At 43.7% G+C, this 144,179-nt stretch overlaps 1 protein-coding gene across 2 annotated transcripts; it reads right to left on the bottom strand.

Moving 5' to 3' along the window:
- Positions 1 to 70,991: 70,991 nt before the first annotated feature.
- On the bottom strand, positions 70,992 to 142,886 carry PAPSS1 (3'-phosphoadenosine 5'-phosphosulfate synthase 1). 2 transcript variants are annotated; one of them, XM_084757620.1, is made up of 12 exons: positions 142,721 to 142,886; positions 128,561 to 128,675; positions 125,641 to 125,876; positions 125,067 to 125,205; positions 122,906 to 123,024; positions 109,252 to 109,365; positions 106,998 to 107,109; positions 105,800 to 106,005; positions 104,098 to 104,233; positions 89,883 to 90,151; positions 86,279 to 86,508; positions 70,992 to 71,691 (listed from the first exon to the last, which is right to left on the bottom strand). In XM_084757620.1, the coding sequence occupies exons 1-12, from the start codon at positions 142,778 to 142,780 to the stop codon at positions 71,553 to 71,555; spliced, it is 1,875 nt and encodes a 624-aa protein (XP_084613746.1). In that variant the 5' UTR covers positions 142,781 to 142,886; the 3' UTR covers positions 70,992 to 71,552. The 2 variants fall into 2 exon arrangements, with proteins under 2 accessions (XP_084613746.1, XP_084613747.1); XM_084757621.1 differs by lacking the exon at positions 142,721 to 142,886 and adding an exon at positions 142,677 to 142,698.
- Positions 142,887 to 144,179: the final 1,293 nt, after the last annotated feature.

Raw genomic sequence — 144,179 nt, 5'->3', positions numbered from 1 at the left:
AGTGATCATCACAGTCTTAGAAACAGAAATGAAAGTGACTATGCACTTACAAGAAGTCCATGTTCCCTGTTAAGCCATAGGAAGGAAAAGAACTGAAATATTTTCCTCTAGAAGCCTGACAATAGTCCCTTGGCACTGGCATCCATGGTACCTAGAGACAAACTGACATATACATGCCAATTTATGGTCATTCTGACCCCCCTCCCCATCCCTTCCTCTTCTGATTTCTTCTGTGTGTCTTGCCCATAGCCCAGAGAAGTAGTTATTCTGTGTGGGCCGCATGGCAGAACGTACACAGACTCCAGCCAGTCTGGAGTATAAAGACTGGCTCATAGTGAGCGCCTACTGAGGCCCAGCGCGTGTGCCGTTACAGGGCTGCACCTTAAAGTGTGGCTGCATAGTCTCAGAGTCCCTTAAGGTCATTTTGTTTGTATGTTAGTGTTTCTGTTTTGAGACAAAGTTGCCCCATAGCCCAGGCTGCCCTCCAACTCTACATAGTCAACGCAAGCCTTGAATGCCTGATCCTCCTGCCTCTACTTCCACACTACTAGGATTTCAAATATGTTCTTCCATGCCAGAAAGCATTGTATAGCACTAATGGGGCTTTGTTTGTGGTTGAGGATTGCATCTAGGGACTTGTACATGTTATGGAAACACTTTACCACTGAGCCACAACCTCTGCCTTGCAACAGTGTTTTCAGTGTAACTTCTCCTTTGAGAACTTACCTCAGACTTCTGAATAAAGAGGATATTCTGAGGGCCTGGGAACCTTCAGGGCTATGGTCCATTTCACTCAATGGACTGTGAAACATAAAGGCCAGGAGTTGGGAGTTTCTTCCATTCATCAAGTGCTTACTACCACACAAGAATGAAGACCTGGGTTCAAACTCCTATAAGCCATGTAAGGGGCAGTAGCACAGGTCTATTATTCCCAATGCTCCTATGGGAAGATGGGAGGCAGAGACAGGACAATCTCCAGAGATAAACAGGCCAGCTATCCTGGGGGAAACAGAGGGAACAAGATAGAAGGCAATGACCAACATCTGAGGTTGTCCTCATGAACATACACAGAGGTACACACACACTAGAAACTGTCCTAGAAACCTTCCCGAGAAGTGGCTAGGCAGTGTATTTCTACTCACAAGTATAGACGAGAGGTGGTCATACAGAATGAGGCACAGAAGAGACACCATGGCTTCAGGACATGAAGACAAGGCCGTAAGAAAACGACCTTGAAGAATAAAAAGAGTCTCCAAGACCGTGAGTTCCACACTCACTCCCAGCATTCAAAATCTGTTTATTCAGTGTGTACTGCACACAAAGCATTGAACTCCTCCCTCAGAATAGAGAAAAGCAAATCTCAAAACTCTAGCAGCTTATAAGGGAAACAGTGGAAATAAACAAACACATTATTCAACATCTCAGTACTCTGAAGAAAACTGTCCTCCAGTGTGGCGCCAGGGCCACAGCAGTACCAAGTCAAGGGCAAGGGACTGTGGATTTAACTCACACACACATACATACACACTAAAACAGCGGGTCCTTCATGCTAAGAGAGCAGCAGCGGCAGCGGCAGCCTTTATTCAGTGTTCAAAGAGCCTTCTTATAGGCAGCAAAACAGGAATGCCACTCGCAGGTGAAATCCCTCAAGAGGTGATTGCGCATAGGAGGAAAAGTCCCGAGGAGGGGAGGGGTGCATTCTCAGAGCAGTAAACATGACTAGCTAACCAACATAAACATAGACACGGAAGCTGCTAGAAACAGGACATAAAACAGCAAGAGAGGCAGGCAGCCCAGTTGGACCTGATTCCTACACTCCAGGGTAAAGAATGGTGGGAAGGCTGCTATGTCAGATGAAGTGTGCATATCTGATAAGGTAACAGCATGAAGGAGCTAACCCTACACATAGTTCAATAAAAAGCACTTGAGCTGATGGAATGGCAAGGAGCTTGAGGGAAAGGAGAAGGTTTGATGAATGCAACGAAGAGAAAGAGCTAATGTGGCTGGAGTAATGGGAGTGAGCATGTTACAGTGGGTTTGGTTCCATTCATCCCACAAGCTTTGCTCCCTCTACATCCATGTATAGGTCAAATTTAATTTCCTGTGTTGTGACCCATAACAGACTCAGTTTGTAAAGTTCTGCTTTAATTTCTCAGCATGGGGGTGACTTAAGAAAGGTCCAAGTTGTTTTTTTTTAAGTAAACTAATCATCTAGCTATCTACACAGCCATGCGGCCATGCTTCTGTAACTCTTCGATGACATCTCTACCTGTAGAGTCATCCCATTAAGATGCAGAGAAAAGCCCAACCTATCTAAAAGGCTCGGATCTCTAAAACTCTGAAGTATCGTGAACATATTAGTCTAGATTTGCTTATTCATTTAGCCAACTGTCAAGACCCTGGATGTCTGCTGCGGTGCATGGCATTTGGGGGTGGGAGTCAGGGTGAGGAGAATGAGCTGTAGTAACAACAGGCCGAAAGGAGAAGGGAGCTGGAGAAATGTCTTCCTGTGGTCGCGACTTATGGCCAGAAGTTGAAATCTCTAGCAACTCATAGCCCATGTCAGGGATGCCTGAGGTCCCAAGGGTGCAAGGCCATGAAATTGTGGAACTTTTTAAGTTAACGTCAAGGATAAAAATAAAGAAGGAAAACCATAGATAAACCTTTTTCTTTTTTCACATTTTCAAGACTGATGATCTTTTCCCCACATGCCAAGCCAATCTCATTTCCAGTTTAGCTGCTTCTACACCCTTCCCTACTCATTGTCCAGATGTCTCTTCTGCCTCCAAGTCCTTGTTGGGAAATTTATGTATCCCTTTATTTACTAGCCACACAGAATCCACCACTGTGACATTTTTAAAAGCCAGTATTCATAATTACTTTCTTTTACATTTGGATCTTCCATTCTTAGTTGGAGGAAATAAAAGTAATCCCCTGTGATGGCTGCAGTAAATCGCTACTCTGAGAAGATATACTGTGGCTCATAATGGATTTCACTCTATTGTAGGTGAAAGAAGAGAGAGAAATAGGGTCTCACCATGGCATCCATAAAACAGAAGGAATGCCACACGGGAGGTGCTCATCTTCACCTGTCATTTCATCTAAACCTCAGTCACCTACATTCCAAGTTTGTCTTTCCCTAGTAGCTAATCCTGTTGGAATGCCCTGCCAGACACAGCCACGGGAATGTTTAACTAACATCCTAGGTGCATCTCAGTTAATCAGGTTAAGAGTAACTATTAGACTCCCAATGAAGAATTCGGATCAAGTAGACCTGGTTTGAAAGCAAACAAGCAGAACAGAAATGACATTCTCGTGAACAGTTAGTTCTTCTTGAGTAGAGACTGAGAGTGAACAGAGTCAAGGAGGGCAGCAGCCAAAGGCCAGCTACAAAGCATGGTCCAGTTGACATGGGAGAGAAGCTATTCAGATATTGAAGATGGATCAGCAAGACAGATTCTGAGCTGTGAAGATGAGAGTCACACTCAGCCTCATTGGTTCAGAATTCAGCTTTACTAGTAGGTCTAATTTTAGAACCAATAACAATCATAAATTTAGCTGTACTATTTCGGCTTTGGTTGGGTGGTTTGGGTTGGTTTTGCTTTTTAAAAGTTTTATCTCAAAATTGGGTCATTATGGTTTGTTTTCACTTATTTCTAAAGAGCTGTTTAGCTGTTCCTCAAGCCCAAATGTGAAGAGCCAGTGTTGATACACTCACTGAAATATGAAGCTAAAAGTGTAGTGTTAGTGTAATGTTGAACACAACACAAAAGCTGGTAAGGAGGTGTGAGCCTATATTCCCAATAGTTGGGGATCATGAATCCAAGTCAGCCAGGGATATGTAGCAAGAAGGGGGAGGGGGAGCAAGAAATGGAGAAGAATAGGAGTAGGAAGGAAACCAATTCGCTTCAAAATTCAGGAATCTGCCTCTGCTTATCTCATACTACATTTATTTCTCTAGACTGTCTTGTGCATTTCTGTGGCTGAAACAACTATCTAAATCTTGATTGGCTGAAGACCCATTTCCAACCCAGATTCATTTGTGGCACCTACTGACCACCTGCAGATATTCTATAGGGAAAAGAAACAGGTAATAAGAATGAACTAACACTCATGGAACATGTACAAAGCAGAAGACACCTCGGATCTGGGTCATCACCATGTGTTACCACAAGAACTTTATCTTATGGATACTTACTTCTTTTCTTGAGCAGCCCATCTTCCACACAACCATAGCAATAGACAGAAACCAAAGAACAACCTGATCTCCTCACTCATCGTAGGCCACGTTCAACCAGCTACCCTGTAGATTCTGTCTCAAAACAATTTTAATGTGGTCCTTTGTCTATGTCATTTCTGCCAATGTTTCAGTTCTTACTACTCACCTAGTCTTCAGCAAGTAGAATTACTAAAAAATGTAAATATAATCCTGTTTTTCTCTTGAAATCTAATGATTATCAACTTTCCTTACAAAAGATGCCAGCTCACCCCTCTTTAGGCCCCTTGCCCAGCACCAGCACTGACCTGTACACATTCTCCAGTGTGTAACTCTCAGAAGACAGGATGCTTTCCTTGTGGCCTCTTCCTCTTCAACTTTCCAATATCCCCTTCTCCATGGCGGTTTATCTCCACAGACACCTACCGTGCCACATGGTTTTCTTCAGAGTTCTTTTCTGTCTCTTTGACTCAAAGACAATCACTCACCCATTTATCCTGAGCATCCAGCATAGGCTCTGCATCCTGTAGCAATGGGTCCAAATGAATTGCCAGCAGGGAAACAATCACAAAAAGACAAGAATGAGACTCAGTTCAGCCTGATTTGGGTACCTGTCCTGGTCCAGGGCTTCTAGAGTCTGACTTCGGCTTGTGTATTTTTGCCATATTTTAAACAAAGCCCCATTTTGGGAAAAGTTTTCAGGTAACAATTAACTCAGCACCACGACCACAACAGAGCTCAAGACATGTTTACACTGATGCTCCTCACAAAGTAAGCATGGCTTCATCCATAAGATGTGTTTTGTTGTTGTGTTGTTGTTGTTGTTGTTGTTGTTGACTTAGAAACAATGCTTAAGATAAAGGTCTCAGAAGAGTGATTGAGGTAAACATAGTGCCTGGCCCTAAGGTAACATAGAAGTCACCTACGCTGTTGTAAAGTACAAATGACCTCTCTCACAAGGTTCTAGGAGGAACAGGTCTGGGATAAATAAACATAAGATTCTGGGCAGTATGGCAGAGCCTGGCTCGTCAGACAGGAAAGGATCAACAGGTTGTAAACTGCATCTATTTCCAGCTTTCCAGGAGGAGGACAGGTCAAACATATCTTTTCTTTGAAGAACGCCTACTAATTTAACTTTCATGGCTTCTCTGGTGCTTATCTGTGTTCACAAGCATTTGTTGTCCTCTACAATTGTGTATGAAGGAATTTACCCTAAGTCTCTTTACCCATCTCTACCAAACCTTCAGTGCAGGAGCAACATCTGACAGAGAGGCAGTGAGGGGCACAGGAAGACAACCAACTACAGCATAAGTACTGCATGCTCCTAACTGGAAGCTTACTGGTTGCTCATTAGCACATGAATGAGAAATGAATGTGCCCTCATCTTTCACACAAGCCTATTTCTAATTAAGAGACCAAAGTTGGCTAACTAAAATAAGTAAGTTATGAATACCTAAAAAGGGACCCTTTGTGACAAGCATGTATAGATAGAGCTTTTTAAAAAAATCACAAAACTGAGGTAATCCTACAAAAGACCTTGGCAAATCCAGGAAGATCTTAAATTTCGGTTCATTCTCTAGCCCACACTGCCTCCCTGTGGGAAGTTTTCTAGGCAAGGATGTGCTAAAGGCAAGTCCACACTATAAAATGATTGTAGCTAGGTTTTGTGTCATTTGACTGTCTAAGACACTGGGTTATGGAAACTACCCATGAGGGACTGGGGTTTTGGTGTTTGTTTGTTGTTTGTTTGTTTGTTTTTTGAAAACTGATACACATTGTAATATTGGAATAAAAATTTTTCACTTAAAATAAGTAGCGCCGAGAAGTGATCCTTGCAAGTGATAAGATTAAGAAATGAAACAGCCACACTGTGATGATTTTGTTTTTAATACTTTGAATGATTATACCCTAAAGACCTTCATTGTTTGTGTTTTTGTTTGTTTGTTTGTTTGTTTGTTGGACTATTTTCAGCTAAGTTCCCTAAAGATTCCAAAGTGAAAAGCATCATTTCCACCTACTATGTGCTTCTTAGAATGATACTTAATTACGATAAGTGAGAATAGAGTACGGTGCTACTGATTGTTTCCTGCCTGGATATTCTCCTAAAGTGGGACTTTTAAAACCTGGATGATGCCAGGTGTGCTTCTGAGAGTTAAAAAATGTGTACCTAGTTTAAGAACTACCTGGAGTTGGGTAGGGGACGACTAGAGAGATAGCTTAGTGGTTGAGAGCCCTTGCTGCTGTTTAAGAAGACCAGGATTTGATTCCCAGCACCACATGGTGGCTCACAACCACCTTTAACTCCAGTCCCAGGGGATCTAATGCCCCCTTCTGAAGGCACCAGGCACAGACGTACATGCCAACAAAACACCCATGCACATGAAATAAAATAATAACAATGACAGTAGAATAAGTCTCGCAAGAGGTAGGGAAACTGCTCCATGGTAGAGCCTTTGTGAGGTATGCATAGGGTGTGGGTTCAATTCCTCACTCTCATCAAAAGAGAAAGGAAATAACTCAAGTATTTTCATTTACCTGGTAGAGAAGGGAAGTCATGTCATGTAATACTCCTTTCCAAGAAAAACATATTCTGTTTCAGGCACAATATACACTTCTTGTGGCTTTAGGACTTACTCCTTTTAGTTTACCCCTAGTCCTGAATAGTACAAATGCATCAAAAAACATAAGAAAATGGTTTTAGTCTTTGGTTTCCATAAAAGACCCTAAGCAATTTCCAGAAGGGAAGTAATGCAGCTACCGGAAGAGCCTGCCTTTGAGTTCCCAGAATCTCAGAAGGATTCCAATTCATTACTTATGTGCTTCCTGGCCAGCTTCCCTTTGAAATGGGCTAGATATAATTCTCTTTTTGTTCAGTTCCCCATCATAACGTTTTCACCTTGTATGGATTCCCCTGCCCTAGTGAAGAGAGAGTACCAAGCACCCCATTTCTGGTAGGATTTGAAGTGCCTGGCTCTCAGTAAATAGTTACTATTTCCTTGGCGCCTGTCAAATTGCTCTCTTTCTCATGACCTTGAACTGCAGTGCCCTGGCCAAGATTCCATAGTAAGCATTTGCTTGCCGACTCTGCACATCCTGCACATATACACAATCCTCCTTACTCCTTGGCTGCTTTGCCTCCATAAGAAAGAAATCACTGCTACATTATTGACGCTTAGCTGAAACTTCATTTCCATTTTCCAAGGGTTCAGTTGTTTTATTTATTGGACACATATGCAAACAAAAACCTTAAACAACTTTTTACTTTTTAATGACGGACAGCGGAAGTCCACATGTCATCCACATGACAAGCACATGATTTCTGCTGTTTTGTGCTAGTGTTATTGAAATAAATACCACAGAGATTAATTTTTTTAAAAAAAGAATAGAATGCATGGTGCTTTATTATGAGCAATCAGAGACACAGGTCTGGGACTTAGGGAGAGAAAGGTAGCCTGAGGAGAAGATTAGGAGAAAGGGAGAGGAGACTTGAAGGAATCTGCCTGGCTGCATGTCAAAATGAAAGGCAGAAACGTCCAGATCATAAGCACAGGCTATGGGGAAAAGGGAAGTTTCTGCCATGAGAAATGTCAAGGTGTAAAGTGAGGATCCTTCACTGGGGTCTAAGCAGATATGAACTCACAGAAGCAGTCCACATGCCCAGATCTCATCTCCAGAAGTAAGAGGAGAATGCTTCCATTTTCCCTTCCTGACCCATTTGGGTTTTAAAAGTACAGAAGCAGCCAGCCAGTACAGCCAGCCCTAGTGATGTGGCCTGTAACGTTAGCTACTCAAGAGGTTGAGGTTAGTGGATTACAAGTTCAAGGCCAGCTTGTGTAATAAAGGGAGACCCTGCTCAAAATAAAAGGTAGAAAGAGGTCTGGGGTATAGCTCAGTGATAATGCAATTACCTAACATATGGAAGTCCTTGGGTTCAATATCACTAATTGCCTACAAAGTCTTGGTCAAGTTTACTCTAGCCTAGGATAGAGTTTCCTTATACTTCAAGAGGAGGTAGTGCATTAGGTAATTCCAAGGGAGGTTGTGGTTCTGAAAAGTTCTAAAATCATTAACACATGGCCAGAAGGCCAGAAAGCCTTTCAAAGATAACCACATGGGTTCTTTGTAGTCCCCCAAACCGAATACTGTGATGGTGTGAATGTTGTCCCCTCTGAAACTCTTTGAAATTTGATTACCGCTCTAACAGTACCAAGAGGTGAGATTTTAAGAAATGACTGCATCATAAGGGTCCTGCTTTTGTGGATAGGATTAATGGCATTATAAAATGGAGGATCTGAGGGCTCTCCCTGACTTGACCTTGAAACACAAGCTGACTACTAGCTTCCCTTGCCTGCTGGCCATGTGAGAACAGGTGTTCTGCCACTCCAGAGGGCACAGCAAGTGGGCCAGGTGCTAGCAGAGTGGTCATGGGTTCCCCATCCCCTAGGAATATGAGCACTAAAAGTCTGTCCCCTACATATGCCAGGCTGTTCTATTCCATTCACTGCAGCATGAGTGGACCAAGACCAAACAGGTGCATGATCTTCTCTTCTGATAGAACCTCGCTCGTGTGCTGGAACAGGGAATTCTGCATCCCTTCAGTAGAAAGGGGGTGTGGAGGGGTGGCTGGAAGGAAGAGCTGGATGCAAGCAGAAAAACTAAGCCAGGAAAGAACTTTCATAAGAGATGAAGGAAGGGAGAGAGATCCTCGGATAGACAACAAAGGAAGGTGGTATGGAGGTTTAGAAAGATATATCAGCCTGTTTCAAGGTTCAGGCATATAGATGGGGTCTTCACTGCATGTGCAGAGATCAAAGGGCACTGAGAAATCTGATGTATCAGAAGTCAGAGGGGAATGCATTCTGGAACATTCACTTTATCCAAAAGGGGATTTAAAAAAAATAGGGTTTATCATAGAGCTTTAAAAGGTGCATCAGAGAAGATAAAGTTGAATTCAAGATCAACTCTTCATGCTTGCCTTTGTCGCTGGAATGATGTAAGATATGGACCACTCCTTGTTTCACTTCCCTTATCTGTTGAGTGGGACTAATACTAATAATCATCTCACATAGGCATTTTGAAGTTCGTGTGAGTTAATGTCCACAAAGCACTCAGCGAGTGCCTAGCACAAAGAAAGCCTCTGTACATGTTAGCTGTGGCCAGCACAATCAGACTTCTAATGTAAACAGAAAATTCTGTATTTTTTTTAATAATTATTCACTTTACATCCTGGTCATAGGTCCCTTCCTTCTCTCCCCCAGGTCCCCCTCCCCTTCCCTTACTCCCCAGAGAAGGGGAACTCAACCCATCCACCCGCCCCAGCATATCAAGTCACATCAAAGCTGAGGATGTTCGCTTCCCCTGTGGCCCACCCAGCAAGGTAGCCCTACCAGGGGAAAGCAAAAAAAAAAAAAAAATCAGGCAGCCAAGTTCATGTCTGAATCAGGCCCCACTCTCCTCCCTAGGGTGCCCAAATGATGACTGAGATGCCCATCGGCTACATCTGTGCAAGAAGCTCAGGCCCAATTTATGCATAGTCCTTGGTGGGAGCCCCAATCTCCACAGCTCTGCCAGTGCTATAAGCACAATTCGTGTGGACTGAAATGTAAGTAAGAGGCAAGTGTTGAACTAAGTCTGAGGCTTTTCTATGAATACTTTTCTCCTCCTGAATGAATAAAGCAAAGTCACAATGACCTGTTGAAAGCTAAGATTGGCTGTTTGGAGTTGAAATATACAGTGGGTTAGAGAGCATTTATACTGGTCAGTGAGACCCAGCCAGAGATATGTTTTCTATCATCCATCACTACAGCTAACTGCCTAAACAGCTTAATCAGATTATAAGAAAATTACTAATTCCCATTAATTCCCCTGTGTGCGTTCCAGGATAAACAAGCCAATGAAATGAAGACTTTCTTCTGATGCCCAGATTCAGAACAGAAGGCCCAGTGCAAAAGTAGCCTGGGGCTACTAAGCTGAGCAGCCATGAGGAGCAGTAAGCAAAGGAGTCTCTTGTAAAGGGTAGTATGGCCAACCCATTGGCGTGACATCCCACCGTGTAACCTCATGCCTCTTGATTTCCCTGACCAAGAAATATGGGAACCTACACAGTGAAAGCCATGGACTACAAAGACTAAGTCTGTCGCTGCTAAGAAAAATTCTGTAGGGAGAAACACATGTGTGCTGAGGCTTGGCCTGGGATCCCAGCTGGCAGAACGGGAGCATTAAAGGGAAATGGTGATTAATATAAATGTGATGTTTTCATGTTTATTTGCTTAATCCAGAAAACACATCTTTTTCATCCTTAAACTCGTAGGGTAAGATAACTGAGGCTCAGTCAAATCATGAAGGAAGGCTAAAGACAGGGAAACTCAGCCTGCTCTCCATCACTTGAGAACTGGGAGCAACCCCAGCAGCACTGTGGATCACAGTTCTGCCGAAAGCCATATTAGTGTAAGATCAGCTTTGTTTCTGTTTTTTAAAATCACAGTTGGCAAAGAAAGAGTAAAGATTTAAGCGGTAGAAATGGAAAGGGGACACTTAAGAAGAGTCAAGTAGAAGATAAGAGGGACAGGAGATTGACAAGGAATACTTAGTGTCAGATGAAGAAATTCCTGATGTCAATTGCGTCACGGAACATTTATATAAGCTGGGAAATTCCTCAGTTTCCTCATCAGTAAAATGGGTCTGGTGGAAAACAGAACAGAGCTAGGGTGATGTAAGAGGTACATGGCCTTTCATCATCCGTAGCGTGGATGCTTCCTCCAATTCTGCCTACAGCTTGCTTCTCCTGGTCACTCACCCCCGGCCTAAGCCCTAAGGAAGGGGATCTTCATTACAGTAAAGTAATAAGGATATGAGAAGGTCTTAAGAATATTGTAGACATAATAATTGCTAAATGATTGGCCGACACTATTAAATGCATTTGAAAGGTTAAGCAGTTGAAATAGAATATCCATCCTTGTTTCTCGTTGGAGCTGCCGAATTAGATATTATGCCTCCAAAAATAGAATGTAAAAGAAAGAAAGAACAAGAATAAGGACATGAAATTGAAAGAATTGAGGTCCCTAGGAATTGAGGTCCCTGTACCCTTGGGTACAGATAGCCACTATTATTATGCACCTGTCCTAAGATAGTTCTCTGGTGCTTAGAAGTAAGGATCACACAGAGCAAAAGATGTATTCCTTAGTGAAGAAAGCAACTACCTTATAAGAATCCACAGAACTAGAGGTCAAGAACGGTCTTAATTGTGGTGCATGTTGGGAAGTGTGTCCCTCTACCCCTGCCACCATGTCCTATTTACCACCAGAGTACTTAAGCTTAGCAGATAATAATCTCTTTTCTGCAAAGCCAACCAGCATCAATAGATCGAAGCCTAGAAGTCTTAGTAAGTGGAATTAGCTAAGCACATTAATTTGCCTCTTGCACATAAGAGGGGATTCTTCTAGAAACACTGGCCAGAGAATAGGACCAAAGGCAACCCACAAACTTTGCTTTATGGATGTTTGCCTTATCGTTAGACAGAAAGACCTATAAGGAAAACCCTGTAATCTGTGGGGGAAATGCTCTTTAATGATGACTCAGAGAAACCAAAAACCAAATATTTTAAGTGGTTTTCTATCCTTCATAGAATATAAGGAGATATCTGTCTTAGTGGGTTTTACTATTGCTATGATGAAACATTGTGACCAAAGCACCTTGAGGAGGAAAGGGTTATTTGGCTTCCACAACATTATCTATCATTGTAGGACGTCGGGACAGAAGCTCAAACAGGTCAGGATCCTGGAGACAGGAGCTGATGCAGAGGCCATGGAGGAATGCTGCTTGCTGGCTTGCTCCTCATGGGTTGCTTACCCTGCTTTCTTATAGCATCTAGGACCACCAAACCCAGAGATGTCATCACCCACCATGAGCTGTGGCCTCCCACAGCAATCACAGTTTTTTTAAATGCCCTATAGGCTTGTCTGCAGCACAATTTTATGAAGGCCATTTTCTCAATTAAGACTCCCTCCTCTCAGATGACTTCAGCTTGTGTCAAGTTGACATAAAACTACCCAGCACAATATTGTTTCTGCCTAACACCAAGAAAAAGAAAGGAGTTCAGACTAAAGGACAATAAAATAAAAAAGTACATGTTAAATAAAGACTAAAACATTAAAATTCAATAATATAATTATAGTCCTATAAAAGGCAACAATATATCACTTAAGCTATTAAAAAAATCAAATAACTATTGTAAGGGATAAATGTGGACTGCTCTAGCAGGGTTTGAGTTTTTAAAAAGTAAAAAGATTACAGTGATATACCCAATGAAAACACTAAGGATTTAGATTAAAAGTCTCCTTAGACCTTTTAAATAAATATTAAATGTCAAAAGGGAGGGGTAAACTGTGAAAAACAAACTCAGGCAATTTGTAAACCAAACAAAATATACTCTAGTCTACAGGAGCTTGGGAACACACTGCTGAAAACTCTTTAATGCTCAGCCAGTGTAAGCCAATAAAATATCTCAAGGACACAGCGCCTAGGAAAATAATTTCTGAAAATTATTTCTTGAAAAATCTTACTCAGAGAGTTTTTCCAAAAATCATAATTTGCTCAGACCAAAAAAAAATCTCATGACTGTGTTCTTGCTCAACAGAACAGTTGGAGGCACAGTGCCACGGTCAATCTTTAATATCAACTTAACAGATAGCAAAACACCTAGAACCTTCCTGACGAACACTTTTGGGTCTGTCTAGGAGGGTGTTACCTAAGAAGATTAACTAAAAAGTGTAAGCCCTACCCTGAATGTCTGCAGCATTATTCTGGGTTCCTGGGCTGAATAAAAAAATGGGGAAAGGGAAAAGAAACATGAACCCTGGCATCCCCTTTCTCTCCTCTGATCTATCCTGGTGTTAATAAGCTTCCTCATATACCTGAAACCACCACTGTCATTATAACAGATGATAGTCCCAAATCATGGGCCAAAATAAACTTATTACTTCAGATTAAATTGCTCTTTGTAAGGTATTTTGTCACTGTGAGGAGATACATATCTAACAGAGAAAACTGGTACCAGGAGTGAGGTTGTTGCTGTCACTACTTAACCAGGGGTTTCTAGGCATTGAGAACAGGTTTGTGTGAAGAATGTGGAAATGTTTGGAGCTGTGGAATAGAAAAGTCCCAGAGTGTCATAGGCAGAGCCTTTGGGGTCATTCTCATGGGAGCTCAGAAGACCAGGATGACAATAGGAATATGGTTTAGAGGAAAAATACAGAGAGATGGATGGAAGACAAGATACCATGAATAGCCAGTTATCTATCCCAAGGAGTAAGAGCAACAGTGGAGGTGGTGCACAGCCTGACCTCAGGCTTTACTACAGCCTTGCGCTGCCACAGAAATACACAGGAAGACAGCTGAAGAGGATGGGGAACCTAGAAATAAAATGACAAAGCTATGCCCATTTAATTATTTATAAAGTAGGCAAAAATATACTTTGGGGGGAAAAAAGCCTGTTTGGACACCGATGCTGGCACAACTGGATTTCCACCTGCAGAAGAATGAAGTTAGATTCTTTCACCTTGCACTAAAATCATGTCAAGGAAAATCAAAGACCTTTAATTTAAAACCAAAACACTGAAAATTTTTAGACAAAACCACAGGTGATACCCTTCAAGAAACCAGGGAAGGCAAGAAGTTTTTAAATAGGACGCCAAACTCATAGGATCCAACCCCAAGTATCAACAGATGGGAGTACATAGAAATCAAGAGGTTTCTGTACAGCAGAGCAAACAACCAACAGTTAACAGAGTGTGCAAAAACAAAACAAACAAACAAAAAAAACCCTTAACAACCGACACAGTCAACAGATGATAGGCCACAGAGTGTGCAAAAAACTTAATAACTGACAAAGTTAACAGATAGCCCACAGAGTGTGCAAAAATCCTTAACAACAGACACAGTCAACAGATGACAGCCCACAGAGTGTGCAAAAAAAACTTAACAACTGACACAGTCAACAGATGACAGCCCACAGAGTGTGCAAAAAACATTTACCAGCTACACTTCAAACCAGGAGCCAGCATACAGAACTTACAAACAACTGCAGAAATTAAATACCACATGGATAAAGCTGCCAATGGACAAAAGAACAAATAAACTACAAAAAAAAAAGATGGTTTAAATAAATAAATAAGCTAATCACTGTTCCTTTTACGTGTTCAATATTCTTAGCCATCAAAGAAATGCAAATTAAATCTGCTTTGGCATAGTACCTCACCAGGGTCAGAGTGGCTGTCATTGACAAATCTGACTCAAATGCTGGAGATCATGTGGAGAGAAAGGAACCCTTAAACATTCCGGGAGGGACAGAAAATTAATACGACTGCTGTAGATATCAGTTTGGAGATTTCGAGATCATCCATAACAACATTTGTTATGGCTTAAGGGTAGGCGCTCCCCAAAAGGGCTGAGTTGGAGGCCTGGCACCCAGCATGATAGGATTGAGATTTGAGATTGTTAAGGGGAGACCTGGTGGCAATCAGAGGAAGGACAGCAGGTTACCAAGAAGAGACTTGATACCCTATGATCATATAGAGGGGGAGGTAATCCTCCTCAGGAACAGTCATAGGGGAGGGGAATAAGGGGAAATTGGGAGGGAGGGAAGAATGGGAGGATACAAGGGATGGGATAACCATTGAGATGTAACAAGAATAAATTAATAAAGGAGGGGAAAAAAAAAGAATAGGCCTGATGTAAGGTCTTATCTCAATGCAAAGTTTGCCCTCACAATAAAGAGGCCATGAATGTAAGAAAGATTAAAGAGGGTACATGAGACAGATTGGAAGCAATAAAGAAAAGGGGAAGAAATGGAGATGATTATGTTGTAATCTCAGAAAATAGGGGCTGGAGAGTGGTTCGGCAGTTTAAGAGCATCAGCAGCTTTCCCAGAGGAACCAGTTTCAGTTCCCAGCACCCACATGCCACTCACAACCATCTGCAACTCCAGTCCCAGAGGATCTAACACCCTCTTCTGGCCTCTATAAGTATTGCATTACACGATACACAGACGTAAGAATAGGGGAAACACTTGTAGACATCAAATAAAAATAAACAATTTTCTTTCTGAAAATAAAAGATAAAAATACATGTAAAAGGGGGGACATAAAGGTAATTTCTGGACAGACCCTAGCTAGTTCTTGAGTGAGATTTTTAGAGAAGCTTTAGCCAGGTCCCACCAACCCACTCTGCTTTCCTGCATCAAAACGCAATTACTTGCTCCCACACATGATCCCATCACTGCAATCCACATTAATGTGATGCAGTTGAGAATGTCCTGTCACAACTAAACCAGTGTCAAAGCCATTCCGTTGACCTTCCAAAACTTTGAACTAATAAACCACTTTTATTCATAAGTATCTTTCCTTGGTTATTTCATTATAGTGATAAAAAGATTCCTTAAATATTATGAAGCAATATAAATATTGTATGATATATGATTTTTTTCTATAATTTTCAGGAAAAATATTATTCATCTAAGCAGAAAGAATGGAGTTTTTAATGTGCACTCATCAGAGCATAAGTTAAGCACTTAAGGAGTTAAGAGTGACTTCACCAAAAGTCATCAGTGTAGATCATAACTAGAAATGACATCAACACTGTCAATGGGGAAGTAGTATTCAAACTACCAAACACTAGATAGGGGGAAAAAATCCAGGAATCAGGGACTTCCCGTGGATCCAGGCTGATGAGAGCTGTTTCAGTAGACTGATGGTACAAGCCAAGTGTAATAGGAGGGTGTGAGAAAGAGAAAAAAAAGTGGCCCATGGAAAATATCAAAGGGCTTGCTTGTCCCAGGCATCTGTTGGATAGAAAAAGGGAAAGTTCTCACTGGGTGTGCTAATGAGAGCTTATAATCTCAACATCTGGGAGGCGGTAGGCTAGAAGGCGGAGGGTTCAAGTCCACCCTCGGTTCACAGCGAGGCCCTATCTCAAGAAATGTAAAAACCAAACAAAAGCCCAGAAAGTTCCTGTCCCAAACATGCAATTACTCTTGGGTTCCCTCTGCAGCTATCATCACTCACCTTTACTTGCTCCCTTCTTTAAAACAATACTGATTGCCAATGCGTGTACTCTCCAGGGCTGACCAAGCCAGACACAGAGGCACAGATGCCATGTGACCTCACTCACATCTGGAAGCATTGACCTCACAGAAGAAGTGGAATAGTGCTCACTGGATGTGGTGGGGGACAGGACCACACATCCTAAGTAACAACTAGGGAAAATAGCCTGTGGCATAGTGTACAGACACAGCAGAGGGACGAGAGATAATCATGTACCTTGTATCTCCAAAAGCTAGACGAAAGGCTTCTGCCTGTTTTTGTAGGCTTAGGTTTTTCAACACTTGCTTTATTCAGGGTTCTTAAACACTTCATCATCCCTTCTAGCCCACTGACCATAGGTAAGGAGAGAAAGAAGGTTAATAGGAAAGAGGGGTTGTGGACATGTTTAGAATTAGTTCCTTGGGGGCGAGTCTGCTCTCTGTTGTCAGAATCACAGCAGCCCAGTCCAACAGCAAACCCCAAACAGCAACACAAATCAGTAGCCAGTAGCAGCAGCATGGTCCAGCAGAAACAGCAAGGCTCCACCAAATGAGCACAAGTCAGTGGAAGCAGCCAGAAGCAGCAGGAATACCAGAAGTTCTCTGGGGCGGTTCTCTCTACAAAGTGAAGAACAGTTATGCATTGCACAGCATAGCGATGCAGAAGTGTTGTTTCATTGTCTTTGGGGGTTCTATTTTGTGTTCTTTCCGAGCATCATGCACCTTCTCATGTGTCTGTGTTCAGCTAAACATCATGTGCCCTCTCACAAGACAGCTCAGAGAAAAACATCACAGGACACAACTGAGCTTTTTAAGAAACCAGAAACTTCCACTTTAATGTTCTTACCACAAACGCATCCTGGAAGTGATGGATATTTTAATTGCTCCTAATTAACCATTATATAATACATACATGTATAAAAACAGCATACCCTATAAGGATGTAAAAATCACATGCCAACAAGAAAAATAAAACTTAAGGAATTTTTTTAAAGTATAAATAACACCCAGTGTCTTTTAGCTAGCCAAATTGTTCCTTCAAATCTGACTCATTTTTCTACAGGACTGACACCTGGGTTTCTATACTAAACCAGTCAAAGTTGTCCTTGCCATGACACTGTGAGTACTTCATAGGTAGATGTAGGTTCTATATTGGGCCAAACATAGCAAGAGTCCAGAAGATATTTCTATGAATCCTGGGACACATACATCAGTGCTTGTCACTCCTGGGAGAGGCACAATTCATGTCACCTTTCCTGTGAACTGTGCCTGTGGTGTCATGGCACACAGCAGCCATGGCCAGTGTTCTCCCCTAAACACTGGAAAACTGTACCAAGGGAGATGCAACATCTAGAAACTGAAGCCATGGTGTGATCACAAAGACAGGAAGTGTGGGGACACAGCCAAAAGTTAGTAAAGCTGTAGCATAGGGGGTAAACCTGCATCCCAGAAAAAAAGCCCCAAACAAACTGCACCTGAGCCTGTTCCCCTCCTGCCCTTCAGAAACGCAAACACATCGAGCCTTTTGCTTACTAACCCTGTCAAAGCTGAGTTTTCTATCATGAGACAGAAACCATGCTTGGTGTACAGCATCCTGCTGGAGACATTCTGTACAAAAGCTTGAGCTCCCTTTGATCTTCTTTATTTCTTTTCTCCAGACAAGCCACCAAAGCTGCTTACATTCTCCAGGAGGTGAAAGGTGAAATTTAATAGGACAATTTGAGAACTTGCTGTCGCCTGAGCCAAGGAAGACGATGAGGCAAAGTAGAGGTCTTGCTGCTGTGACATCAGATGGGAGCTAGCGAGGATGCTGTCATCTTCTTGTTCCTTCATGCACAGAGGGCCCTGGGACATTTTCAGATGTGAAGGCACTGCAAGCCTTGCACTCCACACTTCCACCAGAGCAGGCATATGTTCACTTGCCATTTTAAGTATTTTTTAGCTGACTATTAAATAGATTTTCCCTTTTTTATCCTGGACATGCACTATTTCTGAGTATTAACTGCACATTCTAAATAATAGAAAATAGTGTAGGTTAATCTGAAAACAAGCTTCAAGCCCCGGCTCCTTTCCCTTACAGGACCATACACAGATGAATCTCTTTGCCAGTGGACAGAATTTACAGGGTATGTCTCAGTTTGCAGAATTCAAAATGAAAGGAAAATACATGTTAAACCAAAAAGAATTTAACAAAAAAGGCAAGTCTCAGACAACAAGTAAGACTCCCTGTGCCACGTTCTGGAGGGCATTAGCTTAAATCCTCTCTGCCTAGCTCATGCCTTTAATCATACTTAGTCTAATGTGAGGTTCTCTCCTCATGTGAAAGTTGTTAAGTGCATACTAGGTAAAACTAGCTCATGTTGTTTTGATCCTAATATGTCCCAATAGACCAATTTGCAGGGACACAAGACCATATCTGACATAAACTATAGCAATTCCTTCCTTCAAGAAGAAAAATTATATATACACACATATATATGTGTGTGTGTATATATATACACATACATACATACATACATTAGATAATATATACATATATATGAAGTATGTTTCTCAGAGAGAAGAGAAAGCATTACTTTTATTCCTAGGTTACGTGTGTGTGTGTGTGTGTGTGTGTGTGTGTGTGTGTGTGTGTGTGTGTTATCATATTACCCTCCTACTCAATACATATATACATCCATCCATACAAATCAAATACAGAAAATATTTTATTCTGGACCCGGGAAAATAATAAAGACATAAAGGATAAGAAAAGCAGGAAACGTGAAACGTCAGTCAAAAAGTTCCAACTACTCAAGCTGTTCTGTCATACAAGCTGGACAGGTTGTTTTCCATCGTTCAGAAATTCAGTCACCAGCTAGACTGCTAGGAGTCTGCTGCCTATTAGGTAGATCTTGGAAGAAATACCCGGATATGAGAGCACATACATGAAAGAATGTATTATTGTTGAAAAATGCAAAAACGAGTAACTTGTGTATTATCCTTCTGTGTTGGCTTTAATAAGAATGGTCTCTATAGACTCATAGATTTGAATGCTTGGCCACCAGGGAGTGGCACTATTAGGAGGTTCTTGACTTATTGTAGTAGCTGTGGCCTCAATGGAGGAAGTGTGTCACTGTAGAGTGGGCTTTGAAGTTTCAGATGCTTAAACCAAGCTTAATGTGTCTGTCTCTTCCCACTGCCTGTGGATCCAGATGTAGAATGCTCAGCTCCTTCTCCAGCACCATGCCTGTCTGCGTGCCACCATGATGACAGTGGACTCAACCTCTGAACTGGAAGCAAGCCCCAATTACGTATTTTTTTAATTTTTTATTAATTTATTCTCGTTACATCTCAATGGTTATCCCATCCCTTGTATCCTCCCATTTTCCCCTCATTCCCCTCCCCTATGACTGTTCCTGAGGGGGATTTCCTCCCCCTGTATATGCTCATAGGGTATCAAGTCTCTTCTTGGTAACCTGCTGACCTTCCTCCGAGTGCCACCAGGTCTCCCCCTCCAATTACGTATTTTCCTTTATAAGAATCGCCAAGGTCATGGTGTCTCTTCACAGCAATAGAAACTCTTAGTAAGACACATCCCTTCAATATCACTTTCTAAGTTACAAATAACTTTTGGAGAGTTAGAATGCTTTGTTTTATGCTATACACACTATTTAGCTACTTATTGATGTCTGTTTTGCAAAGAACATTCTTCTACAGAACCTAGGCTACTATATGAGGAGGATTTACTTTTGTTCTAGGCACACTTCCAAATTTATGAATAGATTACTGTAAATTCTATCAAATAAACTGGTTAATTGTCACAATATTACATAATGAACTGCACTTGCATCCATCTAATTTACAAATGTCTGGGTTAAGACCAACTATTTAAGAGATTGGTTTAAAATTTTATTGATTCCGTATTTGTGATAACCCAGGGACTCGTTAACATCTTTTAAAGCCAAGGAGAATTGCAAGTAACTTTTACTTTGGAAAAAAAATGAACCAGTGAATATTTACTGAATCATCCAAAGAAGATTCTTCATTATCCATTACAAGATTTAATTAACAATAGGATCTGGGAGGTGGCTCAGTGTGGGGAGGGAAACACTGAAGAAGCATGAGAACCTGGTTTGGCACACCCAGACCAACCCCACCCAAAGCAAGAAATCATAGTGCTTGCCTATAGCGCCTGTGCTCACGCAAGTGAGCCAAGAGATGGAAACAGCATCACCAGAGGCTCATGCACCAGCTACGCGTGGAAAACAACCAAGAGACCTTGGTTCTTGTAAGGTAGAAGGTAGGAGCAGACACCCAAAGCTGTCCTCTGAACTCTACATGCCCCATGGCATGCACCTTTGTGATCACACATGCAGACCCAGAGAGTTCTGTCTGTCTGTAGTCTGTCTGTCTGTCTGTTTGTTTTTCGAAATAGGGTTTCCTCTGTGTAGCCTTGGCTGTCCTGGATTCACTTTGCAGACCAGGCTGGCTTTGTTCTCACAGAAATCAGCCTGCCTCTGCCTCCCCACATAATGGAAGGATTAAAGTCATGTGCCACCATGCTTAGCTATACAAAGAGTTTTTTGAAGACTGAACATTAGATGCTGATAATGACACCTTTTAACTTTTAAGAACTTCATAAGAACATTATTATGACACTGAAACATGAAATTCTGCCGCCTTGTACTAAAGATGTTTTCTAGCCCTGGACTTTGAGGCAAACATACTTGGAAGTCTCTTTTAATAGCCAATGGTCTTTAAAATATGAAACAACTTTTATGTGGGAAGAAACCAAATTAATTGCACCCATATGATGTTGAGACACTACATAATGTATGTAAGGACAATCCAGTCACCTCGACTTAGCCTTAATACACCATCAGAGAATAGTTGTGTCATTCCATTGGCATCTTAAGAAGCCAAGATTTTCCATAGTATTCTTTTTTTGTGTTCTTACTAATTAATACTTCTAAAAACTATTTAAACTAAAAGTGACAAGTCTGCGCTTTGCAGCATGGTACCTGGATGCCACATTTTCTGGAGGGGCGGTCCCTGATTCTTCACATGGTAGAAGATAAAAAGCAAGATACACAGTGCTGTAGGAAGCCTGTTTCCCTCCCTGTCGAACAGTCATCATGACCTGGTCTCCTCTCGAGGCCCTCTTGATGCCACTGGATTGGCACCAGCTGAATTGTGTAAAAAGCACAGGAAACCCACAGCAGACTCTCTGGAAGGTCAAGTGACGCAGTCAAGGTCACTGATTTTGTACACATTTAATCATTTTTGTGTGCATTTTAATAATTTAAGAACGCCTTTAAATATAAACTTTTTTTAAAACTATGATAAGTATACAAGTCATAGCCAAAACCACTTCTCAAAATCTGTTACAAAATAGCTTGAGTCCACAGGCCTTCTTTCATTCACTTCAACTTAGCATTCGTTGGCCCCAAAAGGAAGATTTAAAACATGAAGCACACACTCATTTCTATCATGTGATGTAAAACGTGAAAGGAACTGAGGAGCCTGGATGCTGCATATGACAGGAGGAGGATGGTCTCTGACTCCTGAGCCAAATAAAACCTGACCTTTTCGTTCTGTTGCCTACAGTTGCTTTCCAGATCTCTGAAGCTCATTGATGGGGCTTAAGGTAAAGTTAATGCTTTTCAGGTTTGCATATTACATTCTTCAATCTTGAAGTTTGTAAAGTCAAGAAACTCAAGACTATGACCTCAGGTACCCTTCATGGATAGAGTCCCCCCAAAGTGAAAACATGATTTAACTTGAGCAGCAGCCTATCGACTGGGCATCACACTTCAAGCCTTCCACTTGAAAAAATGCATTTACCAGGCATATGCTATAAACTATGCATAGCTATGTGCCTGTGGAGGCAACAGATCTATGAGAAAGTGTGCTTTGCACAAGATAGCTTAGAGGAAAATATGTGCATTCATGACAGTTTTGACAAAGCTGTTTTGACACAGCTGTGCAAGGAAGCAGCTGTGTCATACAGGGGGGAGCTTTAAACAGAGTCCCCAAAACAAACTGTCAGAGTTTCAGCTGTTTCTGGTAACAAGTAATGTGCGAAACAGACATCATTTTCCCATTTTCAAGCCTCTGCACAGCCTTGGACCTCACCATTTGGAGCTCTCCATCCCCTGGGATAGCAAAGCTGGGACTAAGTAGGGGTCCAGAATGAGGATGAGTTGAGAATGAGGGATGGGGTGAGAGGAGGCATCATCTGGCAGACACGCTCTGCATGACTAGAAGTTATATGTTTTCCACACTTACTCATCTCCAAGAGGGCCATCCAGCATCCTTCACAAAGTGCCTGCTCGTTCTCTTGAGAGTTCGCTTGCATCCTAAGCATTCTGTGCGGTGAGCAGCGGACACACTCCTTTGCATTCATGAGTAAACAGGGTCAAGTAAGGATGCCACTTTGTCTGTTTTGCATTTGAAACCTAGAGAACTAGCCAGTGGACACCTCTGATCTTGGAGGGTTACCTAATTATGAAAACTTAATTTAGCTGGATGTCTGTCTTATATCAGAATGGAGAAGGATAATTGAATGGTGTGATTCCCCACATGGAAATGTTAGCGCTATTTGCTAACAGTTTTCTCAAATCTCAGCATTTCTTTTATTTACAACAGAAATGCATACTTAGAGAATTGCCAGGTTTTGGTCAAATAAAAATGGAGAAGCAACATTTGGGACGTCTGTGGTAGTCATTGTAATGCTACAAGGAATGTGGTGCGTACAAGGGCCCATTTACAGCATACTATGCTAGAAACCCTACAGGAGCTCATCTGCCTGGGGGAATACTTGCTGCTCATCCTTTAGAGTTCCTTTAGCAAAAGGAAGACATGGCTTTCCTTCTTACAGGCCAGTTCCTTATCTATGTTGGATTCAATTGCTTTATTGATGTCTACCAGGAGGGGAATCAATAAATTATGGCCTTCTCCTACAGAACCTTCTGGTAATTGACATTAGTACTAAATTAATGCATACACTTGATTTTGTTAATGACCTAATAAAAGCACTGAAGTGAGCCAGGGATGCCTACCTAGCTTTCGTATCTACAAAATGTATCTTTGAGCTACTGTGTAAGTCAACATGTGTGTCCATGGCTCTGTGTGGAAGATGGTTATTCTAAATGACAGACGCCATTAGTTTTTGAGGAGCTCTTGTGGGACATCTGGATTCAATGTTTTTATGATCTCTGGATGCCAGTGAATGTGTGCAAATGTGCTTGTGTTTTCATAAAATGCATAACTACCCCCCCAAACACATCACTGTGGGTTCGTACACGTGTGTGTGCACGCACACATGAGTGTGCATGTGTGTTCCCATTATGCTGAAGATAAATTCTGACATTAAAGGACATACATAGGATGAAATTGAAACATTAAGAGACAATGTACAATCTTATGAAATTAGAATTTGTCTTTCAAATTCTGAGTTGTAAGCTATGGAAATCAACGGTGTGATTACTCTGTTAGATTATTGCAAAGCATTGTCATACTGCATGGGCCTGTCCAGATCATAAATATTTACCACTTAAGTAAATATCTGTGAGCCCTTCCTAAAGTCCAGATACCTTCCAATAATAAAGATAGAACAGTGCAGAAGATGGCTTAGTCCACAGCCTTGAGAAGATTGTGGTTTATCAAAGGTAGACAAAGTAGGTAAACAAACAATTACATAATTTTAGATAACTATCATTTCTGAAGAAAATACAATAGAGTAAGAAAATTCAGGATGTCATTGGGTAGGAATAAAGTAATGTTTCTCAGCCTTCCTAATGCTGCAAGACTTTAATACAGTTCCTCATGTTGTGGTGACACTCCCCCAGCCATATAATTATTCCATCGCTACTGCATAACTATAATTTTGCTACCATTATCAACCATAATATAAACATCTGATATGCAGGATGTCTGTTATGCAATCCCTGTGAGAGTCATGACCCAGGGGTTGGTAACCACTGGAATAAAGTGAGGATATTTGAACAGGCTGAAATGTAGCAAAGAAGTTAGACATGCACATGTACAAGAAAGAGGAAAGAAAATACAAAGGTTTTATGTGAGACGTGCATGTGTCATTAAGAATCAGCAGGAAAGATATGATACAGGAAAGGAGGAGAAAAATATGGGTGCTGGTCTCTCAAGACAGGAAGAAGAGAATAACCAAGGAGGAGGGGCCAGCTAGCACCACGGAAGTCCAGAGGAAGAGGTTGCCAGATGGAAGAAGAATCCACTGCATCAAGCAAGGCTGAGGAACATAGTAGAACAGGATCTGAGACTTAACCACTGGGTCTGACCCCTGAGTTCTCTAACCAGATGGAACTCCTCCCAAAAGTTTTCACTTTGGTTTTCGTCATTATAGTTTTCCAACCTTCCCTCCCATAGTCTTTCTCTGCACAGACATGGAATGGTATTCGGTGAGATACTCAGTCCCTGGAAACATATTTATTCCACTCACTGGGACTGATAACCCAGGAGAAAAGCTGTTGTCTCTTAGGTGGTGACTAATCATTTCTTCAACAAGGAGGTAGAACCAGGCATGGAACTCACGTGGCACCGTGTTGGCCCAGCATACAGGAAGCCTGTGGCTCAACTCCCCAGCATCATGTAAACCAGATATGTCTCTATTACCAGAGCATGCCTGTAATCCCAGTGCGTTGAAGGTGGAGACAGGATTGTACGAAAGTCAAGGTCATCCTCAGCTACACAAGATCAAGCCCAGCCTGTAAGAGGTGAAGCGTACCCTCCAAAACCAACCAATGGACAGATGGACAGAAAAGGAGGGAGAAAAGGAGGCACACAATAAACTTCCTGTCTAAACAAAAGTCTGGAAATGGTTGAATAGGAAATGTATCTTTTTAAAAAGGGCCTGAATGGATATGAAGCAAACAAACAAAAAATTTTAAAGTAAGTAAAATAAAATGTCCCAACATCATTGCTATGTGCCAAAGGCCGTGCTGGGTGTGAAGGCTGGAGAGAAGGTCATGGTAGTGAATGGGGGCTGTTGTCCTTTACCTGGTTCTATAACAGAAGGCACATGTGTGGCATCTGAAGAGAGGGCCCTAAGCTAACCATCCGGATTCATTGCACTAAATATGAGTTAGAGTATGAAGCGTCCTTCCTCATCACTTTTGATTAATTTTGGTTTACTTACCAGGAAAGTGGGTCAGAGGGGAGGACATCCTATTGGGACTTTAGGTGAGAGAAGCATGGGAGGATGGGGAAATAGAAGGATCCAGAGAGTCCGGGAAACCTGCAAGAAGAACTTTATGATGGGCAGATCTGGGTCCTGGGGTCCTTCCTGCTCAAACTATGGTACCAGCCAAGGAAAATATAGGCAAGAAACTTTGAACCCCTACCCAGACCTAGCCAATGGACAGGACATTCTCTACCATTGAGTAGTGAGTGAGGACTGACTTTCATACAAACTCTGGGGCCCCATTTCTGACCACGTCCCCTTGATAGGGAGGCCTGGTGGCACTCAGAGGAAGAATAACAGGTCACCAAGAAGAGACTCAATACCCTATGAGCATATACAGGAGGAGGAGGTCCCCCTCAGTCACAGACATAGGGGAGGGGAGTAAGAGGGAAGCAGGAGAGAGGGAGGAATGGGAGGATACGAGGTATGGGATAACCATTGAGATGTAATATGAATAAATTAATAAAATAAATAAATATGAGATAGAGGCCCTGTGAGTCTGTCATCATTCAAGTCCTTGTCGTTGTAATTCCACAAGTCAACAAGCATGACTCCAGTCACCGCCAAAGCCAAATTGAAAATTAAATGACAAAGTTGGAAGTCCAAGTTGGAAGTGTGGCTTCAAGTTTGGTGGCATCAAGGAGAGGGTTGATAGTTACTTCGCATTGTTTATTTGTGGAATACCACAACAGGGAGGACACAGTGGAAGCCTGCCTAGCTCCCTGCGTTGCACACTGTCCCATATGATGATGGGATTTTTTTTTCTCTTATTCACATGCACCCAGTGTCGTCGTGAGTTGGAAAATTAATTCTAGATTTCCTCTTTTCAAACATTCATAACTCGTCTGACCCAAGAGGGGAAATTCTCACACACTCTGTCAGGGCGAGGGCCATGTGATTCTCATCATCCTTAATAAGAATCACACTTCTGAAACCCTGAATAAAGCTCCAGAAATTTAGGTAGTCATGTTTCCGTAGCCAACTCCGTTGTTTTCAATTTCCTTCCGGAGTTTGTGTCCACCATTAAAATCTTGTATTTATGGTGTGTGCCAGTGAACGAGATGATATGTGCAGCTTCCTGTTCCTTTTCCTTTGGTGTACGGATGGAGTACATATCTTCAGCATCCTGATAACACACATTTGGCAGATGAAGTGTGTACCATGTACCAGCAGGTTTATTTGGACTAACCTGGTTCGGGTTTATGAACCCACATGACTCACTTGTGTCTAATTCTTTTCACATAATGTCAGAATTCATTGTGCATTTTTACATTAAGATGACTGAATTTTTAAAATCTGAGCATTGAAAAATGTGCATAATTGTGCATAATTGCTGGCAAATCTCTATTAACAAACTTACATGCCCTGAACTACAAGAATAGCTTTCTGTGTGTCAGTCACAAGACATCTGAAATACTACATATTTTGTGTGAGAAATACCAAGGCAAGGCTTAACGCACCATGAATTTGTGGAATCATGACACTAACTGTGGCCTCTCCAGTAAACCCTAACTGTGGCAAACTATAATAGAACAACAGCAACCACAACCAAAATACAATCTCCAGAATGAGAAAAATAAGTTAAACTGCACATCAAGGCAGTTGGAAAGGCAGCTCAGTGACTAAGCCTGGGGTTCAGTTCCCAGCACCCATTTTAGAGGCTCACAGCCACCAAATTATTTGATGTCTTCTTCTGGGCTCCATTTAGGTGCTTACACTCACATGTGCAATTACTCACACAGAGACACACTCATATGCACATTAATAAAACTAAAACAAATCTTTACATCGCAGTTGGCTTCTTAGTACCTGCATGAACGTAAGCAACCTAAGTAGTTTCTGGTGTCCCTAGCTAATCATTCTAATTTTAGGACAAAGGTTTTATATAGTAGCATAGCATAATGTTTGATACACTCTGTAACACTGTAGGTGCTTGCTGGGCTACACACTGTAGACTGTTTCTATACATCTGTACTTACAGAATAAACTTATAAGCACAATCCCATAAAGTACATTGGGTAGTAAAGAGAACAAATTCCATTAAAGTGACTCAGGTAAATCCAAGAACTTTGGGCTCTTGTATTTACTTTCATTTCCCCAATATTTCTCTCCTCCTATGAAAAATGAGACAAGTCCTGGTTGTGTACTTTTCTCCTTCAGCTACATACAAAGTAAATCCTATGAGGTAGAGTTAAAGCTTCTGGCTAGGCATCAGCTCAACTTCTCCATGTTCCCACAAGATACAATGGTGCAACCGTAACAAAAATGTTATGGGAGTAACTGAGCACTCTTTTTTACTGGATTTAAGGCTTACTCCATGAGCCAGAACACAACCTGACACTGCTAAAAAAATAGCCAAGAACATGAGAGTAAATAGGTCATGGACCTAGAGGGGGAAGCTAGTACTATTATTCTGCTAAAGTAATATAGAAATCAAATAATTCCTAGTGACGTATTGCTGAGTCCATAGAGCAGAGTGAGTCATGTTCAACCTTCACCAGCAAAGCTTCTTCCTGCAGTAGATAGGAATTAACACCGAGACCCACAACTGGACAATATACAGAGAGTAAGAGACTTTGGAGGACTCAGTCCTAAATGGGATCCCTTCATCAAACTCCTCCCCTCAAGGCTCAGGGCTCTATGTAAAAGAAGAGGCAGAAAGATTGTAAGAATCAGGCTGATGGATGGTTACAAGGAAACAGTGTCTTCCAGACACTGTGAAAACATAGGTAAGACCTGCATCAAATTCAAACCAGACCAAAGTCCATCATGGAAAACAGGAAGTGGACATCAAGTCCCACCCCTAGCCAAGAAGCTATGTGCAGACATTCCTGTTGGGAAAGGGGAAATCATTTTCCTCAATGGAGTGTGACTGCATATATCAATCACACTCCAGGGAAGGCCCCATGCTCGGGAGTAGGTGGTCAACACCAAACCAACTCTGTGCTTTGTTTTCTTTTGTTTTGTGGGATTTTTGTTTCGTTTTGTTTCGTTTTGATATTTGTTTGTCTGTTGAGTTTTTTGTTTATTTTGATTTTAATTTTTAAATGTTTGTTTGTTAAAAGAAAGAATGTGAATTTGGGTGGTGGGTAGAATCTGGGAGGAGCCGGGGAAGGGGAACCGTGATCAAAAAATTTTAAATAAAAATGAGACAAAAGTAATAATAACTGTATTTATCAAATTTTCAATACAATTCCTGGCACACAGTGACACTATAAATATTATAATTATTATTTTATTTTACAGATGAAGTAATTGGGTTCAATGAATTAATTTGTTAAAGATTGAACAATTGCTAAAAAGTCTGAGCTATAGTTGTAATTCAGGCTTACCGCTGAAATACACGTTTTATAGGTATTAGTTTCTTTCTCCCTCCACTTCTCTTTACTCCAGGCTAGTTGAGCTCCTGGGTGATGGAAGATACAAGCAGCATCTCAGAGGTGGGCTTTTATCACTGGTCCAATCAGAAGCCAGCTTCCACCAGCATCACTACACACCACATTCCACCTACACCTTAAACTGAACTCTCTGGAACTATTCCAGGGGACAATGCAGAGAGCTGAAAGAGGTGAAGTGACATCTTTGCCAAGCCCTTCATTTCCTGTATTTACAGCAACCATCAGTTAGTGGAAAGAAGCAGCAGGCACCATGCCCAGGAGCACTAGAGCACACATTCAATAGATGTCATGATACACAGTGTAGACCTACACACTATAACCTCTCTTTTTCCTCCTTCTCAGCCATTTTTACTGCGTTTTCCTAAAGGCTGGGCTACCATTTGATTCTGTCATCTCACTAGTTGGCATGTCGAAGACATTACTGTACTCCATGTTCAATGTAGCACTATTCACAATACCCAAAATATAGAAACGACTCCAGTGTCCACTCACGGGTGAATAGACGAAGACATGCCATGCATATACACAACGAAATATCATACGGCCACTACTAGGGATCAGCTCCTATCACTCAAATCAATTGGAGGATAATATGTAAATGAATAAAGAGAAACATAAAGATAAATAAATCTCATTAACATGAGGAACTTTAAAAAGGATTCTCACAGAAGTTGAGATGAGAATAGTACTCACCAAAGGCTAGGGAGGGTGCAGGAAAGGGTATGGTAAAAGGTTAACCAGTAGGTATGAAGCTACAATTAGGAGAAAGTTGTCAGGCATAAACCATAGATAATGTTGATTTACCATATATTTCAAAAGGGCTGGAGAAAAAAGGGGCTGGGAAAGGACTGAAGAGATGGCTCAGTGGTTAAGCTCAGTGGCTGCTCTTCCAGAGAACATGGGTTCAAATCCCACATCCATGTAGTAGTATCTCACAACCATCCACAGCTTCAGTCTCAGGGAATCCAATGTCCTTTTTTTTTTTTTTTTTTTTTTTTTTTTGCTTGCCTCTGAGGGCATAGCACACACATGATGTACATACATATATACAAGAAAAAGACCAATACACATTAAAAAGTAATGATAAGAATTTTTAATGTTTCTGCCACAAAAAATATGATAAATACTCGAATACATATCTACACTGGCTCTGATTTGAATATTACACTATATGAACACTTATCAAAACATCATGCAAATATGACTAATACAACTTTACAACTTTTTCAAAGTATTATTTAAGGTAGAACTAATCTATCACTTTTTCTCATTCCCCTTTGTATCCTTTTTATTCACACAAAGATTACCTCCCCCATAATATTATAAAATGGAGAAAATGGTGGTATTTCATTGGCCAGACTTATTTGAATCTTAATAGTCCTTCCAGTAAAAATCTCAAGGTAAATATTCTCTATTGCTAATTCAACATAAAGTTAAAATTGAGGGCATCCTACTGGGACTCTAGGTAAGAGAAATATGGGATATGGGGAAATAGAAGGACCCAGATGGTCCTAGAACCCTACAAGAAGAACATCGTGACGAATGGACTGGGGCTGAGGCGGGGGGAGGTTCTGCTTAAATTATTGCACTAACCAAGGACAATACAAGTAGTAAACATTGAACCCCTACTCCGTTCTACCCAATGGACAGAATATTCTCCACAGTTATGTGGAAAGTGGGGACTGACTCTGACCTGAACTCTGGTGCCCCATATTTGACCACCTCCTCTTGGTGGGGAGGCCTGGTGGCACTCAGAGAAAGAATAAGCAGGCTACCAAGATGAGACTTGATAGCCTATAACCATATAGTGGGGGAGGAGGTCCCCCTCAGTCATAGACCTAGGGGAGGGGAATAGGGTGAAAGTGGGCGAGAGGGAGGAATGGGAGGATAGACGTGATGGGATAACAACTGAGTTGTAATCTGAATAAATTAATTAAATAATAAAAAAACTTTAAAAATAAAAATAAATAAATAAAATAAAATTGACGTCACAGTTCTCATATTCTTTCTTGAGGCCTCCTACCACCACATCCATTATTAATAGTGATTACTAACATTAGCTATTAATTATTATTAGCTATTAATCCTGATGCTATACTTCAGTTCGGTTCTTTAACATATTTGCTTATTTATTTACTTAAAGACAGAGAGGGAGGGCACACGCATGAGTGGGACCAGCCTGGCATGCGTGTGAAAGTCAGAGGACAGCTTGCAAAAATGGCTCCTCTGGACCAAAGGCATGAAACACAGGTCAACAAGCTTTCCAGCAAGCATGTCTCCCTGCTGAGCCGTCTCTCTCACTGGCCCCTCCCTATGCTACTATGTTAGCACACTACAGTAATGCTAACTAGTCTTGAGACATCTCTCTCCTCCAATGTAACGATGTATGATTTTCATTGGTACTATATGGGACTTTCTATTTAAACTTGAACTCAGAAATATCTTAAGAAAAAAAAAGTCCCAGCTACAATCCTTAGCACGTCTAGCAGACCGGGGGACTAATGGAGTCCTAGAAGCAATAAACTTTTCTAAATTTCTGTAATAAAAAAAAAAGCGGAATTATATCGGATGACCCTCCCCCCTACACAAAAGGCCTTTACAATCTACTACCTTTATACATCAAAAGTACCTTAATTTTCTTGAGAAATTTCTTCTCAAAATTAAAATTTGAAAGTTGGCTCTAAGTTTGTACAATTCTCAGAAGCCCTCATTTTCTGAGCAGGGTCTTCTTGTGTATTAAAAGCCATGCTTCCTGGTCAATACCACAGGCCTCCCTGTTACACGCATTCTCAATTACGTGCAAGCCATGTGGATGGGCGGGTCCTCGGCAAAAAGCAGATGAACACCAAGTGAAAAGCCAGGACTTCATTCACACTCCGTTTGTCAACATAACCTTTTTTCTTCTTCTTTTTAAATGGAAAGTTCCATTGGAAACTCAAAGTTCTCTTTGCCAACTTGAGAGAGACAAAACAAGTTCAAAGAGAATTTCCAACTTTTACAAAGGTTATTACAAACAATGGGAGTTTTTCAAATTATTTTTAAAATATTGTCGGCACTGCCCCCTTGAAACAAGTTAAAAGGCAAACTAAGCCGAAATGTGACCCTTGTAAGCATTATGCTTAGGCCGAGATCCTAGAAGATACCGTCTCAAGCCACAATTCTGCTGCCTCCTTTCAAGTCGGATGAATTCTTTTAACTCCCATCCAGTGTGGCGCTCCACCGAGTACCTGGAAACTGAGTCACCTACAGTAGGCAGCTTCCCAGGACTTTCAAGGAGAACCCAACAGATTAGCCCAATTCCTGGTTGCTTTCTTCTTCCAACGCACACTCAAATAAGAAGCATAATTTTCAATAGGTTGTTTTAGCTCTGAACTTTCTGTTCACATATACAATGACTAAATTTAACTCCAGACTCAAAAGATGGCGGGCAATTAAGTCAACCACTACTATTGTTGGTAACGTACTACTACTATGTAAGCAGCTAACTGGAGCCAAAGGGCCAGACAAGATACATTGAGATGATTCTTTTCCTTTTTCTTTTTTCTTTCTTTTTTTAATTTTAATTTAAAAAGTAGGTACTTCATACATGAGTACTGTGTCTACATTGCTCCCACTAGGAGTAACACTAAATGGGATCAGTAGGTTGTGTATTCATGGGGCCCATAGCAACAAAAGGCACCTGCAAGGACATTCAGGGAATAAATTGTCTTTCTTGTGAGGAAGCAGGTTCTCACATGACTGGCCTTGTAATGTAGACTAAAGCTATCCATGTAGTTTGACAGTCTCGTCTCACTGACACTTCCTTCAAGGTTAGGGAGACATAGACAAGGGCAACAGTAAAGGAAACAGAAAGGAGCTGTGGTCAACAGAAAGCTGAGGAGTGGGCAAAACGGCTTCCTATAAAAGCCTTTTCTCTTTTTTACTTTTTATTGATTCTGCATGAATTTTATGTCATGCACCCCAATCCCTCTCATCTCCTTGTCCCTTCATACCCACCCTCTGCCCTAGCAACTTCCCCCACAAAAGAAGAATTTTTAAAAATTCTCATCTTGTACAGTATACTCTTTTTGCCCACACACAAACATTCGTTGCACTGAGTCATTGGTCTGGCTTCTGCTACATCATCAACGCCGGATCTTCACTGGGACTCCTCTGGGATGTCCTATTGTCACCCTGTGTCATGGAGATCCTGCAGCTTTGGATCTGCAGGACAGGCCCCTTCCCAAACTCCAGCAGTTCATAGTTGGGGTAGCTGTTGGAGTGGGCCAACTCAAAGCCCTGGGTCTGGGCCTGGGTGGTTGCTGAGTTGGTCAGCTGGGCAATCTGGCCCACACCCACACCACCAGGGTGAGCTCTCCAGCACTGCCCAGGCTAGCTCACCCAAGGCTACATCAAGCAAGGGATTGGGCCAGCTCTTCCTCTCTCACTGCTTACCCACACAGCTCTATTGTGCTACCCAGGCAAGTGGAGGGAGGGGGGCTGCTCTACCGAGTGCTGTAGCCAGTGAGGAAGACAGCCATCTCTCACATTCTCACCCCAGGCCAGCTCTTCTATCTGCCACCTTTACTTTTCAGCACAGTGTTCAGCTCTATCTTAAAGGCCCGCCCCTTCTCTCTCATACACACATTTCCTTAAATCACCAGGTACCCCACTTCACCAAATATCAAATAACTATCATTTGTTGGGCACCACGCTAAGTGTTTCTCGTATTTTATTTTCACCTCCTGTCATAGATGAGTATTCTTGTGTCATTCTGTTGCTGTGATAAAAACACTCTCATCAAAAGCAACTTATGGAGGAATGTATCTGACTTATACTTCCAAATTGCATTCCATCACTGAGGTCTCTCAGTCAGAGCAGGAGCCATGGAGGAACACTGCTTGTCAGGAGCCATAAAGGAACATTGCTTGTTGACTTACTCAGGGTCATGGTTAGCCAGCTTTCTCATACAGCCAAACACACCTACCTGCCTAGGGATGCTGCTACCCACAGTGGACTGTGACCTCCTGTGGCAAGTTAAAGAAGAAGGAGGAGGATGGGGAAAGACTGAGGAGGAGAGGAAGAAGGAAGAGGAGGAGGGGGAGGGGGAGGGGAGAAGAAGGGGAGAGGAGGAAGGAAAGTAGAATACTTCATACACATGTTCACAATCAAACCTGACAAAAACAATTACTCAATAAAGACCTTTTCCAGGTGGTTCTAAATGTCATCAAGTTGACAGTTCTAAAACAAAGAGAAACACAGAAACCAAGCTGTAGAGAAGTTAGCAACTCGCCAAGTTTGCCCGCTTGGTAGGCTGCAAAGCTGAAGTTCAGACCTGGGTCTTTCTGGTTCCAAAGTTACTTCTCCTTACAGTTAAGTCTGACATGCAGAGAGATAGATATCTAACATGACCTTGAGACACTGTACCTCATTTGACTATGTACTTAGAAAACTGTCATAGCCCATCACGAAAAAATGTGTTAATGAGAAAGAACATTTTAAAATTGTATTATCTTTATGTACGTGAGTGTGTGTGAGCGCGTGCGAGTGAGCGAGCGCACATGCATGCATGCAGTCTCATGCCACAGCTTGTGTGAGTTCTTAGAGGAAAATTCTGGGTGTTGGTTCTCTCTTTTCATCTTGTTTTTTTTTTAATTTTTTATTGAAAAATAAAATCATTCATATTACCTCTCAATTGCTATCCCATCCCGTGCATCCTCCCATTCCTCCCTCCCTCCCACTTTCACCCCATTCCCCTTCCCTATGACTGTGACTGATGGGGATCCCTTGAATATGATGCTAGAATATCAAGTTTCTTCTTGGTAGTCTGCTATCCTTCCTCCGAGTGCCATCGGGCCTCCCCATCAAGGAGACATGGCCAAATAAGGGGCACCAGAGTTCGTGTGAAAGTCCACCTTGTTTTTAAGGCAAATTCTCTCCTGTTGTTCCTGCCATGCTACATGCTCCAAGCCATCTGGCAAGAGTGTCTATACAATTCTCCTGCCTCTGCCTTTCATCCATCAGAAGGAGTTGTGAGACTAGAGACTCAGACCACAGTATCTTCTTTAAGTGGGTTCCAAGCATCAAACTCTGGTCATCGGGCTTGCTCAGAAAGCACATTTTCTCCCTGGCCCAGCAACATGCATTTTGTTTAAAGGTTCCAAATACTCAGAGTAAAGCATATTAGTATGAACAAGGAATGAGTTATGAGCTCTAATTTAACTGGCAGATGATCTTAACTCCTGGTCCAGCTATCATATAATCTCCAAGGACGTTTCTAATTGTTAAGGAAAGAGATTCCACTCCAGTGGCAGTTTCAGGCCAGTGGGCAGAAAAGAAACTTTCCAGGAGGAAAAGAAATTTCTTTCATACTGATGCCTGAGATTTCTCTGTGTAGTGAGGAAAACAGAGCTTTTTTTAAAAAAATGACAAATAATTAGCACATATTTATTCATATAAGAAAATTTATATGTAGAATATAACTTGGCTGAAAAACAATCAAGATAAAAGAATTAAATGGAGATGTAGCACCGAAGTTTGTAAACTTTTGGTGTATTAGGATCACTGGAAAAGTGTGTGAAGAACATAAGGCTTGGCATGCTTACCCTCTTGCTGACTATATGCTTTGTCAAGGGATGGAACATTAAAATTTCCACAGTTCCTAGGTGCCTCTGCTGCTACTAACCCCAGTACCATACTTTTTAAAAATGAGGAAACTGGAAGCAAACGAGGATACAAGATTTTTCTTGCCTGTGGACCTCTATTGAGTATCAGTTCACTGTGGTTTCAGTCTCTTTCTTCCTGCTGAAACTGTACCATCAGCTCACTCAGGACTCCAAATTGCTGACACCATAAGAGAGTTGCCTGGAATCTCCAGCCTCCATAATCATGGGAGCCATTTGGTTCTGTTTCTTTCTCGGGAATCCTAACCAGTATAAGTCAACATGAGGGGAAATGGACACAGCCGTGATATGTTTAAAGGAGACTTGATATTGAATTAATATGAGGATGACGCAAAGGTCATATTCAAATCTTTAAATAGCAAAGTCATATCTTCACCCACCAGTCAGTATTTTTATTTTACCCTTACTGCTTTTAAAGAGAATTTTTAAATCTCTTTGAAGTTCTGGCAACCATATCCTAGTTCTACTACGTAAACCATCCTCTCTGCATCCTGAGCTCAGCATCTCCCTAAGACTTGGAGAGTGGGTAACACATGGCATCTGTACTTTAATCACCCAAGCCCTATGAGGGCCATGCGGCATTACTGTATTGACTTCACAATGACGCCCCCCCCCCAAAAAAAAGTTCTAACGTGATATTTCATCTCCAAGTAAAACTTGTAATAACTTCTCTTTCCCTTTGTTAGTTTAAAAGCATGCCACACCTACAGGCCAGGGAAATGTGGTCATTGTTTGTGACAACTTAGTAAGCAAAGAGCCTCAGAGTATACCTTAGGCCCCCATAAGCTGAGAACTGCATCTTCATCAGGACAACAGCTGTGAGGGTAAAGGCCAGAGCTCTTGGACACAAAAGCACTTCATCTTCAAGCCATCAGGAACTCCTGGTCCTTCTCTGCAATGTCTGTGGGATGAATGGAATCTGCACTCAGGAAAATGAGGCTTTTCCTGAACTCTCTCAGTTGCTGCGACCTCGTGTCTTGACAGGAGCTGCTCAATAGTAGCTAAGTCAATTTTTAAATAATTTGAAAAGCACTATTTCCTCGTCTCAAAACACTTCACGCTTCACTGGGAGTTAAAGGGAGATAGAAGATGGCTCATTTAGCCAAGAATGGAAAAAGAGAGGGAGAAGGGGAGAACTCCGAAGCTTGGATTTCTCTGGCCCATGAGTGTGGTTTGGGCTGTGCTGTGTTTACGCTTAGAAAGATGTGGCATCCCGTTTTTATTTCTCGAAGGGCTTTAAATGCTTATTAAAAAATGTTCTTTGAAATCAAATAGCTCTTTAAGGCCGTGTTTTGATGATTTGATTGTAAATGAATGAAAAGCATATGCATTAAGTCACACATGGTTTTAAAGAATTACAGGCAAAAAGTGTCTAACAAGACACATTGAGAGTTCAGCAAATTCAAGTGTTTGAGGGAAAACAAACCGGGTTTTTAATTGAAACAAATGTAAAAGCCTGTATGTGAAGGATTTGGTCATCAAGTCAGGCACGTTTAGTAACTATTCTGCTCCAATATTTCCACCATACACTGTTCCACATTAAGCTAACATCCCCCCCCCCAAATGTTCATTACAACAAACAATTAGTATTCTGAAATAGAGGGTTTCAAGTAAGACAACATTTTTGCCATCTAACCAGGGCTCAGATACCAAACCCTAAAATGTTTAGTCATGAATTAAATTGTCTATGTGTGGAAACACCGCTGTTTCAGAATGGTCTCAAATCACTAGTTTTGTGTCTTTGAGATTTACCCTTCTGGTTCTACTCTAGAGCAACGCTTTCCCGTGCAGAGGGAAGGGCGGGGCACAGCGGAAGAGTCTGAAAGAGGGATCCCCTAGGTTTTGTGTTTAGAAGAACCAAGGAAACAGGGGGAACGCTGGAGGCTGGAAGGGTAAGGTTTCCTCATGAGAGATGGAAGTCATGGAAATAATGAGGGTGACGGCCAGGCTAAGACTGGGACCTAAAAGGACACAGGAACTGAAACTCGGAGGCCATCACCAAAGCCGTCAAGGGACTCCAGTGAGAGCAACAGCTTCCAGGCCCCTCCCTTCCCAGTTGGCACCACCGGGGGAGGAGGCGCTTTAGATTTCTGTTTTACCCTTCCCTTTATTTTTCAGAGTTTTTTTTTTCCCCAAATCTTGTCTGGGTTACAATTTTTCTAAAGACCCAGGTTTTAGGCGTGGTCCTAACTACTAGGTTTTGTTTTGCTCTGGCTTACCTTCCACGCTCTTGTGGAAAGTAATATTTATATTAACTTGATGAGATCTAGAATCAATCACTCATGAACTAAGGCTTGAATATGCCTATGAAGAATTATCTAGTGTAGGTAGGCTCTGGTAGTGCCGAGAACTTTCTGGATTAGGTTAGTGGAAATTGGAATACCCGGCCTAGAAGCGGACAACACACAGGCGTGCAGACACACACTCACACATTCACACGTTTCCATGGCCGCCACCACATCAGCTCAGATATAAAGAAGTCCAAGGGGAAAGTGTCTGCTTTTTACCTGTCTGTGTTGCTGCCTTGCTGGTGAGTTACTGTTGTCATCACTGCTGCTACCATCCATCCTTGCTATTAGAATACAGACTCCTCAGCCTTCAGATGTGGTCTGAAGACCAGTGTTCCTCCAGGAGTTCTCCAGACCTTTTGCACCAGGTTGGAACTGATGGAGTTCCATCAGTTTCATGTGCTGAGCAACTCTGGTGCTGTGAATAAGACCTGTTAATAGGTGTTTGGATTCTTCCAGCTTACGCATTGGAAATGCTTAGTGAAGTTTTGAACTTCACTTTTGAGGTTTTTAAAAGACAAAAGCTAGAAGTGTTTTCATATGCATGAGAGCCTTTTAATTTACCCTTGTGGATGGTCAGTTTCTTGCTCATTACTCAACTGGATGTGGGGGTTTCTGTTTTAGTCTTTGTTTTATAATTCCATGTGTGTGCACGTGCATGCACGTATTCACATACACTGTAGCCAAACTAAATGCCCATTAGAATTATTATTCTTTAAATTATGATACATTTGCATACTAGCTTGAAGATAGAGATTGTAGCTATGAGCTTACACATCATAATTAAAGTATTGTTAAAGGAGCAAATTAAAGTACACAGTATATACAGCATATATTAGAAATGTCAGCTATATGACATATATGTCTGGACTATTAGTACATGTTGCAGATACTTTCACAAACCTTTTGTTTTTGTCTAAACTTTGATAGTATTTTTCATGAAAGTGTTTTTTGAATATAGTCAGACTGACCAATCAGCTCTTTTAATGCATCAGGATCTTTAAGTCATGGAGGCCCACTCCTATTAGGATTTATAAAGTAATAGAAAAATCTCTTATTTTGCTTTTTATATTTATATTTCTGGTCAGCTCAAAGTTTATTCCTGTAATGTGGTTTGATGAACAGTTGTAACGTTTTCCCAAAGAATTACCCAGCTGTCCTGGTATCATTTTGTTCTATCTTTGCCCAGCAATTTCAGGTACAAGCTTTAGTCAGTGGTAAATGTCTACACATTCCTGGGCCTCGATAGGCTGTTCTGTTCTGTTGTGTTAGTCTGAGTCTTCATGCCCCAGTACCACATCATTTTAATGAACAAAAACCTTAATTATCAAAAACCCTTTTCATACGAAACCATTTTAGTCCTCTCCAACCCCAGAACCACACATTATACTTGAACTTCAGCATTTTCTTGGCTATTCTTATGTCTTATTCTGTATGACCTTGATAGTCACCTTGACCTGCAGATAAAGCATGTTGGTGTGCCTGCTGGGCTCACTGGTTACCAACACTGTGTTGATGTATGGACAGTGATGCCTAGAAGCTTAGCTCAAAGCAATGAATGCTTTCATTGTGTTATTTAGGAGTATAGATAATTCTACTGGGTTTTGTACATTTCTTACTTTACCTAGTGCATTTTATCAATATTTCTTGCCATTACAAATTAGTTTTCTCTTTCTTTGTAGCTCCTGAATAAAGTCACTTGCTTATTTACTTTATAATTCCTAATAGGAGTAGGCCTCCATGACTTAAAGATCGTGATGCATTAAAAGAGTAGATTGATCATATGAGCCGTTAGGTTTTGTGAAAATCTTTCAATGGATAAGTCATCTTTATCACTGACACTGGGGTTCCCTGACTACCCTCTAGGAATAGCTGGGTTTTTTCTTTTTAATTCTATTATCTCTGTTTTCTTTTCCCTAATCACATTTCCTAACACTTCAGTGCCAAATAATATAGGAGATGGTAGGTTGACTGATGTGTTAGGCCCCCGTGGAAATTTTATTTGACTATTTTAGTAAAGATTTATTATGTTAACCTTGTATTTCTATTTTTTCATAATGTTTTACTAGAGTGGCTATTTTTAAAAATCTCAGAATTTGTGAAAATTATGACTTTTTCCTTTTGAGGCTTTTTATATACCAAGATTAGTAAACTTTCTAATACTAGCTCCTGCTTGCATTTTGATAATAGCCACACTTGACGTAGCTTATTAGGTTTTGATGTGATAAAGCCTACACATTAATGTTTTATTATGACTTTTGCATCACTATTCCTAAGTGATGGACTCCCACTATCATGGCTAGGCTTAGTTGGCAAAATTTGACTCTCTTCTTTGAAAGAATTTGGAGTCAGGCACAGTGGCACATGCCTGTAATCCCAGCACTCAGAGAGGCAGAAGCAGTCAATTCTCTGTGAGTTTGAGGCCATCCCAACCTACCTAGTGAGTCCAGGACAGCCAAGGCTACACAGAGAAACCCTGTCTCAGGAAAAAAATTAGACATATTGAACAATTAGCCTCATTTTCCTGATGTTCTGTGCCCCCAATTTTAAGATTTGTGTTACATTTTTCCTGTGAATGATTCTAAGCCTTTTTTCCCCTTGTGTGCTCTTTCCTTGATGACTCTATGTCCCCTAAGAATGCTGACCTACTGAAACATCAAAGCATATCAGTGGAATCAATTCCAGTATATTTGATTTCAAGGTTAGTTGCGTAGATAGATGCAAATTTGTCTTTTATGATATGGCAATTTCCGGTAATCAGATCTTTTCTCCCTGTAGCTTCTCATTGTGTGTGCTCTGCTTTCTCATCACTGCCTTAGTGCCTGGTTTCTGCATCTCAGTACATTTTCTCAGGGGTTGGAATTGCCATTTATTCATTTTATACACTGCTCTTTGTTCTTTACTCATTAAAGTTCCCTTGGAATTTGCCCTTGCACGTGCTTCCTTTTTATTTGGTTTGTTGTCTGTTTCTGGACATGTTTAGTTGGGAATTATTTTATTTTTAGTCTTTTATTTGCACTTATTAAGATGTTTGAATCTATTCCTTTTTCCCCTCTGGTCACTACTTTAAACATAGCTCACAGATGTGGTTATGAGGAGTTCGTTATTGTTTTCCAGAAATTCTATAACTTCTGTTTGTATTTTCCTCCCCTCACTCAAGATTTAGCCTCATAAAACATTTCTTAATATCAAACCATATAAGAGGTTTTTTTTATATTTAATTCATTTTTAGGTTGCATTATGACCTGAAATGATATATGGTTTTTAACTATAAGAAACACATTGATATATTCTTGATGTTCTAAAATATAATGCAACTTTTATAAATGCAACATGCAAATGTGAAAAAGGAATTCCCTATTATCAGTGTGTAATATTCTGTACAATTCAATCCCTGGTGTATCTTACCTTTTTCTTTGTCCTATTGATATGTCTTGTTTTAAGTGACATTTAACTCCTTCAATCGCCATGTGTTTCAACATAGTCTTCATTTCATGTCTTCTAATTTCTACTTTATGACACTAACTCAGGAATGTATAGATGTAGTTAACCTGTCAAGCACAAGAGAAAGTGAAACTGGAGTGTGAAGGCTGAGAGAAAACACTACCAGAACTGGGCGAATAAGATGTAAAAAAAATTGTCTATCTCAGACTGAGACATGGATTCCCCAAGGAACAGCATCTAAGCCCAAGGAGGTCAGCTGCCGTACATGGCTCATCTTGAGGATTTCAGCAATCAATGACAAAATAAATGTCTGCTTTCAAAATAAAGACAAAAAAAAAAAAAAGAATTTTAAGAGACTGCTATTCTTCAAAGAGTTTGCAATGCAAAGTAAAAAGTTGCATTTTATATATAGTGTTTAGTCAGTTGAAACAAAATACAATAAACTAAGTGAACACCCCTAATAGTGGGAATTGGTTGCTTTCTCACAGTTCTGGGAGGTGGTAAAATTTGAGTTCAAGGTATCTGAAGAGAGCATCAGATGGAAGTCTGTTTATTGGTCCATATGCTGCCCTCTCACTGTATCCCTCCATGACGGACGGGTCAGGCAGCTTCTTTTATAAGGACACAATTCCCATTCTTGTGGTTATTCCTCCAGGACTAAGTCACCTCCGATGTCCCCTCCTCCCAACACCATCACATTAGTGATGGCCTTATGAAATTCAACTTGGAATACATAAACAATCAAACTATGGAAACACTCATAAATGCTGTCTCCCATTATTATATATTCTGGCACACTTGGCTGCAGGTCTTATTCCCATGGGATCTCCAGAACAGACCTCTTTTTCTTAGCAGATGGCACATTGTCGGCCCTAGCCGTTAAGACCTATCTCTATGTCCAGCCATGATATGAGGGTTTGTGCCCAGGCTTACTGTTAGGTCATATTCTGTAGATATTCCTAGGAGGCCTGCTCTTTTGTTTTGGGGTGGGGGCAAACAGAAGAGGAGTTGATCCAGTGGAGAGGAGAGGTGGGGGGGGGGTCTGAGAGGAGTGGAGAGAGAAGAAACTGTGGTCAGATGTAATGTATGAGTTAAGGATAATTTTTTCTAAAAATACCTAACTCTACTTTCCATAGCTATCGGTTCCGAATCCACGCAATCTTCAAACTATTTCTTCGTATTTTTGGCATATCCATGTGTTTAAACAGCCCCTGGAGATCTTATGATATAGTATCAATAAATCCTAAAGCAGTCTTCACAACCTCTGTTCAAACCCAGGACAGGTGGCCACCACTTCCACCCCTGAGAAGACATTTCCTGAAGAAGCACTTAGGGCTTGGCTTGAAAGCTATGGTGGAATTTATACCTGGTCCCTGAGAATGCGTCCAGCCTTGTGTTTCCTGTTCCTTCTGGATGCCTCCCTTGATTGTATCCTATAGCAGTACAACTTCCAAAGACAATGAAAATCTCAACAGCTGGCTGCCTGGGAAGAAGAGGCAAATAGTCCTAAACCCTGTGTGCAGAAAGACACTTGATGTAATTTGGATATAATTGCATTATTGTATTTTCCAAATATGCAAAAAGCACTATATTGGGGACTGGAGAGATGGCTCAGTGGTTAAGAGCACTGGCTGCTCATCCAAAGGTCCTGAGTTCAATTCCCAGCAACCACATGGTAGTAGCTCACAGCCATCTATGATGGAATCTGAGGCCCTCTTCTATCTGATGCTTTCTTCTGTCATGAAGGCATACATGCAACAGAGTGCTTATATAGACAAATAAATCTTTTTATAAAGTTTTTAAAACTTTATGTTTTCATGAGGTTGGATTCAAGAAGGATTCAAGTTTCAGATCAGTCTAGGCTACCGAGTAAATCTAACCGAAGCTGACTAGCAAAATTCTGCTTCAAAGACAAACAAAAAGTGGTTTCACACCACAGATGCCTTTTATAGACTTTATTTTATTTCTAAAACTTAGAAAAAAATCATCTCACTAAAAAACATGGAAACAAGTGAACATCAAATATATGATAGGGAAGGAAAATTAAAATATGGAATAGGAAAATGAAAACAAGACACAACCTCTAACATAGGACAGAGAAAAATGTTCTCTAGTGTTGATCAAAAGCTCTTGCTGTAAATTCTCTTTTGTAAGCCTATTTGTCCGAGTCAGCCATGCTTTCTGATGAGAAGGGAAGGGCAGGCTTTGGATGTAGCCTGCTGACTAGTGTACACAAGTCCTGGCTTTGACATCAACACTACAGCAAAGGTCAAAGGGCTGAAACACTGGCAATATAGATGATAAAAAAGAAATTAGGACAACTGGGTGTAGCGTGGGCAAAGGATACACAACTTGATGAGCCAGAAGTCAAAAGTCTAAACAAAATGTGAGCCTAGCATCATGATGTCTCAGTGTGCCGTGCAGAATAATATGAAAGTAACCAAAATGTTTGACATCACTTTATGTTGACATATTTGCATACTGAATGTCCTGAATCCTGCATGGAAGCTTACAGAAAGCTAAAAACACTCTATGCACCTGGAAACATCTTTTGTTTGGATTATGGTGTGTGTGTTTGTGTGTGTGTGTGTGTGTGTGTGTGTGTGTGTGTGTGTGTGTCTGTGTGTGTGTAAGTCTCTTAAAGTGCTATTACAAGAACTGAGTCTCAACATTATCAAAATTTTAAAATATGTAATGGGAGGAAATAATTATTTTATATAAGGGAAGATGGAAAATGTAAACAAACAACAATATAAAGCATTGTAGTATTGTGTTTTTAAACCAGTCTGTGTTTGTAAGTCCTCCCAGTGGTTTCAGTGGGGGATGACACCTGAAGCACTTTTAATAGGTGTGTTGAAAGCAGTGGTCCCATCTCCTCTCCCAAGACCTCTATCAATAGGAACAGAATTAGTCCCCGCTAATTAGCAGACCATTGTACTGCCTTGAGCAGTGCAGGTGGCCAAGCTTGTGTCAAATAAGGAATCTCATGAATCACGTCCCTACTACCCCATGTGTATCTTGCCTACTACTCCATCACTTTCGGGTTATAAACTGTTCTCTTACAACAGCATACTAGGATTTCACTGGCCATCTTGCTCATGAATACCAGCTGTGTAGCAGTGCCTGAAGGTACCAGAAGAAATATGTGGGGATGCTTTTACCATGTGTCTTATTGAAATCGAATGGAGTGCTTTCGTGTAAGCCAGTCTGTGCTAGGCATGAACTTGCAGTGTGAAATGAGGGTCAAGGCTGCCTACAAAACAAAAACTCTTTCCTCTGTGTTGTCTTCGATGTATAACTAGTTTTGCACATGAGAACTATTTAAAAGTACCTTGGGCACTGTCGCCACTGTGATTCGATAAACTCCTCCAAAGATACTTTCTATGTTTACCGCTAAAAGTCAAGGGGTAATATAACATTTTCTCTATAACTGAAATGTCTGTTATAAAGTCACTTGTTGCATTATTTGAAATCCATGTTAATATTCAACAATTGTTTTGTTTTGATGACTTATAAATATACATCTTTATGGGGGTACAGTGTTATTACACTGTATATAATGTATATACATGTATATACATTGTATACAATGTATATACATGTATAATTATATACATGTATATAATATCCTATGATCAAGCCAGACTCAATAGGCTTTCCTCTCCTATTATTTCTTTCTCCTGAAGGATTTATAATTTCTTTTGTTGGGAATCTTTGACCTCCTCTCTTGTATTATTTTATAAAATATATAATAAGTTGATGCAAACTGTACTCACCTCACCATGCAGCAACATGTGACAACTCATTTATTCTACCTTGCTGTATTTTTACCCATAATGCACCCTCTACTCCATTTCCCAGCTACTTTCCTGCCCTTCAAAAGCTCCTGTTGCTAAGTCAACCCTTTTCAATCTCATGTATGAGTGAATTCATGTGGTATTTATCTTTCTGAGACTCTCCTATATCACACACACACACACACATATATATATATATATAGTTTTTAAGTAGACATTAAGTGCCTGATGGGGTCAGGTACTTAGCTTTATTATGTGCTGAGGACAGGCTGGTAAGCAGGGCAAATATGGTCCATACCTGCACAGGCAAAAAAAAACAAACAAAAAACCAAAAAAACCAATAACAGAAAAGAGCTATAATAGACCCAAGCACCTGAGGCCAGAAGAAAGATGCCCAAGTGCCTACCTGCCACAGGTGCTACTGCAATGAGCAGATGTGTGATGGAGAGTTAGAAAAGATGAAATACGCAGTACTCAATGGATAGGTGGAAGAGAAAGTGAAGCCAAGAGGTTTATCACTGAAAAAGGGGTGGAACTGAAGACTCAACAGAGGTGAGGAACATGCAGCTATGAGCAGCCTGCATGACCATATGAGGCCATGATAATATCTTTTACCTGGGCTGCCACTAAGAGTCATGTCTGAGTCCATGGTCATGCTGCAACTGGGGTCTGTGTCAATGTCTGTAGCCCAAATTACCACTAAAGGCCATGGTCTGGGTGTCAGCTGAGACCGTGTGGGTGTCTGAGGGCCATGCTGCCACTGGGCTGCCACTGGGCTGCCACATGCTGACCTGAGGCCATGGTGATATCAAAGCCCATGCTGCTGCTGGGGACCACGTCTGGGTCCTTGGTCCTATTGCACCCAGCATCTGTGTTGATGTCGAGGCCCGTGTTACCACCAAAGGCCATGCAGATGTCCTGCTCTAGGATGACACCTGAGGTCATGTTGATACCCGAGCACTGTGCTCAGTTGGCACTACCTCTCGCTTGGGCTACATGGGAGAGCTGGCTCTAGTGGCATGAGTTTGGGAGAGATGGCCTTACCCCTCATCTGCCATGAGCTGGCATGGGACAGAGAGAGAGAGAGAGAGAGAGAGAGAGAGAGAGAGAGAGAGAGAGAGAGAGATGCCCCACAACCCTTCCCAAAATATAGCAGATGGGAGAGATGACACAAAGGTCATGAATGTGACATAGCTGTCCCTGCTCTTCGTAGGCTACAGCACTGAGGAGAGCATAGGAGAGAGGGCCCTGGTGTCAAAGCACAGGTGAGCCAGCCCCAAGGCCATGAGAGAAAGAGAGCTGGCCCTACCCTTTACTGGCAGCAGCACTTGGATGAGTTATCCAGGACAGCGCTAGAGATCTGGCCTGGTAGTGTGGGTGTGGGAGAGCTGGCAGGCTGATCCACTCAGCTACCACCAAGGCCCAGATCCAGGTCTTTGAGTTGGCCCACTCCAACCGCTACCCCATGTATGAACTGCGGAACCTTGTGGGGGGGGGGTGTCAATCCTGCAGACTCCAAACTGCAGCATCTCCAAGACACAGGGCAGCAATTGGATATCTGAGAGGAGGATCCAGTATTGACAGTGTAGCGGAAGTGCAAGGTCAGAGGTACAGCTTCCACAAAGAAGGTGGTTTGTTTGTTTGTTTGTTTGTTTGTTTGTTTGTTTTTGTTTTTTTCTCTTGTAGGGGGTGGGGAAGTTGCAAGGGCTAAGGGCAGATATGAAGGGATGGGGAGATAAGTGGATTTGGGGTACATGATGTGAAACTCACAAAGACTCAGTAAAAAGGTTTTTGTTTTTTTTTTTTAAGAGCTATAATAAGTTATGTGAAATTGAGGAGTGTGATGAAGAAAAAGAAAAAGTGTCATGGAAAGGTGTGTTGGCTCCAATTCCTTAATGATTCTATTTTATTAGGGACTCATTAAAGGCATGTACCTCCCTTACAACCTGACTATCCTAATTAGGAGGGAAAGGAGATTAAGGGGAACAAGAATGAAACCTTCTGGGTATCAGCTCCATGGGGGAAAATCCCCTGGCGTAATTGTCAGGAGTCTAGCAGAGCATCTATCTGACAGAAGAAGCCGCACTATCCATGGGCCGAACCTTGAGGTATCCACCCAGATCACCGCTGCCAATCTTGAAACTCCCAGAGCAGGAACCTCCAATCCCATCTCCAGTACCCCAATCTTTCTCTTCTCTCTCTCTCCCCCTTTTCCTCCTCCAAATTGATGGTCTTTTTTGCAATACAGTATCCCAGACTGAATGGTCTTTTGTCTTGGGCTAATATTCCCTTCCTCTGAGTCTATATTAAGGTGTTTATCAGTTTGTAGAGACAAAATCTCAGTGGGGTCAAGTATCCCAAGACTATTTACTATTTTCACCTTGGACTGAGACTAAAGCAAAGTTACATTCTCTTCACACATTCTCCTTTTCTATTAAAAAAAATAATAATAAAATAAATAAAAATAAAACTAGGCAAAAAACCAAGAACCATATACATAAATATACATATATACAGACTCATCAGTTATAAGTTACATGTACATAACCCAGTCTTTTTGTATTTGAAAATCTTGTAGAAAGTTTTGCACTATCCTTTCATAGGGCGTCCTTTTCTAGTGTCCAAAGTTTTCTAAAATCTCTTTATTAGAAATTACATTTATCAACCTATAAACATGTTTTTAGTTCTTAAACTAAAGCTTATAGTAACACTGTGGCTGTCCAGTCTTCAACCCCATCAGAGATTTCAAAAGGAAATATTATCTAATATGAAGGAAATGCAGACAAGCAACTTCCAAAAACAAGACAGGACAGAAAGAGTTGACTACCTGGACAGTCACAGGTTTTTCTCTATTGTTGAAGCATCCAGTCTTCAGCCTTCTGGCCCAGTATATCCAACAGACACAATTATGAAGCAAGAGTTTTGAAGAATTTGTCACCCAAGTCTCTGCAAAGCTGCAGAGCCAGTTACCCAGTGCTCTGCTATGGTCTCAGTTTGGGCTGTCAGTCTGCCATCACCAGTAGAGACAAGGACAGCACTTGGGTCCAGTGGTCATTGTACAACACTTATTTCTTCTATGCCCATCACCTCCCTTGGAGTAGATTGGAGGTGTTGCCAGGAGCAAGTGTGTCTCTCTGTCAGAAAAGCCCTTTATTATTAAATGCCATGTTCTAGAGATCTCTGAAGTACTTGAAGACCATCTTTCTATTTACTATCATGCATATTCATATCTATCTATTTAGTTATATATCTGTTTATTTACCATTCACTTAACTCATCTAACTATATTAATGTATCTCGATAAACAAACATTGCTCGTTTTGGGTATTTACAATTTGTTTAACATACATATGAGAAACTAGATGAAGGTTATTCCATAATTAACTAATCTAGTACCTAGTAAGATGTGCATGTGACTAACTACCAACTTTTATCTCTGACCATCCTGACCAGGTTATGAAAGTTAGCTTTCATAAGACTAGAAGTGTACGGAGAAACAAGTGTTGGTCTTTGCTCTGGAGGGTCAAGAAGAGAGTCACCAGAAAAAGCAAGCGACAGGTACACAGAAGCCCTGGGGAGCTAAAGAGAGATGACATCACTTGCTTGCAGATATTCAGGAGAGTGCATGAGGGTTGACAAGAGATGCCTCTGAGAAACAGACAACCAACGTTTCAGTTTTCAATTGCAGTGAGGACTTTTGAATTTCTGCAAATGGAAGTAAGAAGCAATGGGGAAAGGTGTGGAGGGAGACTTGATTGGGGAACGTTCTCAGGACGTCTCTTTGGTAGGAGATAAAAAGTGTCATGAAGGAGAAGGGCGGGTGAGTTGGTGGTGGGTGGTGGTCTACTGCAGCTAGGAGCTGGGAGATGTAAGCTCTGCAGGAAACATTCTAGCTTCCAGAGAAGGCTACCTTCACCCAGGAAACATCCCCAGCTCCAAAACTCATCTCTTATCCACTCCCTCCTCTCTATGGTGGGAAAAAAGGGTCCTACCTGGTGCCAGAAGGCACAGCTACCAGTCATAAAGAGAAGACCGTAGCCTCAGCCACAGCTGCCACAGCAGACTGATGCAAAACAGACGCAGGCAAAACCTGTGGGAACAGGGTATTTGACTTACTGTGGGATCGGAATGGGGGTGACAGCAGGGGAAGGAGAGTCATCAGGATCCCAGTCACCCCTTAATCTGGCCCCGAACCATGATGAGAAGAGTCTTCCTTTGATCAGTGAGCCCCCATAAGCCCTACAAAGCCAGCTTTCCTTCTGCGAGGAAGATCTTAAAGCTTTGTTGTATTTGATTACCTAAACACACTCTCTCTCTCTCTCTCTCTCTCTCTCTCTCTCTCTCTCTCTGTCAGGAAGATCTAAGAAACTAGAGCAGAAATGCAAATCAAAGCATCGCTGGGACTTCTGGGAGGCCTGTGGCAGGGCAGCTGGGGTGGGGATAGTCCCAGGGTAGTCCTTCCATCAGAGGCAAGTGTAAACCCATCACATGATGAGGATGCCTTGACTCAAGCCTTTCCTGGTGTCCCATGAGCAGTGCTGATTAACACCAAATGGTAAGACAAAATTAGTGCCAGCAGTTCTGGAAATTCAGGCTGCCTTTAAGGACAGAAGCCATGTTAGCTGGACATAATTCTCCTGGATGACAGGTGAACGCTGGCTGCCAACACGATACTATGCAGACACTTCAAAGTTGAAGAGAGCTATTGCCAAACCAAAATGCTCTGCATGCTGAATGAAAGACATATCAAGCCGGCAAACTTCTCAACATGTTGAGCCACATGGAAACTCCAGGGCTCTACCAAGCTTATTCAGTGCCCATAGAAACTGGGGGATAATTAATCATGGTTTTAAGAAAAACTAAGCCTGACACTACACATAGCAGGACAAAAAAATTTTCAATAAATAACACTGAAGCTGATAGTGCAGTGGGATAGAGTGTGTGCCACCAAGCCTGATGGGATCTCAGTGTGAGTTCTGGGACTCACATCATAAAAGGAGAGAACACACAAACACAAGCGTAATAAAATGTTTGCAAATACGATGGAAAGAGAAAGAGAAAGATATGTGACAATCTCCTTTGGCCTCTATATATATCACAACACACACACATGCACACTCACACACACACACATACTCACTAACACACATACTCACACACACTCTCACTTACACACACACACACACACACTCAGACTTACACACACACACACACACGGAGAAAAAAATCTCTGAAGCTATATTAACTAAACAAATAATTATAAATATATGTTGTTATATTTACAAATATGCATGTGCATTTGTGTACATGCAGTGTTGGGAGGTCTTGTATCCAGAATTTGATTTCCCAATAATTTGAAGATGATCCTAATTTAATGGTATTTGGTTTTCTCAGAGTGACCACTGGCACTTTAAAAAACAATCCATTTGTACTCAATCTGACATCGCAGCTCCATTTATATATGACTGAAAGCCCCATCAGAACCGCGGAAGTCTGTTCTTGTCACTTCTGGGCCACCAGATTCTAAACAATGGAACTCAGCATTGCACAGAGAAGGGGAGTGCATCTTTCTGCCTTTACTTTTCCTCGTGGTTGTCCTTAGGGGAACTTATCATTACCAAGAAACTGTGGAAACTAAACACAGATACAATTCTTCTGCCTCTTTCATATACAAAGGTCAGGTTCAGGCCATTTCCTCTTAAACCCAGACATTACTCTGAACAGTACATCTCACACACAACACTAAGCCATTCTCCATGTGGGAAAAACATAACATCATTAGCTTCCCAATTTTTCAAATATGAGCAATGGAGAAGCTAGATATTCTGCAAGAATCTTAACTTCCTGAGTCTGGCTATGCTATGGCAAAGCCACAGCAGTCACACACAGAAGCTCCATTGAGACAGGGACACCACGGTGGCCCCATCATGGTCCAGACAATCCAGTCTGGGGACCTAACATAAAGTGTAAAATCGTTATTGCCTCATGTCCAAGAGACACAGCGGATGAAACCTCCTCACCTGGTGTTTGACTGTTAAACATCGGAGGCCTAATATGGAACCTGAGCAAAGCCAATCCACAAAACTGTAAGAAAAAGCAACAAAATACTATTCACAGCTACTAGGTTTGGAGCAGCTCAGTAGTCAGAGGCTACTAAAAGTCATAGCATTTTGCCAAAAATCCCTGTATGGTTTTGAAGATTTCAATTCCTATACTCTTGAGGTATAGCATAGAGTGGTCCCTAGTCGGGCTCTTATTTAAACTGGAATTAATTACATTTACATTATACTTAAAAATCAGTTTCTCAGTAGTCCGCTATACTTCCTCCGAGTGCCATTGGGCCTCCCCAACAAAGGGACATGGCCAAATATGGGGCACCAGAGATCCTGTGAAAGTCAGTCCCCAGTCTCCACTTGGCTGTGGAGAATGTTCTGTCCCTTGGCTAGATCTGGGTAGGGGTTTGATGATGACTGCCCGTTTTGTCCATGGTTGGTGCCTTAGATCAAGCAGAACCCCTGGGCTCAGATCTAGCCATCATAATGTTCTTCTTGTAGGTTTCTAGGACCCTCTGGGTCCCCCTACTTGCCTATCCTCTATATTTTCCTCATCTAGAGTCTCAATAGGATGTCCTCCCCTCTATCCCCGTTTCCTGGTAGGTGCAGACTTTCATGGGACCTGCCCCTTGGGCTAGTGTCCGGTAATAAGTGAGTATATACCATTTGACTCTTTCTGCTTCTGGGTTAGCTCACTCATTATGGTCATTTCTAGTTCAATCCATTTGTCCACTTGATACCCTAGCACCATATTCAGGGGGAGGAGGTTCCCCCACAGCCACAGTCATAGGGAAGGGGGATTGGGGTGAAAGTGGGAGGGAGGGAGGAATGGGTGGATGCATGGGATGGGATAGAAAATGAGATGTAATAGGAATTATTTTTAATTTTCAATAAAAATGTGTTATTATTTTTTTAAAAAATCAGTTTTTCAGTCAACAAGGCTCATTTCCCAGGCTAAACAGCAAAGGCACTGGCGGTCCCCACTACATGCAACACCAGGTTACCAAGCGTTGCCAACTATCACAGAAAGTTACACCAGAGATCAGTTACGGAGAACACAGAGCGCCACCCACGGTTCTTTGCAGAATACGTAAGTTGAAAGGAACCATGAACGATGTATTCTACCTTCTCAAGCATAAAACTGATCAAATCACGCCCTACAGCCCGGACTGAGGAAAGAAAAGGTAAGCTGGGCTCCAGCCAGAAAGAAGGCTGGAAAATTTGACCAGGAAGACTTTAATCCTGAGGCTTGTGAAGAAATAACTCTGGCTATTGTTGTTGTGGCTAATGATGTCACACACACCCCCACCCACCCACCCCCAACAACTGATCCCAGTTTGTCACTGAATATGAAAGAGGGTCCAAGAGGCAAAGTTGCCCATAACTGAGTGCCACAAAGCGGAGGCAGATGCAGTAATCAGAAGAGACATCACGCAGAATTTGCAAAGACTTTTACCTAACAGCATCATTAGAATATATCAACTGTTTAAAAAAAAAAAAAGTAGAGATCTGGTACCTTGGCATAGAGCCAAAGAAAATGTTGGTTTTTATTACAAAATTCTCTTTCTTCCTTGTGGGAAATTCTGAATCTACATGGATGTGTGTGTGTGTGTGTACATGAGGGACCTACAGGAAAGACAATATACAGACACACAAACCAGTAACTCAGATACACACATGGCTAAGCCTTCAGGAGGACAGAGGTAATACATCATCTTTTTAAAAGCCCTGGAACAAGTTGATAATTCTTTTAAGTAAATACTAAGCAGCATGATTTCAAACGTGGTGAGTTTTTAATGGCACGCGATAAAAATAAATGTTTAAATCAAGTGTGAGGTAAAGCTTCATGACACAAGGAAATGTAAGATGGAGGGATGTCATTTCCTCTCGTGTGAGTCCAGCAGGAGAGGAACCTGTGGCTTCTTTGCTCTGGTTCTTTTTGTCCTTGATATCTCTGCCCCTCTTCATACAGCAGGAAGCTTCCCCAAGCAAAGCCCTTCCTGGGGCACATGTGCTTATTTTGTCCCTAGATAGGGGAGGGATGCATTTCCAGGTCACATGTAGATAGACACTCGAGGCCAGAAACAGAGCCTACAGGCCAGCTCAGAGACCTGTGTGGCAATACTGCTCCGTAACTAACACCATAGCATCTCTTTTCAATAAAAAGCATCAAAAAAGTGTATAATCTCCCGCACTCTAAGATAGTAAGATACTTGTGATTTTTTTTTAAGTATTTTATTTGCACCCCTGGGAGAAGCAGAGAAGAGAAAGACATAGCAGAGGCCTGGGCTGTCACAATAGGATTCATCACAATGGCCAGCTGACTAGATGTATTTCAGCATCACAGGTATCTAATCTCTAAGGATCTTATAGGCTCTGTTTCCATGCAGAAGACTTAGCTATGCCATGATCAAGGCACCTCTGATCTCAGGGAGCCTGCTATAGTTATTGTAGGAAATGAGCTCAATGCAGTGCCCATAGGTATGGGCTCGCGGGTGCAGTGATCGCGCGTGTGGACTACGTGGGCTCCAGGGATCCAGTTAAAGACACAAATGTCATACCATTATATGAAAATACTTCCTTTTTATTCTTCTCTTGTCTTTACTGAAGTTAGAAGAGGTTGCTATGCTGGGTCCAATAATTGCCTTGAGACTTTAAAAAATTAATTTTTAAATAGCTTTGAGCTTAAATGGGGCATGGAAAATTTCAACCTAAGAAAATTGAATTTGGAGAAAGTTACTAGCAGATGAGGGAATTGCTGGTAATGGAAACCACATTGCAGACACTATTATATGTGAGTCATTACTAAATGTGCTGCTTTATATGTGCATATATAGTAAACTTTATAAAGTATCCCACAAATGTATTGAGATCAGATATAAGTACCATCTTGAAAATGTCTACTCGTGTTTTCAAAGCATTTTAATCTTCATAAACGAAAGATCCTATCCTTCCTCATCAAAGACATCCACTGCAAATTTGTTGCATTAAATTGAACTTGGATTTTATTACTTTAGATTTAGGGATAGTCTTACCAGTACTATGTCTAGGGTTATCTGTTCCAGCTACAAAGACTTCCTTAAGGAGTGCCAGCAAGATGTTAGATATGAAAGTCAGCCCATTTACATTGAAACCAATTCTTTTTAATTTTTTGTCATTTGCATGTAAATACGTGTTGCTGATAACAAATAACAATGCTGCCAAAACAAAGTATTCACCTACATTGGGAGAACTGAGGGCTGTGGTTTGTATGTTTTGAAGTTTAGACATCCCTCCCTCTCCTCAATTAGGACAGACACTGAGAGGAGGCATGAGGAAGTGATAAAGAACAGGTTATCAGCTGCTTCTCTTTGGCCAGACATCACCCAGGCCCAATACTGAGAACTGTTTGCAGTTACTATAGAAACCCTTTTAACAGTGGTCAGAAGCAGGAAGATGCCATAAAGCATCACGGCATGAGAGCAGAGTGAGTGCCAGCGGTCTGTTCCTTTATTTACCACTATCCCTCAGCCATCATAATGGTGGGATTTTTGGAGTGTTGATTGAGTTTTTTGAGGAACTGTTTAACAACGCCAACATCATCCCATCATAAGGGTTACTGGGAGTGTCTCAGCAGTAGGGCTGTGCTTACCTCTGTGCTGTCCGGTGATAGATAGTGATGATGACCTTAAGACCTGTGAGGTGTGTGCCGATCCTTAATTACCTAGTGAGGCAGCAACGATGACAGCAGCTCTTGCCCCTGCTGCTGAGAAAGCGTAAATGAATCAGAATCCACACCCAGGAAGGACCCAGTAAAGGATACCAGCAATTCATCCAAAGATGCCAGAAACACACATTTATTGCAGTCATCATGAAATCTCAGGTCTTCCTGCTCAGAAGGAAGTGGAAGGGCCAGGGTTGTGTATCTCAGTGGCTAGTGCCTGCTTTCTGTAGTAAGGTCATGGGTTCAGGATGGGGTAGAGGATCAAGGAGGAGGAGGGAGAGGAGGAGGAGGAAGCAGTGGAGCAAACACTGGAAGGGGCCAATTTCAGGAAGTCAGGTGGAAGTGGGTGCTGCCGGGAGGTGAGCATGTCTGTGGCTGCTAGTGTGGTTCTTATCTATAAATGAGAATGGGGTGAAGGCTAATAAGTGGTCTCGCAAAATACCTAGAGGAATGTCTTAGTTAGGGTTTCTATTGCTGGGAAGAAGCACCATGACCAAAAGCAAGTTGGGGAGGAAAGGGTTTATTCATCTTACATTTCCACATCTTTGTCGACCACTGAAGGAAGCCAGGACAGGAACTCAGACAGGGTAGGAACTGACAGCAGGAGCTGATGCAGAGGTCATGGAGGGGTGCTGTTTCCTGCCTTACTCACCATGGCTTGGTTCTCTGCCTACTTTCCTATAGCACCACCAGCCTAGGGATGGCCCCACCCACAACTGAGCTGGGCCCTCCCCCATCAACCACTAATTAAGAAAAGACCTCTCAGGCTTGCTGATCTTAGGAAAGCATTTTCTTAATTGAACTTCCCTCCTCTCAGATGACTCTATCTTGTGTTAAGTGGACATAAAACCAGGCGGCGCAAAGAAGCTACACACTTCTTCATTGTCAGAGCTGGAAAAGGTTCTTAATGCTCAGACCATGACTCCAGAAAGTCTCTGAATTGCTGCTCTCAGCCACACAGCAGGCTTATCCAGGTGATGCTCTGTGAAGCAGCCTGTGGTCCCTGGACACTGGTTAGTCACTGCTGGCTACTTGAAGGCCAAACTGAGACAAAGTCAACCCCCCCTTTTAAACGACAAACACTTTCAGAGAGATGACATTGAAAGGGCTGGAGAAAGCTGTGGGTTTTATCACAACCAAAGCTGATGAGATACCTTAAAGGCCTGGAATTAATTCCTATTTCTCATGTCTGACTATTCTACTCACGGACCAGTGAGGTTTGTATACTCACTATGCTGCTAAAGATCTCTTCTGAAATTTGAGACCCACTAACAATCATAACCTGATCACTAAAAATTCAACTGTAGCCAGCTGGTGGTAAAAAAGGCAGGCAGATCTCTATGTGAGTTTGAGGACAGCCTGGTCTGCAGAGTACAGAGGCCAGGACAACCAAGGCTACAGGAAGAAATCTTGCCTCAGAAAGCCTAATTAATCAATTAATTTAAAAATAAATAAATAAAATGTAATTATTTTCTTGGCATATAAAATTGGGAAATTTTTCACCAAATGTGGCAAACAGTTGAAATTATATATGTTTTTAAAACGATTGGATTTTCTAAATATCAAAATCAAAAGGCAAATTACAGGAATTATTTAATATCTGAATAACAAATTAAAAATTATGAAACAAAAAGTACATACGTTTAAAAAAACAATGAGTGGCTATTTTTTTAATATGGCTTGAATTGGTTGCAATAAACAGCATGTTTCAACAATCCCAAGCCACTCCGGAATCTGAAGTAGGGAAACCGAACCTCTTGTGTTCACAAGTTCAAGACCAGCTTAGACAACAAGGCTAAGATACCACTAAAAATAAATGAGTATCTGGTGTCTCATATTTGACCACGTCCCCTGGATGGGGAGACCTGGTGGCACTCAGAGGAAGGATAGCAGCCTACCAAGAAGAGACTTGATACCCCATGAGCATATACAGGGGGAGGAGGTCCCCCTCAGTCACAGTCATAGGGGAGGGGAGTAAGGGGAAAACGGGAGGGAGGAAGGAAAGAAAGAATACAAGGGATGGGATAACCATTGAGATATAATGTGAATAAATTAATAAAATAAAATTTTAAAAAATTATTAGTTGTGTGAACAATAAAAATAAAAAAAAATAAATGAGTAAAGGCTAAATAAGCACAAGTAAGTCTTATGAAATATATTTATGAAAAATCAAAGTATTTATAACTGTAATGTACAGGGCCCATCCTGTTGCCAATATAAGAGCATTCCTGTCACCCTTGAGCAGTGCTACATCGAGACCTAGGCACATAAAATGTGAGAGAAACAATAACTGAGGTCATGAGATGGGGATATGTCCTCAGCATCACGCACAAAATGCTGGAGATGCCCTGCTAGGCTCACAAAAACTGCTCATGAGAACATGGGTTCTCAGAGCTAATAGGAAATGACTGCCGACCCAAGAGTCTGCTGCCCTTACATCCCCTGAAAGAAGCGGTTTGATGAGTTGATTAATTTGTCTTGTCTTACCTAGTGCTTTGACCATTTGGATTCTTCTGGCATGCTGACCTGGTTTTCACCTCTTCTGTTGGCAGCGAGACAGGCACATGGGCCACAGACAGAGGCCTTTCTGTTAGAGGACAGATAAACCATGTGGGAAGCATTTCACTGAGGCAAGAACCGTGCTATAACCGCCAAAATGGAGGTGTGGGGTGCCTGTGCGCCCTTAATAAGTTGCCTTTGTAAATCTGTGATAAAGCAGGTCTCCACAGCATGGGGCTTTGTGCAGGGCTCCCTCCCTATTGTTCAGACCTCAGGGATAGATTTTTCCTCTTCTCTTTCAAAATTATAACTGAAGAAAAGTACCCATGGGTACCCAGCCAAAGGCAGAATCTTTTCAAAACACTGTAAGGATGAACAAAGTTTCCCAGAGGAAAGCAAACAAGAGGATTTGGGTACCAGAAATTGGAGAACTCAGGAAATAAATCAGAGGAGGGACAAAGGCAACCCTCAGAAGTCACCTTCTTTTCAGTGCTGACTGTGTACGGCTGTGTAGCACTGTCACACACTCGCTAAGATGCAGGCACAGTTCCCTTCTTCATTGAACTGCTGCTTTAGAGGGACAGCTAGAGGTCCCTTGAATAAAGTAACTTTCTGTACTCACCTTATAGACTTACTTGATTGTTTGGTATGGGAAATTCAAAAGATACTTAGGGAAAGGAAACCACGGCCCCACTCCAAGGATACTCAGTACTAGGAAGAGGTATTGTTCCATCCTATAGACTACCAGGCAGGCTTGCCACTGGAAACCCACCAACAAATGGGTAATGGGATAGACTAAATCCTGTTGTGCCTTATCCTTGCCTCCAGAGCTGTCTGCTAATGAGGAACCTCATATGGGTCAGAAACAAAGCCCAAGGACAACTCATGACCCAGAATACTCTGGGGCGGGGGGCAGGCGGGGAATGTAATTCTAGCGTCAATGTCAAATGTCAATCAACTTCTACCACTCTACCTTACCTATTCATTCTTCCCCAATACACACAATCTTACTTTTTTGTTTGTTTGTTTTTTGAAACAGGGTTTCTCTGTGTAGCCTTGGCTGACCTGGACTCTTTGTAGACCAGGCTGGCCTCTAACTCACAGAGATCCACCTGCCTCTGCCTTCTGAGTGCTGGGATTAAAGGTGTGCGCCACCATGCCTGGATCAATTTTACATTCTTAAACATGTTGACATTTTGAAGAGGCACACTTGGACAGGAAACGAAACAAATGATGGACATTGAGGTTCTGTGGGTTTTATTTTAAGAACTTCAAGAATCTCCTGAAGATTTGCCTAGTCTTAAAACAAACAAAAAGATAAAGCCAAGTTTCTAGAAATCAGCATGCTTTAGTGTTTTATTTTTAAATCCTGGCACTTGGTTTCCTGAGAATCACAATAGTCAAAAAAAAAAAAAAAAAAAAAAAAAGAAAAGAAAAGAAAAAAGAAAAAAGAAAAAAGAAAAAAAGAAAGAAAGAAAAAAAAAAACCAAAAGATTTCTCCTTTGTCTTTTTGAGTCAGCTGACATTGTGTTGGTTCAATGGGCAAAAAGTCATCTGTCACATTGCCCGTATTCCCAACGATGCCAATGGCTGCTGTTAAAAAAAAAATGTGTGGCACAGCTATGGGCTGGCAGGAGGCGGGAGTCCAGTTAATCCTAGTCTCTTCACACTTGCCCTGTGCTAGGCTGCATTCCTTCCTTGTTTAAATACAGTAGTGAGCAGAGCGTCACCACCTCACCTTTCTTTGCAGTCCAAAGTGGACAGACATTAATATGTGCTAAAGAGGCATTTAGAATAGAATGAAGCCTTGTTGGACCACCCCAGAAGTGGGCAGAAAGATACTAACTACCCTCCTTTAGTGGCACTTCTAATTGAGACTTTTATGCTGCTAAAGAAACGCAGGAAGAGCAAGAATCACTCTTCAGTTGAAGAATGAGAGGAAAGGCCCTACGATGTGAAGAAGGGTAACTCTGTCTTTTTAATCTTTTAAAAACCTTTTTATTGATTGCAAATTTCACATCGTGCACCCCAATCCCACTCATCCAACTCCCTGTCTCTTCACACCTACCCTCTGTCCTTGCAACCTCATCCCCAAAATATAAAATCTCGTGGAAACTTTAGTGTGTTACAATGTGTCACACAGTGGGCAGAAGCTTTAGTGTGTTACAATGTATCACACAGTGGGCCCTTTTGTCCCCACTTCTTTACTTGGAAATGTTTATTGCAATGACTCATTGGTCTAGTTCAAGGCCTCTGGCTTCTGCTATGCTCTCAATACAGGATCCTCTCTCAGACTCCTCTGGGATGTCCTGTTGTTGGCCTCTGTCATGGAGATCCTATAGTTTTGGATCTGTAGCACCAGCCCCTTCATGTGTTCCAGCAGTTCATAGATTAGGTAGATGTCGGGGGAGGATCGGGGCCTAGGAGATAATTGAGCTTGCTCAGCCTGCCAGCTCTCCCACATCTCCATCACTGCCTCAGCTAGCTCATCGAATACCACAGCCCGGAAGGCACAGAGGCAGCTCTCCTGCTTTCATTCCCTCAGAGATGGCCAGGTAAGCCTATTTTTAAAGTATTCAAAAAGATGGATCCGTCTAAGCCATTTGAAAAATAAGAAAGGTACTTGCTTCAAACTCACTGTACTTTGTAAAGGGAAGTTTTAAAATTATTCAGGTATGTATATTCTAATGAGTTGGGTAAGAATCATAGCTTTCATTGCATCAAGGAAGCGGAGTGACTGCACAAGTTTATAGTCACAGCAAAGTCAGTTTCTACATGGCTTTTCCCCTCATCCAGGTACCTAAATAAACCAGCACAAGGCATGTTGCAGTAAGTCAGTAGCAGTCTACTCTGAAAGATGTTTCTTCCTTTTTATTTCCATAAGAAAAAAGTTTTCAGAAATGTAAGCAAAACACATACATACATACATACATACATACATACATACATACATACGCACATGCACACACACACACATACTCAGGCACGCACACACACACATACCCATGCATACATACATAAGAAATTTTGTCTTCAAAATAAGGAATATATAAGCCAGGTATAGTGGGGCATGCTTCTAATCCCAGCACTTGGAAGGCAGAGGCAGGCAGATCTCTGTAAGTTTAAGGCCAGCATGGTCTACATAGTAAGTTCTAGGACAGCCAGAGCTACATAGTGATACCCTGCCTCAAAAAACAAAATAAAGGATATATACATGTAGCATCGATTATCTTCCATATGTTGTATATTAGTTATTTTCCCTATCACCGCTCCACACACAAAAACTGAAGCACACATAAAAACCATATTTATTTTTTCCTTCCACATTCTGATTAATGATGCCTGAATGAAGGTTATACTTTTTTTTTTATGAGTTCCTAGATATAACAACCCCTTTGGGCATAACAGTGAAATCAGAGTGGACTAGGGTATAATGTCACCCACATCTGGAGACACCAAAAGCCTGCCCGCTACATGAAACATCAATGAAACTCACAAAAATAAAGTCAAACATTAAAAGTCATGCCATGTGACTGTATTTATATAAAGTTTTACAAGCAGGCAAAATTGAGCAAGTATTTAGGGGTGTATGCTTCGATGATAAGACTACAAATAAAAGCAATATTGTGGTTGCCTCAACAAGGAGTGAGGAAAAAACTGACTGGCAGGGGTGTGAAATGTGAGGGCACACCTCTAGCAATGGCAATATAAGCAAACTGGGCTTTGCTCTGGTATTAAGAAAAAAATCAACGAAGAAGAAATGAGCTATGTTTGTGGCTATATGTAATTTTCTACTTGTGTAGAAATCTGACTACATAATGTGAAAGAAAAAATAATTTGCAAATTTTATTTTATGTGTGGTTTTTTTTAAAGGTAGGGTATGCTCTCCGTTATGCTAATTCTGTTTTTAGGAATCTACCTCACAGGTATTTATACTCTTTAAGAAGCTTGATTTTCAGCAAAGTATCATGTCTTAGGCCATAATTTTGACACTCAGGAAACAGGAATGCCGTAAGTTCAAGGACAGGTGGGCTACAGTGGAAAACACTATCTCAGAAACAAAAGTATTATCTCTACTAATCAGTGAGAAATCACTGCATCAAATCACAAATGAATATAACTGAAACCCAGCAATAAGGAAAGAGCTAAAACAAAATATGTTCACAAGCTGTCAGAACTAAGGAGAAATAAAACATCATCAGGATTACATAGTTTAAAAAGCTGTTCATGAAGACAAGACTTGAAGGCATACATCAGATATCAAAAGTGCACTTGTGATGAGATCGTAGCTGATTTCTTCTTGCTCCACCTGATGTCTCCACTTTTCCATCCTTAGCACTTTCTAACTGAAAATCACAACGCACTCACTGCTGTGGTTTTAGCTAGCAGAAATTTCCCATAAAACTGCGACTTACCAAAGTCTGTTTATAGTTCAGCATAGTTTGTTACCTTGTTTGCTAATCAAAATTTTTAAAATATTAAGAGATTACTTGAAATAGAAAATAAAGGCTGGGTGGACACTTCTCTCAAGCTTCCTGTCAAACCCAGAAGGAAGAATTCCTAGAGCAACTGAAGAAATGGAGGTGCAGTATTTAAGTAATTTGGCCCAAGTCACATGATCACCAAGATGAAAGATGAGATCTTGAACCCTTTCTTGCCCATTCTGAATTTTACAAAATCAATTACAAATAATAGCATGTACCCTTTTCTAGAAAATACAGGAGGGGTGACCAATGGTGTGATCCAATATGTCAAGGTTGAGCCATGCTACCCAGGGATTTCTAGCATTTTGGGAGCAGAGGATAATGCAGGTGCATGTGAGAATCTATTAAAATCCATAGGAAAATTCATACAAATATGCACACAAATATATGAGTGGGTTGAGTTTTAAAAGAATAATTTGAGGGGGGCATAATGGTATACAGCTTATTCACATGCCCCAGGTTTGAAATTCTGGCCTGTATGGACATGAAAGCAGAAAACTATTGACTAGTGTTGGGTACTCAAGGTGAGGAAAGCCCTGCTGAGGAATCTAGAGAGTAGTAAAGCAAACACTCTCCTGCCTCAAACTTCCCTGAACCCCTACCATGAAGAGAGTAGAAAGGGCCATGTTGGTTGACCTCCACGAACTTTTCAAAGATGGTAGACCCCCTTCTAGTTCCTACAAAAGAAGGAGACTTACAAAGATGTCCTCGAGATGAGCGAGTCAATCTGATGGCCTTCCACACTGGCTGAAGAGGAGGCTGAGAGCTCTCTGATACTCCTTCTTCTTCCTTATGCAGAGTCTGAACCCAGATGGGTGAAAATAGAAATGTAAGATAAAGAGCTGCAGAGACAGCTCCAGGCACAAGACCAACCTTTCTCACTCAGATCTTTCTTGGCAAGTGGATCTGAGAGAACAAAGCCCCAGCATGCTCTTGGCCAAGGAGCTCCTAGTACCACTTGGGACCAGATCATCATTCATGCTTCAGATTTATCTTTCCCTTCCAACTCCTTATCCCAAAATAGACTCCATGGATTATGACAATAAGCCTCCCACCCACAATCTTTATCTCTGTAAGACTCAAAGGCTGGAGCTTCAAGTTGGTAATATTTAGCATTATAAATGTACCCAGAATCCCACATGTTCAGAATGAGCCAACTGCTTGGTGTTACAATAGCACAGAGATGGCAGAGCAGGCTGTTATATCCCACCCTCCCAACCCTCCCCACCCCGCCCCAGATGATATTCCTTCTGTAGTCACAGTCCAGATCACCTTCCCCACCACTGGGCTACATGAGGAGCGGGGGCCACAGGCTCTGACTAGGAAACAGAGCAACTACCACAGAATTCAGTGAATACCATCTGTTGTACCAGAAACTATGAGTAAACTGCTTCCAGACGGTTTTATCTCACTCAAGCCCAAATCTCTCATTAAGTAGGCAAGACAACCAAGAAAGGGAGAGAGTTCACAAGAATGCACTTGGCTTTGCCTAGTCTTGTGAAGCTGAAGCATCTAATTCAGGATCTGGCAGATGTAAACTTCCGGCTGTAACCCACTCCATCTTAGCAAACAAGGACACTGTCAGTGTATGAGCTTAAAAGCAAGATCACTTGACATTACTTTGCTTAGCAATCCCTTTCAGATTGCTCTCCGTGTGTCGTGAAGACCCAAGCACACTGACAATGACTGGTATGGCAGTCATAGTTGGGGTTTCTGTGCTTCTTTTATATAAAATGGAAAAGCAACCATGAAAGTCACAAAGGTAAATGGCATGGATGAGACTAAACAGGAATTCCACTTTCAATGTCTGGTTTGGCCCATGCATAGAAAAAAAATTCATTTGCATCATAATTCTGAGCTGGTAGATTAAGAAGCACAAAGTATTCAGTTGTACGCTACTAAAAATAACTTTAAGCTCTCAGTACATAAAGTAAAAGTTATCTCTCATTATCATTTTCACGTTTCCTCAATTTCTATATTTACATATTTTATCACCTCTTATATTAACTGTCTTAGAGTTTCATGGCTGTGAAATGACACCATGACCATGGCAACTCTTATAAAGGAAAACATTTAATTGGGTCTGGCTTACAGTTTCAGGTTTAATCCATTATCATCATGGTGAAATTTGTGGCAATGTGCAGGCAGACATGGTGCTGGAGAAGGAGCTGAGAGTTCCACAGCTTGATCCATAGGCAGCAGGAGACTGTTTCACACAGGGCAGAGCTTGAACATAGGAGACCTCAAAGCCCACTCCCACAGTGACACACTTCCTCCACCAAGGCCACACCTACTCCACCAAGGCCACACCTACTCCACCAAGGCCACACCTCCTAATAGTGCCAGTCCCCCTAGGCCAAGCATTCAAACACTTGAATCTACGGGGACCACACATATTCAAACCACCACATCTTTATTCTTAAATATTTTTAAAAAAATAATCAAGAAACTGTTGAAATGTTGTGATAAAGAATGACTGAACGCTCACTGAACACTGTAACTCCTCTTGTGAACTGAGGGAAACTGTTTCCTAGCCTTCCCTGGAGTTAGGCTGGAGTCATTGACTAACAATGGCTAAGGGAATTTGTGGCCAGTATTGTCATCTGCTCTCCACTCTGGCCACAAAACCCCAATGAACAGTCCCTTTGTCACATTTCCTCTAAAGCTGCCGAGGGAGCCAAGACCTGGGAGGATTTCGTTGTTTTCTGTGCTTGGGGAATGAACTGGGGACCTTTGTGCTCCACCCGTGAACAAATTCCTAGTAAGACTCACAGAATAGAAAGCCACAGAATAGAAAGATGGGCGGATCTAAGTTCAGAAATCAGCAGTTTTTCCACCAAGTCACTAAGGCAGAGCTGAGTACGTAAGCAGTGTCTATCCTGGTTATAGAGGAAGAATATTCATTTTGTTATACTGTTCAAGGACGGCAAGCAAGATAGGAACCCCAGCAAAGAATGAGCCACACCCTCGGACTATTGAGCCTCAAGGTACATTAAAGCCTCAGGCAGACTCCTCACTTACAACTCTACACACATAGCTCTTTCTATGGGAAGATTGAGATCCTTTTAATATCGTGGAGTTTGTGTAGAAGCTCTTTTCCGGAAAGGGGAGCAAGGGGGTATCCTCATGACTCAATCCCTAGAACCCATGAATGTGACCACTTTGGGCAGGAAAAAAAAAGTTTCTATAGATGCAATTATAGTCAAGCTCTTACAGTGAGATTGTCTTGTGTTGCCCAAGACTTTAAATCCAATAGGCGTCCTTAGGAGAGACAGAAAAAGAGAAAGGCACAGCCTGTAAAGGAGAAGACAGACGAGTACTTGGGGCCACTAGGACCTGTAAGTGGGCTGGAGGAGCTCTGAAGGGAGGATAGTCCCACCTACACCTTGATCTCACCCTGCGGTACGTAAAACCAAGAGAGGTACCTCCTCATCCAACCCAGTGAGTTTATGATTGACAGCCACTTGTCATGGCAGAAAAGGACAGGAACTCTGGACCATTTGTGAGGATTTTTGGGTGCTGGAGAGATGGCTCAGTGGTGAAGAGCACTGTCTGCTCTTCCAGAGGTCCTGAGTTCAATTCCCAGCAACCACATGGTGGCTCACAACCATCTATAATGAGATCTAGTGCCCTCTTCTGGTGTGCAGGTGTACATGCAAGCAGAACACTGTATATGTTAATAAATACATACATCTTTTTTTTTTAAATGAAAACTGCATCTCAAAGGTGGACAGTTTGTCAGTATTGTAGTTCAAGAAATCAGGCAAAGCTTCCACAGTGCCAGAGGATCAGTTTGCTCCTCTCACGGCAAAAGGCACTGTGCCGTTTCTATACAGCTAAGCACAGCAGTTCCCTAGACCACAGAAAGGAGGACGTGCTAGGATAGGATTCCAGGGAATGAAGGGATGAGGGATCTTTCTCATGCCTATTGGCTTGTGGGGTTCCTGCCTAAATGAAAAAAAGATCACCACAAACCACCCTCTTCCCCCCCCCCCACTCTTTCTTGGCTTTTATGTGGCTGCCTGGCTTCTGCCATAAGCAGAGAGACACCATTTCCTCTCCTCTTGAATCTGGGGTGGCCTGGGTCTTATTTGAGCCAATGTGTTATGGCTTCAGCACCTGGGAACACATTTCAAGTCGGGACTCCATCAGACTGTGCATGCATCGCTTTGTTCTTGATGAGCCAGCAGGGGCTTCTGAGAAACACAGATCCCTGGGCCTCTCCAGAGCTTGGGACTTACTGGATGGGGATTCGTACTCTCCTCTGCCATCAGAGGTGCTTTGGGTTCAGCAGGAGCCTAGGAAAACACTGCACTCTGTGTGGCAGAGCTCCCTTAGCTCCAAACATGAGAATTAGAACATTGATCTGGCCTAGGGCTCACTCTGAGCATCTGAAGACAAGGTATCGGCTTTTAGGACCCTGAGTTTGAATCTAGTCCTGACTTGCACGTGTTACTGTTTTGGGGATCTTGAATAATTACCCTAACCTGGCTAGTGCCTTTACCGAACACATGAGCCATGAGCACACAAACTAATAGGAATAAGAAGAAGAAGAGGAGGAGGAGGAGGAGGAGGAGGAGGAGGAGGAGGAGGAGGAGGAGGAGGAAGAAGAAGAAGAAGAAGAAGAAGAAGAAGAAGAAGAAGAAGAAGAAGAAGAAGAAGAAGTAGTCATAGTCGTAGTCGTAGTAGTTCTGATGCAGGGTTTCACAGCTCTGATCTATTTGATTGATACACATGATTTAGCTTCATTGTTCACAACAGCTGAACTCTCCACAGGGTAAGTCTAATAAAGTCTAACTGGTTCCTTTGGCTGCAGCTTCAAACACCACATCTAGTCAGTCTGTGTCTCAGGAGGGCATCCAGAGACCCCCTTTTTCTTTAGCTGTTCTATTAACATTCTGTTCTCTCAACATTGCCATACTGGATCATCTCCCTGCTTGTGATAGGAACACACACTGACGAGGCTGTGCCTAGCATGCAGAACAACAGGAGAAAGGAGGGAAATGCAGACTCAATAAGGTGGAAGGAGAGAACCCATCCCTCAAATTGTCCTCTGACCTCCATCAGTGCTCACCTCTGTATCTGAGAGCCCACTCATATGTCCTTACACATAATATGTAGGAAGGTAAGCAGATAAGTAGGAAGGTATGTAGATGATAGATAGATAGATAGATAGATAGATAGATAGATAGATAGATAGATAGATAAGAGATAATTTCTAACTGTTACTGGTATTGGTGGTGCCATTCTCATCTTTACAAAGATTATTTGGACCCTTAGGACTTTAGGAATCCCCAAGATTACTTGTATGAATTCAGCAATTATGATAATTTACCAAAACCCAGCTTCATTCCTGGATTTAGCTCAAAATATAGTCTACTTAAAATCTTACTCAAAATGCCCAAAGAACCAAGGCTTTATTCTCCTCATTCTAAGCAGTACTTTCTAATTCTCACTTGTGTAGCAGAGTCAAGTCTAAATCCTGGAAAAAGCAGTTAAAGGGACCACGACCCCAGAGACTAGAGATACAACCTACTCTGGAAAAGCAGCTGCTTAGCTCTGTTGAAGTCAATGGGAAGAGTTTGGCCCACTTGGACAGAGAGGACACTTAAACAGCGGTTCTCAACCTGTGTGTCTCGACCCCTTTGAAGGTCACTTATCAGATATCCTGTATTATGACCCATAACAGTAGCTATGAAGTGGGATTGAGGGGTGGTCCTCACACGTATTTGCCTGATATCAAGAATGCCCGTGAACAGCCTGCCAAACCACAACTTGGCACCAAGAAGGTGTTAGTCCAGCTATGAAGTAGCAACAAAAATAATTGTTTAGCTTATGGTTACCACAACATGAAGAACTGTGTTAAAGGGTCACAACACTAGGAAGGCTGAGACCCACTGTTCTAGAGAATTACTCTTGCTAGTCCTGCGCTGAGGATATATTCCATTTTACAGTTTCCTAACACTTGGTTTTAAACACTGGCACTCAATTTCAATGTCCCTATCACTCGATCTAACTGTAAAGGCTCTCCCTAGCTCCTACTTCAAGCTATCTCTCTTTACCCTCCAACGGGGTGCATTAGCCTGCATCCGTGCTATCAATGTGGGGGCCAAGAATGTGCCACCCCAATGTACAACACTGTCATGCAGATCATTTTGAGCTGAGATACATGAGAACCAACAGATTCAGAAGAAGCCTTTGTAGGGCTTCTCGTACAGGAGAGAAACAAGCATTCCTGAGAAACAACTGCTCTGACCCCCCTTTCCTTGACAGCCATGAAGAGGATGGGGTGCCAGCTCAGACAGGCCCGCACCAAGATTTCAGTCTCGCCCAGTCTGGTCTCTAGCGCTCAGTGCTCCAGCTAGGGTTTACAAGGCTACATTCTACCCCCTAATTACTCATTAGTGCTGGGTCCTAAATCCTGACGCTGTTTCCGCTGGGAACCTGGGAAGGCAGGAAGTGAAGATAAGAGAACTACAGTCCACAAAAACATAGTTTTCTGGAAGTTGGATTTCACTTCAGTCCAGAGAAATATGAAAGAGTTGGGTGGACAGGGTGATCTGCGCAAGGTGATCCATGTTTGAAACAAGGCTACATGGAACTGGAAACGGCATCTAGCAGCAATACTCACTCTTCATCCAAGAGCCCCCGTGGGCAAGTACCGCCTTACCTTGTGAGCCAACCCACTCCTGGATACATATGTGCTCATAAAGATACGCCATCTGTGTGGGCACGACTTCCGAATTTTTCCTGACTAAGCATCTGAAGGCTGACTTCCAAGAGAGAGGTATAATGGCTCCCCTCTTGGATGGGAATGCAACTCAAATATGTGTTCTTGATTATCACAGTGGAAGAGAGAACTGCCAGACTTAAGACACTCTTGTTTCTGCCAAGACCATCACACTTTCTTTTCCTTCTTCCTTTAAAAAATTTATTTTTCCACTCCTGTCTCTAGTTGATGAATAGATTAAAAGGCGCTTAGATTTCTGAAACCACTTGTCAGGAGACATTCCTCAGAAGGGCTGGATGTTTTAAAGATCGGTTTGGTCTCTTTTTATAAACTAGGAAGGGGAAAAATAAAATTTCCACATCTATCAGCCTTAGAAACACACGCCAGTCTATGAACTGGTGGAAGTCATTGGCTGCTTTTATTTCTTCTATGTTTTTCTAAAATACACAAGTAGGTGGCTAGTCCCAAGCGAATGGGGTCTGGTGTCATGTTTTCACCACATGCCTTTCATGTGGGCAGGAGCCCAGGACGGCTACCTGTAAAATGCAAGGTGACTTTTTAGATGATCATTCACTGCTGTTGGCCTCATTTCTAACATATTATCTTAATTCTATAAATATTTTGGTCACAAATAGAAAGGATACTATAAAAACCCTCAGAACGAAAATGGATTCACTAAGCCCTAAGCACATGGAATTAACAAGCTATGAAGTGGGATTGAGGGGTGGTCTGATATCACAATGCCCATGAACAGCCTGCCAAACCACAACTTGCCACCAAGATGTTTGTCCAGTAACTGCCCTTTGACCTTGGACTGAGCCCATCCCCTAAGATAATTATTTCAAAACAGTTTACATCATCTTCCCAATTTATATACAAAAACCCTCGCTTCCCTTTGTCCTTCAGATTTTCCCATAACCCACCATCACATCCTAAGCCAGGTTGTAACCCTGTCATCCGTAAGTAAGATCACAGGTGTGGAAAAATCAGTCTCTCTTGCTCTTTCTTTAGGTTGAAAATGCTGAGACTCCCCCACCCCCACCCCCACCCCACCCCCCCGGTGTGGAAACAGGGTCTCTGGGAAATCCCCAACTGGAATTTGCTATGTAGGCCAGGTTGACCTTGAACTCACAGCCTTCCGACTTCTAAGACCTAAGGTCTAGGATTACAGGTATACACTCACACCTAAGGTCGAGTGCTGCGTTATGAACGGCATTTTAAAAATATCTTTTTCCTGAACTTTTAACTTTTAAAATGTTTTTGACAGTAAACACTGTTTTGAAGTTTGAAAGTTCTTCCTATGGTGGAAGCAATCTATTTCCAACCCTCATCACATGTGAGTGGGGCTGTGAGATCAGCTTTGCCCTGCTGAACACTGAGGCTTATGAACCTGAATACTTGAGAGCCTGTGTGTGAGAGCCTTCAAGGCAAGGTTTTGCTTTGGTTTTAGGGTTCACTTGCTACTCTTGCAAACTGCCTCCTCCTCCTAAATGTCTGGAACTACAGGCATTGTGGCACCAGGCCGATACATGTGCCTTATTCATTTTTATGTTGTTTTCCTTTGAAATCTCTCACTGTCATAGACACACAAAGGGTGTGATATTCTCACAAAGGGTGTGAGTTCAGAGGGACATACCAAAGTGTAAGCATGAGCCCCTCAAAGGACAAGCACTGTTAATTATCTTAGCATAAGCCAGCTAGGCCATGTTGGTGGCTCTCAAATAACATCTCAAAAGGCCACTGAACCCTCTCATTTTTTCTTTTGATTAGTGAGAGGTGGCTCTGAAGGTGTCTTTGATAGCTATAGCCTTATAAGGTGAAACCAGAAAGCACTAGGATTGGGGGAGAGGTTTGGTACATGTCCTTTCCCTAGAAGCTGGTTTGTTTGTGAAGTTCTTGGACACCTGAAGGTTCGCAGCTGGAAGGGGACGCGTCTCCAGTAGCTGTCCCTTATGCTGCGTTCATGGTTTTCTGTTGGCGAGAGGCGCCACTCAGATTCCTGAGGGCTCTTCTTTCCATGTTCCCAACATTATCCCCGTCCTTCTAGTCTGCCTCACAACCACAACCTGAACGATCGAGGTCAGCAAAGCACACGTCTGCCCCTGAGGACAGAAGAGCGTAAAGCAGGAGCCATGACTTAACCTGTGACTTACACCATGGCTACAGCTGTCAAAGCAGTGGCATCCGTCATCATCCCAATCCTGGCGTTTAAGAACATTAGAGACGGATGTTGCAAAACTGAGATTTCAGATGGACTGGGAACTCTTTACAATTTTCCCACCTATATTTAGGAAGCACAGGTCGCTGCTATGCACAACTTCAGCAAACATCACGAGGTTGGGAGCTGGGTACCAAACCCCAGAAATTAAAGATGCTTTTATAGTCCCCCTCTGCCAGGAATTTTTCACAGCTAAAGAACATATGTACATAAAACATAAATAAGAAGCCAAAAAAATTAATTTTATTGAATTGAGGCATTCATCCAGCACTTAACACAGATTTCAAGGGTTGCAAGCGAGAGAGGGAGCAGTTTACAATTTTTAATGTTAAAAAAAAAAAACCAACCTAATTGCTACAGATTGTTTGTAAAATTTGTAAAATTCCTCACACAAGACCTAGATAACTTTATTTGTTCAGTGATTTTTTTTCCCTCTGTCTTACGGAAAAGCTGTATGATGTGTGTATTACTGGTTATAACTAATAAATCAGCTTGGAAACTTGTAAGAGAAGCATAAATACAATATAAAAAGGCGAGATTTTTAAAATCGTATTATAAGAATATTAACAATAAGTGGAAAAGATACATTAAAAGCAGAGTGGTGTTACATTAGTTCAAAGCAGAACTCAAGGCCAACCAAAACTGAGGTACATGGGGAAAATGGCCTGTTTTTAGAAAGTGTGCCCAGACAGACACAACCACAGAGAAATGCTGTCAGTGACTGCGTGGTCCCCTCTGTTACTCAGCCATGCGTCCCAGGCAGAGTGCGCCAGCTCAGCAGGTTACGCTTTCTCTAAGGACTTGTAGTATTCCACAAGCACAGTCCAGGCCTTGGGAGCCATGAAGCCCTCGGGAGGCTTCTGACCTTCACGTGCTAGTTTGCGCATCCTTGTTCCTGAAATGAATTCGAAGTCTTCGTGGCTAGAAGAGAAAAAGCTCAGTCACTTCGCCATTTTACAAAGTTACTGCAAGATTTTTAGGGGGCATTTGTTCCTTTGGTTCATGTTAGATTATAGACTAATAAGAAAAAACATCACTATGATGTCTAGTTTGTCACTGAGCTAAACCACTCCCCAGCTGCGAAGAATCAGGTGAAATTATTAGTGAGATCAATTAGTGCTTTACAAAATGTATAAAATAAATTTAAAAAAAAACAAAACAGAGATTCTGTGTCCTCAGTACCCCGTCCATCCCAAGGATATGCTGCCTATAAAGCATACTATTAGTGACGTAATGGTCCTGATAGGAGCTGCCATGACACTCAGCCCCCTAGTACAGCGTACTATTGCAATGACACAATGGTCCCGACAGGAGCTGCCATGGCACTCAGCCTCCTCAGTCATCCTTCTCTCCTCTTTCTCTGAGGACTATTCAGCCCAGGTCATCACTGCTCAGGTTCGGGGAGTTGGCACTGCAAGGTCACAGGGCATCGCTGCTAACATTTATGTACTGAATGTGTAGATATACCTGAGTTTATCTACATGCACCACAGATATGCTGTGCCTGCAGAGACCAGAAGAAAGCACTGCATGCCTTTGAACCGAGGGTGCTGGGAAACACACTCAGGTCCTCTGGAAGGGCAGCAAGTGCTCTTAACCACTGAGCCATCTCTTTAGTCCTGGATTCATTTATTATTTATTCTTAATAAACATCATCAAGTCTAGTCTGCCTGGCACAGATAAAACATCTTAAAAGCTTTAATTTGGAAATGTAAATGCCTCTGGGACATGGTACAACATACACAGTAACTATCAACACTGTCCCTTAGATAAGGTACCAAAGGGAAAATAGGCGTCCTTGTCTTTTAAATATACAAAACCACATTCACAGCCTTTAGACCACAAGCACAGAGTATCTATAGCTATAACACACACTTCCTTCAACTTAGAAAGCTGGTTATACCCAGAAAGAATCCAGGTCTCTTCCATCAGCCCCTCCTAAAGAAGCCAGTGCCTGCCCTGATTAGAATATCACAGCAAGCATCAGAAAACATATTCAAGATGTAATCACCAGTTATAAGTGAAGTCATCAGGACATTACACACTATGAACTGAAGGTCCATGTCCCCCAAGTTCGCACTGAAGGCCTGATTTCCAATGACATGGTGCTAAGCGATGGAGCTCTTGGGAGATGACAAAAGTTAGATGAGGGCATGTGAGCAAGATCTCATGATGGGACTAACCCATTTCTTTTTTTTTTCCTTTATTAATTTATTCTTGTTACATCTCAATGGTTATCCCATCCCTTGTATCCTCCCATTCTTCCCTCATAGGCAGATTTGGGCCCAGGGGTCCCGCTCAAACTAAGGCACCAGCCAAGGACAATACAGGCGGTAAAACTTAAACCCCTACCCAGATCTAGCCAATGGACAGAACATTCTCCACAGTAGAGTGGAGAGTGGGATATTACTTTCTCATATACTCTGGTGCCTCACCTTTGACCATGTCCCCTAGAGGGGGAGACCTGGTGACACTCAGAGGAAGGACTAACCCATTTCTAAACAAAGAGACTTGGGATCCCCCACGGTCCTTCAAAGTAGCAAGAAGGTGGCTAGCTGCCTGCAAACAGCTCAGGGCCCTCAAGCCCTAATCTTCCACATTTTCATCCTGGACTTCCAACCTATGAGAAATAATTGTCATTTAAGCCACGCAGACTAGGGAAATTTGTCATAGTGGCCCAAATTCAGACAGATACAGAAATTCTGTCAAAATACGGAGAAAGGAAGGAAGGGGAATGTGAGGCAACAGACTTAGTAATTTCTTTGAAATGACATTTCGGGTACTTTATGCTACGTTCACTTTGCTTCCGACGTGTTATCAAGTGCCATCAATATTATTAAAATCAAATATCATACAAAATTACTACTAGTAAGAAAGTTTCAAGTGACAAAATGAAACATGATCTGTCCATGAGATTAAAAAGTAGCTGCTCATTTATGACAGCACTCTGGAGCCTGATGCTGGAGGATTGCCACAAGTTCAAGACCAGCCATGGCTACAAAAGGAGACCATTTCAAACAGTCACATAATTAAATAATCACTAATCATTCCTATAGTGAATAAATAAAAGCTTCCTGTTAAAATTTCTAAAGCTATTTAAAATCATTTCAAGTACTGTAACCATAAATTAACCAGAAGCCTCAATTACTGGGACATATTCCCTGAGAAGCTGATCGCTAGGGCGCTGCTATAACACTCTGTCCCCACAATGGCCATGACAGCCACTGCCCATCCCACCCCTTCCTAGGCCTTCATGACAGACAAGAGCCAGAAAGAGACCCTCAGGACAGTGCCAGGGACCCGGAGCACAGACAATAAACGTTTACTGACTGAAGATCAAGTGTTTATTATCTTTCCCTGGAGGGGCTCAGTAAACACCCTGCAATATGAAGCTAAGAAAAGGCGGCGAGCACGCGCGGGAAGTCTGGCTAGTTCAACACAGAACTCTTGTTGCCCTAAGATTTTGATTGTTAGCATGTATTTGAGCTACATTCACACAGCCTTTTCATCTACATCTGGATTACTTATGTGGAGGGCCCTTCACAGTGATGTCTTCATAACCCCTGCACATCTCACTTCCTGCACACCTTGCTTGCCTCTGCTGTGGCGGGGGGAGGAGGCTGGAAGGGGACCTGCAGAGGGGGGAGGCTGGAGGGGGACCTGCAGAGGGGGGAGGCTGGAGGGGATCTGCAGAGGGGGGAGGCTGGAGGGGACCTGCAGAGGGGGGAGACTGGAGGGGACCTGCAGAGGGGGGAGGCTGGAGGGGATCTGCAGAGGGGGGAGGGTGGAGGGGACCTGCAGAGGGGGGAGGCTGGAGGGGATCTGCAGAGGGGGGAGGCTGGAGGGGACCTGCAGAGGGGGGAGGCTGGAGGGGATCTGCAGAGGGGGGAGACTGGAGGGGATCTGCAGAGGGGGGAGACTGGAGGGGATCTGCAGAGGGGGGAGACTGGAGGGGATCTGCAGAGGGGGGAGACTGGAGGGGATCTGCAGAGGGGGGAGGCTGGAGGGGATCTGCAGAGGGGGGAGACTGGAGGGGATCTGCAGAGGGGGGAGACTGGAGGGGATCTGCAGAGGGGGGAGACTGGAGGGGATCTGCAGAGGGGGGAGGCTGGAGGGGACCTGCAGAGGGGGGAGGCTGGAGGGGATCTGCAGAGGGGGGAGGCTGGAGGGGACCTGCAGAGGGGGGAGACTGGAGGGGGACCTGCAGAGGGGGGAGGCTGGAGGGGGACCTGCAGAGGGGGGAGGCTGGAGGGGACCTGCAGAGGGGGGAGGCTGGAGGGGATCTGCAGAGGGGGGAGACTGGAGGGGATCTGCAGAGGGGGGAGGCTGGAGGGGACCTGCAGAGGGGGGAGACTGGAGGGGGACCTGCAGAGGGGGGAGGCTGGAGGGGACCTGCAGAGGGGGGAGACTGGAGGGGGACCTGCAGAGGGGGGAGGCTGGAGGGGATCTGCAGAGGGGGGAGACTGGAGGGGATCTGCAGAGGGGGGAGACTGGAGGGGACCTGCAGAGGGGGGAGGCTGGAGGGGACCTGCAGAGGGGGGAGACTGGAGGGGGACCTGCAGAGGGGGGAGGCTGGAGGGGATCTGCAGAGGGGGGAGACTGGAGGGGATCTGCAGAGGGGGGAGGCTGGAGGGGATCTGCAGAGGGGGGAGGCTGGAGGGGATCTGCAGAGGGGGGAGGCTGGAGGGGATCTGCAGAGGGGGGAGACTGGAGGGGATCTGCAGAGGGGGGAGACTGGAGGGGGACCTGCAGAGGGGGGAGGCTGGAGGGGATCTGCAGAGGGGGGAGACTGGAGGGGATCTGCAGAGGGGGGAGACTGGAGGGGACCTGCAGAGGGGGGAGGCTGGAGGGGACCTGCAGAGGGGGGAGACTGGAGGGGGACCTGCAGAGGGGGGAGGCTGGAGGGGATCTGCAGAGGGGGGAGACTGGAGGGGATCTGCAGAGGGGGGAGGCTGGAGGGGATCTGCAGAGGGGGGAGGCTGGAGGGGATCTGCAGAGGGGGGAGGCTGGAGGGGACCTGCAGAGGGGGGAGGCTGGAGGGGACCTGCAGAGGGGGGAGGCTGGAGGGGACCTGCAGAGGGGGGAGGCTGGAGGGGATCTGCAGAGGGGGGAGGCTGGAGGGACCTGCAGAGGGGGGAGGCTGGAGGGGATCTGCAGAGGGGGGAGGCTGGAGGGACCTGCAGAGGGGGGAGGCTGGAGGGGATCTGCAGAGGGGGGAGGCTGGAGGGGATCTGCAGAGGGGGGAGGCTGGAGGGGGGCCTGCAGAGGGGGGAGGCTGGAGGGGGGCCTGCAGAGGGGGGAGGGTGGAGGGGGGCCTGCAGAGGGGGGAGGCTGGAGGGGATCTGCAGAGGGGGGAGGCTGGAGGGGACCTGCAGAGGGGGGAGGCTGGAGGGGACCTGCAGAGGGGGGAGGCTGGAGGGGATCTGCAGAGGGGGGAGGCTGGAGGGGGGCCTGCAGAGGGGGGAGGCTGGAGGGGGGCCTGCAGAGGGGGGAGGGTGGAGGGGGGCCTGCAGAGGGGGGAGGGTGGAGGGGACCTGCAGAGGGGGGAGGCTGGAGGGGACCTGCAGAGGGGGGAGGCTGGAGGGGCACCTGGCAGGCCATGTTGTTAGGCTCAGTCACTTGGTCTTTGCCACACACAAGTAGCTCTAAGTTCTCCCTCTACTGGAAATGGTCTCCAAGCAAAAAAGACGGCCCTTCTTCTGAACACACTGTACATGTGGCCTCTGCTACTATGATGTGTGTTCAATGGCCAGGCTGCTCCCAGCGACGGGGGTCTTGGTCACAGTATTCTTACCATGAGCCTCTAAGCAGCAACTGCACCTGGCGGGACTACCTCCGCTCTTCACCACCACAGCCTGACCCTTGGTCCCAGGTCTAGTTCTACATCTTAAATCAGCGAGACAACCAATTCCACGCGGTGACACTGAGTGCTCCACTCCCCACTAGAACATGTTTGGGCTTGGGGCTGGAATGCTTTATACATAGAATGCAAATATAAGCAGCCTGGCTCACATACGCAATGCCAGGAAGACCAGTGCTGATGCTTTACAGTCCATTTCTAACCATTAGCAGAAGGCACGGCCTTGGCCTGTGCTTCCAGTGTCCTGTGTGTTCTTCTGCTTCTCCGGCACTACTACACAGATAGAAGGCACAACACACACACACACACACATACACACACACCCTACACACACACTCCACACACATATATACCACATACACACACATCCACCACACACACCACACACACACATACCACTGACATACCACACACACCACACACACACACATACAAACACATACACACAAACACACACACACACACACACACACACACACACACACACACACCACACACACAGAGGATCTAATATTTTAAGGCCCCACACCTTCTTAGGTAGAGAATGTTTTAAATGACTACAGAATATGATCAAAGCTGACCTGAGAGCACTAGCTAAATGCTGCCTCAGAACAAAACACTTAGGAGCTTAAATGTGGGGTTTATCTCCCACTCCTTTGTATGCAATGACTTAGAAGAAAAGAAAACCTGGGAGGCTAGAGAGTTGCTCAGTGGTAAGAGCACTGGCTGCCCTTGCAGGGAACCCAGGTTCAATTTCCAGCACCCACACGGTGGCTCACAACCATAACTGTGTGAAAAACTAGCTCCCAGGGAATCTGACACCCTCTTCTGGCCTCTGTGGGCAGCAGACATGTGGTGCACAGACCGCCATGAAGGCAAAACACTAATACCCATAAATAAAACCTTAAAAATAAAATTTAAAAAATGGCAACTTGACCTTACACTATTGGTCTCTAAATGGGCTGGGTACTACGGTTAATATATAAAGTTTATCCTCGCCTTTCATATGTAAATTGAAAAAAATATTGGCAACATAATTTGTATACTTGTAATGCTGAGATGAAAAATGAATTTCAGAAAATAAGCTCTCAAATGAAGGATGACTCAGCAGTAAGGAAACCGCACTTGCCAGAGGATTAGGGAGAAAACCAAGATGGCAGCCAGAGATGAGGACTCTTAAAACTTGAAAGCCACGAGGGACCCAGAGCAAAGCAACCACCAAAACCCACGCACGCAAATCAGAGTCTAAAATTTCTTTAGTAGAAGAAATAACCCATGATGTGGAAGGCGAGAGGCACGCCACAGAAATGGCACACATGGGGTGAAGGCGTGATTGGTTCTAAAGGAGAGTGGGACGTCTGAGCAAGTATCCAGGCAGAAGAAAATAAATGTGCAGAAAAGGCAAGAGAAGAGGGGAGCAAAGAAGATGGAGGAGAGAGTGGGGTGGATACTCCAGGGCAAGGCTTAGCAAGGAGGAGGGGCAGGAGTAAAGCTCAGGAGATGGGGAAGAGCGATGACAGTGAGCTGGAAAATGATGGTGCCACGCTGCCTTCTGAGGGCCACCAGCACCTGTGTCAGCACAGTCAGCTGGAGCATCTTCAGGTCAGAGACTACCTTGCGGTGGTCCCTAAGCCAGCTCACCACGGCCTGAAGGAAAACAGTAGTGTAGCTGAGAATCTGGCAGCTAAACACTGCCTCCATTCCCTGGGAGCAGCGTTTACAGCTCCCTGAAGAAACTTCCCTGAGGACACGCTGGCTCTGCAGCTTCTGCTGGTGAAAAGCTGGGTTTTGACTTCCAGGGATGAGAGCCCAAGGCATACGCAAGAACTGCTGGTTCTTGGTGGTAATAAGTAAGTGAGCAGGCCGCTCCTGGAAGACTCTGCCTGAACTTTGTGATTAAAGGGAAAAAGCCAGACAAATTAAAGTCCTCCCCTCCTCCCAGAATGCTACCCTGTCTAAAATCCAGACTTGCTTGCATTCCTTTTGAAATTGCATTTCTAAGCCAAGGTCCCTGGGCACCTCTTCGTGAGGCCATTTCACACCATCTGCCCTGCATGCCGCAGGCATCTCTTCATGTCATGAGATGGGAGTTCCTGCTTCCACATGGTGGTGTATGGATAGCTCACTGCCCTGGCCTCATCCCTGCGTGTCTATCTCTGTTACGTAAGGATTTTTGCTTTTTATCGGAGGCCAGGTTTAGAGACTTGACCCAAAGGTCACTTGTCTGTAATTAAATTACAGTTTCACAATGGGATGGCTTTACAAAAATAATCCCAAATAATAGAATCTGAGCCGTTTCTAGGATGCTCTAGAGTTAGCTCTAAAGCATTACCTATGAGTAATGAGGAATCTGCCCGAAACAGAGACGTCCCTTCGCTTTCACTACAGACCAGTTTTAATTTGGGTCATTTCATAACACTAGCGAGCTAATCCTCTGTGGCAACCTGGGGGGAAAAAAAAACCTAGTACGTCTGCCATTTTTTTTTTCTTTTCAAAGCCACTGGGCTACAGATTCTTTATAATCTGCAGCTGACAGACAGAATGCTAGCTCTTAAAAAACAAAGAGGAAGGGTTGGGACATCAGGGAGGGTAGAGCGAGCTAGGAGCCTACATTGGACCACGAACGCACTAACCACATGTGGCCAGCAGCTTGAAGGGCTCAAGGCACGATGACTTCTGGCCACTTGCTGACGGCTGTAAATCTTTACAGCCATCTGCTGTCCCTCAGTCCACACATGTGGCCTTCAGAGCTACCAGGATCAGCTATGCAGTCGGACAAGAGTCGAGTCAGCACATGGCCCCCACGTACATCGTTTAAAGTCTCATATCCAATCACCAGCATTTTCAGGATGCGCACTAGATGATAAGCAATTCCCAAGAACAAAAGGGAATTTCTCCCTTGAAACTAATGGTGGTGGCTTGTAAGTGGACCTAATTATTTTTATTCTAATTAATGTTTTATCCAACTTGAAAGCAGGTCATTTATAACACATCAAAACACTGAGAATGCTTAAGACTATGACTTAAAATGATCTTTCCAAATCCCGATTAACAGCTATTTATTTTTTTCCCAGAGACTAAAACGCACTGGATAGCATCATATATGACAATTTTGTTTATTTTTTCTTATTATTTTCTAATGAGAGACTAAATGAAATACATGAAAGATTTAATCAGGGGGCTGGGAAAGTGGCTCAGTGGGTAAAGTGCTTGGCACACGAGTGTGACGACCTCATTTTGAACTCCTAGATCCCACGTAAGCCAGACGATGGAAGACCACATTTGGAATCCCAGTGCTCCTGTGTCAAGACAGGAAGCAGACAGGAGAGTCCCTGGGAGCTCTGAGCCAGCCGGCCCAGCAATGCAGCGCCAACCAGAGCAGCAACAGAGCCTGTCTCAAACAAGGTTGGGAGGCCAGGACTATGTGATGGCTGCGGCTGTCCTGTGACCTCTACTTGTGCACCAGGAGATGTGTGCACCTCCACTCATACCACAGCCAGTTATACAGACAGACACACAGACACACAGACAGACTGACAGACAGACACACACACACATACATACTGAGAGAGAGAAGGAAATACACACATACACATACACACACACACAAAGACACACAGATTTTTAAGTTTAACTATCTTGAATCTAAATTTCCTTTGTGGGGGGGGGGATGTTGAGACATGGTCTCACCATGTAGCCCTGGCTATCCTGGAACTCACTATGTAGACGAGAGTGGCCTCAGATCCATAGAGACCCACCAGCCTCTGCCTCTGGAGTACTAGGATCAAAGACACACACCACTATGCCCCGCTTGAATCTAAATTTCTTAACTTAGGTTTCCCACCTAGCACCACACTTTTTTAAACCGGCATTTTAATTATATTTACAATACTGTGGACTGAAGTCAGGGTGTTACCAATGGCACCCAAGTGCTCTATTACTCAGTCATATCCCAGCCAGCGCCTGAGTTCATAAAAATCTTTAAAATGTCCTCCCAGACATTCAGATCGCAGAGCTGCACTAATGCCAAGCTGCTGCGAAATGCTGGGCTTCTGGAGTGCCTGAGGCCTAACCCCACATCAAAGCCTGTCCCCACACTAGGTCCTTAGCTTCCGGCAACTGCTAGGAGATGGGCGTTGGAGATACTTACAGATTAGGTTTGTTGTTTTTTTTAACTTTTAATCTGTACTGTCACATGAGTTTTAATCAACAGAATAGGAACTTAGCTGCATCTGCTTCTGTGAAGAGACGTAATTTTTTTTGAACTACCAGGGAGATTATAACATTACTGTCTAGCAGGACGTTTTCTGTGTAAAATAATAATAATAATAATAATAATAGAAAAATAGAAAAAGATATACTGGTAACCTCTCCCTTAAGAATTAATCCAAATGGGCCTGTCAATCACCTGAACAGGAAAACGCCCCTAAGAGACGTATCTGTTCAAGAAACTGTAAGAGGCTATAGAAAACCTACCTGAGCACGTAGGCCAACACATTCACCTCTGGACCTTGTCCACTCTCACCCTGGAGAGTGCCTTATAGTATTCTGCCACCAACTCCACCTGCCCTCCATCCTATACTCTGTGTGTCTCATCTTAAGTCCTTTTACGAAGACCACAAAGACTGTGAAGGCATGGGGGAAGGGAGCAAGTGTGAGATCCTGGTAACAGATAAACTCACAAAGCTACAATCCAACTTAACAGGGAAAAATATTACTGACAATAAACACAAGGTGCTTCAAGCAACACTGAAAAAGACAGCTCCCAGTATCCGAACGGATGGCTTATGTATAGCAAGGTCTATGCAGCATTCAACTACTTCAACTGTCAAGACAAGATTGTTAAGCGAAGAGCAAAGTAATACAAAAAGGACCTCAATGTTCTATGCAACGGTGCCTCAGTTTCTTTTCCTGTCACTATCATAAAAGATCCTGACCAATGCGACTTAAGGGGGAAGGGTTCATTTTGGCTCATAATTCAAGGTACAGTCCATCAGACAAGGGAAGGCAAGGCAGCCTCCACACACAGGCAGTAGGCTGGACTTGACACAAGCTAAAGTCAACTCAGAATCTGCCTTCATAAGATCATACTGTAATCAAGCCTGTAAGGCATTTTTTAAATCAGTAATTGATGGGGAAGGAGGGCAGCACTGTGGGCAGTACCTTCCCTTGGCTGGTAGTCCTGGATTCTATAAGGAATCAGGCTGACCAAGCCATGGTGAGCAAGCCAGTAAGCAGCACCTCCTTTGTGGCTTCTGCATCAGGCCCTGCCTCTAGGTTCCTGACTTGTTTGAGTTCCTGTCCTGACTTCCTTTGAAGATGAATGGTGACATAGAAATATAAGCCAAAGAAACCCTTTCCTCCCCAACTTGTTTTTTTTTTTTTTTTTTTTTTTTTTGGTGGCAGTTTTTTGTCACAGCAACAGAAACCCTAACTAAGACAGTTTGGAAACAAAGGTTAATGCTGGCTGCTTCTCAGCTCACTTTTTCTACTTATATAGTTCTAGATCCCCACCCCCACCCCCCAGGGAATCCTGTCACCCACAATGTGCAGGTCTTGCCACCTCCGTTCATGCAAAAGCAGGCATCCCCCAGAAGCATGCTTCCCAGTGATCCTGTCACGTTAACAGTTAACAGTAGACAGCACAGCTGGGAAAAATGAGTAGCTAACAACATGTAGGATTTTGAATACCTTAGAGGAGTAATGCTGATTCTGGGTATCACAGTTTATATCAAGAAATGGAGGCACAACCTCACACTGGTGAGGTAGGCAGACTTTTAAAGATGGTCCTGATGACCTCTGCCCCATGATGTCACTGTCACAGAATGCTGTAACATACTATAGGAATACCACAAACTGCTAGTCAGTTGACCATAAAATGACCCAGGTAAATTTAATCATGTAAGAATTTTCCCAGCTAGGAGCAAAACAAAGGGTGTGCATGAGAGAGATCTGAGGTACTATGTCCTGTGTAACAAACAGAACAGAGAAGGCTGCATGCTGAGATGGAGAAGCGGCAGGGGAGAGCTTAAAGTAGCTTGTAGGAGCAGGTGCAATGTCAGGCAATAGCTAGCAGACAGGAAACCTAATCCTACATCTACAAGGAAATGAATTCTGCTGGCGAGGATCACCAGGAGACCTGGCCTGGCCAGAGGACAAAGCGACCTGCTTTTCTGACCTAAGCAGCTACATATATTGTTTTGTATAAAAATGTATTATTTTAGCAATATAAAACTGATAGCTAACAACAGAGGAACCCTGACATACAGGTTTAAGAGTCTTAGCCCAGAAACAATCACACTAGGTGGGCTTGCCAGTGAAAGTACACAAAAGGAAAAAAGTCTGAAACCACCTTGAGGACGTGGACAGACAGACATCATTCCAAAACCAAACTGTCTTGTGGGTGTAAGGGGGCGTCTTCTCGGTGGTAATAGAGGCACCTCTAAGGCCATGTGTCTCCCCTCACCCTAACAGTCCACCAGTTAAAGAACACTCTACCATTAAAAACAGGAAAGAAACCTGTTAAGGTGTAATGATGCTGGACCAAGAACATTTCCCCTTCAATTGCTTCCTTTGCTCAACTCCTTGGGCACTTTCTACGCATGTACTCTTCTATAATCTAAATAATTTTGCATTTGTCTACCTGAATACAAATACTTACTCTTTAAAAGAGAAATAAAGAAAATAAGATGCAAAAGATGATACTCTAATCGTTGGTAATATCTATGACAGGATTGCAATCCTACAGCTTAATCGCCCTGAGTCACTTCTAAAGCAAACACAGTTTCCTTGGCTTCCTAAATATAAACACATGACTTTTTATCGTAATTCCTATCAATAATTATCCTGCCTGAAACCTTCAGGAGATTTCCCTCCCTCAGCCTTGTCTTACACTAGTATTCAATCACACCAAAAGCTAAAAATCATCAATTACATAAAAGCTGCCGTTGAGTAATATCCACTAACCAAACATGGACAAGCTCATGTGTGCATAATTAATAACTGTTTTCTCAATACATCAAAGGCGATCGCCTTTTCACAAAATTTTAATCACTTTCCAACGTATTCCCATCAACTTAATTATATTTGAACACAAACACAGAAAATTAAAGAAACTAAGGCATTCATAAAGCTTCCCAAGTTACAACTTATTAAGATTTGGTAACTCGAAAAAATTCCAAGGAAATGAGCCACTCAAGCAACTAATACAGAATTCATCTCTGGAAAATCTTATGAGAACTGATGTAACTATTTAGCTTTTAAATGATTAAAAGAGAGAGTTAAAGCAAGCGGTACTGCACAGATTCAGCCAAACATCAAAGTTATCAGAGGCCTTAGCAGCATATCAATCAACCGCACACAGATGGGGTCTAAGGTCCAGTGTGTGATTAAAGCAGTGACCATACAGAGGGACCACAGGGATGGAACACATCAGCCCACGAGCTGGAAAAAGAACGGCATTTTTTTATTTTGCTTGGTTTCCTTCATGTGCATACATCTGTGGGTGTGAGTGTGTGTGTGTGCGTGTGTGCTGGGGGGGGGGCTCCTGTGAATGCAACTATTGTGCAAATGTGTGTGAAAGTGTACGTGGCTGAAGAGGCCAGAGGTCAGGTTCAGATGTCATTCCTCAGGAGCATGTACCTTGTTTATTGAGATGAGGACTCATGCCGGCCTGGGACAGATTGACTAAAAAGGATTTGTCTGTGTCTGGCTCCCTAAAGCTGGGGTTACAAGTACATGCCACCATGCCAGGCACGGACAGCTTTTAACCCAAATAATTTACTTAACTAAAAGAAAATAAGCTTTACATCCCTTGAACTGATTTTTTTTTTAATTACATTCATTTCATGTGTGACTGTGTGTGGGTACACTCATTCCATTGCACACTTGTGGAGGTGACAGGACAATTTGAAAAGGTCCATTCTCTCTGTGCATTATGTGGGGCCCTGGAACTGAACTCAGATCTACATACCTGGCAGCAAGCAACTTTACCTGCAGAGCCATTTCATTGGCCCACTTTCTACTTACTTTTAAATGCTAATTCGTTTACCTAATTTACTTCTTCTTTATTTTTAATTTGAGACAGGGTTTCCGTGCCCCAGGGTACAGGTCTCTAGTTTTCTATGTAGCAAGGATGACCCTAATCCTCTGCCCTCCTGCCTCTACCTTCCAAGTGCTGGGATTACAAGTGTGTGCCTATCTATATGCCTTTTAGAAACAAGACAGTGCTGCTTTAATTTTTTCACAAGATTTCTTTTTTCTTTCCTGTCCCTTCTGTAACAAATGGGTCACGCTAAATGAGGATACTGGATCAGGGCCCACACTGCTTCTAAACATGAAGCTGATGTAAAAATCCATGGGAGAGGGGGCACTAATGTTCAGAATGGATGTGTCTCGGTCAGTGTCAACTTTCAGTTAATGGTGTCACTAAAGCTAAAACTGGCAAAACATAAATTAAAACTGATTATATCCTATGTGAATTTCCTGTTTTTACTTGTTGGGTATGAATTGTAATTTGTACTGAAAAGCAGGTAAACTGAGCCAATCAACAAAACGACTCACATGTACATTATGTACAAACATTAGCCAATGGTGCACGCCTTTAATCCTGGCACTCAGGAGGCACTCAGTTTGAGGCACGCCTGACCTACATAGTACCAGGCCTGCTGCGGCTACATAGTGAGACTCTATCTTAAGAAAATAACTTGGTGTTGTAGATCATAAGAAGAGCAATAGAAGATCTGGGAGGGAAGTGCCTGCCCCCTGCCACCAGTGCAGAAGTGAGAAAGCATGGGCAGAAAAGACTTGGAAGTCAGATCATATAGCTAAGATAGGACTAGATCCTATAACTCAGCTTCATACGACACCTTAAGCTTACACAGAGCTCATCCACACTCAGAAATGATTATAATTCTGTCAGTCCAAAAGAGATAGACACATATTTAGTACTACCATGTATGCATTTATGCGTGTATGTACATAGCTATGTTTGAATGTGCATACTGGCCATACTGAAAACAGAAGCACGGCCTTATGTGTGCTAAGAAACTATCACTAAACTATATCCCCAGCCCACTCTACGGCAGGATCTCCCTACCTTTCCCAGGCTTTTCTAAAATTTGTAATCCTCCTGGCCTCAACCTTCTGATAAACTAGGGACAACCAGCCACTGCAATCAGGTCTGCAACTCCAACCATTTATTCTGAAAGTCAGTAGCAGTCATACAGACGTATAAATATAAACACTGCCCCTAAGGACCACACAACAAAAATCCCCCAAACCACCAACTCTGAAACTAGATCCAGTGTGCTTGGGGGTCGGGGGGTGGGGGGGGGTGGAAGCTTGCTTGTTTGTTTACTTGCTTGGCCTGAAACTCACTATGTAGACCAGGCTGGCCTCAAATTCATAGAGCTCCACCTGCCTCTGCCTCCCAAGCGCTAGATGAGAAAAGTGTGTGTGATGTTAGACCCAATGTTTACTTCCATTTCTAACTCTAGGCTAATGAGCGCTAGCTTCCTTGACTTGACTTTTCCTGAGATAGCTCCAACAAAGCATCCCATCAGAAGTTACAAAGACTAGACAATGTGCTGAGCCCTAGAAAAGGCTCAGACAACAAAGCTTCCATAGGGTGAGGCGGTGTGAAACTTACTGCTCGGAGTCATAATAGTCCATCCGCTTCTTCTTCTTGTTGTAAGCGGCAACTCGGAAGGGTACTATTTCCAAGGTGATCAGGCCGGGGGCCATCGTCAGCACTTTGGCACCGTGGGTGGGCTCATAGAGGTCCTTCCCTGTCTCTGGATGAGGCATGCCAGCAGGGTCTCGTCCAACAATATAAAAGTTGGCTCCTGCCACCATCCGCGCTCTGCAATGCCACTGGACCTAGAACAGATGTCTACATATTAGACAACTAGGCTTTGACGACTGACTGCTGAGAAATGGCGAATGGACAATAAGTGCCCGTGTGTTTGTGTTCAGCTGTCCCACCGAGCTGCACCTCTCTCTATGCCTCACATCATCACTGCCCAAAAGTAGCAAGTCCTGACAAATTTAATGTATCTTCTTGGGAAGCTAGAGTTAAAATCAGGTCCCCAAACCAAAACCATAAATGGACCTGAAGATGTATGTGCATATATTTGTGGATTATTTGCTTATAAGATGTGTGGATGCACGTATATCCATGTGTAAGATTTTACATACACATAAGAAGCCATTCACAGAGGTCAAACTCCAATCTGCAAGGCTAGAGAGAAGTCAGGATGCGGCCTGAGCCTTGGACAGAAACAGGAATGTGGAGGCCTTCTGAAGGGGTCATAGGGCAGCTTCACGTCCCAATGGACACTATCCTGACTGCCAGATACTGGTGTGAAACATGGCCTAATTAAGGAAAAACAGGAATCCACACAGCAGTGTGTTCCAGCTGCTCCTGTTTATATGTCTCTTCTCACTACCATAAACTCCGTTTCTAACACGGAGTCATTTAACAACTAGAGGATAACTTTCCTGACAGAGAAGTCCCCACCTCCAACAATTCATTACACACACCCCTCCCCAAGGGAAAACCCTGAATGGGAACCCTCATTACAACTTCAGACGCTCAGAGTATGGCTGTTGTTAGTTGTATATTCTCAAATCCATCTTCTTCTTGACACATCTTAGCACACAAAATTATTCTTCAGGAAAGATATTATTAAATACCAAGAGAAAAGCTGGTTCGGCTTGCTAACTAATTATTCATAGAGATAAAACTGTGCACTCACAGCACCGTTTTAAGCCTCAGAAAGTCAACTCTTGCCCGCATGGCTCCCACTCTATTCCTAGGATGGGATTTCAGAACCAAGTCATTAAATCTTTATAGACTGGAAAATAAGGAACATCCTGTTGATAACCACACAGCCTTAACAGCTGCTCATTGTTCTGAAGTGCATTTGTGCTAAGGAAACAAATCTGGTACCAATGCCTTCTAAATAACCCAGAGGAGGATTAAAGGAGAATCGCTGTTTGTGTTTTCAGTATGAGAATTTGGCAAATATGTGTTATTGGCAAGCTTGTTCCTGATGTCACTGGAAAACCTAAAAAAAAAATGAAAGGTTTATATTGTTGTTGTTATAAAATCTTTATTATTATTATTACTATTGTTGTTGTTGTTATTATTATTATTATTATTATTATTATTATTATTATTATTACTATTACTATTACTATTACTATTATCAAAGCCTTCATTTAAAGGCTATAAATGTGCCAAGCACATAAGTTAGGCACTACAGAGAAAGGACTGGTGGAGCCAGGCATGGCAGCACGCAGGAAGCAGAGGAAAGAGAACTGCGCAAGCCTGGCTGCACAGTACAGACCATCCTGTGCTACGCAGCAAGACCCTATCTCAAAAAGAAAGCGGTGAGAGGAAGAAGAGAACAAGAAGATGGGTAGTTTTTCATAAGCTGCTTAAATCACTCCAGGTCATAAACACTGAAACACAACTGCTAGATCTTGTAGTTTATTCCTCAAAGGTTGAGAAGTTAAAAACTGCCCTTCCTCAGGAACAGAACCTGCAACATCCTGACTCAGCCACACGTCTGCGGTCACTGTCCACACTCAGACCTGGGGGTAGACTCAGCTTAGAACACCAAGTGCTGAATATACAGCACAGAGCCTAACTTCTTCACCCTCCCACTCACCCACCATCAGGGACAGGGCTACTTTGAGACCTTTGGCAGCAGTGCACTCATGTACAAACATCATGAAGCCCGAGGATCAGGCCAAACAGGCACAAAGGCCATGGAGTCAGGTGGGCATCAACTGTGTGTCTTGCTGGATTTAAAGCTGAACCTAACTCTGGTCAACTTCCCTGGAGCCTGCTAGCCTTGGTCTTCAGTGTCCAGCAGTATAGCAAAAATATCTGCTCATTGCATATTCCATGCCTGCTCAAATCCTCGATCTTCTATCCATACAAGGTAGCATCCGTCTATCCTGGCCAGCCCTAGGTCCGTTAACTTCCCTTACTCCTCACTCACTCCTAATGTCTCTTTGTAGTAACCTTCCATCCACTGACCTGAACCATGCTCCTTGTCCATCAATCCCCCAATGAGCAAGCTTTATTCAGAGTTGAGCTCAGTCCTATACTGAGCCCTTTTTTGCTACTACAATAGTTTCTGAGTACACTCTGATGCCACTCTTCAGTTCTGGCTTTCTCTGACACACCTAGGCTAAGTCGCACATTCCCTGGCCTTCAGAAGCCTCATTGGCAGGATAGGAGTGAAATCTGTGGGTTACATAATGCACGCAGAGCATCAGTGCAGTGTGCGAGTCACACGTAAACACTCAAAGATGTTATTTCTACTTTCTTTCTATTAGTAGTGCTATATGGTTAGACACCAAGGACATTGCAAATGAGGCCAAGGAAGGACTGTGTTCAGACATGAAGCCTACGAAGGGTAAGTCAGCCCAGGCTCTCTGCCACATTCCCAGCGCTAGGATTTGTACACAAATTTATGACGCACCCTTATGAGACATCGACAGCGCCTTTATGTAGAGTTGAGATAGGGATGGTGAGAGCCTGCAGCTAAGTAATTACTCTTTTTTAGGCAGCCAGTAATACATACTGTTATATATTGGTATTGGCCAGCCGGTGAGGTACCTGATTTACAGTTACACTATTTACTCCTCACAAAACCAGGAACCCAAACACAGGAGGGCCAGGTGTGATGGAACATACCTTTAATGCTAGTACTGTAGAGGCTCTCTGCTAGTTGTTCCCACCACAAGGTGCTACTTTACCACAGGCCCAGAAGTGACGGGACCAACCAGTTACATACTGAAGAGCTCAAACCATGAGGCAAATGAACCTCTTTTGTTTACAATTGCTCCAGGTATCTGTCACAGGGAAACAGCTGGTTGATACCCTAAAGTCCCTGTAGCTCTTGAAAAATTTAGAAAAAGCAAAAATCACACTACATCTGTCCTCTGCTCTGGGACTTCGCAAAAAGAGCAGTATTGGCATTGTCATAACTGTCTGGACCTTGGCTGGTAGATACAAAACAGCCTTGTGCTGCTACACTGCCCTAGCTGCTAGGATCATCAACCACAAAAGGAAAAATCACTTCTTCCAACCTTGCCCACAGGGTTTAGCAGCTAGCAGACATCCCCACTCAGCAGTCACCTAGCCATCACGGAATGGTGAGTAGGTCAGTTGGTGATGCTACAGTAGTCACAAAGAGTGGCTTCAGCACTGTGCTGACATCCTAAAAGCAGCCTACCTCGGTTGGCCCAGCGTACATCATAGGGGATGGGAAGATGGCCACCACTGTCGTTTCAGGATTCAAGATGCCCTCCTCCAGCACCGCAGCATGCTGCTTCATACGCCACATCAAAGGGACGTCATCATCCTTCGTCCAGCCACCCAGAGGATGGAGGAGGAGGACGGGGCGCCGGTATCCCCTCTCTAGAAGCTGTTTGTGAGTGTCCTGCATTAACAGAGCATGGCCATTGTGCACTGGGTTGCGCAACTGAAATGCAAAGACAGCATCTGAAAAGAGAATTTGCAGAGTTAGGACTTTCCAGTATCCCCTCCCTACATGGGACAAGCCATTCTTTACAGACTGATGACTACAAGTAACAAACGCGCAAGCTCAAAATCAGAAATGGGTAAAGCCATGGTCTGGTGACTGCTTATTCCAAGACAGCCAACACACGCTGCTACTCTTCAGTATTAACAGCCCTTGCTTGCCTGAGGATGTGTAACACAGAAGCCTGATCAGACTCAGGGCAATTACTCCAGTGTGCAGGCTAAAAGACAGTAACTGTCAGGCCTTCTTTCCGTCCTAATATTCAACTGCTTACAACAATTACAAATCATGGTCAGTGTGCCAACAGACCGACAAATCCTCCAAAGACCCTAACATCTTAGTAACCAAGCTCAGGTCATTTTCAAGGGCTTTATAAAAAGAGACAGAATACGAAGATAATATGGCTTCACTTTTTACCTATTACTGGAATTCATGCAGATTACTCTGATTGAGAACAAAGCCACTGTGTTGTCATCTGATAATGACATCTGGATTTAGGATTGCAACGTAGGAGCAACAATCTCTCTTGATAATAATAGCATTGCTATTACTCAAATGGTGAAGGCTCCAAGAGTAACTGAATCGAGTAGCCACGGTCTGCTTACAGTCCTGGTCTCATTCCTCCATGCTTGCTACCAGGGGACCTCTGTCAGAAGCCATGGTTCTTTGGAATATAGAATAATTTTACGGAACAGAAAAACAGCCCTGGCATGGGAACTCTGTGCTTCTTGTTCCCTGAACATCTGCCACCTCACCTCACCATCATGACTGGACTCAGAGACTCTCAGAATTTTCTTACTCTTATTTATTTTTACTTTTACCAAAAACAGTAAGTGCTTTAACTTTATCACTTGCCATCATGTGTTCTCACGTGTGTCTGTGGAGGGGTACATGAATGTGCAGGTACCCTCAGAGACCAGAGGTGTTGGGTCTCCCTGGAGCTGGAGTTACAGGCAGTTGTGAGCCACCTGACTTGGGTGCTAGGAGCCAAACACAGGTCGTTTTCAAGAGCAGTGTAACTGCTGAGCCGCCTCTTCCATCCCACTTCTCACAGTGAACATCATCTTCAATCTACTTTCAATTCTGACCCCTCTAGTGCTACGACAGAAGTGCAGGAAGCTGTCACAAATGACTAGGGCTTGGGAGGTTTATTTTGTTACATTCCTTAATATTCAATATTTGGGATAGTATCACTATCCTTAGGCATTCTCAAATTACCTTTCAAATATCAATAGGGCGTTTTTTTTTTAACCAAGAAAATAGGTGATATGACATTAGATACAAGGCACAGAAAAGTCTTAATAGGCATATGTGAGCACTTAACACCTTTTTGCTTTCACGTGGAGGAGGGGTACAGGACAAATCACTGCTTTAATGTTTTCAATTTGTTTGGAATCCTGATTTGTATACGGACAGATAAGATCCTAATTATCTCAGTGACAATAAAATAGAACTTCAGGACTCTCCTCCTCAGGTCAAGAAACGTGTTTTACTTCCTACTTTAATTATACTCTGGCCTTTCTAGAGAGTATTGAAGGCTACCTCAACACAGGAGCACAAACATCCCCTCTTAATTTAGGACTTTACTGCTTGAACATGGCTCTAGCCCACACTCACTACTGAGTGTTGTTTTCTGGCTTCTCTCTCTTTCCTTACTCTGCCCCGTATGCATAACCAGCTTTGAAACACAGTGATGTGTACTCTTAGACTGGTCTGAGTTACTACACTGGGAGCCTGCCCTGAGTCTTCAGCATTTAAAGAACACGGACTAGCTGATACTTGGAGGCAACAGGCTACAGGCAGCTTGTTTGACTGAACAACTTCACATACAAGGACACTATGATGGTTTGAATAGGTATGGTCCCCTTAGACTTGTGTGTTTGAATACTTGGCTAATGAGGAATAGCACTATTAGGAAGTATGGCCTTGCTGGGGTAGGTGTGGCCTTGTTGGGGTAGGTGTGGCCTTGTTGGGGTGGGTGTGGCCCTGTTGGGGTAGGTGTGGCCTTGTTGGAGGAAGTAAGTATGTGCAGGCTTTGAGGTCCTCTATGTTCACTCAATGCCAATGTGGAATACAGTCAACTTTTGCTGCCTTCGGATCAAGATGTAGAACTCTCTGCTCTTCCACCACCATGTCTGCCTGCAGGCTACTGTGCTTCCCACTGTGATGATAATGAACTAAACCTCACTATAAACCAGCCCTGATTAAATATTCTCCTTTATAACAGTTGCCTTGGTCATGGTGTCTCTTCACAGCGATGAAACCTTAACTAAGACAGAAGTTGGTACCAGGGAGGAACTGAGGTACTGCTGTGGTAGGCCTGACCATGCATTTGTTTGGAGGAATGTGGATTTGAGACTTTGGGTTAGGAAAGCAGTGGAACGCTTTAAGCCCTGCTTAATGGACTATCCTAGTAGGAAGATGGAAGGCAGTGATGCTGAGGATGGTTTGAACTGTGGGGGCAAGGCTCAAGAGGTTTCAGAGGGAGAAGAATATTAGTATGTTGCCTAGAGATTGTTCTTGTGGTATTTTGGTGATAACTGGCTGCTTTTCACCCTAGTCTGAAGAGTCTGTCTAAGGCAAAGGTGGAGAGATTTAGATTAATTGCCCTGGCAAATGAAATCTCAAAACAGCCTAATATAGACTCTGTCCAGTGTTTTACTCTTACAAAGAACATTTTTATGAAACATAGCAAGTTTAGAAAGGAAAAAATACAAAATGTATAGTTCAAGAGTTAAAGGGGCACCAAGAAGTGGTGCTAATTCCTGTGTTCAAGGAGATAAACAGATTAAAATAGAATGGAATTATGGGAGTGGCAACCTCAGGGCAAGATCCCATCCAGTTAAGCTTCCATCTTGTGAAAAGGAATTAAAGAAAAGCTTATGTCCAAGTGAGGTGATACAGGCCATTAATCCAAGCATTCAGGAGACTGAGGCATGCAGATCTCTGAGTCCAAGGCCAGCCTTGCCTACAGAGCAAGTTCCAGGACACCCAAGCGTAGGCAGTGAAGGAACCCACGGAAAACAGAGAGCTGTTGATGATGAAACTGAACGTGGGGAAGGGGGCATATTCCTGGCCCAACACACAGCAGGATTTGGCAGCTTCAGTCATGTGGTTCTGGATTTATAGTCAAGGGTAAAAGAAAAGGCTTATGAAATCACCACCCACAACTAAGGAAAGCCACTGAGGTCAGGCATGTGGCAGAGGAGTCGCTGCATGGAGGCCCAGACAGACCATTGTGTGAAAGGAGTTATGGGATCTCCCTCTGTGAGTAAAGAAAGCCACTGAGGTAGATGTGTGGCAAGTGTGTCCCTACATAGAGGCCCAGAGAGACCACTTTGTAAAGCTGTAAAGTGAAACCTGGATTGCCTTGGAGACTCCAAGATATTAGAGAAGCCAGACCCATGTGATATCTGCCAAAGTATCTTGTTAACAGGGAGCAGAGCCAGCCCAAGAGAAATAAATGCTCTGCAGTCAACAAAGCTGAAAGGAATTGGAGATCTGAAGAGCACTCTGACATCAGACATGGAGGGGCAGAGTTTGGAGTTTGCTCGGCTGGTTTTCAGTCTTGCTTTGGTCCAGTATTTCCTAACTGTGCTCCCTTCCTTATGTCTTGGAACTGTAATGTATTTCCTATGCCATAATATATTGGAAGTATGTGATCTGCTTTTTTATTTTGATTTTACAGTTAAGAGATTACATGAATTTCAGAGAAGACTTTCAACTTTGTACTTTTAAACATTGCTAAGACTGTGATAGCATATAGGGTACTTTTGAAGTTTTGTATTATGGTATGGATACAAGCCTTTGGGGGCCAGGGAGTGGGATGTGGTGGTTCGAATAGGTAGGCCCCCAAAGACTCGTGTGTGAATGCTTGGCCTATAGAGGGTGGCACTATTAAGAGTTATGGCCTTGTTGGAGTAGGTGTGGCCTTGTTGGAGTAGGTGTGGCCTTGTTGGAGTAGGTGTGGCCTTGTTGGAGAAAGTGTAGCACTGTCGGGGTGGCTCTGAGGTCTCCTATGCTCAAACTGCACCCAGTGTGGCACACAGTCCCCTTCTGCTGCCTTCAGATCGAGATGTAGAACTCTCGGCTCCTCCAGCACCATGTCTGCCTGCAGGCTGCCATGCTCCTCACCATGATGATAATGGACTAAATCTCTGAAGCTGTAAGCCAGTCCCAATTAAATGTTTTCCTTTATAAGAGTTGCCATGGTCATGTTGTCTGTTCATAGCAATGAAACCATAAGACAGGCACAGCACAAATAAGCCACCAAACAGAGGAAAATGGACAAGGATTTTTATCACAAGAGTAAGACCTAAATACATAATAGAGAAAAGCTAAATAGATTATATGATGTGGACTAGAATTAAAACTGTCAATATATCCTTATATGTATCTTTATGGTTTCCAGCTATAGCAGCACAGATACAGGAAAACATATATAAAACTGTATGAGTGAGTGAAAGGGGTGGGGGAAGAGGGAAGAGAGAGAATTCAGCCCCTGAAATATAGGGAGAACTGATTCCAAAATTCCCATGAGTACAAAACCCCAATGATGCTCTAGTTCCTTATATGCAATGACATCATGTTTGTAGGTAACATACACACATGCATCTATAGTCTTTACAGTGTCATCACGTCACACCCAATGGTTAGTAAAATGTCAGTGCTATGAGCATGCTGTATGCTGTATAGTCAGGGAACAGTGATAGAGTTTGCATGTTCTCAATAAAGACACCATTTTATTCCTGGATATTCCTGATCCAGGGTAGGCTGGATCTGCAGAGGCAGGACCAAAGGATCAAGAATCAGAGCGCCACTTTACTTACCAGGAAAGTGGGTCAGAGGGGAGGACATCCTATGAGACTTTAGGTGTGAGAAGCCTGGGAGAATGAGGAAATAGAAGGATCCAGCGGGTCCTCGAAAACTACAGGCGGGTCTGGGCCCTGGGGTCCTCCTCAAACTAGGGCAGGAGCCAAGGAAAATATAGGCAGTAAACTTCGAACCCCTACCCAGACTAGCTGATGGACAGGACATTCTCCACCGTTAAGTGGAGAAGGAGATCTGACTTTCACACAAACTCTGGTGCCCCATATTTGAACATGTCCCTTGGATGGGGAGGCCTGGTGGCACTCAGAGGAAAGATAATAGGTCACCAAGAAGAGACTCGATATCCTATGAGCATATACAGGGGGAGGAGGTCCCCCTCAGTCACAGACATAGGGGAGGGGAGTAGGGGGAGAAGCGGGAGGGAGGGAGGAATGGGAGGATACAAGGGATGGGATAACAACTGAGATGTAATATGAATAAATTAATAATAATTTTTAAAGGATGAATAAAAAAGAAATTAATTAATTAATTAATTAATTAAAAGGTAGGATATGTAGTTCCATAGTAAAGTGATAACCTAGCGCATTTAAAGCCCTGAGTTCCATCCCCAATACTTCTAAGAGAAGGAGAAGGAATATTGAACTTTTCTTTCTGCTCCTTAACTGACCATAGCTTACCAAGTTAACATACACAATCAACTAACTACTCATTCAACTATCTCCTTGTTGGCCATAGGCTTCAACTGCTCAAACAGAGCCATCACATCCATTTCTTCACAGAGGTGCTATATTTATGCATTTCTAGGTTGCTTTCACTACATAAAGGTTAAAAAAAAAAAAAGAATCAGAGCGCCACCATTTGGCAGTATTTGAGGCAGCACTGAGGGTGGGCATTGCTCAGTGGCACAGTGTTTGCCTAGTATAGCAAGGCTCTGGTCTCAACTGCCAGCACATAAAGAATTTTAAAAGGCAGGTGAAAGTATGACTACAATGGAGCAGGTACAGGTCTCTGCTCTTCATACTTGTGAGGCAGGAGTCCGAAATAATTTAAACTCACGTTAGAAAGGTGAGAGAGACTACCATTTTTACTAAGTTAACCTGACTTATAACAGGGATAGCTCAAAACTATCAGCCACTTTGTTAACAATGCAAATACTACAGCTTCCTTCCTGCAGCATTCTTGACAAAAATGAATGCAATCAGGAAGAAACAGTAATAAAGTACAATGAGTAATAATTAAAATAATGTGCCCTGCACTCCACAGAAATTTCCAGGTTGGAAAAGCCAAGATGAACACTAACTGTTTCAAACCAAAGGAAATTGAAGGCATCTACCCTGGATTCTGGACCAGAAGGGACAGGAAATTAGAGAACAAACTGCTGACATTATCACCATAAAAAGGGACCTGGGGGCGGGGGGAGGAAGACTAGAGAGATGGCTCCACGGTTAAAAGCACTGGCTGGTCTGTCAGAGAACCAGGGTTCAATTCCCAGCACCCACAAAGAAGCTCACAACCACCCTTAACTCCAGTTCCAGGGGCCCCAGGCCTCCTTCTGAACTCTACAAGCACCACATGGCACTCTTACACACATGCACTATAACATTCATACACAGAAAAGTAAACAATCTATTTTTTAAGGACCCTACTAGGAAGGACAGTTGTATAATTTGGGTAGAAATCAAGCCCAGGAATACTGCATCAATGTCATCTTCTGAGCTGATGAGGCCAAGGCAGGTAGGCAAAAGACTGCCCTTAGCTGTAGGAACTATGGGGGCTTTGTGTCTGAAAGCCTCTCTCAAAGACAAAGACATGTAAGAGCAACAATAGTAGCATGTTAACAATTGTGGAATATGGGCTGAAAATTTCAGCCTTGGAATATTTCTGCAACTTTTTTAATATTTTAAAATTAAAAAGCAAGGTGGAAAACTGAGACAGGGGAGACACCAACCAATCACAATGTGTAGAGCTTATTACATTTCAAATGAACTAAAAAAAAAAAAGATTCACTTTCCCCTGCCCTTTTAAAATGGAAATACTAGAAAGTTGGACAACTAAACATTTGACAGTTTTAAAGCTAACTCAGGGTAAGGCAGGGTACTGTGGCTATGCTTTGGACGCCTTCACTCTTGAAGAGATACATGCTGGAATATTTAGATGAAATGACACGAAAACTGCGGTTTGATTCAGAATATGGTGAGAGCATTCGGCAAGGCCAGTCATGGCACATATGAAAGGAGAACGACCCAGCAGGCCGTGGTGAGGCTGGGTCAGGAGCGCAGGGACTCACTACACTGTTATCTCTGCGTATGTTTTAAATTCCCCGTAACAACATCTTTTAAGAGAGAAGGCGCTTGCGGGGGACCTGAAGCAGAACTGCTTTTAAATTCAGTTATGTAACCCTCACGTCTGCGAAGTTTACTATGAGACTTCTGACCACACTTGAAAGCAAACCTGACCCCTAGAAAGCCTTGAAGGCATTTGGGGGCTCGGCAGCAAGTACTCAACCCAAACGCCATGGTGCAAAACTGCCTGGGGACAGCTTCCTGAACCCATGGGCCTGGCTATCTACCAGGACATTGTGACTGCTAGATTTAGCTGCAGTTTGCGGATTGAGATTGGACAGGAAGTTGTAAAATAAAATCCCAAGCAAGAGGAAAAATGTAGAGGTGTCCCAGAGGAGATGAGTTGTCCCAGGAGCATAAAATCACTCATTTTGTCAAAGATGGAGGGCACATGGCATAGGATAATCACATTATATTCTCAATGCCCCTTAGAAAGACTATTGGTACCAAATAAGGGCTGTGAATAGATCGTGAAGTGACCTGTGACATTTTGTAGAAAGTTAGCCCAACCAGACTACAGCAGACCAACCCAGGAGAGTACCCAGGGCCAATTTGCCTGATAGGCCACACCCTCCCTGCACACTGTGATGAGGTCACAGCACCAAAGCCACAACGCAAGGCTCTGTATTAGTGACTTGCTAACATTTGTTAACTGAGTAAAACTTGGCCCTAGGCTCAGATAACCTCTCCACCTGCCTGCCAAGATTCAATCCTGCCACCCTGTGCCCATATCTAGTCTGCTCCCTCGCCTTGGAGCACAGTCCCTAATCCCTGAGTCCAGAACACTCCAGCTCTCCTTTCTTCCCTCAGATCTCAGAGCTCACAACCCCATCATCTCCCCACGAGTCTGGACTGACTGTTCTCCCTCGATGGGAATGGTCTGGTCTGAACAGATGAAGACTCAAGTTCAGACAAGCTAAGGTACCAGTGAGGCTTCCGTGTCCTCAGAATCTGAAATTTAGTCAGAGAAGAGGGCAAACATTTGGTAAAGGAATCCAGCTCTTTCAACTGCAGCAGCTCTGCTGGCAGAGAGGGGTGCCAACAGTGTGTCACTCTGGCCGCTGACGGAATATGTGATGGTGGCGGAAAAGAGCCTGGCTTCACTCTTCACCTCCACACAGAACTGTGAGACTGCACTCACCCGGCCAAGTCACACTTCCTGCTCAGCCAGTGAGTGAGCATGAACCTCTTGTGGAATCTCCAAGGCATCCTGCTTTCTGTCTCTGTATGAACTCCTCCCCCACTATCTTCCCAGCCTTAGCATCCTCTGCAGGGCACTGACCTCCTAACCTCGTCTGCCTCTTTGCCTAAGCCTTCGTTAAAATAAAAGCATGAGCCACTGCACAGATCTTGAGAGGCAACTGTCTGTCAATAGACTGTTTCAGCATCGTCCCTGGGTTTAATGCTTGGTTTTGCCTAGCCTCCTAATTATTCTTTGCACACATATTTTGCACCACCAGAATCAAATATATGTGGAATTTCAGACCCTGCTGAGCCATCTGGATCTAGCCTCCAGTTTCTCCCTTTATACCAGGAGCAGCAGGGTTAACCACTGGGCTATTCAGGAAGTACCCTATCAACCCCTGTCGCCCCCCCCTTCCCCCCCCATCAGCTATCCTCAGTAACTGTGTAGGATCGCAGCCACACTTCTGTGCCCAAACTTCCCCACTCATCAGCTTCAGGCATCATGGAATCACCTCAGAATTTACTGTCTTCCCTCTTTTACTATTACAGTCTCACCACAAGCCCCACTCAGGCTATTCCTCATCACTTTCCCAACCCCCTACACCATGTCTATGTAAAAGGACAAGGATGAGCTTCCCACCCCACCCCCACCGCACCCCCACCACCCTTACTCTCTGGACTCCTCCCCACCAGACCAGGAGACAACCTGGGAGAGACGCAGCATGTGAGTGGGGAAGGAGAGAGTGAGGAAAGTCCTTCCCACGGTGTCCTTCATGACTTAAAAAGCAAAGAACAGCGGTCAGTATTCCCTGATGGTGGCAAACAGGTGGACCACCAACTCCCAGACATGTGTAGGACAGGCCCTAAAAATCCATCCAATGGCCTGGGCTGCCAGGATCTAGTGCAAAGAGCTAGATGGACCAGGCTCTGCACCAGCTGAGTGACCAACAGCAGTGGCAGTGAGCCAGTGAAATGAGAGGGGCGGGGTCCCCAAGTGACGGCCATTCTTCCTCAGATTTTGCAAGACCACGCTTCACTCCAGCCGCAGCAGGAGCCTCAGGGGGCACCGACCACTAAACCCACAAGTGCAGCTTCTGTTTTCTCTTCTCTTCACTTCCCAGTAAAAGTGTCCTACACACAGCAGCAGTTAGCCACTCCCTCTCCTCATCCTACCCAACGGTTACTCATTTCCCTAACTGCAAACAACAGCCAACAAGACAGGATGGACACAGCGATAGATGTGCTGTGGCGGGGGGGGGAGGGGGGGTTATAAAGCTGTCTTGTTGGAGGAACTGGAAGGCTTTTCCCTCTGCTGGAGGAACTGGAAGCCTTTTCCTTCCGCCATCAGGACTGTCATAAAGTATTAATCTTTTTTACTTATACCAGGTAAGTGGGAAAAATAGGCAGGATTTCAATAAAACAGTAACAGAGCACCTGGGTAAATGCAAGCATATTATTTAGCATTTTTTTTCATACACTGGGACTCTCATATCCCAAATCACGAAGACAAGATGTTATTCTCAAGGTGTGATGTAGTTCACAAGTTCACAGTTCACTGACTGGTCACTGTGTGGCTCACTCTCCACACTCACCTCCGTCTGGGTCTGCCATCTGCCCAGGACAGGCAGGGCCCCTCTAGGCTTACTAAGGAAAGGTACTGAGCTCCTGGGTTAGGGATGGAAGGCTCCAGAGCAGGCAACCAGAGGACATGTGAAGAAAAAGCTGGAAGAGGCTTGCTAGCCTGGAATGCCTTCACACCATGTCCACTTCACTGGGCTTCCGCACAGGGCCATCTCACAGCCAACCCCTTAGTACCACACCCATAAAAGCTCCTCACAAAACTATGATCTGTACACCTCCCCACAGAACACCCTACACACACAGCCGCATCTCACGGTGTCTCCCCACTGCACCATCTTGAGGCACAGTCTCCTACCTAGCATCAGAACACAAATCTATGCTGGGCATGAGAATCTTAGTACTCAGGAGGCTAAGGCAGGAGAATACCATGAGTTCAAAGGCAGCCTAACTATAGAGTGAGGCTCTCAGAAAAAAAAAAAAGACATCTGCCATCTCTACTCATTCTTTTAAGACAGTCTGTGATCCAGCAGCTCAACAACGCTCTCACAGGCTGTCTCAGTCCTGTGCTGCACCAGGCTAGTCTGAGATAAAGTGTGTCAAGTTTTCACTTTGTAGCCGGCAGGACACCAACATTCTGTGCAGAGTAAGTCCTAGCAGAGCCTTGGTTGGCTCTGTGAAATCTTAATTTCCCCCTAGACTCCCAGTCAGTCATCTGGACTCCATGAACCTCTCATTAGTAAATGCCTCACCTTCCAATCATCGATGCAGGCAATAGAGAAACTGCAAGCCTTCCCACTACAAAAGAGCCTCTAACAGCCAAACTGTCCCATCCATGTACAGGAGACAACAATCTATACCATGCAACCAAAACACTTAAGATGGGGGAGAGGGGAGCAGAACAGGCCTGAGCAGACCGACTATTCCTGCTTTCTTTCTCCTGAACACATCAGTAGACCTGTTGTTACTGGCTTCCTAACAAATAAACAAGAACTACAAAGTAAACTCCCTCCGTCTGTTGCTTATTTGCCTTGATCTAAAATGGAAAAGTAAACAAAATAACACTACAAACCTTTGTTGTTTGATGTAAGGCTAATAACTGGCTCTCAGCTACTTTAAACAAAGTTGCAATCACTCATTATGCAAAAAGTCCCCTACATGACTTAAAACGTTTGGCTCACAAAGAGCACAGAGCAAATAGAATAGTAAAGTCTCTAATTATGAACAATAATTCCATGATAAGCTGTCTCAACCGTGCCAATAACTGACTAACATAGATTCAAGATATGAATTTAGATTTTGGCAAAAACAAAGGTGGTCTCAGCAAGTTCCTAATGTCTTTCTGTTCACCACCAGAAAAATGAAGGAGGGAAGGAGAAAGGAAAGGAGGGAGAGAGGGAGAGAGGGAGGAGGGAGAGAGGGAACACATGAAACTAACTATCTGTTGCTAATGATTATAAATAAAAGCCCCAACTTGAAGTGTCTTCAATAGTTTAAACATGTAGTACCTCTTTAAATACAAAGTCTGGAGACAGATGACAGAAACGCAACACCAAACACGTGTTTGAGATTCTCATGAACACAGAATGGCTGCAAGAACCCCAGATCTTCTATCCTCACCAACAGCACCCAGGTTGGGGGCGCTGGGGGAAGCACAGGCAAAACTGTGCCTTCCCTTGTTTGTTTATTGGTCATAATCCAGTTTCTTGTCAAGAAGAACTCCCCCCCACCCAGAAGCTGTCTCTCTCCTTTACAGTTCAACAGCCAGAAGCAATCTTCATGGAGTCCCGAAATCTTCTAAGGCTGTGAGGGAACTGAGTGCCATTACTGCCTGAAGCTAATCATTACTCACTTGTCAAGCGAGCCCCAGCATGTCTGAAGGCAGGAGACGAAGCTATACTTAGCCTGCCACTGTGTGTAGCACTCAGAAGTCATTGGATGTTAAGCCAAGTATAATAGATAGTCTTATTCATCACCTTGACTACATTTAGAATAAACTAAAACCCTTGTGGAATCCACAAGGGTTCTTGAACCTTCCATTGGTAGACAGCCATTGTTGGACTAGCTAGGCCATAGCCCATAAGCCATTCGAATAAATCCCCTTTAGATAGATAGATAGATAGATAGATAGATAGATAGATAGATAGACAGACAGACAGACAGACAGACAGACAGACAGACAGACAGACAGATAAGACAGACAGTTGATAGATTGAGACTAACTGGCTGATTCATTCTTTGAGTTTTATTCCTCTAGAGAACCCTGACCAAGCATCTGCTTCAAATTCACAGAGAAATAAAGTTCAAAAGGCAAAGAGGGGTCAGTCCTACCACGCAATCAAAGGAGCCAAACAGGAAATGTGAATGAACAATGACCAAGGTGGCTGAACACTGCAGTGTGTGATCCACCTGAGGCCTCCAGGTCTACACTACCTTATGGTCACATGACTTCACAGGAGTAAACAGCTATCTTCACTCGCCTTCACACCAATACAGGGAGACCAACTTCAGCTTGTTCAGAAACTCAGATAACTTTCTCTCTTAGTATGTGCCAGGTGCTGTTCACTCATGTGATCTCGTTTTGATTTTTAAAATAAGACCCTATGCCAGGCATGGTGGCACTCAGGAGGCAGAGGCAGGCAAATCTCTGTGAGTTTCAGACCAGCCTGGTCTACATAGTGTGTTCCAAGCCAACCAGAGCTGTTTCAAATAAATAAATACAATAATAAATGCTATGAATTCAGTTCCAGAAGTGTTCTCATCAACTATCAATGGGCCTTACAGAGGAAAACAAGAGATATCAAACTCCCAAATGGCAGTTTGGGAGGACATTGTGTACACTCAGGACTCTAAACAACCTGAAGCCACAACGGCTGCTGGGGTTGTGCAGGGCTGACCTGACCCCACTGCTTTATCGTCACCTGGGAGAGGGGCTATAGGCTCTTAAGCGTGGCTTAGTGGCCAACTATCTTCCAAACTGGCAACCGCACTCATCTGCCCCTTCCAGGCCACCCCACACAGAAAGCACTAAGGAGCAGTGCTGAGGCTTAGGGCTCGGCCACCTCTGCCAGTGGCTGACAAGGAATACAGTAAAAACGGCAGAACATTTGAGTGTTTTGTTTGTTTGCTTCTTTGATTGTTTTTCAAGTCATGGTTTCTCTGTGTTGTTGCCTTGGCTGCCCTGAACTCACTTTGTAGACCAGGCTGGCCTCGAACTCAGTGAGCCACCTGCCTCTGCCTCCCCAAGTGCTGGGATTACAGGCGTGCACCACCATGCCTGGCTTCAGCTTCTTAAAAGTCTGGTCTATGGGAACTGTCCTTTCAATAGAGCTGTTTCAGGTTCCACGCATAGGAAGAGGTATCAAGTGTGCATGGCAGCATCAGTTACCCATGTGGTGCATTTGGTGAGAAAAACCCCGTCCTGGAGCACTTGTGAGAATACATCTTGGCTTTTGTGATCACACTGCTCCACCTCATCCCAAACCCAACATGATGGGAGCACTACAGGACCACTCCTGAAGAAACGACCTCCTGCTGCGGCTTACTGTCTTCCTTACCCCGGAAGCCCCTCAGCACTCGACACATGAGCAGACAAAGAGGTGCAAGAACAGGTTACTGGAATAGGCACGGTAAGGTGGCCTTGCCACTGGCGTGAGAGAACACTTCCGGTACATCCTCTTCTATAGTTCTAGTCAGCTTTAACATGTGGGTTTTATAATAAAGAGCCAAGTCCCTATTAACATCCATCTTCCATACCATATGCAAAATGTCAGATGAAATTCTAAGAATGTAGCAAAAATATAACAAAATGGCTGAGGCCAGGCCTGACCGCTGTTCTTCTTTATATACGCCATTGCCATAAATACCTTCAGTTATCATCCTGCAGTGTCCACTTAAGACAGGATTAGGGAAAAGTTCTGGAACCTTCTCTCCAAGCAGACTCACACTAGGTGAGCAGGTCTGCATCTTACCAGCATTCATATCTTTAAACTTCTGCTTGAGCTCCGTGGGGGTGAGACGATACTGGTCAAGACCGTCGTTCCAGAAGATCCGGTCGAGGACCTGCAGGTCTCCTCCAACCAGCCAATCTCCTTGCTCCAGAACCATCTATCAGGAAACAACAGGAAATCACTTGCTACAACAGAAGGGAGGACACGACTCTCACAGGAGCTGAGCGCGGCTTGCTCAAGCTGCTCTCCACCGTAAACACCGAGCTACGTCCGTGAACTCCACTGCAAGTAGAAGAAGCAGATGTGGTACCTTAAGATGCTAGTGACATCATGTCACAATGAATTTCTGAGAAGGAACCAAAACCTCAATGAATGATCATTACTTTTTCCATTTTGAAAAGGAGCAATTTTTTTCCTCACTGTTATTAAACGCTGCTTAGCAGAATATCTGTAACCTATGGGCACCGATCTTGTGTGTCTTCTGACCTCAAACTTCTAACTCTAACCATCACTGACAGTCAAGTGTATACAAATGGGTCAGGCTCACTGATGAACTCATGCACAATTCCTCAAATGTTTCCTGTCCTTCCTCACCTCACCCTGCACCTGGAGGTCTGCACCCTTACCTGCCCTCCCTCACCTCTCCCTGCATCTGAAAGTCTGCACGCTTACCTGCCCTCCATCACCTCGCCCTGCACCTGGAGGTCTGCACGCTTACCTGCCCTCCATCACCTCGCCCTGCATCTGAAAGTCTGCACCCTTACCTGCCCTCCATCACCTCGCCCTGCACCTGGAGGTCTGCACCCTTACCTGCCCTCCATCACCTCACCCTGAACCTGGAGGTCTGCACCCACAGGACCCACACTTACAGGACGCAGCTCAAGCCCACCCTTCTGTACATGGCATTGGTTGATGCCTAATGCACTTCATTTCTTCTAAAGCTCAGAGTCTACGTTAAAACACTAAATGACTGTCAGATATTTGCCTTCAGTGCTGACATTTCCACACTCAGTACACAAATGAGGCACACTGGGAATTTTCCACAGGAATACAATGTGAAGAGGCCAAATATCTTAAGCCACCCTGGTGCAGGCTCCCACCGCAGCCTACCCTCACATCTTCTGCATAAGAACAGGATTAATCTTTCCCTATCTGCCAGGCACAGCAGGGCACACCTGTAATCCCAGCACTCAGGAGGCAAAAGCAGGTGGATTGCTGCGAGTTTGAGGCCAGCCTGGTCTACAGAGTGAGTTACAAGACAGCCAGGGCTACACAGAGAAACCCTGTCTTGAAAAACCAAAAAACAAAACGAAACAAACCTTTCCCAGCCACTAGGTTCCAAGAAAACAAACCTCTGCCCACCCCGCCTGAGCCCTGTATTACACGCCAGCACTGAGCTCAGAGCCTGGTGCACAGCAGACACTTTAACTGTGCCTTACGAGCCAGGGTGTACATATAGCTAAGCATGGGCTTCGCATGCTCAGGGCTCTAGATCTAATCCCCAGCATTAGTGATTAAAAAAAAAAACTGTAAAGAGTCACTGAATAAATATTAGATGAACCAAATTGGCAAGACCATCTGCTTATTACACTGCCTTAAGAGCTAGTCTCTATTCTGCAAAAAAAAAAAAAAAAAAAAAAAAAAATCACAGCCCACAGGGACAATTAACACAGAGCCAATGGCCACATTTCAGCACAAACGTCACTGTCACATGAGTCAAGACCTTAATGTAGGGATGGTTCTTGCATGTTGTTCCCCACTGTCTGGCACAGCGCTCCTCCTTCCGGTGCTCAAAAAATTCAGGATTTCGAAGAATAGCCACACGGCGGCCCTCATACATGAGAGCGAATGCGGTACAGCCGTCCAGCCTTTCTTTGTCCTCCTGCGTGGCTGTCAGAACGATAGGCACTGACAGGTTGATGACACCTCCTGCAGGACACACAAGCGCACGGTTTATTCAGTGGGTCCTAGAAGAGTCTCCTTCGTCTTCAACGACACAATTCCAAAAACAACAATACTATTTTTTTTTTTTAAAGAACCAGGGCCAGTAAGATGGCTCAGCTCAGCCATTAAGGGCACTTGCCACCAAACCTCAGAGTTCAGTCCCTCGAACCCACATGGCAGAAGGAATGAACTGAAAGCCGCACGCTGTCTTCTGTCCTCAGCATGTGTACTGTGGCATAAATAACTACAGATGCGCACAATAAATTAATTATTAATTAATTAATGTAAAAGAAATTAAAAGACCAGCGCACTGTCACTTCAGTACCTGGCACATGATAATCAGAAAGTTAAAAGAGAGAAGAAAGGGAGAAAGAAGAGGAAAAAATAAAATGTAGTCTTAAATTTCTGTTTGGATTTATATATCCAAGATACTGTACTGTGTAGAGAATCATGGACTGAAGAAAAAAGTCTTTGGATAAAACCTGTCAGCCTTCGATGAACCTGTATGCATTTGTGAAATTATAAGCCAATTTGCACTAAATCCAAGTGCACTGAGTCTTTACTAAGCTAATGCCAAGGAGGAAAATCAAAATACAATATTTAATCTTTACAGAAAACAAACATACAGAATAAACCGTGCATTCACAGGCTCTGGAGAGGAACGGTTCAGGGTGTGTGTGCACAGGGGAGAAGCTCTCCACAGAGGGCAGGCTAGCACAGCACAAGGAAACAGTGTCCTTGTACGACTCACCTTCTGCCCTGAGTGCCAGTTTTCCTTCCTCCTCCACAATGAATAACAGTTACGGGAAGGAAAGGAAAAAACGCAAAGATGACCTCAGGGCTCACTTAACGTGTTCCCAGCCTTCACGACTACTCTCCAGAGATGCCATGGCTACCTTCATGAAAAGTGCCAAATGACTGAAGTCCGGCCACACCTCCTCCACACACAATTTAATTTTAGATGTAGACTGCCTTACCATCCAGGAGACAACCAAAATGAAGGCACTGCAGGTATTCCCTCTCTCTCATGAAGCCATTCAGAGGCGTTGCCCAACCTTCTGCCAAAACCTGCACCCACTGCATAGCCACCTAGTAAAAATAAAATAAAATAAAAACTTATTGCAAGTATTTTTCTTTCTTTTTTTTTTTAAGATCTTTATTTGTTATATACACAGTGATCTGCCTGCACACCAGAAGAGGGCACCCGATCTCATTATAGATGGTTGTGAGCCACCATATGGTTCCTGGGAATTGAACTCAGGACGTCTGAAAGAGTAGTCAGGGCTCTTAAACCCCTGAGCCATCTCTCCCAAGCAGTAAAAACTTATATGCATTTAATTTTGAAAGCAATGGAAACAGACATATCAGCGATGGTGTGTGGACCCTACAAACTGAAAGAAGACTAAGAACTCTGGGAGCGCAAGCTTTTCCTCTAGCATGTCTATAACAAATGACCCTCCACACACTTCTGGCAGGGATAGCCTTGCCTAAGCCAGAGGATCTCAAACACCAAGGTGTATCAGACAACTTCTGGGAGGCGTGTCACAATACGGACTGGCAGATGGACATGGTGGTGTAGACGTTTAACCTTAGCATTTGGGAGGCAGAGGCAGGCAGGTCTCTGTGAGTTTAAGTGCAGTCTGGAGTTGATAGCAAATTTCAGGTCCGTCAGGCTATATGGTGAGAGCCTGTCTTAATGCATTCAACTTGCAAGGCAATGGAAATTTTACAATTCTGCCAAGTTCCAAGAACCGCAGACAGTGAAGATGTACAAACTACACGTCGATAGCCACTATCCTAAATCAAAATATTTACCAAAAAGCCTCTTCCTGAGAGATAGCCTTCATCTTACCGTTATTGCTTAAACTCCTGGAGGTGTGGTGCACGCCGTCAGAACAAGAACTTGTGAACTGTGTATGTCATTCAGCACTGGATCCCAAATGAGAAAAGCCTGAGTGCAGGTGTGCAATAAAATGGAGTTTCCATTTATTCCCAAAGCACAATGGCCAGTGTGTGCAAGGAAACATGAAGAAGATACAGCCTCGGTTCATGGGAGAAACTGTTTATGGAGACTCTTTTCCCACTTATTTAAGTTTTCCTAAACCCATGATGTTGGCTATTTCTTGTCTCAGTTCTAGGAGCTAAATGCCTGCATCCCTGCAAACGTCTTATGTGGAAGCCTTAGCCTTCATTGACTAAATAGAACTTGTGATGAGCAGTGTGTCTTGTGGGCAGATGTGCACGCTCCTGGACTGAACAAAGTCCACATTAGGAGCAGTCCTGTACATCTACAGATCTCGCCCTCTTCCCCTCTGGCTGTACACACTCTGGTTCCTCCACCACCACCAGCTGGAATGGCTCTGCTTTACACCACCCCTCCCTGACACCCAGTGTCTGAGACCTAAGCCCACAAAGCCGATCAAAGATCTGAACACTACAGAGCCTCTGTTCAGGCTAAGGTCAGTCCTCAGTCCTCAGTCCAGAGCCGTGACTCTTCCTTAAGCACTCTAGATTCTTGTCATTGCAAAAGAAGGTTGGGTTTTTTTTGTTTTGTTTTTTGTTTTGCTTTGTTTGGGCGGGGCGGGGGCAGGGGACAGGGTTTCTCTGGGTAGCCCTGGATGTCCTAAAACTCACTCTGTAGATCAGGCTGGCCTCAAACGCAGAGAGATCTGCCTGTGGCGGTGCACGCCTTTAATCCCAGCACTCGGGAGGCAGAGGCAGGCAGATCTCTGTTAGTTCGAGGCCAGCCTGGTCTACAAAGTAAGTCGAGGACAGCCAAGGCTACACAGAGAGATCTTTGTCTCCAAAAAACAAAAAACAAAAACAAAACAAGAAAACTATCCTTAACTGTGTCCATTTTTCTGAATATAACGGAAAGTCAAGTATTGGACAGGAAATTGGGAAACATGTTTAAAAGAGTAAAAGTTCAATTTAATTATTATGGATTAGTATTTCTTAATGTTTTAGAAACTAGCCCTTTTCTTTTGCCCCCAAATCTCATATAATCTTTGTCCTTTGATGTTTTAAAAATAAACAAATGGGACTAAAAGAAAGCACGGTCATGGTATTGTGGGAATATTCTTCCTATCCCTGGGAAATGTGTTTACACCACAACAAGCGACCGTGCCACTGTCACCCTGACTTCACGCCTGGCAGCTGAGCCCCAGCCGTCGCACTAATGGCTCCGAGGAAGGCTGCGTCCCTTGGTTTGAAAAGCAACAGAGAGCTTACTTTGTTGATCTTCAGGGCCGGCAATGCCTCTGCATCAGTTTTTGCCAGATGAAGTTTGTTCTCTGGTACGTACAGTTCTTTGACTTCATAGGAGGCGTCCACGGGGACAATATCCTTCACAAAACAAGAGAGCAGTTAGACGCCTCACCCAACAGCGCAGGCTTCCCCAGAAGGCATCCTAAGGAAAACATCAGCATTCCCAGCAGAAAGGGGGCTTCAGCGGCATGTACCCTCAGCAGTTTTCCTAGTGTAAGTTGGTCTATTCCCAAATAATATCCCACACTCAGGAAGTCAGCATCATGCCCCATAATCTAGTGGGAAAAGAATAAATTCCTAGATTCTGTGTCCGAAAAGGCAACTGTAAATAGAGCTGATCTCAGGTAAAATGCAACAAAAATTTCAAACACAAAACAACCCATATAACACGTCACTTTATTCCATTTTTTCCATGTGCACCTATATGCTTAGTGTCACTGAAGCCACCATTTTACTTATAAAGTTAATATTCTAGAACATGCCATCTTCTCTCCCACAATCATTGAAAACTAATAGGTTTTGATCCCACGTGAAATAATCTGGACTTAGTCCAAGGTCTAAGTACCCACTTTGCATGACACTGAGACAGGTCTTCTCCCTGCTCATCCTCCACGTACTGCACGTGTGAGCATGCAGAGGGAGAAGTTTGTAAGCAATCAGGAGCATATGTGTGATGCAACAAAACCAATGACACTGCTATGCTACCAGGAGATCTTTAGAAGGCATGCCCCAAACATATTATCATGCCCCAAAACATTCTAAATGGGTCTGACCACTTTAACATTTTTTTCAATATCAAATCATCCAGGTCATCTCTATTAGCACACAAAATAAAATCAACATGTGTCCAGGCAATACTTTATTTGAAATAAAGCAATTCTCAAGAGAATGAAAAGATATTGCCATTGCCTAGGGAAAAGGTTTTGCAAACAAATAAACAAGCAAGTAAACAAAACAAAAACAAACAAAAAACAGAAAGCTATTATCCAAAATATACAAAGAACCTTAAAACACAGGAGGAAAATATCCTATATTCATGGGTTGGACGGCCACTGTACCCAAAGCAACTTACAGATCTAATGCAGCCCCCCCCCCCCAGGGTCACCAACATCCTTCGCAGAGGTAGAAAAAGAAAACCAGAACCAAAAACATCACCACCAGCCAAGAGGTGGACACCTTTCCAAGATACACCAATGGCATAAAAGCCTATGAAGATGCCCAGCACCATGCTGTCCCTGTCAGAATGACTATGTACAGCCAGATGGCACTGAGCACTGCGAGGATGGTAGAGCGGAAACTTACACCCATATCTGTGAGAATACAAAAAGGGACAGTCCAGGTGATGTGTTAGCACATATCAAGGCAGGGCAAGAGGTGGAGGCGGCTCACGGACAAATGATGAAAGGAAAGATGTCAGTGTACGAAAGCATGATGCCTACTGTACAGCACCAGCGTTATTAGGAAGCTAAGCCTTCTATTAAAGCAAGTATTTTTTAAAAACACAAACCAACAGTGATGAAAGTAATTCGAACCAAAATATTAATGGAAGATTCAAGTTCTCTTTATGGGAATATGTGTGTGTGTGTGTGTGTGTGTGTGTGTGTGTGTGTGTGTGCACGCGCATGTGTGTGTGTGCATGTTCATGTGTGTATGGACAGAGAGAGAGTACACATGACAGCTGGAGGACAGTAGATGTCTTCCTCAGCCACTCTCCACCGTGTGTGTGTGTGTGTGTGTGTGTGTGTGTGTGTGTGTGTGTTTGTGTGTGCGCACGAACTCACCCATGAGTGTGTTGAGAACTACACTGGGTGTCTTCTTCTATCACTCCCCACTGTATTTTCTGAGGCTGGTTCTCTCACTCAACAGGAATCTCGACATTTTGCTAGCCTGCCTGTCAGATAGCACAGAGGACCCTCCCGCTTCTGCCTCCTGAGCCTGTGCTGCTGTGTCCGGCTTTTTATGTGGTACTTGAGGCCTAAGCCTAGGTCTTCATGCTTAGCTGGCAAGCACTTTTCTGACTGAGCCATCTCCGCAGCCCGAGAACCAAAACTTCAAAGACAAACCCTGCTTATATAGTTACGTGCCACCCAGCACCTCAGCTAACGGTGGGCTGGGTATGTGATGGCAGTGCCGTAAGCGCCTGTAGCCTAGTGAGTCCACAGCATTGATGATGTTTGTACAGTCACAAAATCACTTCTCAATGCATTTCTCAGAGCATGCCTCATCTGAGAGACAAGCTCAAAGTGGCACCTGCCTTTATTTGGTTCTATAGCAAAAGAAAGCAAAAACAATAATAATATTGCTAAGTCATATGTCTACACCAAAAGGGTACATGAAGTCAAGGTGTAGCTGTTTAAGCAACCCCTACGGGGTCTGAGAATCTAGACGGTTCACAGCTCTATCTTCTCAGATACTCGGCTCCCACTGGTACAACAGAGAGAAACACAGTTCAGCACCAACTAAGCAGGTTGCAGAACCTGGCTTCTCCTATGGTTACTTTTAAGGCCTCTGGCCTCATAATAAACCCAAGAGTAAGTAGGGCTACACATAGAGCAAACAGAATGACGAAATAAAAAACCACAACCAGCTACAACAGCCACTGTGGCCTGACAACGGCTTTCCTGGAGCACAGCAGGCACTGTCCCCTGAGTGTCCCACTAACCAAGGAGGACAGCAGGAAGCATGTATATGAGACACAGATGGCCCAGCACAAGACTCTCCATAACCTCCCAGACCTTCCCTATTTCCTAGTAAAGTTATCATTGTATTTTCTGAGGAGAAACACTGTATGGCATCACTAAAGAAAAAGGTGAGCCAAGGCTGCCCAGCTCATCCAGCTGTCTCCAGTCTGACTTGGTGGGTTTCATATGCAACCATAGACTCATAACTGAACCCACAGCAAAGTGAGGGTGTGCCAGCTTCGGGTATAAAGGGGTCAGCAGAAAGTAGCAAATTACATGAATGAACAGGTCCACATTAGGCTTCTTCAAGGACGACTACAGCAAGATACACAGACAGTCAGTAAGCTAGTCACAAAATGTAAGGGCACATTTTCAAACCAAATGGGACGGAAGGTAGCAGGAGCCCATAAGTCAGTTATTCCTGCCGTTCTTGCTGCCACTGTAGTGATGAAAGGAAGACACAAACATTTTATAACTCAGAATCTGTAATCGGTGCTCCGGTTCTAAACATACAGCCTCGAGCGGGCTCCCTGGCCTCACAGCCTGGGGCCTCCTCTAGTCCTCAACCACTTAATAACGATGCAGCCACCCGCTCTCCAGGGCTGCCGTAAGAATCCCATGGCATGGTGTCTGAACTGTGGGGCCAACATTTACAGGGATACCCACTGTTTCAAAGGCTTTGCTTGGTCATCTGGCCTAATACCTACCTACCAAGGCTGCAGACACTATTGCTATCTGACACACACACAGTGCAAAGTGACGACGATGATAGTACTCCCTGTGTTTGCTCCACACTAGGATCCACCCTAAGGTCCTGACGTCGTCAGTGTGGTAACTCAAGAGTTCACAGGAAGCTCCACGGCGGGAACTATTGCTAACTCTATCTCGCACGTGAAAGAAGTGAGACCAGAAACCATTATTTTCCCATAAAAAATAGGTGTTAGGATTAGAATTTCAACTCCAAAAATATCCTGTGGTGTTTCTCCCCTAAGAACTAAGCTAAGAAGCTTTTTTCAAATGCCCTGTTATAATTTACTTTCAAAATTAAATTCTGTTAAACATTTTAATTCTAAGGGTTTCTACTTTGTGTATGATCTTTCAGTGTAGTGATAATATTCTTCTCAAAAAAGTGAGCCAACACTTGTGTCTGGCCTGAAAGGGTTTTTTTAGTGACAGGTGAACAGCTGTGAACCTCCTTCTTCAAGCCCAATTGCAGACATGCCAGAGTACCCCCTCCATTGACATCACCTTGGAGCTCTTAGCATTTTGAAGATCAGAATACACCACATGGGAACTAATGACACGGGATGTTCATAAAGCCAGTCTCAGCCCCACTTTGGGAAGAGCCACTGCCCAGTTACTTGCTTTGCCCTTTCTTTGTGATATTCCATAGTGGTGGTGTGGGGGGGGGGGCACACTCTGTGGTGATGGGAGTTTGAACTTCTCCCACATTTATTGTTGACAACTGTCAATGATCTGGAGAAGTCAGAAGAAAGGCGCCCAGCAGAGCAGCCTTTTCACTCCATCTGAGACAAAGAGGCCCTTTTCATTTTGAGCTGGTTTCCTCAGCCTGGCATCCCAAGATGCAACTCCCCCAAAATCGATGCATCGCATCAGCATGGTGTGGCTACTGCAATGCTCCAAGCATGTGGCTGGAGCTGCTGGAGCAGTGCTCTTTCCTCAAGTAGGAGCCAGCCCTCCTCAGCAACACAACATAGGGGGCGTCCATAGCTACCTGACTCTGCTGGCCTGATCAGAGCAAGATCTCACAAAGGAGCCAATGTTTCTGCAGGTAATAGGCTCCTTCTGGCCAGACCATGTCAGCCCACAAATATACAAATGATCTGTGAGGAGAACTGAGTGGCTCCAAGGTGACTAGTGTGAAAGGGCAGAGGGAACACAATCAAGTCCAGACTGTGTCTTATAGGAACTCATTCACAAATACTGTGCATCAGCATCTATGCAAGTTTCATCGTGTGCTGCTTCCAAAAATCAACATGGGGGTCTATAATCATTTCGCAAAACCAACCAAAATAGTTTCACAGTTTATGTTTTAGGTCAAGATAATTTTTTATGAAAAGGATTCAACAAAAATTCTTCCCCTTGCAGATTCATATCTAACAATATTTGCAAAATGAATTTTAGCCTCATAACATGGTGTACATTGCTTGTGGTGGATAACCAATGCTAAATAAGAAAAAAACTCAAGTTAGTATTTCTGGAACTAACCCAAAGTTGATGGCCTGAGTCAAGGGGAAGACGGAACATCTGCTCAGTGGAAGTGAGCTCTAAGTGGATTCTGTGTAGGGATGAGCCAACTAATTAAAAGAAATACAAAGTGAGCCTTAACAATACAGACACAGGGCTGGAGAGATAGCCCAATGGTTAGAGCACTGGATGCTCATCCAGAAGATTTGAGTTCAATTCCCAGCACCCACATGGCAGCTCATGGCCATCTGTAACCCCAGTCTCAAGAGATCCAATGCCTTATGGTCTCTGCAGGCACAGGGCACACATATGGCACACAGACATACTTGCAGACAAAACAGCCATACACATAAATTTTTTTAAATGCAGACACAGCCAGTTTCTAGCACATTCTAATGCTAACCTCGGCCTCTAAAACCACCACTAAACACCCAAAAGGACCAATACCACCTCAAAGTGAAACTGGAGACCTAGACAGCAGAATGCAGAGTCCATGCCACATGAACCGACTGTTTTATCCAGTGTTCCTTAGGCTTTCCACTGACTCACCTGGCAATCAGAAACATTGTGCTATTCTTATTGTTCATATAATCCCTGGTATTTCAGCAAATTTGCATTCAAACAAAATACAGATCACCAGCCAGGCCAGAAAAAGTCTTCATACACCTAGGTCAGGTGTATGCCCATGTCCCAGGGAAAGAGTAAACTCCAGGGAGATAGTGACCTCCAGGGTGAGGGTGACCTCCAGGGGTGTCAAGTGTCCCAAGCAGAGGCCAGTGAACAGTTCACATATTACCCTTAATTATGGGCTGAGTTCCATCCCTTCAAGTACAGAAATACTAGACACTATGGATTTTATATATTCACTTCAGTTTATTTGTTTATTTTTTATTTGCTCCCCCCCACCCCCATCCCTCAGACAGGGTTTCTCTGTGTAGGCTTGGCTGTCCTGAACTCGTTTTAGAGACCAGGGTGGCCTTGAACTCACAGAGATCTTCCTTCCTCTGCCTCCCTGAGTGCTGGGATTACAGGCGCACCTGGCTATATTCACTTAATTCAAACTTTTTTAAATTGACTAAACACTATGTACATTTTTTATGTACGCTACGTCTACAGCCTTGTTAGGGCAAGTGTTTCCTTCTACTGGGAACCTGGTAAGCAAGTGACTCATTCACTGGCTAAAGCCAATAACGTCTGCCCTCTCGCTTGAATCTTCCTGATGAAGCTGGAGCGTGTTAGTAAGTGGCGGCTCCACACTTTAAGGTTTTTCTCTATGCATTTGCTGCACTTTCTTCTGGAGCCAGATCAGCTCAGCAGACTGAATGCTGGGGCTCATTCGCATTCTCATGCAACTCTGAAGTCTCTGTTATCTCAGCTACACGCATCCAGAGCACCAGCAAGCCACGTCCTGGCAACGCTTTAAACCTGAGCTACAAAGTCTGGTTTTTATGTGCAGTATAAAATCCATTCCGAGCACTAAACCACCATTTTGTAAGAAGACAAACCTTTAAATAATTTATAGCACTAGTAAATCCAGAGTTCCTGGTAGATTTAAAAACAGCATTTAAAATATCACTTTAGATTAAAACCAGCGGCAAGAAGCCTACTTACTCCCTTGTGCTCTAACAGGCCCACGTAAAAAGCAGTGCTAGCAGGCCATCTAGTGACCACTCAAGAGTTAGTGGAAAAGAAGCACAAAGCCTCACTTGCTTGTCTTCTATATTCTTGAATAAACAGATGCACATGAAGCAAAGGTCCTTTGACTAAATGCTGAGACGTGTTTTGTGTGTGTGTGTGTGTGTGTGTGTGTGTGTGTGTGTGTGTGTGTGTGTGTGTGTATGACTATGTCACACAGCGAGACTGGAAGAGAAGTTAGAATCTTACTTTGGATAAGTTCTCACTTAGCCAAAGGCCTCACAGCACGATCTTCCTCGATGACAGTAAGTTAAGAACACCAGTTAGAGCCTGACGGAGGTGGCGCGCGCCTTTTGTCCCAGCACTAGGGACTCAGAGGCAGGCAAATCTCTGTGAGTTCAAGGCCAGCTTCGTTTCCAGAGCGAGTTCCAGGACAGCTAGAGCTACCCAGAGAAATCCTGTCTCGAAAAACTAAAAATAAAATAAAGTAAGACAGAATTCATTTCAGAAGAGCATCCTCAGGGTGATGCTGATAAGAAAATGCCACCTGCCACAATTACTCCCATGGGCACAGCCTGCTCAAGTCAAAAGTCCCAGACCCCACTAGCTTCTTCTTGCTACACAAAGCCATGGCGCAGTGGGAAATGCGCTATGTATTTGGTCTTCGTCCCCAGCTGCTAACACAGCACTACATGCTCTGAATCTCCTAAGTGAGGTCTTTCGTATGGAGAGACTCTCAGTTGATGTCTCCTGGACAGCTTCAGGATGGGGCTTTGTCAACAGAGGGATTACCTTGGCTGCAGGTTGGTAACTTCCAGCCTCACCTCATGCCTCTTCCATCAGTCACTGCCTACAGGAAGCCCCTAGAAGAAGCCCCAAACAATGGCGTTCAAAGGCTTCTGGGCTGCTCTACACATGGAGGAGCTAAGAGAGAGGCAGCCTCAGGAAGCCCTGTACCCCACACTACCCCGTACACCTCGTCCATTAAACTCTTACTGAATTGATGATAAGCCAGCAATAATCAGCACTTGAGTCATTGTGACCAATCTATAAAACCTAAAGAGAGGTACCCTGAGTGATAAAAGTAGCTGGGCAGACAGGCAGGTGACCTAGGCAACTGCCTTTCAGGACTCAGATCGGAACGGGTGAGTTTCTGAGACTGAGCCCGTAAACGACACTCACTCCAGAAAGGATCAGAACTGAGCTGAACTCTTGGAATACTCCAGTGATGTCAGAGGTAAGAGAATTGACTGCTGTGAGGAAAACACAGGCAATTGCTAGAACACAGCCACCAAGCTTGCACAACAAACACTGACATAAGTCCACTCGCCCGCATTGGACTGGATGCCATCCATGCTGATGATCCCTGTAGCCACGGACAACTGCTTCAAACCAACTTTTTTTTTCTTTTTCTTTTTTTTTCTTTTTTTTTTTATTCAGTACTATCATTTTTTCTTTTTTATTTATTTATTTATTCCTTTTTTTATTAATTTATTCTTGTTACATCTCAATGGTTATCCCATCCCTTGTATCCTCCCATTCTTCCCTCCCTCCCATTTTCCCCTTACTCCCCTCCCCTATGACTGTGCCTGAGGGGGACCTCTTCCCCCTTTATATGCTCATAGGGTATCAAGTCTCTTCTTGGTAGCCTGCTGTCCTTCCTCTGAGTGCCACCAGGTCTCCCCATCCAGGGAACATGGTCAAATATAAGGCACCAGAGTACGTGTGAAAGTCATACCCCACTCTCCACTCAACTGTGGAGAATGTCCTGCCCATTGGCTAGATCTGGGTAGGGGTTTAAAGTTTACCGCCTGTATTGTCCTTGGCTGGTGCCATAGGCAAACCAACTTTTAAGCCACCTCATTTAACCTTTAAAAATCCCAGCCTCAGCTGGGCATGGTAAAACATGCCTTCAATCCCAGAGCTCAGGGAGACAGAGGCAAGTGGATCTCTGTGAAGCCAGCTACGTGGAAAGTTCCAGGACAGCCAAGGAGACCTTATCTAAAATAATAATAATAATTAATTAGTTAGTTAATTAGTACAGGGACATCTCTCAGTAGCTAAGAATGTTTGCTGTTCTTTCAGAGGACTCAAAATCAGTTCCTAACATACATGCTGGGCAGCAAACACATACACACACACACACAGACACACACACAGAGATAAATAAATAAATAAACCTTTTTTAAAATAGCCTATCAAGACCTTATTTTCCACCATGTAGAACATATCACACCATGTAGACTCAAACTAGGGAAGGTTCTTTCTCTGCATGATAAACATTTTTTCCAAGGCAGGCAGTACTGTCCTTGATTGTCTCCAGCGTTCCTTTAAAGCAGTCTAAAAATAGTCTTTGTAGGATCAACAAAACACCTTTCTCTCCATTTCTTAATCCCATCTATGCTCAGGAGCCAACTGTCAGAGAATGGAAAGGGAAATCAGATAAAAGATTCATATTTCAGTAAAAAACTGAAGTAGTTTAGAATTTATAAACGATTGTCTATTGGAGTGACCCACGTGTGAGCTGCAGAACCTACTGTGACAATCCCACCTGAGCAAACTATTCTGAGATTACATCACAAACCCAACACTGCTTCTCCACAGTAAAATGATGATGTTACAATTACTCCTGTATTGCGTATCGGCCTACACTGTGACCTGAGCAGGCTGACCTCCTTTACTCTAAATCACCGCTGCACTCCACCCACTCACCCCTTTCCTCCAATATACTTGACATTCCACCAAGTGCTCTCCCCTGACAACCTTGGGAAATCTCACAAACATCTCTGTAATAAATAATGACGGTGAATTGCACTTATTAGCCATGGTGGATGGCTGGATAGGTTGTGCACTATACCAAGGTGCCTGTCTGTAGGAAAGCAGTGTGCAGCCCACCCACTAAGAACTGTGATCTGTCAGCTGGTCACTGGCTTCTCCATGTGCCCTAAGGCTTATTTGTGATTCAGTTTTACTAGGAAATAACCAAAGAGCATTCATGACAGAACAGATGTAGTTTGGTCCGTGTGTGTCTTCCTCCAGCTGTTATTTCAAATTCTACATCATGCTACAAAACAAGGAACATAGACTAATTTATACACAGCCATCCTATCTACACACTATAAACTAAGTAAGAGTGGTAAGGACTGAACATGCAGGTCCCTAAGGCAGCTGTATTGTCTGCTTGGCCACTGCACCCCAGGGTTTACTCTGGTGTTTAGCACACATGGCACCGAGCTCCACCATGTACAGCAGAGTGGTACTCACAAGCTGTCAGGGAAGTCATTTGCTTAGGAAAGCAGAGAACTGAAATCCTTCTCCCCCAACAAGGCTGATGCCAAGAGAACATGATTACAGGAACAGGGCATTGGATTCTTCTGCCTCATCACCCTGCATAGGATAAAAACAATCTTCACAATAAAACTCCCCTGTCCTAAGCCCATACAACCAGAATCACTTTCCAGACTCAAACTTAAGTGTAATGAGAAGACCTCCTAAAAAGGTAGAATAGAGATACATAAAAAACCACTGTAAAATCCCCAGACGCAGAAGCCAACACAGCTATACGCAAATCTAACGTCTCTGAAATGCTTCCAAGGTTTTGTGTGGGTGAAATGAGACAACACACAGAAAGACCCAAGTGCAAAGATCTCTTATGAAGAGCCACAAAATCTGAGGGTGGAGAGGGAAGCTCAGTGGTTAAGAACACTGGCTGTTTCTCCAGAGGACCTGGGTTTGAATACTAGCACCCACATGGCAGCTAACAACTTCCTGTAACTCTAGCTCCAGGGGATTTTAGCTTCCAAGTGCATTGCACATCCATGGTGCAGGTATATGTGCAAGCAAAACATGCATACATGTAAAACCAAAAAAAGAAATTTTTTAATTTTTAAAAAAATACAAAGACAAGGCCATCATAAGATAAACTGGAAGAGAGAAATGGGCCACTGCCCTGGTTTCTAAAGGTCAGAAAAAAATTGTAAAAGACATGAAGTATTATTACATGTGTGCCCTTTATAACAGTCAGCAAGTTTGGCCAGGCATGGTGGTATATGCCTTTAATCCCAGCACTTGGGAGGCAGAGGCAGGTGGATCGCTGTGAGTTCAAGGCCAGCCTGGTCTACAAAGAGAGTCCAGGACAGCCAAGGCTACACAGAGAAACCCTGTCTCGAAAAACCAAAAAAAAAAAAAAAAAAACCAGTCAGCAAGTGCCAACATTTCTTCTATGCCTCCTTTTGAGACACTAGGTGAAAGTGTCTAATCATCACATTGTCAGGCAAGGATATGACATATAAAAGGGATAATTAATACAGCCTCAAATTAAGATGAAACAACTGAGGAAGAAGGCATTAACTAAGACTACATGGATTAAGATAAGCACAGAAAAGGGGAGGAGGAGGAGCAGAAGGAAGTGTGTGCACAGTAGAATACATAATGACAATACATACGAAGGTATGCATCTTAGGACACACGTGTACATGCAGTCAAAACACCAATGAACGTAAAATAATAATAAATAGATTCTTAAAAACATAATGGTTACTAAAGTGAGCTTTATGCTGGGGTCCACTCATAACTACCAGGATAAACAATCCTGATCTTTTCTTATAAAATTAAAAAGGAAGAGAGTAGCTTGGTGATGTCACTCTTTAGGATAGAGTGGCTGACACTCATGCACAAAGCCCTGGGTTCAATCCCAGGACCACATACACCAGGCATGGTGATGGTGCACACCTGTAAGCCCAGCGCTCAAGAGGCAGAAGAAAAGAAGTTCAAAGTCATCCTCATGTATGAGGAGAGTAAAAGGCCGGCCTGAACCACAGGACAACCTCACCTCAAAAAACAAACAGAAACAAACAAACAAAGTTATCTCAGGCCAGTGAGATGGCTCAGTAGATTAAGGCACTTGCTGCTGAGTCTAACAACCTGAGTTCGACCCTCAGAATCCACATAGTGGAAGCATAGACCCAAACTGCCTTCTGACTTCTACAAGTGCTCCATGGCACACACCTACTCCTACATATACACACAAACAAATAAATAAATAAATAAATTTAATTAACTAAAAAAAATTACTATCTTGATCTTTGCTTTACACACCTACTCGTACATATACACATAAATAAATAAATAATTAAATAAATAAATGTAATTAGCTTTAAAAAATTACTGGCTCAATCTCTGCTTGTACTCAAATACAATATCCAGCACTCAGTAAAATTACAAGATAACCAAAGGGAGAAAACCCCACAGTCAAGTGCCGATGCCATCAAATCTACCAGGAGTTCCACCATCAGTCAGGACTTTAAGTGGTGACTCAAACTGTAAAATAACTGACTCATAGGATGGAGTGGAATGTGGGCAACATACATGAATACATGGAGAACTTCAACAGAGATGTACATGATAAGGAGGAAAGGCCAAATAATGACAAGGGTGTTTGGGGTTGTTTGTTTTCAGTGTTTTGTGGTTTTTTGTTTTTGTTTTTGTTTTTGTTTTGTTTTTTAGGGTTTGGGGTGTTTTCGTTGGTGGCTTTTAGGTGCTTATTGTTTTTGTTTTGTTTTTTAGTGTGTATGAATGTTCTGCCCAGCATACATGTCTGTGTACAACATATATGTCTGGTACCCTTAGAGGCCAGAAGAGGGCATCAGATTCCCTGGCACTGGAGTGCCAGATGTGGGCCTCTATGTAGATGCTGGGAACGGAACCGAGGAGCTCTGGAAGAGCAGCCAGTGCTCTTGACCTCTGAGCCATCTCTCATGCCCCGAAACTACTGGTTAATGATGCTCACAGTTTAAACACTCCTTCTAGGCATAACATGGTAACACACACTTTTAATCCCAGTATCCACAAGGCAGGCAGATGTCTGAGCGTCTGAAGCAAATCAGACTTACACAGGGAGCTCCAAGCCAGCCAGGACTGTAGAGAGACACTGTCTCAAAAACAAACAAACAAACAAACAAAAAACCTTCTATAAACATGTCAGAATGGTGCAGTCACCATTTCCTATTATTTCTTATTTATTCAGAGAAAACATTTAAATAAAAAAATAATAATTTGCCGGGACGTGGTGGCTCACACCTTTAATCCCAGTACCTTTAAAATCCATGCAGAGGTAGATGGGTCTCTGAGTTCGAGACCAGCCTGGTCTACAGAGTGAGCTCAGGGACAACCACTGCTATACAGAAAAGAAAACCTGTCTCAGAAGACACAAAAACAAAACAAAAAAATTAGAAGGAACGTTGTGCTGACTACCTGGGATATGTTTTATAATATAGAAAACTTCAACAGTGAAACGTATATATTTAGGTAGAGACTATGTGAGACAACTGTAGACGAAAGTAAATTCTGGCCAGAATTCATGGATAAAAAGGAAATCCAAATGCCATCACCCGGTTAGAACAGAACAGGGGATGATGACACACATCCCCACCTGTTCCCCACACAGTAGACACGGCCAACAAAGGCAGGGACACATAATGAGCAGACAGAAGACTGGCATGCCAAGTCCCATCACCCACACAGAGGCTGGGCCCTCTCCAGCTAAAGTAAACTATGGGACAGTGGAGTGAAAAAAAGGTAATGGATAGTTTAGAAGAAATTAAAATTACTTCTAAAACCCAAATAAAACCCAAGGGAACAGCATATCTGTTATCCGGCCCCAGTGCCCCGTATGCCTCCATATGCGCTGGAGCCAGGGAAGGTATTTAAATCAGGAACCCTCCACCCATAGGCCTTTTCTCTAGCATCCGGCCGGAAGCGTATCACCAAGCTGAGGGAGGTGTGTACATGTCAAATATCTACGGAAACTTAACAAAACTGTGTGCCTCGACGTAGAGTCCAACCCCAGTCATACAGTAGAGTAATCCACTATTACTATTAGTGTCGTAAAATTAATGGTAAAATAAAACAACCTATGATGCCCAACCTTTCCTGCATTTACAATAATTGGTATACTTCATGTATTGTGTATGCCCCATAATGCTAAAACAGTGGCACACTTGAAATACATGCTACTCAGCCAGGTCATTTTTTTAGAGGCCAAGTTATCGAGCAGTTTTTTTTTCCGGTCTCTGCCTCTGTTCGCGCTCTCTCACCCGCTCCTGGAGAAGCTCCACCACCTGCTGGACACAGTCATTGACATCACAGGAATCCGTCTTCAGCACCAGCTCCGGGGCCTCTGGTTTCTCATACTCAGAATCAATCCCAGTGAAGCCTTTAAAGGGCAGAAGACAACAGGAGGAAGCAGAAGTGTAAGGGTTTATTTCATCTGTGCCCGTCTGCACTAAAGCTAAGGCTTACTGCTGCCCTGTCATGGGACCGATGTCCTTCTAGGGAGACTTCTAGTTAAACTTCATTTCTTCTTTACACAGCCAATTCTCCTTATTCAGTGTAGTTAAGTTCAATAAGGTAAAGACGTGAACACTGAATTATGTCTCCTGCCAGCCTCAAGTGTCATGTGTATTTCTGTCTGAAGGGACCTTACTGAACACACTGATTTGCTTACTGACCTCACAGCCACAGGCACAGCTCATCTGGAATGAAACTAACACATATCTTACTTCTGAGAGCCAGCACAGCATCCTTGCTCTCAGGTCCCTCTGAGAGACATAGCACAGCAATCTTGCTCTCAGGTCCCTCTGAGAGACCTAGCACTGCATCCTTACTCTTAGGTCCCTCCATAAACCAAGATCAGCATCCTTGCTCTCAGTTCCCTCTGAGAGACCCAGCACAGCATCCTTGCTCTCAGGTCCCTCTGAGAGACCGAGCACAGCATCCTTGCTCTCAGGTCCCTCTGAGAGACCCAGCACAGCATCCTTGCTCTCAGGTCCCTCAGAGACCCAGCACAGCATCCTTGTTCTCAGGTCCCTCTGAGAGACCCAGCTCAGCAACCTTGCTCTCAGATACTACAGGGCCAGGAAGATGGCTCAGTGAGTAATGGGGCTTGCCACCAATCCTAACAACCCAAGTTCACTCCCCAGGACCCACACAGTCCTGGGAAAAAGCTAACTCCTACAGCTGTCCCCTAGCCTACACACACATGCCCAATGATAAGGAAGTATAATACATAAATGTTATACAGCATTTTCAACACTGGGGGTCATTTTAAACAACATCACTCAAAAAAAAAAAGGCATAAAAATGTAAAATAACGAGTCTCCTTTTTTGCCCATCATCATTAATTACTCCAGGCAGGCAGCCAGTCTGAGTGAATAAGGTGCCAGCTTAACGGATGAAAGGAAGGAAAGGCAGTAGCCTCATCAATGAGCTGGGCCCCAAGGCAGCAGGGTTTGGCATCAGTGTTGCTCAAAACACTAGACGTCACCAGCAAAGGCAGCATTTGCCTCCGCTGCTTATTCCCAGGCCCAAATAAAAGGAAAATGGACAACACCATCCTTCTCAATTTACTTTTCCCTTTCCTGAGCCAAAAACTGGGCACCCAAATCTAGAATCCAGAGCTCCTACAATGGTCCCAGTCTATCTAGCATATGTTGTTGGGAAGGCAAGCAAGTCACGGGCATGAATCACCCCTAAAGAATGTTTACTGTATAATCTACCTTCAGCGTTCTATCAGCGCCAGTGTGCCCTGCATCCACGAACGCTGACAGAATTAACACAGCCAGTGTAGCACACTGACACCGCGAGCAGCCCGTAAACCTGAGCACAGAATCGGAAATGTGTTCATTCGGATTCACGTGTCTTAGAGAGGTTGAAGAAAGAGGCGCATCAAGCGCCACGACATAAAAACAGGGCATTCTCCTCCCATGGAGAGTCTTATACTTCAGGCAGTTTTCCCAACAGCCATGGGACCTCCTGCACTGACGCGGGACAACAAGGAGAGCAGAGGTAACAGCGGACAACCTAATTCTAGACACCTAATTATATGAAGTGGGTTTGCAGCACAGCCTCTCAAAGCCCCAGCTGTGTCAACCAGCCCCAAGTCATTTCTCACTCCCAATTTCTTAGACAGGAGTATCAATCCCGGGGGCTGAAGAGACAGATCAGTGATTAAGAGCATACAATGTTCTTATAGAGGGTCAGAGTTCAGTTCCCAGGCCCTATGTTATGGCTGTCAACTGCCTGGGGCTCCAGCTCTGGAGGCTCAGATGCCTCTAGCCTCCATACGCATGCGCACTGACATGCACAGATGCATCACATAAATTACATTTTAATTTTTTTTTAAAGGGAGCATCAGACTCATACACAAAAGCATGAAATGTCTAGACAAAGAGACACTGTGAAGAAAACGTTCCTTGCCTTTTATCTCTCCTGCTCGTGCCTTCTTGTAGAGCCCTTTGACATCCCTCTGTTCACACACGTGCAGAGGAGCGTCAACAAACACTTCAAAGAAGGGCAGGCTCGCGCCCTCGTGGATCTGCCTTGCATTGTTGCGATCCTTCAGGGGGGAGAAAAAAGGCATCAATAAAAAGTAAGCGGTAGAAAACTGGACCCACTGACATCAACGATGAATGAAGTTCACTTATACATACAATGAGTTTGTTGAAACACGTGTGTATATGCATTTGCAAATATATATGTGTTTGTCGTGCTGGGGGAAGGGTGGTAAACATGAACTACTTCAGCCGATGGCTTCACCTCAAGAAGTTTGCTATATATACTTCATGGTGTTTTGACAGCAAATTTTACCCAAATTGGATTTACTCAGAAAAATCACAGCAAATAATTTTTTAAATTTATTTGGATTTCGGGAAAATGAAAAAAAAAAGTCAATTGTATCCTCAAAACACAGGCAATATTTAAATTATGTGCTTTGCCTAATACCACACTTTCCATAAAGTAATCAGTATTTAATGACACAAAGGCTACACACCTGAGTGTAGGGAGATATAAAGCTTGTAATGCACACTAAGCCGGCATCTGCGAACAGCTTCGCCACCTCTGCGATGCGCCGGACATTCTCTTCTCTGTCCTCGGGACTGAAGCCAAGGTTCTTATTGAGACCTTGACGGATGTTGTCACCATCCAAAGTGTAGCACGGAATGCCATGGCAAACCAGGTACTCCTCCAGAGCCATGCTCACTGTTGTCTTCCCTGCTCCAGACAATCCTAGCAGGGACAGGCCAAACAAACTCCACATGTGAAGTCAGAACCCAGCATCTAATAGCAAGATTAGTCATATCCGTGACTCCCAGCACCCGTGTCTCAGAAGCACCTTACCCGTTATTTAAGACTGGCCTTTCATCTACTCAAAGTATCTACAAGCACCTGGGATTTCTTATTTGGAAGTGGGGGACCTGGGGGTATTCTTCTTAGGCACATATACTGATAACTTAAATAACTCAGAAATCACTAATAAGCTCTAAAAATTATTAACCAATTTTAGTGTCATGGTAGGGTAGGTATCCTCACTTTGTCACTGTTAACACTACTGAAAGCTACATGCCACATTTCTATAGCCAAATGGCAAATTTTATATAATAAGGGAAGAAAAAAGGAAGGCGTGAATGTGGTATTACAGTTATCCATACTCCAAGGCCATGCCTCTCATGGACCGTGAAAAAAATGGGAATCAATTCATAATTAACCTAATAAGAAAATCATAATTTCCATTCACTCTTCTCGCCAATCATGGTTACTCACTAAATGACTAGGAGAAAGGAAGAAAACATGGATATACCAGCGCTTTACCACCTTGGAGTCCGTAATTTCAGATCAAAGTGAAGAGAATTGTAAGACAAGAGATGAGCATGGAAGTTTAATAAGCCAGTGATCTGGAACAAAATCATAGCAGTACAGAAGGCTAAGTGAAAAGAGAGGGGCGGGCGCACTGAGAGAATCACTAGAGGGCCAGCTGCTTTCACTCACTAGCAAACTGTGCTGCCCCAAAGACATCTACAACAGCATAGCCTGTTCTATCAGCTCCCCTATGGGGTGACCCACCACCATCCCCTCAACACAAACTATCTAATGCCACCTCTTGAGTCTGGGCTGGCTCAGGGGTCAATGGTTGCCAAAATTTATAGTGAATGACACTGTACAGGCTTCTCAGGCTACACTAAAAATGGATCTGTAACTCATCAGTGCTCACTTGCCAGCTACAGAACACCCCAAGACCACTCTGCTTCAGAGATCACTAGCTTGTTCCAGTCAAGTGTGTCAATCGCCTGAGCCCCCAGCTGACATGGATGCCAGCCCAGCATAGACTCCAGTCACTGTAACCCAAAGGACCTTGACTATAGCCCAGTGAGATCTAGGCAAAGACTGCCCAGGTCCCTTAAACTGTGCCTTTGCAGGGCGAAGTAATCAAAGAGGCTATTGTTTCACTCTGTGCGGCTTTAGGCCGTTCTGATGCACCAACAGAACAGGACGGAAGACGAGATGGTTGGGCACCAGGTGCTGGCAGGAAAAACTGAAAGCCAAAAGGCTAAGTTTTGTGTACAAGACAACCAAAATTTAACAGAGGAGTCTGTTTATACCTCCACGGATATACATCTATATTTTATGAATACAAACAGACTTAAAAGCTAAACTCTGAGTTGAAAACTGAGAGGCTGTAGCAAAAAGGCAGAAAAATCAGTATATGTAAGATGTGTAAGCTACAGCAAAGCTTAATAAGACACAACAGCTGTGCAGGGCAGGTTGGAGAGCACCATCATATCCCCCTCAACTACTACGTCCACCAGGGCTCAGGCTGTGACCGTAAATACAGTCTTTGGCTAGAACGGGGTCCAAACTCAGTACCTATTGTCCTTGGAGGCAGAAATTGGAGCACTGTGACTATAAACCATGGAAGGCAGTAATTTCTAGAAAACCCGATGGCAAGAAAGGAGTGAACAGAGGCCCCTGTTATTCAGAAGTGTGACAGGCCTACAGGGGTATGAGTGTGGCTGCCGTTGCCTGAAGCCAGTGGTTTTGACTGACCTGGTCTTTTTTTTAATATTTTTAATTAATTTATTTTGTACACAGTGTTCTGCCTGCATGTACACCTGCCCACCAGAAGAGGGTACCAGATCTCATTTTAGATGGTTGTGAGCCACCACGTGGTTGCTGGGAATTAAACTCAAGACCTCTGGGAAAGCAGACAGGGTTCTTAACCTCTGAGCCATGTCTACAGCCCCGACTCACCTGTTTCAATGGCTCTAGAAACTAATACACCAACCAATGTAAAAATGCTTTCCAAGTGTTTAACATTCAGGACATATCCTAGAGAAGCAACTAAACTGCAAGATAGAAATCTCTTAAATCTTGACATTGTTTCCAATGGCTATGCGGCACTTTACACATGCTGAGAGCAGAGGGATGTCCTGGTCTGAGGATGAGCACCCTCCTGCCAGCCACTGCAGACTTGTTCTGAGGAGCTGGTTTCTGGACTTTGGGCAAAAGGGCTCCCTCTGTTGGCCACAATGTTTGAGAAAGAAGCCAGAAGACTTCTAAAATGGAACTTGGACTTCAGTTTCCTAGGAATCCAAGCAATGCAGTCCCTGCATCTCATACACAGCTTGTGTTTGGCATCCCTGCCTCACAGTTCCTGCCATTACTTGTCCCTTTGGTGGCTCCTTTGTCCTCACTGGCACCTATGTACCACTTAAAGTCACCCAGGGAGGTCACCTTCTAGTCTTGTGTTGCTGTTGCTTTGGTACTACAGTCTTGCTACATAGTCCAAGCCAATCCTGACCGCACTATGTGGCCCAGGCTGCCTTCAAAGTAGAGCCAGTGCCCACCTCAGCCTCCCACGAGATGAGATTCCAGGGACGCATCTCCACACCCACTCATTTCTCTCTCGACCATACCTGTCAGCCAAACTGTGCATCCACGAAAGCCGCCTCTGGTCCCCACCACCTGACCTCTCTTATTCCTGCTGACATGGTGGGCTTGATAGGTGACATTAGTTGCTCTCTGCATCCCCTAGGAGAAAAAATGAAAAGGAAGAAAATGAATGCTGAATCACACGAGTCCTTAAAAAAAGGCCAGCACGCGCTCCTTGTAAACATACCGTCAGTACTCTGTACACGATGCCGAAGACAAGGAAAGGCTAGAGCAGCTCCCTTTCACTGTCTGCAGCATCCTTCCATGGTGTTCTGCATGTTACGTTTCCCAGCCAGCCTAACCGTCACTGCAGCCCAATACCATGCATTCTCTAACTACTACAGTTTCGTGGACGGTGTTAAACCTGAGAATAGTTTATTAAATAATCTGCCCAAGATCTCATACCTAGGAGTGGAATCTAGCATCTTCCAGCACACACTTATCGGGCTAATCATTCATTCATCCAGCAATTATCGAGGTCCACCTAGTATGTCAAGTAAATAAAACAAAAGCCTCCACCCTCACTGAGCTTAGGTTTAGCTAAAAATCAAACCAATAAGATTCTATGAGAAGAGACCAGGACACGACACGGCACATTGGAAGGAAGCAGAGTGGGAGAGGTGGATACAGGATGAGTGCGCCCTTCAGTAGAATGCTAAAGACAGCAGCTCCTGCAGGATGGCTGCAGGGCCCATCCACAACCATGGGACAGTCTGTTTTCCCAAGAGCACTAACCGAGAAGACTGTCTTTCCTGTATCAAGTGATCTCGGCCCCTCCCTTTCCACACTATACTCTGTCCCTGTGGCGTATATGTGTCTGGATCGCCACAGCCTTACAGCATTTCTGAACTCAAGCAGTGTGATGCTTCCTGCTCGGTTCTCTTCTGCTAAGACAGCTTTGGTTATCTGAGACTTTCTCAAGTCCCTTACCAGTATTCTGATTGGTTTTTCTAGTTCTATAAAACAAAGCGGGGTGGGGGGGCGGAGAGGCTAGTAGACATTTTTAACATGAATTTTTTTATCTTTATTAATGTCATGCATGCCACCCTCTCCTAATATCATTCTAACTCTGCACAACTACCAGCTCCCCATCTTCATGGCGTCTTCATACATATGTGTAATGACACCTGGTTCTCAGTCTCTCTCCAAGTCCCCTCGCGCCACACCCCTATTCCCTGTTCACGTTGTTTCTGCTTTCCCTTTGCCTGGAATCCATCACCCTCACTATTCCCTACCTCCCTTAGAATCTCTTCGTTCTCTCTTATGATCCACTTTCTAGTTTCATAAACCATAAATAAATGTAGATATATAACTACAAGTGCATACAAACAAATGTGCTTACAATTTTAAATTTAGGTGCAAGAGAAAATACACAGTTTTTATCTGAGGCTGGCTTATTTTACTTAACATACTGATTATCAATTTCACCTATTTTCCTGCAGATTTAAGTTACAGTTTTCTTTATGGTTACATAAAATCCCATTGAATATATGGACCATACTCTAGCCTGGTTCCATTTCCTGGATGTATAAATGATGCAACTAGATATACGATGCCCAACAGCTATGCTGGTGTCTTGACTCAGGGTCTGAAACTCTATAACCAAGAGTGGTGCGTTGGAGAGTTTTATGTCAACTTGACACAACCTAGTTAGTCATTTGAGGGGGGAACCGCAACTGAAAAACTGCCTCCCCATAGGATCAAATAGTAGGCACACCTGTAGAACATTTTCTTAATTAGTAGTTGGAGAGGAAGCAAGCCCATCGTGGGTGGTACCACAGTGGCCTGGTGGTCCTGTGTTCTGTAAGAAAGCAGGCTGAGCAAGCCAGTACAAAACAACCCTCCATGGCTTCTGCACCAGCCCCTGGCTCTGAATTCTTGCCTTGTTTGAGTTTGATGATGACATGGATAGCCTTTCGCCCCCCAAGCTGCTTTTTGTCATGGCGTTTCATCCCAGCACAAATAAGCCCTAATTAAAACAAGTAGTGCAGTAGTGCCTGACGGTAGTTACAGTTTCAGAATGCTGAGGAGCCTCTGTATTGACTTCCATGGTGGTCATACATGTTACCATCCCCACTAGTGGTGAATAAGAGAACCTCGTATGCTGGGCATAGTGGTGCATGCCTGTAATCCTCAGGGAGGCAGAGGCAAGTGGATCTCTGTGAGTTCAAAGTCAGCCTGGTCTACAAAATGAGTCCAGGGCAGCCAAGGCTATGCAGAGAACCCCTCTTTACACGGCCCCTACTATCAGTGTTCTCACTTGTTATTTTGGGGGTCTACTTTGCACTTTTTTCTTTTTGAGATAGAGTCTTACTATGTAAGTCCCAACTGGCATGACATTCACTATACAGACCTGGTTGGTCTTAAGTTCACAGAGACTTACCTGCCTCTGCCTCTCAAGTGCTAGGATTAAAGGTGTGCGCCAGCAGCCTGTCAGATGTAGAGCTGGCAAAGATTTCTTTACTCCAATGATGTTTCCTTTGCTATACAGAACTAGCTTTAATTTATACATGTACTTACTTATGTATGTGGGGGAGTGCACACACTTGGCACAGTGCACATATGGAAGTCAGAAGGCAATCTGCAGGAATTGGTTCTCCCACTGTGTGGGTTCCAGTGATGGAACACAGGTCATCAGGCTTGCCACCAAGTTCCTTTAACCATTGAGCCATTTTGGCAGCCCATAGAATCATATTAATATAACCCAGTTGGTCAATTCTAAAAATCATTTTCTATGCCACCAGAATTCAGGAAATGCTTGTTTGTACTTTATCTTGGATGATTTTTGTCTAAGTTTCCTCTTGCAGTATAAAAGTTAATGTCTGGGTTTTTTTTTTAAGTTTTTTTATTTATTTTATGTATATGAATGATCTGTCTTCATATACACCTGCATGCCAGAAAAGGGCGCCAGATCTCATTATGGATAGCTGAGCCACCATCTGCTTGCTGGGAATTGAACTCAGGGCCTCTAGAAGAGCAAACAGTGCTCTTAACCCCTGAACCATCTCTCCATTCCCCGAAGTTCCAGGGTTATATCAAGGTCAGTGATCCATTTTGAATTTCCTTTTGTGCGGAGTCAGAGAAGAACCTAGTTTCAGTTGTTCTCATGTGGAAGACCAGTTTTCCCAGAAATATTTGTCAGAGGATATCTTTTACTCTAATGCATGTTTTTCACAATTTTGTGAAAATTAGATTCTGTGCCTGGGTTTATCTCTGGGTCTCCAATTCTATTCCACTGTTCTACAGATCTGTTCTTTCTGTCAGTGGATACATTGTTACTATGGCTCTGTAATATAATATTAGATCAAGCAGATACATTGTAACTATGGCTCTGTAACATAATAAGAGATGGGGAGATACACTGTTACTATGGCTCTGTATGAGATCCAGTACACACACTGTTACTATGGCTCTGGATACAATATGAGATCAGGTTGATGCATTGCTACTATGGCTCTGCAATATAATATGAAGTCAGGTAGATTCATTGTTACGATAGCTCTAATATAATTTGAGATCAGGCAGATATATTATTACTATGAGTCTGTAAATCAATATGAAATTGGGTGCTGTGATACCCCCAGCATTATATGACTTTAGCTAGCTCAGAGCCTTCTGTATATCCTTGTGAACAGTATGATTGCTTTTTCTAGTTCTAAGATTTTGATAAGGACTGTACTAAATCCATATATTGCTTTTGCTAATATAGCCATTTTCACAGTACTAATTCTGTCTATGAGCAAGGGAGATATTCCACTTTCTAGTGTCTTCTCTCATTTCTTTCTTGAGTTTTCTTGTTGAGGACTTTTACCACCTTAGTTAGGTTTACTCCTACAGTTGTGTTGTTTTGGGAAGCTACTGTGAATGGGGCTCTCCTTCCCCCATCTTTTCAGGGAGTTCTTCTTTCGGTTTTATGAGACAGGATTTCTCTGTGTAACTCGCTTTGTAGATTTGGCTGACTTCAAACTCAGAAATCCACCTGCCTCTGCCTACAAAGTGCTGGGATTAAAGGTGTGCATCACCGCGTCTGGCTACAAGTTCATTAATGATATAAAGAAAGACTACTGGTTTTTAATGTTGATTTTCTATGCTGTTACTTTGCTGAAAATACTGATCTGTTCCCTGTTTTCTGATGGACTGTTTAGGGTTTTTTAAGGATTTTGTGGACTGGAAACAAGAATAACTTTATTTCTTTCCTATTTGTATCCTTGTTATTTATTTTTCTTAGCTTGCTGCTCTAACTAATAAAGTTTCAAGCAAAATATTGAGTAAGGCTGGAGAGAGTGGATACCTTTATCCCATTCCAGACTTTACAGGATATGCTCTCAGTTTTTCTCCACTACATAGAATGTTGTCTATAGGTTTATTATATACTACTGCCTTTTTAATCCTTCCATTCCTAATTTGAGGTCTTTTATAATGAAAGGATGCTGAGCATAGTGAAAAGGCCTTTACTACACTGAATGAGAGGATCACGTGGCTTACGGTCTTACGTCTATTCACTGATCGTACATACTGATTACATGAAACCAAACTGGACATAGTGTATGAATGTCTGCACATACTCTTCCATTGGGTTTCAAGAGAATGTTTCATCTGTTTATCAGACAAATTGGTCTACAATTTTCTTAATTATGTTCTTTCTGATCTTGGATTCAGGGTAACACAGGAGTCATAGAATGAGTGTGGTAGAGTTCCATCCCTTTCTGTTTTATGGAACAGTTTGTGGGACAATAGTTAGTTCTTCCTTAAAGATTCAGCAGTCACTCCACCTAGACCTAGTCTTCGGTGGGAGGGTTGTTTTTGTTTTTGTTTTTGTTTTTTCTTTTTTTATTACTGCTTAAAACTCAGTGACTGTTAAGGAGGTACTTAAGCCATTTATATCTTGTTGATTAGCCAGCAAAATACCTATCTGGAGATGAAAGTGGAATACTGCAATTACCCACTATTAAGACCTATCTGACTCTTTATGCCCATTAGCTTTTATGAGATTGTGAGCCCCAATATTTGGGATATATATATATATATAAACAAAAGCTGTTGTAGTCAGCCAGATCTGGCAAGCTTGGAATCTAGGCTGCAGAAGCCTACATGGTACTAGGGCAGACTTAGAGGCTCCACCTACAGGTACCAATCTGGAGGCTGGGGCTGCAGGAGCTTGAGGAGGCTTGGACTTTACCTACAGGAGTTCAGTGTTAGTTTAGGCTAAATCAGGTACTCACTCCCTCTTCTTGTCCCAAGCAGATAGTATCGCTCTCCAAGCAACGCCGCCTCAGTTGGGAGAGAGTGATGTTCATAAAGCAAAATCATTTCCCTGCCTCACTGGATTTATCTTTTCTTATTTCTGTGCTATGCCCACACGCTATGATACCTCACCTGGCTTCCATGGCTCTTGAAGGTAATTTCGTGGGCAGAGTTGTTAATCTTTTACCAGAGTACAAGCACTTGGCTCTCCTGCTTTCGTGCAGATATCCACCAATAACTCCATTCTTTACCTTTCTGAGACAGCATCTCATGTACATCAGGCTGTCTCTAAACTCACTGAGTAGCCAAGGATGACCTTGAACTCTTGATCCTCCTGCCTTGAACTCCCAAAAGCTGACATAGAGATATAAGCCACCACTCCTGGACTTTTTTATTTATTTATTTACGTATATGTGAATGTATCTGTATATATATGTCCTGTGTGCGCAAGTACAGGAAGACAGCATTAAGGCCGAGTGTGGTGGCACGCACCTTTAATCCCAGCACTCGGGAGGCAGAGGCAGGCGGATCACTGTGAGTTCAAGGCTAGCCTGGTCTACAAAGCAAGTATAGGAAGAAGAAGTCGGCATTAGATCCCCTGGAACTGGAATTACAGGCAGCTATAAACCGCCCCCCACCCCCAACGTTGGTGGTGGGACCAAAACTGAGTCCTCTGGAAGAGAACTGAGCTCTCTTAAACAGCTGGACCATCTCTCCACACTGAGACTATTTTAAGGAATCGATTTCCACCCAGAACATCTCCTCTGTACGCTACTCCAGCTGTCCTGCTTGCGGAAGTGCCTGAAAGTAAGGCTGTCTTTCCACTCTCCTTTCACAGCCATGCACAGGAAAGGCATCTCCTGTCCAAACGAACATCATGACTCATTGCCGTGAGCTACGAAACTCCAGAGGTCAAAGGGACAATTTGACAATTCTTTAAGTATGCATACCACAAGAGCTACACCCTTCTTTCACTAATTTCATTAGTGAATATATTTCCAATAAAATTATACTACATATATTAGTATACTATATTATCCTACATAATAATTACTTATGAAAATCTCTATGGAAAACTGGACCCATTTGTTTTGTTTTGTTTTCGAGACAGGGTTTCTCGGTGTAGCCTTGGTTATCTTGGACTTGCTTTGTAGAACAGGCTGGCCTCAAACTCACAAAGATCTGATTGCCTCTGCCTCCCAAGTGCTGGGACTGCAGGCATGCGCCACCGCGCCAGGCCTGGTCCTATTTCTTAAGGACTGGCAGCTGCACATTTCAAGCCTGAAAGGGTTCCAGACACAGACACTGGCCTCTCCTGGAAAGCGGAGAGCCTCTCTACCCTGAGCTCCCACTCGCTGTCACCACACAGAAGGGAGCTAGGGGTCTGCTGGAAAGCAGTGAGGAGGATGTTACAAGGCAAACTGCCTCTATTCGCCAAACCTGTTCAACTTGTTCATTTCGTCTGGGGAAGTTTCCAGGTCACTTTGCTCTTAGACAATAAGAAACCCGTATCTGATGTGTTTTGATTTGTTTTGTTCCTATAAAATATTTCCTGCTTTTTCTTGCTAAACTTGAGATCAACTCTATAAACATTACCCAACAAACTACAAACTGCTTAAGTTATGGATGGAAGAAAATAGAAGATCCATAGAGATTATCTCATTTAATCACTGAAAAGAATGTACCCTGGCAGGTTTTTGCCTACTATTCTGGCAGAAAACCATGGTAATTTGGATATAATAAACTTTTTTGTTCACATATATTCTTCACACTTAAAAAATATATTTGAAGCCAGGTGTGGCAGTTCACACACCTGTAATTCCAGCACTAAGAAGTGGAGGCAAGTAGTTAGAAGTTTAAGGCAAGCCTCAGCTACATAGCAAGTTCAAAGCCAGCATGGGCTATAACAGACTTTATCAAAACAAGGAAACAGATAGTATGTAACTATTAAAATAGATAAATCTAAATTTGCCAGTCAGTAGTAGCATACAACTTTAACCCTAGCACTTGGGAGACAGAGACAGTCAGATCTTTGTGAGTTCAAGGCCAACATGGTCTACAGAGTGAGTTCCAGGACAGCCAAGGCTACACCGAGAAACCCTGTCAAAAAAAGAAAGAAAGAAAGAGCAAAGAAAAAATAAAGGAAGCAACAAAAATAATAATAAGTTAAAATAAATCTGGATTTGGAGACGTCCAAGGTAGCGAAGTAAAGATGTCCATTGTTCACCTCATCCACAGGAAAGAGCCAAAATCATAAACAAATGAATGGTGTGAATTAGTCACGTAAATGAGGAAGGAGGAAGCCAGGAACTCAGCAAGGCAGAGGTGGGAACCTAGTAAGACAATAGACCTGGGGTGGCAGGATAGAGAACAAAGCCTAAGGTAATCCTGTCTCTGGAACAAGGGCCCTCCCTACCACAGGAGAGTCCCACAGAGCCCATCGACAAGACGCCAGCCATCCTAGCCACAGGACAGTACCACAGTCATCACAGGCTTGCACCCAGGCGGAAGGGCTTCCTGACATCCACAGTAAATTTCTGCTTTAGAAAAGACTCTCACATTGTCTGCCCACCCCCCCTCCAGAGGCACTACTGCTTGCTGCCAGGCTGAAAAGGGAGCCGCTGCTGAAGTATATACTGCCTTGGGTAGAGGAGTTCCTCCATCTTACAGTCCCTGGTGTTCCTGGAGTTTATACAATGAAAGCATGGGTCCAGGAACCCTAGCAAGCTAGGTTTCATCACTCATCATCAATATAGCAACTAAAGAAGATAATGAGTATTTATTCAGTGTGGCCACAATGGGAAGAGGAACAAAAGGTCCAGTGACCCCTGAGCCCATCTTCTGGGTTATATATGACATTTGGGATTAAATAAAGGGCAGGATGTACACATAAGCGAATAGGTTCTGGTCAGAATGCGGTCCAGCCCATCACTAACCCATTACTGTCCTGGCTCCAGTCTCTCCCGCAATGTATTCTGGTATGACGTCAGAACCTGAGAGGCCTCTTCCTCTTGCTGGCACCAGGCTTGTTCTTCTGATTCCCCAGAATGGGATGCTTTGGTCAATTCCAACCCCTTGGGGTGCTCTGACTCAAGAGTCTAACAGGCAAAGGAAAGAGGCACACATGTCTCTAAAATGCCCTTGCCTCTGCTAGGAGCAAATGGATGTCCCACCAACATGCTACCAGACTCATACAGCGGGCTGCCACCTCACTAACCCAGCTGTGCACTTGTGACCCCCAGAACCCAAGCCTACGTAGTTCCCGTATCAGAAGGGGACAGGTGGCCCACAGCATGATGTGCCACTGCTAAGACCTAAAGAACCAAGGATCTTATCCCCAGGGATCTGGGGCCTGTGCAACTGGCCCACCATTGTTGTCACTAGTGCTCATCACTGACGGGGCTTAAAGTCATGCCTTCTGTGGGCCATGTCCCTGGTACCATAACTGCCATTGCTGGAGATCCCTAATGCTAAGAGTATCTAACCTGTAAGGCCTGTAGACATCGCTCCAGCACTGTTCCTGACACAGCTGCAGCCAGCACTCAGAAGTCAACACCCACAGCAACCTCCACCCACTGCTCTACTCCAGCGCTTCCACAAACTCCCATGCTCTCAACCACTGACACAGTCACAGACATCAGTAAGGTGGGTGACAATAAAGAATGCACAGGAGATCAAAGCTCTGTACCCACTGAGAACCAAAACTAAAGAATTTAACTAACACTCTATGGCACATCCATGGGAAGGTGTCTTTCCCTACAAAAAGTAGTCCATAAACTCAGAGGCGGCAATTGTTATGCCAGAGACACTCAAGTCAGTGTGTGGGTACAGGGACCTCCTTATACATAGGCCTCAGGGATCTAACCACAAGCCCTCAAGCTTGCAGAGCAAGTGGTCTTTCCCACATCCATCTCCCAACCCGGAACTTTATTTTCAGTAACTACTTTTGCATCTCAGATTTAAGATTTTCTTTTCTTTTCTTTTCCTTAGTCAAAGCAAAGAGCAGCACAAGTCTTCTCAACTTTGGCATCAATGACATTTTAGAGCTGGCAACTCTTGCTTCTTAAAAAGCTGCTTTATGCACAGTAAATGCTTAGTAGCAACCTCGGCCCCTAGCCTATTCAATAGATGTCAGACGCATCATCCTCCCAAAGCCACAAAAATAACAACCAAAATACCTCCACAATTGCCAACCACCCTAAAGGAGGCACAAAAAAAAAAAAAACCTCACCCAGCTGACAATCACTGAGAACCCGCCTCAAAATTCAATGAATGGAAAAGAACAGAACACGGGCAGTGACCCCAAGGCTAGACTTCGACTTCCAGCAGATGGGAAATTGTGTGCTGCAGTGATCACTAACCACACTTCCAACACTACACATGTGATCAGAACAACTAAGGAAGTGGGTTTATTTTACTTAATGAAGTTGCCATGGGTGGCTGGTGCCTACCACACTACAAAGACCCTTCCAGGCCTTACTGATACCTTTCTAAATATTAGTCAGCTTTCCATTGCTGTAACAAAACACCGAGCCAGTCTCGTGGACTCAGGAGCTTCCCTGGGCCCAACCGCTTTGGGCTGCCATGAGGCAAAGCCTGTGATGAAGAGTACAATGAGGAACAAGATGCTCACCACATGGTGGCTGAAGTGGCAGGAAATGGGCAGGACTCCAACCGCCCCTTCGAGAATGGCCCCCCAAGACCAGACTTCCGCCCACCCACCAGAACCTTTTCAAGGTCCTACCACCTACCAACAGCACATGGGCTGGCAAGCAGCCTTTAACACACAACACGTGGGCCTTTGGAGAAGATTTACGCAAACCACATTAGTCAGCAATAAAAGTGTGAGCTTTCCCTACCCTCTAGGCACCTTCGTGCAGCGTCGGCTCCCAGACGTGCAGACTTAAGATGACCAGTCCCCGCCCCAGCCTAGACACAAGACAATGTTTTTTGTGTCCCATCACAGGTTGAGTCACTCTGTACCGTCTTAGTCTTCCTCCCAACTCCAGAACAGGCTGCTGGCCTTCTACGAAAGCAATCCAGGAGAACAGACTGGCAAATATAAACTGGTGAAATGAAGAATCAACTCAACTATGTGTGTGGCTGTCTGTCTCCCAAGCAGAAGGTGAAGGCCACCAGAGCAGAATTCCTTTGGGCCTTTCTTCTTCTACATACCCAGGATAACACCCAAATACAAAGAGGGTATTACACATTTGATGAACTACTGAGTGGTAGCAAGAACACTACTCAATAGCGCGAGGGGCCACAGAGCCTTAACTTTTAACCTACTGAACCTCTGTGCCCTTGACATATGCATCATTTAGCCTGAAGTGATGCCTGGTTTGTCCTTACTGCAGAGAAGAGTGCCAAAGCACAGACGAGCTAAGGGAATGTGCCCACGACTGTGCAGATGGCTAAAGGACAGGACTGCAATATAAACGCTACTGCATGTGCCATTCACTCCCTTACTTAAACAGACTAAGGATTTATGTTCTCAAGAGCACCCAGGCTACCCTACAATCTGCCCCTCTGCCCTTCCTGCCACACCGGAACGCAGCGGCTACAAAACACCCCTAAGGAAGAAAGTATACACTTGCAGGATAGCAACAGCACACACAGAGCTCAGCGGATACAAAAACATCTCTAAGGAAGAGAGCATATATACATGCAGAGTAGCAGCAGCACACCCAGAAGTACAGGCAATTCAACCCAGGAACACAAGAGTATGGAAAAGGTCCACACATGGTGACATACCTCAAACAGCCCCAAGCTCTGAGGAGCCCAGCCCTTGCTAAAGGCTGCCCGTACACAGCCCAGGCAGCAGGAAAATATAAAACCCTAAGGAGATACACCGTGTAAAAAGGAAGCTGTGTTGAGCTACAGGGACGTGAGGATGGTAGGGGAAAGAAACAGAAAACCCAGAATGAGCCTATCTGGGCTTCAGAATCTCATGCTGGGGTTCAGACTTGTCTGTGGGAAGAATAGTAATAAATTCTAACAAGATGACCAGCCTGTACAAGCCAGACCACCACAAAGCTAATATGGTGGGGGGTGGGGGGAGAAGAGGGGGAGAATGCTCACCTGGATCTGAGTCTACAGAAGGGTGACACCTGAGTCTCAAAAGAGCGGCCCCAAATTTTCCATGACCCAAGTGACACATTACAAGGGGCCAATGGAAACTGACCCCAAGCAAGAAAGACAGAATCCGATGGAGAATGATACGCGTGTTACAGTTCAGACTGACATCAGGGAGGCGCTCCTGTGGAAAACTCTGGACTCTGGACTCTTAATTTCCTATACTTGTCGGTATATGGTGATGTCGGAACAAAGCACTTCGTAGGGTCAGGCCATTACATTTTCCTATCTCATACTAAACTGACTTCCAGGAATCCGTTTCTTTTACCTGTTCCTTAGCAGAAGACAGGCTAAAGCCTAGAATCTGCCCTCAGTAGGCTAAGTAACACCTTTCCCATGCCCCACTCAAATTAGCCATTAAGTCTTTACCCCTAGGCTAATCTACCTGTAACAACACGGTGCACAGGCCCCAGAGAGCAGGTGCAAAACGCCTGCCCTGAGCTAAGATGTATGATAGCTGCAAGACACCCTCCAGATCCACATGCACAAAAAAAGGGCAAAGCACCAGTAACTGTAGTACTGAGCTCGTATGTGTATTAAAAGTATGTATTAAATGAAATGTATTAAGCTAAACAAATTGTATTATTGCCATTTACTTTTTTTTTCATTTATTCACATTATTTTAATGTGGTCCTTTTTTTTTTTGTTACCTAGGTGGTTCAATATCTCTTCAACAGAATCACTCTACAAATTATTTCACCTAAGGTTGGCCTTCAAATACCTGTTTAAAATTCCACTTGCCACCTTAACAAGTGTGTGCCTCAGTTTCCTTATTAATAAAATGGAGATGCTAAGTGTGGTACCTCTGAGTTTTGGGACAGCAGGTGCCCACCACTGTCCACCCTCAGGGTCCTTGTTTTTAAACCCCACCCAAGGAAATGGCAGCAAAACCCTCAACAGTGTTTGTCATTTAGATACAACACTTCAGCCTTCTTTGTAACATCTCAGATCAAGCCTTCAGGACCAGTTTTTCATGGTTATTCTCTTAGAGAAAGAAAAGACAAAGTTCAGGCAATTAAAAATTCTAGCTCCTTTCACAACCTCCTAGGAAACCATCTTCTAACTCTTTGGCCAAACATTTACGGCACACACGATCCTGCTCCGCCCTGCCTTTATCTCTGCTCCCAAACAAAAACTCCCTTTGAGCAGTCAAACAAGTCTCCACTCATGGCTCCCACATTCCTCAGAAATATGAGGCCCTCCATAAGCTCATGCAAACACCTGGGGCCAAGCTAACATTACCTCTGATCTGCAATAAACCTCCTGTCTTAGGACACTCACTATGATCCATAAAAATACATCAGGAGATAAATGCCACAGGCAACTGAAAAGCAAGCACTACGCCCCACTTTTTTAATAATCACGTCTACTTATAATCATGGGTCTCTACTTAGAATGCATATTAATTTAGCAAATAATGTAAAACACAAGTGACTTGGGGCTGGAGAGTTGGCTCAGCAGTTAAGAGCGCTTTTTCTTGCAGAGGATCTGGGGTCAATTCCCAGCACCCATATGGTGCCTCACAACCATCTGTAACTCCAATCCAAGGAGATCCAACACCTGCCTCTGACTTCACTGAACACCAAGCACACAAATGGTGCATAGGCATACCTGCAGGCAAAACACTCAAAGAGACATAAAATAATAAAAACAAGTTTAAATAAATAAATGATTTATAGACAGTGTTACTAAAATTACTTTTAAATACTCCAATTTAGTCTACTTACTGCCCTACCATAAAATACCTGTTGGCAACAACAGCGATGCTGCATCTGAGTTTCAGGGCAGTGGTTTCTTTGCTCTTCCAAGTTCACTATCTTCTCTACTCATAAAGCAATCTTATGAAGGACACGCTGTTACACCCTAAGTCAAGACTGTTCACTTTACAAATGCCATGGACTGAGGTTCTTCCAATAATCTAATCTCCCTTTTATCTCCGTCTCTCCTCGCCTTAACTAAGAAGTTAAGGAACAGAATGGAAGACGACAGTGAGAAATCTTGCCTGACAGCAGATGTGGTAAATTGATGACTTCAAAACAACATTTGCCTGAAATAGTTTTTTTTTTTCCTTCCCCCGACTCACCAAGGAAAAGTGATGATTTGCAGGCTGAATTTAAACCTCATGACCCTATTAGGTGCAAAGGACAAAATTCCATCTAAACCTAAAACCAGTGCCTTTGCAGACCCCAAAATTGGATGGTCTCGACCTTCGAGATTACCATCTTAGCTGCTGCCACCAGTGAATAACTACAGGAAGAAACAACCTTCGGAAGGCACAGTACTTGGCCAACAAGGCCAACTCGCACTCGCTACTCTATGTTAGAAACCATTCATCTTCCCACACCTAACTGTCACCAGGAATCAAGTCTTTAAAAAGTATGTCTGTGTCAGGCATTCCAATTTAAAACAGAAACACAAAGAACCTCAGTTCAGAGCGCTCCCCATTCATGAATGGCCACATTGTTATTCTCCCAGCACACTGCAACTCAGAAATGTAAAGGCTTGGAGAACGACCTAAACCTGGGGCCAAGCACACCGGCAGAGCCAAAAAAAAAAAATCAAGAAGGTGCAGAGGCGCCTTCCTTCCTCCCGGCCGCCGCAGCCCTCGGCCTCTCCAACCTAGGGGACAGCTCGCGGCCAGGGCTCGCCTACGCGGGCCGCGGCCACCCGGGTCCCCGCCCCCGTCTCCCGCAGGATGCGCCGACGGCCCAAGGCTCCTACCGAAGGCCTCGCTCCTCGAGCACCCACCCGCGGCCTCCGCTCACCCAGTTCTGCGCGTCGTTACTCAGCTTGACTTTCTTGCACAGACTCCCAGGAATCTCCATAGCCGCCAAGCACGGATGCCCAGCTGCTGAGCAACCCAGGAACCGAGACTTGGAGAGAGGCCGGGGGCGGGGCGGAGCAGGGAGAAGGGGCGGGGCCTACTCCCCGGGCTCCGGGCGCGCGCTGACGTGCGCTCTGGCTAGTGATCGCCTTTGCAGGGGCTTGGCGTGGAGGGCGGGGCGAAGCGGGAGGCTCGGGGTCGGGACCTCAACGTCCAATCACCAGGGGCGGTGCTTGAAGCTCCGCCTTGACCTAGGAGGGGCGTGGCCCGAGGGTTAATAGGAGAAATCCTCTGGATCCTGTGCATGCGCAGTGAGCGAGCCGGAGCACCGCCTGCAGAGGGGCGTGGGAGAAGCTCCACCGAACTGAGGCTGTTTGCGGGAAGAAGCTGACGTGGGCTACTGCTGCTCGCTATCTTTTCTTCCGCTAGCCTAGACTAAGGCTTCCCCAGGCCCGATTTGTGCACTTGTCAACCAGTACGCCTTCCAAAAATGTTTCCCAGCCCGGCAAAAGGAAGAATTAATTTAGTGAACCGCTCATCCACGTGTTGCTCATCGCTTTAAGATTCTACTCAGTGCACAACGTTTTAAAAAGTAATCTTCCATCTTCCAAACTGACATCAACAGTTTTTCATAAAGGTTAGAAAGTATTTGTAAGGTGCATCCTTCCCCGCTTGGAGACCCCACTTCATATCAGGGAAGCTCTGTGCAGTGTTTGTCGCCACTGACTAGCCACAAAGGAGCATCTCTTGTACTTGCTACTGGAGAGAACGGAAATGCAAGTCCTCTGGTAAGCAAAACAGAATGCTCGCCTATAGAGGGCATTTTCAACCTCATGTAGTCCAAGACCAGTTCATAAAAGAATACGGCTGGGAGTGAGAGGCCTCTAGGAAGCCACTGATAACTACTCGCACCGCCCTCGTATTCACATGCATATACACACACACACACCACATCAGCAACACCCAAGCCTAGCCTATTGCTAGCAAGTTAGCCCCTATTTACACATGACCAGAATCTTCATTTTACACACACACACACACACACACACACACACACAGTGGGCAATCAGCACTCATAAAGCCCTAAATTCAATCCCAGCACTTTGTAAAGTGGGTGTGAGCTTGCTTTCTATAACCCCTGCACTCAAAAGGGGGAGGCAGGCGAATCAAGAAATTCAAAATCACCCTTGGCTAAATAGTAAGTTTTAAGTCAGCATGGTGCACATGAAACATTGTCAGAAAGAAAGAAATAGAAGGGATGAGGGAGAGGAAAAGAGGATGTTAAGTACACGCACTATCTCACAAGGATTAGTTAACGAAACTCAGGAGGAGCCGCCTGAGAGAGCTCCCGGAGGCCAACGCTGAAAACATTTGAGCAACAAATACTGTGGACACCTGTG

The sequence above is a fragment of the Acomys minous genome (genome assembly GCF_964271855.1).
Source record: "Acomys minous genome assembly, chromosome: 14".
Taxonomy (NCBI): domain Eukaryota; kingdom Metazoa; phylum Chordata; class Mammalia; order Rodentia; family Muridae; genus Acomys; species Acomys minous.
This window is presented reverse-complemented; position numbering and strand designations above follow the sequence as displayed.

Coding starts and splice junctions, on each gene's coding strand:
- PAPSS1 (XM_084757620.1), bottom strand. CDS start 142,780: ATGGAGATTCCTGGGAGTCTGTGCAAGAAAGTCAAGCTGAGTAACGAC. Junction 128,676..142,720: donor GTAACGACGCGCAGAACTGG/GTGAGCGGAGGC, acceptor TTTTTCTCCTAG/GGGATGCAGAGAGCAACTAA. Junction 104,234..105,799: donor AGAACCATCCCTACATTAAG/GTCTTGACTCAT, acceptor GTTTCCTGATAG/ATGGTTCTGGAGCAAGGAGA.